This window comes from Phaseolus vulgaris, chromosome 8 (assembly GCF_000499845.2).
Source record: "Phaseolus vulgaris cultivar G19833 chromosome 8, P. vulgaris v2.0, whole genome shotgun sequence".
NCBI classification, from domain to species: domain Eukaryota; kingdom Viridiplantae; phylum Streptophyta; class Magnoliopsida; order Fabales; family Fabaceae; genus Phaseolus; species Phaseolus vulgaris.
Window position 1 is genome coordinate 3,162,068 of NC_023752.2, and position 141,679 is coordinate 3,303,746.

At 30.6% G+C, this 141,679-nt stretch overlaps 17 protein-coding genes, 1 long non-coding RNA gene and 1 pseudogene across 42 annotated transcripts in view; 8 read left to right on the forward strand and 11 right to left on the reverse strand.

Moving 5' to 3' along the window:
• Positions 1-9,021: 9,021 nt before the first annotated feature.
• LOC137826769 (transcription factor MYB1-like) lies at positions 9,022-10,482 on the reverse strand. Its single transcript, XM_068632906.1, has 3 exons — positions 10,172-10,482; positions 9,886-10,015; positions 9,022-9,746 (listed from the first exon to the last, which is right to left on the reverse strand). The coding sequence occupies exons 1-3, from the start codon at positions 10,407-10,409 to the stop codon at positions 9,305-9,307; spliced, it is 810 nt and encodes a 269-aa protein (XP_068489007.1). The 5' UTR covers positions 10,410-10,482; the 3' UTR covers positions 9,022-9,304.
• Positions 10,483-18,742: 8,260 nt separating this feature from the next.
• LOC137826187 (phosphate transporter PHO1 homolog 9-like) lies at positions 18,743-24,053 on the reverse strand. Its single transcript, XM_068632072.1, has 13 exons — positions 23,286-24,053; positions 22,803-23,127; positions 22,653-22,701; positions 22,496-22,567; positions 22,283-22,412; positions 21,893-22,013; positions 21,453-21,711; positions 21,185-21,289; positions 21,056-21,100; positions 20,476-20,625; positions 19,688-19,966; positions 19,452-19,591; positions 18,743-18,946 (listed from the first exon to the last, which is right to left on the reverse strand). The coding sequence occupies exons 1-13, from the start codon at positions 23,836-23,838 to the stop codon at positions 18,850-18,852; spliced, it is 2,325 nt and encodes a 774-aa protein (XP_068488173.1). The 5' UTR covers positions 23,839-24,053; the 3' UTR covers positions 18,743-18,849.
• Positions 24,054-26,617: 2,564 nt separating this feature from the next.
• Positions 26,618-28,887, reverse strand: LOC137827067 (transcription factor MYB114-like). Its single transcript, XM_068633278.1, has 3 exons — positions 28,743-28,887; positions 28,470-28,599; positions 26,618-27,028 (listed from the first exon to the last, which is right to left on the reverse strand). Exons 1-3 carry the CDS (start codon positions 28,873-28,875, stop codon positions 26,650-26,652), a joined length of 642 nt encoding a protein of 213 aa, XP_068489379.1. The 5' UTR covers positions 28,876-28,887; the 3' UTR covers positions 26,618-26,649.
• Positions 28,888-33,190: 4,303 nt separating this feature from the next.
• On the reverse strand, positions 33,191-37,419 carry LOC137827068 (uncharacterized). The gene is made up of 2 exons (XR_011083642.1): positions 34,181-37,419; positions 33,191-34,028 (listed from the first exon to the last, which is right to left on the reverse strand). It is a non-coding gene; the product is annotated as an uncharacterized lncRNA (long non-coding RNA).
• Positions 37,420-38,572: 1,153 nt separating this feature from the next.
• On the reverse strand, positions 38,573-41,019 carry LOC137823538 (transcription factor MYB114-like; annotated as a pseudogene).
• Positions 41,020-58,804: 17,785 nt separating this feature from the next.
• LOC137824502 (transcription factor MYB1-like) lies at positions 58,805-59,880 on the forward strand. Its single transcript, XM_068630170.1, has 3 exons — positions 58,805-58,925; positions 59,078-59,207; positions 59,288-59,880. The coding sequence occupies exons 1-3, from the start codon at positions 58,805-58,807 to the stop codon at positions 59,787-59,789; spliced, it is 753 nt and encodes a 250-aa protein (XP_068486271.1). The 3' UTR covers positions 59,790-59,880.
• Positions 59,881-63,404: 3,524 nt separating this feature from the next.
• LOC137824503 (transmembrane emp24 domain-containing protein p24delta7-like) lies at positions 63,405-66,829 on the forward strand. Its single transcript, XM_068630171.1, has 4 exons — positions 63,405-63,738; positions 63,915-64,121; positions 66,033-66,109; positions 66,573-66,829. The coding sequence occupies exons 1-4, from the start codon at positions 63,517-63,519 to the stop codon at positions 66,715-66,717; spliced, it is 651 nt and encodes a 216-aa protein (XP_068486272.1). The 5' UTR covers positions 63,405-63,516; the 3' UTR covers positions 66,718-66,829.
• An 818-nt stretch (positions 66,830-67,647) lies between these two features.
• On the forward strand, positions 67,648-70,244 carry LOC137826836 (pentatricopeptide repeat-containing protein At5g06540-like). Its single transcript, XM_068632983.1, has one exon. It carries the CDS (start codon positions 67,801-67,803, stop codon positions 69,265-69,267), a length of 1,467 nt encoding a protein of 488 aa, XP_068489084.1. The 5' UTR covers positions 67,648-67,800; the 3' UTR covers positions 69,268-70,244.
• Positions 70,245-73,089: 2,845 nt separating this feature from the next.
• Positions 73,090-77,361, reverse strand: LOC137825754 (pentatricopeptide repeat-containing protein At2g26790, mitochondrial). 3 transcript variants are annotated; one of them, XM_068631517.1, is made up of 4 exons: positions 74,706-77,361; positions 74,546-74,604; positions 74,166-74,319; positions 73,090-73,685 (listed from the first exon to the last, which is right to left on the reverse strand). In XM_068631517.1, exon 1 carries the CDS (start codon positions 77,184-77,186, stop codon positions 74,775-74,777), a length of 2,412 nt encoding a protein of 803 aa, XP_068487618.1. In that variant the 5' UTR covers positions 77,187-77,361; the 3' UTR covers positions 73,090-73,685; positions 74,166-74,319; positions 74,546-74,604; positions 74,706-74,774. The 3 variants fall into 3 exon arrangements, with proteins under 3 accessions (XP_068487618.1, XP_068487616.1, XP_068487615.1); XM_068631515.1 differs by having other exon boundaries at positions 74,550-74,604; positions 74,706-77,320; XM_068631514.1 differs by having other exon boundaries at positions 74,166-74,313; positions 74,706-77,320.
• Positions 77,362-78,271: 910 nt separating this feature from the next.
• Positions 78,272-82,050, forward strand: LOC137824345 (pectinesterase 31). The gene is made up of 6 exons (XM_068629959.1): positions 78,272-78,755; positions 78,998-79,102; positions 79,502-79,579; positions 79,898-80,085; positions 81,117-81,290; positions 81,575-82,050. The coding sequence occupies exons 1-6, from the start codon at positions 78,513-78,515 to the stop codon at positions 81,735-81,737; spliced, it is 951 nt and encodes a 316-aa protein (XP_068486060.1). The 5' UTR covers positions 78,272-78,512; the 3' UTR covers positions 81,738-82,050.
• LOC137824346 (vesicle transport v-SNARE 11-like) lies at positions 81,590-86,011 on the reverse strand. Of its 4 annotated transcripts, none has more exons than XM_068629964.1 (6): positions 85,913-86,011; positions 85,657-85,763; positions 84,200-84,258; positions 83,915-84,103; positions 82,978-83,148; positions 81,590-81,729 (listed from the first exon to the last, which is right to left on the reverse strand). In XM_068629964.1, the coding sequence occupies exons 2-6, from the start codon at positions 85,748-85,750 to the stop codon at positions 81,715-81,717; spliced, it is 528 nt and encodes a 175-aa protein (XP_068486065.1). In that variant the 5' UTR covers positions 85,751-85,763; positions 85,913-86,011; the 3' UTR covers positions 81,590-81,714. The 4 variants fall into 4 exon arrangements, with proteins under 4 accessions (XP_068486065.1, XP_068486062.1, XP_068486063.1 ...); XM_068629961.1 differs by lacking the exon at positions 81,590-81,729 and adding an exon at positions 82,500-82,700; XM_068629962.1 differs by lacking the exon at positions 81,590-81,729 and adding an exon at positions 82,500-82,700 and having other exon boundaries at positions 85,657-85,760; positions 85,913-85,967.
• Positions 86,012-86,903: 892 nt separating this feature from the next.
• LOC137826659 (CSC1-like protein HYP1) lies at positions 86,904-95,110 on the forward strand. The gene is made up of 11 exons (XM_068632727.1): positions 86,904-87,042; positions 88,074-88,423; positions 88,978-89,127; positions 90,323-90,386; positions 90,500-90,709; positions 91,455-91,640; positions 92,563-92,861; positions 93,287-93,563; positions 93,750-94,028; positions 94,335-94,568; positions 94,811-95,110. The coding sequence occupies exons 2-11, from the start codon at positions 88,143-88,145 to the stop codon at positions 94,973-94,975; spliced, it is 2,145 nt and encodes a 714-aa protein (XP_068488828.1). The 5' UTR covers positions 86,904-87,042; positions 88,074-88,142; the 3' UTR covers positions 94,976-95,110.
• A 1,522-nt stretch (positions 95,111-96,632) lies between these two features.
• On the forward strand, positions 96,633-98,008 carry LOC137826662 (ethylene-responsive transcription factor ERN1-like). Its single transcript, XM_068632730.1, has one exon. The coding sequence runs from the start codon at positions 96,714-96,716 to the stop codon at positions 97,917-97,919; it is 1,206 nt and encodes a 401-aa protein (XP_068488831.1). The 5' UTR covers positions 96,633-96,713; the 3' UTR covers positions 97,920-98,008.
• A 1,961-nt stretch (positions 98,009-99,969) lies between these two features.
• LOC137826660 (SNF1-related protein kinase catalytic subunit alpha KIN10-like) lies at positions 99,970-107,166 on the reverse strand. Of its 2 annotated transcripts, none has more exons than XM_068632729.1 (11): positions 106,708-107,166; positions 104,172-104,363; positions 103,688-103,872; positions 103,423-103,605; positions 103,156-103,287; positions 102,663-102,848; positions 102,296-102,385; positions 102,106-102,189; positions 101,301-101,441; positions 100,784-101,026; positions 99,970-100,438 (listed from the first exon to the last, which is right to left on the reverse strand). In XM_068632729.1, exons 2-11 carry the CDS (start codon positions 104,359-104,361, stop codon positions 100,325-100,327), a joined length of 1,548 nt encoding a protein of 515 aa, XP_068488830.1. In that variant the 5' UTR covers positions 104,362-104,363; positions 106,708-107,166; the 3' UTR covers positions 99,970-100,324. The 2 variants fall into 2 exon arrangements, with proteins under 2 accessions (XP_068488830.1, XP_068488829.1); XM_068632728.1 differs by having other exon boundaries at positions 104,172-104,368; positions 106,708-106,939.
• Positions 107,167-107,912: 746 nt separating this feature from the next.
• LOC137826367 (SNF1-related protein kinase catalytic subunit alpha KIN10-like) lies at positions 107,913-112,352 on the reverse strand. 2 transcript variants are annotated; one of them, XM_068632308.1, is made up of 6 exons: positions 112,222-112,352; positions 111,734-111,953; positions 109,307-109,488; positions 108,995-109,177; positions 108,370-108,501; positions 107,913-108,209 (listed from the first exon to the last, which is right to left on the reverse strand). In XM_068632308.1, exons 2-6 carry the CDS (start codon positions 111,942-111,944, stop codon positions 108,072-108,074), a joined length of 846 nt encoding a protein of 281 aa, XP_068488409.1. In that variant the 5' UTR covers positions 111,945-111,953; positions 112,222-112,352; the 3' UTR covers positions 107,913-108,071. The 2 variants fall into 2 exon arrangements, with proteins under 2 accessions (XP_068488409.1, XP_068488410.1); XM_068632309.1 differs by having other exon boundaries at positions 112,133-112,273.
• A 5,317-nt stretch (positions 112,353-117,669) lies between these two features.
• LOC137826691 (protein ENHANCED DISEASE RESISTANCE 2) lies at positions 117,670-123,880 on the forward strand. Of its 15 annotated transcripts, none has more exons than XM_068632779.1 (11): positions 117,881-118,152; positions 119,818-120,029; positions 120,123-120,162; positions 120,241-120,324; positions 120,613-121,044; positions 121,311-121,446; positions 121,646-121,808; positions 121,961-122,089; positions 122,646-122,840; positions 123,094-123,216; positions 123,425-123,880. In XM_068632779.1, exons 2-11 carry the CDS (start codon positions 119,859-119,861, stop codon positions 123,539-123,541), a joined length of 1,590 nt encoding a protein of 529 aa, XP_068488880.1. In that variant the 5' UTR covers positions 117,881-118,152; positions 119,818-119,858; the 3' UTR covers positions 123,542-123,880. The 15 variants fall into 15 exon arrangements, with proteins under 15 accessions (XP_068488872.1, XP_068488873.1, XP_068488877.1 ...); XM_068632778.1 differs by having other exon boundaries at positions 117,887-118,152; positions 119,822-120,029; XM_068632780.1 differs by having other exon boundaries at positions 117,887-118,152; positions 119,822-120,029; positions 120,244-120,324.
• A 3,366-nt stretch (positions 123,881-127,246) lies between these two features.
• Positions 127,247-129,890, forward strand: LOC137826694 (pentatricopeptide repeat-containing protein At3g29230). The gene has a single exon (XM_068632781.1). It carries the CDS (start codon positions 127,374-127,376, stop codon positions 129,186-129,188), a length of 1,815 nt encoding a protein of 604 aa, XP_068488882.1. The 5' UTR covers positions 127,247-127,373; the 3' UTR covers positions 129,189-129,890.
• Positions 129,891-131,695: 1,805 nt separating this feature from the next.
• On the reverse strand, positions 131,696-137,673 carry LOC137826690 (cyclin-dependent kinase C-2 C-like). Of its 4 annotated transcripts, none has more exons than XM_068632762.1 (9): positions 136,749-137,673; positions 135,617-135,901; positions 135,194-135,511; positions 134,660-134,887; positions 134,346-134,443; positions 133,870-133,978; positions 133,284-133,787; positions 132,566-132,698; positions 131,696-132,005 (listed from the first exon to the last, which is right to left on the reverse strand). In XM_068632762.1, the coding sequence occupies exons 1-9, from the start codon at positions 137,076-137,078 to the stop codon at positions 131,998-132,000; spliced, it is 2,013 nt and encodes a 670-aa protein (XP_068488863.1). In that variant the 5' UTR covers positions 137,079-137,673; the 3' UTR covers positions 131,696-131,997. The 4 variants fall into 4 exon arrangements, with proteins under 4 accessions (XP_068488863.1, XP_068488866.1, XP_068488864.1 ...); XM_068632765.1 differs by having other exon boundaries at positions 132,632-132,698; positions 133,284-133,778; positions 136,749-137,418; XM_068632763.1 differs by having other exon boundaries at positions 133,284-133,778; positions 136,749-137,418.
• A 2,376-nt stretch (positions 137,674-140,049) lies between these two features.
• LOC137826695 (probable WRKY transcription factor 4) overlaps positions 140,050-141,679 on the reverse strand; it is a 4,488-nt gene continuing 2,858 nt past the window's right edge. The window contains exon 4 of the mRNA XM_068632782.1: positions 140,050-140,605. Within this exon, the coding sequence (XP_068488883.1) occupies positions 140,323-140,605 (283 nt within the window). The 3' untranslated portion in view covers positions 140,050-140,322. The remainder of the gene's footprint in view (positions 140,606-141,679) is intronic.

Sequence of the window (141,679 nt, forward strand, 5' to 3'; positions counted from 1 at the left end):
ATATCTATTAATTTATTTAATTAAATATTTATAAAAGTGTATGTACATAAATGCACATACTTATCTAGACATATATTTTCTAACCAAAGGTAGATAATTAGTATTGTAAATAATTGGTTAATTAATTTTTAGGTACATAATAATCAATTCTATTGTAATTTTTATTGAAGAAATAATTAACGGAATGTATTCTAAATAGGTGGTTTTGTTAATATGCATATAATGTAATATTTTTGTATTAAACTTAAAATTGTGTATCTCATAATATAATATGTGTTAACTAATGTAATAATCCATGTCTTGCATAGATGTTAGTTTATTATATTCTAAATTTTGTATTGCTAAATGTTGATATGTTTTTAAATTTTATAAAACAATGTTACTAGAGATTGTTACAATTTAAATAACCATATTAGTTTTAGACATGGTTGGAATTGGTGGTTTTGAGAAGCATTAACTATATGATATTTACTTTATTATTAAATTGTTAGATAAATGTGTCTCAATAATATATTAAGGGGATAAAAAATATGTTACTTATCGACATAATTATGTAATATTTAACTTTTTATAATTTTTTGTTTTATAATTTATTTCCAGATTTATAATAATAGATGTCAACAGGTATACAATTTTAAAAGAGAAATATGTAATGGTATGTAAACTGATAGATTGGTGGTTTTGACACTAAACATGACTTAATGTGTTTTTTCATCAACTTGTTATTAGAAGGGGGTATGAACTAATGATTTTGTTAAGAGTTTAGGATTTAGGATTTATATATTTAAATTTTGTTAAAAGTTCTTATCTAATTACTAGTGTTTTAATATATATATATATATATATATTTTTTTTTTTTTGTTACGCATAAATGTTAATATATTGTTATTTTTATATTATTTTATAATATTTTAATTTATAAAAATAATGTTACTATGTACTGTTTGTATTTTATTAGAGAAATTGGAATTCTAAATTGTTGATATTGATAATAAGAAAGACATAAGACATTTTTCTCATTAAAACTTGTATGTTTAGGGTTTAGGGTTTAGAGTTATTAGTTTATGAAAGTCAATTTTTTAAATATATTAATTATTAGTACATGTACATAAATACATACATTCATATATAAATATATACATATATACATGTACATGTGTCTGAATTCATCTACACGTGTTATATATATATATATATATATATATATATATATGTGTGTGTGTGTGCACGTACATGCACATAAATACATACATTCATATATAAATATATACATATATACATGCACATGTGTCTGAGTTCATATACTCAGGTTATATATATTATGATTGAAATTTAAACCATTCCAAACACTTTTGTTTTAAACCTCAAGTTCATGATGTTTATTGTAGTTTTTTGCACAAAATCTATAATCATAATAGTGTAAGAATCTCCATCAACTTCTTACCACTTTAGGCTATCAGTGGATCAATGAAGTCTCTTTTTCTTAATAAATTCTTATACTCATTACTACAACCATTAGATCATGATAGCATCTTAGGTACCCTTCCACTATACACAACCACACTAGGCCACTATATCCTATAAGTGCATGCATCTTATTATTTTAATCAAATCACACAAAAAATCACATTCATCACATCCACGCACACACATACAAAAAACACATGTATGGTAGTATACGAACGCACTTAGCATTAAGTGCATGTCGATTAAGCAAGTTTCAAATTCAAACTGAACAAAGATAAACTCTAGTCTATCTAACAATTTTCTTAGGATCTGTTTTAAGCAATAAAGTGTTTTTCTAGCTTTACAAACAAGAGTTTTGAATTCAACTTCAAATCTTGATGGATTTCTTGATGTGGATTGTTAACTTGAAACACCTATTTACACCCTATTGTTTTTTGTCATAGGTCAAGGATTTGAATCTCATGTATTATGTTATATTAAGGTAGTATGTTCCTATTGCATAATAGAAAGTCAATTTGGATCAACTAGAGCTTGCTTAACACCTTTAAGTTCATTACGAGCCAAGAATAAAGAATGGTGAAGTATGTGATTGTGAAATCGAAGTTCAGACCCATTCGCATGGGACGATTATTAACATTTTGAGAAATAATATTTGTGTGTATAAGAGACTTAGAAATGGATAAAGTGTTAGAGTTAATTTGTAATAGAATATGTGATAGATGGGAATGGATACTCTGAGCACCATGAACATTATTGAAAGAATTGACATTATGCATTATTGACATTATGAGTATTAGTAAAACATATAGAAGAGATTATGAGTTATTAATAAATATTTTAATCTTATATTAATTAATTAATTAATTAGGTGTTTGATTTATTGTTACAGTGAAAATAATTTACATAATTGAGTCTTTTAACATTAGAATTTGTGAACTATTGAAATGTGGAAAATTTTATATTCAAATTTATCATGCAAGTAAACAAAAAAGTACCAACAAAAATAAGAGTTTATCCAGTGAGGGTAATTTACTCTAAGTATCATCTTAATAAAATTAAAGAAAATAAATTAAATTAGGAATAAAATATAGCTTCTTATTTTAAAAATTTTATAAAAAGAGTATTTACAGGAAAGTTGCGTAAGAAACTATTGAAGTGAAAAAAAAACCCTAAAAAATAATCTATTTTATAGCTAAGTGAATTATAATGGAATAAAAAATGTAATATATAGAACAGGCCATGTGCTATGCAAAAAATGAAAATGAAAGTACGGAAGAAAATACTGATAAAACAGTGACAGTTGTCACTATGGGAGGTATGGAAATGAAACATCAAAGTTTTTACAATAAAAGTGAAGTTGAAGTCTGAAGAAAAGGCCAAAATCAGATTTAGTTGTATTTTGCGGTCTCATTTCATCCACGTAGCATCATGAATCCTACAACGTGGATCGCGCGCGGTCGCAAACTTCATTTTCTGGAACTTTTCTTATCAGATTACGTGGACATGCAATTCCACACACACTGATTCTATGCTTCTTTTATTTTTAATAAAGAAAATAAATAAAAATAAAGTGTTTTGGAATATACTCATATTGATCATATGTATATACTGATTTGACCCTTCCTTTTAATTATATTTTTTTGTTTATTTCTCATAATTGTTAGTGCCGATCCCAATACAATTTTCCTTATTTTCATATTTTATGTTATAATATTTAAAATTTAAAATTTTAAATTAGTGTCTGTTTGGAATTAATTGAAATTATTTGAAGTGGATATTCAAAATGTAGAAATTGATTAACCTTTTTGTAAAAGTATTACTAAATTTTAATGATGAAATCGAATACTGATTTAATTGTAGAAGATTTTTTTTATTTATGTTCAAAGTCATTAAAAACTTAAAATATTATCAGAGGTTTTAGAGATAAAAAAAAATAATAATTAGTGAATATAGTTACTAAATTATAAATTAGATATTATTTTATTTTAGAGAAAAAAAAATATTAAAACAAATTTAGAAACTATTTAACAATAATAAAAATTAATTTAAAAAATAAATATTTTAATCTCTAAAATATCACTATAATCACTAATTATTTTTTATTTTTAAAATTAGTTTTTATTCAATGATTTTTTTAAGTGATAATCATTAATAAAATGAATAATAAAGATTAAGTTGACATGAATATCTAATTAAATAATATTTATTATTAGATATCAAATCGATTTATACGTATATCAATTTAAAAAATATATTTAAGTTATGTTATATGTAATTATTGTAAAAAAGTATTTTTCAATTCAATAATAATATACAATTCATTATTTATTTTGTTGGAAGAGAGTACTTAACTTTTAGTAAAAGAGAATTTATAATAATTTAGACATATATAATTATTAATTATTATTTGAGTTAGACTCTCTTGATATTGAAATGACATTACATACCATAATTAATTTAGCTACATAAATATAGTTTTAGGTCTTTCTCATATAACTTGGAAATTGTTTTACTCGTGATTTATATTTTATCCATTATCCATCTTGTATAAAATCAAAAATATAAATTTATAAAATCAAATTATAAACAATTATTTATTTTATTTTTTAATGTAAAAATAATATTCAAATAAGAACTAATCATTGTGTAATTAAAATATTAGCATATATTAAAAATATTAGTCGGAGATTTTATATGTAAAAAAAAATATTATCGTTTATACCTATTGATATCTATTAAAAGTATGTAGGAGATTTTATGTATAAATATATATATATAAATAGGAATTTCTTTTTCAATCCTTAATGAGTAGTACTGTACAGAAACTGTACATTGACTTTTGAAGACAGCCAACTTTTTGTTAGAATAATTACGAATCAAAGTCTTTTTTATATAACAATTATTGAAGGACCCCACAAATTTGTCTTACAATTCTTTTTAGCTTTAATACTTTTTATCATTTTTTTAACGCTTTAGATTGTTATTTTTGTTGAAATATTTGATAAGTAAAAGAAAGAGTTTAGGTGTGTGAGATGAAAACCTAAAAAAGAAAAATAATATAAGGAATATAATTTGATATGTCATACATAATCCTTTTTTAAGGAATATATATATATAAATATTTAATTTATCCAAAATAAAAGTTATTAAAAAGAGTAAGCGTGAAAGATTCAGTCCAATTAATATTTTTTTCAGGGATTAAATTTCATTAATGAACCGATTTTTAATTTCCATTATATAAATTAAATAAACAAATTTCATATAAATTAAAATTTATTTGATATTTCATCCAGAATTTTAGTCCCGACATTGTGAAAAAAAGTTCATAATTTTAGTTAAATTTCAACTTCTATATTTTTAACTTTTTGTATTTTAATCAATTAAATTATTTCTTAATGTATTTTAAATGAATATGTAAAGTGTAAGTTCAATTAAAATAAAATAAAATAAGATAGGTAAACATAATTAATACTCAACTCAACGTGAATTTCACTTTGGCCAATCCTATTTTAGCTTGAATTAATTAGTATGTTCTTATTTGAATTTTGTTGGAGATGGGTTTGACACAACTCGGTCTACAGTGGATCTGATTAGATTAGGGTTGATATTGTTTGATTTAACCTAACTTGATGTTGTTTCCCTCAACTTATTAGAAGTGAGATCGACTCGACTCGACTTAATGTGGAACTGACACGACTTGGCACACAATGAGTATTACTCGATTCAACCTGACGTGGGTTTGACTTGACTCATCTTGACTCGGCTCGATGTGGGCCTAACATGACTCAACCTAGTGTGGGTCTGACTCAAACTCAACTTAAGATGGGCTTGATCGACTCAGACCGGGGTGAGTACAACCAGACTCGACTCGAGGTTGACCCGACTCTAGTCGATCCGAGGTTGATCCAACTTCATTTGACCTCAGGTGGGCCTAACCCAACTCGACCCGAGGTTGACTCGACTTCACTCAGTTCAAGGTTGACCCAACTTGACATGACTCGACTTGATCCAACGTGGACTCAACTATACTCGGCCTAACATGGACATAAATCTATTCAGTTATCAATATGATTCCCACTCCACTAGATGTGAAACTCACATGACTTAGTCTAACGTTGGTTTGACTTGGTAAGGCTCGAGTCGACCTAACGTGGACCTTACTTAACTCAACCAAAGGTAGGTCTGACTCAACTCAGTTTGAGGTGGACTCAACTTGATTGAATTCGAGGTAGGCTTTACTTGATTGAGTTGGAGGTAGGCATGACTCGATTGAGCTTGAGGTGTGCCTAAAATAACTCAGGCTGAGGTGGGCTTAAAATGACTCAATCCAAGGTGGACCCAACTTGACTCGACCTGATGTGGGTCCAAATTGACTTGCCTTAATTTGGACTCGAATTAACTTGGCCTAATATGATCCTAAATTGATTCAACCTGACTTTGACTCAAATTGACTCTGATCAGGGTAAGACCTGACCTAAACTTGATTTGTCTTAATTTAACCTAGATTTGACTTGAATTGGACTTGACGACCTGATCTCATGTCGACCAACTTAAGATGATGTTAGCCTAACCTAACGTGACTTAAATCCAATTGTCTTTACTTATATTAAGTTTGAATTTTGTTTGATATTTTCATGTGTATAAAGCTTTTTTATTTTATTTTTAAATAACTTTTTTTTTTTACTTTAAAAAATGACCCTCCTATTATAATATTTTTGGTATTTTGATCTTATGAGTTTTTTTTATGTGAGTTTTTTTGTTCCTGTATACTTTTTTTGTTCCTTAAACTTCCTAATCCAAATAGACCAAAACTCACTAATCCAAATAGATTCTAAGTGCTATGACTTGAGCCGAATTGACAATGACAAGTCTACGTGGCTGGAACAAATTAAATATTCTATTTAAAGGCTGTTTTGATTGCTTAGCTTAACTTTTGTTTAAAATCTGTATTAACTTATAACTAGAAAATGATTAAGTGGCATTTATTACAACGAATATCAATAAGCTATTTAGTACATTCACAAAAACAAAAACAATGATACAAAATAATAATTTGTTGACACATATATGTTTTATATAAGTGTATGTTTGATACATCCGAATGTCATTTAATATGATTATTCAAATATCATAATCAGTAAGTTTATTTTTAAAATATATTTTATATATTATTTTTAGAGGAAGTAATTATGCATTCAAACTTCTATCTAAAAATATTGAAAAATTTATTCATTATTTTGTCAAATATAAAATTGTTTTGAAAACCAAAATTATATATGTTTTGAAAATTCGCACGATTTTTTATAGATGTTTTTCATAAATTAAATCAGCATGAAGCAAAATGCGAAATAAACTTCGGGATTTGATTAAAAATTCGAAAAAAAAAAACTTGCTTGCGAATTTATATTTCTCATGAAACTATACAAGAGTTACCAATATCATGCATTCCGTATTCTATGATATTTTGCATTCTATGAGATAAGCAATAAACCGGAACCTTCTTCTCTTTGAAGACGAATTTAAATTTCTTTTCTTATTAAAATAAAAAAATTAAAGTGATATTATTTAAATTTTGAAAAAAAACTGAGAAGTAAATTTTTTATTTTATTTTTAAAGATGGTGAATGATTTAATTTATATAATAATTTTTTTATAAATAGTATATTTATAAAATGACCAAATTATCTTATTTTTATAAAATAAATTTAATTAAATATAATTTAATTTTTTAATAATAATAATAATATTTATTATTTAATAATATTATAAAATAATATTAAATAAAAATCAATTTTAAAAATAAAAAATAATTAATGAGTGATTATTTAGATTTTGAAGTTGGTAATTAAAATTTTGATAATAAATTAAATATCAATTTAAAAATTATCTATTAATAATAGAAACTACTTTAAATATCGATAAATTTTTGTAATCTTTAAAATTATATATAATTTAGTTAATATAATGACTAAATATTTTTATCTTCAAAATTGATTTATATTTAATGATTTTTTTATAATATAATTTTATTATTATTATTATTTATATTATATTTTATTCATAATTAAATGTATCTAACATAATCCATTATTACGTTATAGCGTAATATATAATCTGTTATAGACATAATATATAATTAATTATACTATGTAATATATTAAGAATTTAAATTTAATATTAATATAGAAATAAAATAAAAATAAGAGTAAAAGATGTAAATGATTTCTCAACTAGTTTTCATCTTGGTTTTTCATATAATTGAGTTTGCGTAAATAAATTTATTCTAACAAATTTGTTTTTTTTATTAATCATCAAATACAAACATATATAGTTCCTTTCTATCAGCTGAGACAGTACAATCTCGAAAGGCAAAAAAACAATAGAGATAATTTTATCAGTGCATTTTTGTGCCTGAGAATAAACTTCTTGGTGGGTCTCTAAGATATATTTCTTATTTTTCTCATGGAAATTAGCCACATATTTCTGTCGGTTATTTCCATGAGATAACTGACTTTTTCCATAGAAATTGAGAACTTGCCTTTTCTGTATCTTGGGACCTCAAAGGTCAGAAATAAACAATGTACGAAAAAAGAGAGGAAAAGTTATAGTAACCTTATCTATTTTGAGTATTGTGTGATATTTTAAAAAATGAAATATTTAATTAGTTATTAAAAATAGTTTTTATTTGGTTACTGTAAAATGTTTTTTATTGAAGATGATTATTTTTATTCTTAATCTTATGTAATATTAATAAATTACTTATATTGTGAACAAAATGCTAAATAAGTATGTGTCACTTAAGAACTGTAAATATCTATAAAATAAATCTTGTTTATTTATCTTAAAATAAATATAAAAAACTAAAAATAACTATTTAATTTTTTTCAGAAATGAAAGTAATAGAATTTTTTTTCTCTAAGAACTAAAGCTAAAATTTGCACATTTTTTTACACATGTAAATAATTATAAAAATTAATATAAATACACATGCAATATCTAAAAATAGATTTTGTCCTATATGTTATCGAGACACTCTCGATCCAAATGATTGACTACTCGACATCCTGGATCGAGTTAAGATTAATCGAGAGATTATACTTAATGAAAAACTAATATAAAAATTAATCACGGTAATTAAAAATATACACTTCTTCTCATTAATTTGAATTGTAACACATAGTTAATTGTGTCATCAATTAAATTGTTCAAATCATGTTTGGTGGTTTCATAAAAAATATACTTAAATAATTTAACTAAATAATCATTTTAACTATTGTAAATATGCGTTATTATAATAAAAAATAATTCAGAAGCATTTTGACTTGAAAATAGTATATAAGATGTTTTTATGTTACATCGATGTTTGTGATAAAACTTTATTTTATAATATATAATAGATAGTATATATTATAAACCTAATTTACCATTTTAATTTAATAATCATGTGCTCATAAAATAAAGCATGTATTCTTAAACATTAAAATAATCCTGAATAAAGTATCATTACATTTAGTATTATATTGTTAAATATCAATAGAATTATAAACCATATATATGTCATCAAATATCAATAAAATGTGAATAGATTATGTTTTTGGGAGACCAACTGCTGGTACGAAAATTCAAAATAAATAAAGATTCCCTCTACAGAGAATATCCACAACAAATAGGCACTGGTTAAAGAATTAAAAGTGAAATTCTGGTTGGATGCATAAAAATGCATCGTTTTTCAAGAAGTTCTTTTTTAATTTCTTAACCAGTGCGTTTAGCAAGAACTTATTTTCTAAAGTAAATAAAATCTTCAGTTTGAACTTATTATAAGTTGAAACTGTGGAAGGTTAATTAAGAAGAAAATCACTCCATGTTTGAGTTTCTTCAAGAAAGTCAGAAGCAATAGAACCAAGTTCTTCATCCCAAAGCTCAAACTCTCCATCTTTGGCACCAGGGAACCACATCATGTCGTCAACTGCAATGTTCTCTTCCTTCTCATCTAACAGAGTTTCCCACCAATTCTCACACCCTAATGAAACTCCTTCACTAACACCAACTTTCGAACTACTCATCACTTTCCCCTGCACCAAGGACGATGCTTTTGGCAAAGCTCGAGGCACAGGTTTTATCACTTGGTGGGGTTTCCAACCTGTTTCGGATTCTTTTACGTTGTTGTTGTTTTCGTCATCTTTGTTGTGAGAGTGTACTTTGCGGCGCATGTTGGTGTTCCAGTAATTCTTCACATCGTTTGAAGTTCTCCCCGGAAGTCTTCCAGCAATGAGAGACCATCTGCATCCACAAAGTTTTTCTTTCATCATTGCTATTATTTTGTAATGATTAATCGTCATGCATGGCATAATTCAGTTGACTGATATATAATATAAAACTATTTTCTTATTTTGGTGTCTCTAAATAAATCTTACAGAACCTGTTCCCCAAAAGCTTATGCAATCTGATCATCAAATCAATTTCATCTTCACTAAAATCTCCTCGCTTGATATTTGGTTTCAAATAGTTCAACCATCTCAATCTGCAACTCTTCCGGCATCTGTTCAACCCTACGTGTACAAAACACAACATGTGACTCATAAATATGTTTATTATTTATTATATTATACATCACAACACAACACAACCTTTGAGGATGTCTAAGTTATTATATAAAGAAATGAAGAAAAGGAAAAGGATAATATAAAGAAAGAGGTGAATGAAACCTGCTCTTCCAGGAACAAGGTGCCATTTTCCTTCCCCGTAGAGTTGGACGCATTCTCTCAGAAGGTCATCTTCACTTTGACTCCATGCTCCTTTCCTCACACCTGATAATGCTCCTTCCATGGTGAGGCAAGGTGCTTGCACACCAGTGATACCTTGAGAACGTAATATAGGTGGAGAGAAGAAGTTTTTCTCAAAAAGTAGATGAATCTTAAATATAAAGTTATTCTCAGAATACATAACCCTGTAAAATATATACAGAGAGAGAGGTAGGTGGTGTATACACACGTATCTAATAATTTGTGGTGAGAATGGATACAGGCTTGTTATCAAAACCACCGATTCCAATTTCTCTATCATAACGCTACATTACATCTAATGGTACAGTAAATTTATTTTGCAAATTATAAAGTTACATCTAATGATCATTTTGATGCCAATTAACCAATCTTCAATTTTTTGAGTAACTTTCATGGGATATTGGATGTAGTGGAATATGGGATAAAAATAAACAAGATGGAAAAAATATAAGTAAAAATCTCGTAACCTTATTATTTTAAGGTTGGTTAAAAAATAATATTTTGATATTTTAGAGAATTTTTTTTTATTGACATTGGTATCTCTGTTGGATATCTTTAAAAAACATGCAAGTAGTATTAAAATTGATGATACTCAATTTTCTACTATTCATATCTTTTGTGGAAATAGAAGAGAGTTTGGTTGGATAAACACTTAACATTTTTGAAATTTTCGCTGTGACTAATTATGCATTTTCACTTTAACAAATCTTTAAATAAAAACTATTTTTAAATATTAAAATAATTATTTATTATTTGACTAAATTAAAAATTATTTTATAAACTAAAAAAAATTAGATCTAAAATAGTTTCTATTATTAATAAAAATTTATAAAATAGTTTCTAACTTGATATTTAATAAATCAATAAAAGTGGCCCACTGAAAATCTAAAATATTATATGAGATCATATTTATCATTTAATAGCACCCCCACAAGCTGAAACATGTATATCTTTCATGTTCAACTTAGATAAATTGTCATGAAATAGTCGAGGATGCAAATGTTTGGTCAACATATCAACCACTTGATTAGAGGAAGAAACTGAGATTAAATGAATGAGACCTTCTTGAAATTTAGTATGAACAAAATGACAATTAATTTAATTGAGTTTCGTCCTCTCATGAAACCTGTGATTCTTTGCTATGCATATAGCAGGTTTATTGTCATAATAGACAACAAAATATTCAGAAATATTAGTATGTAAATCCTGACATGAATATTATAACCATTGATGTTCATAAACAAGTCGAGTTAGTGCTCTATATTCTGCCTCTGAAAAAGATTTGGACAATGTAGAAGATCTGGACACTGTAGACTGCTTTTTAGACTTCCATAAAATTAAAGAGTTTCCCATAAGCACATAATAACTAGTGATAAACCTTCTAGAATCAATGCAAGTTCCCCAATCTGAATCAGAAAAAACTTTGATAATAATTTGATTATTACTGAAAAAGAATAGACCAAGACCAGGACATCCTTTCAAATATCGTAATACACAAAGAACTATTATCATATGAGGTTCTCGTGGATTTGAAATAAAGTGATTGAGTTTATGAACTGCAAAACTGATATCGGGCCTAGTGTGAGTAAGGTATAACAAACACCCAATCAATCTTCTATATTCATCTGGATTCAAAAGTAATGAACCTTCACTTTCAAAGAGAGGATAAGATGGTTCCATGAGAGAAGAGGCGAATTTGCAAGCCAATAAACCACTATGAGAAAGAAGATCTAATAAACAATATTTTTGTTGATTAAGAACAATACCAAAAGGTGAACGATTTATCTCAAATCCCAAGAAATAGCGAAGAGTACTAAGGTCTTTTATACTAAATGAGTTGTGAAGATGGGTTTTAACATGCTGGATTTCCTGAAGATTATTGTCAACAACAGAGCAGTGAAAGAATGATTGTCGACTCACCTACTTTAGTCCATATAAAGATTTTCTAAGTTTACAAACTTGTGTGGGATGAGAAAGAGTATGACCTGCGGGAGGAGTCATGTAAATTTCTTCATTAAGATAACCATGAAGAAAAACATTATTCACATCTAGTTGATAAAGAATCCATCTCTTAGCACTGGCTAAAGAAAAAATAAATTGAACAATAGTAATTTTAACTACAAGAGATAAAGTCTCAAAATACTCAATACCTTTGGTTTGAGTATATCCTTTGGCAACCAAACGAGTCTTGTAGCTATCAATGGTGTCGTCTGGTTTATGCTTGGCTTTGAAAATCCATTTACACCCAATAAGACGCTTTCCAGGAGGCAAATCCATAAAAGACCATGTTTCATTAGACTCAAGAGCATCAAGTTCATGTTGCATAGCTTCTTTCCAAAAATCATGTTGTGTCGCCTCTTTAAATGATTTATGTTCTTGGATAGAAGAAATATTATGACAAAAGAAGAATATGTAGGAGAACAATTATGATAAGAGAGATACTTTTGTATAGGATATTTAATACCTGAAGAATGATTAGTAACATCTTTTGAAGAGAAGAAAGTAGTGTGATAGTCCTTCAAGTATCCATGTGGTTGTTTGAGACGAGTAGAAACTCGAACAGATGAAGGTTGTGGATCAAAATGTTGGTGTTGCAAGACATCAATATCAATTAAATGTAATGGTGTAGAAGAATCAGAAGCAGGAAGACTGGATGGTAATACAGTTTCAGAAATTAAAGGAACAATATCACTAACAGATGTAGGCACAACAATATCATTACAAAAAATAGAAGGAACAATATCACTAACAGATGTAGTCACAACAATATCATTATCAGAAATAGAAGGAAGTAAATGCTTAAACATATCATGTGTATTCAAATTGGTATATGTTGTCCTTATAAAAAGGAAAATGATTTTCATAAAAATAACATCACGTGTCACAAAAATTTATAATTTCTATTGAATTATTGTGTAATAGACAACCGAGAGGCTGAGTGTGGTTCTTACGCTATGCGATGAATGGTTACCATTGTAATACTAGACATTAAAAGTGATTGGGAGCAGGTAATAATATTAAATTATTCTTTGTAATTCTTTAAAGTATATGTATCTTAGCACTAATGTAAACCTTATTTTGTAATGCAGTTCTTTATAGATGAGCAATTAGTCGACATAGATTATGTGAGACATGTTTGAGCTACATATTTCCTTAATTTCTATAACTCTAGGATAGATAATAATTAGTATAGGAATTAGATAGATAGATAAGAATATGAATTAGTGTTTGTAATACATTTTTATCAATATATATAATTTGATTATCTGAATTTGTGTATTTGACTGGCTGGATTTTCTTATTAAGTTAATTTAGATGGGAAAATGTTTAAAACATAATGAACTAAACAAAATTCCCATAATACCTCTCGGAGAAGGGTATAAATGACAATTATGGTGATAATCACCGTTTATACCTCCATCTGTGTTGAGCCTTGGAAAGTGTATAAAATGACGGTTATGGTAATAACTGTCGTTTTATATATACCTCTTTCATGTATTGTATTTTTGCAGTGTAGGGGAGGGTCTAAAACCATAACCGCCGTTTATGTATGTCATTAACATGGCAGTCAAATAGCCATCGTCTATGCATCAAGAGAGTAAACTATGTGTTTAAACACATCGATTTAAGATTCATCATTTTATTAGTAATATAACCGTCGTTTTTCACCTTTTCTGCACTTGTGGTTGTTCCCTTTTTTATAGGGTTTTATAAAAAGTTAAAACTAAAATAACAAATTGTGTATATAATTGTATATGTGCAGATATGTGATTTACTCAGTCAATAGTTAATGAAATAAGACAAATGTCATGTTCTTTTGTGTTTATTAAAAGTTTTTTTTAATTTATGATATGAGTGACATTGATTTAGAAATCTACTGTACCAAAAAGAGGAATCTTTCTTTCATGTTTCAACTACTCATACGGATATTCTTTATTACTCTTTACACTATAATCTAACAAGTTTCCATATACATGAAACTCATTAATAATATAAATAACATTGCATGCCTATATATGGAAAGATTCATTATGTTAACTCATTGTTTTCAACACGATTATGCATAAATTCAATGATTAATATAATGATTCAACTACTTATACCGATATCCTTTATTACTCTTTACACTATAGTCAAACAAGTTTCCATATAGATGAAACTGATTGATAATACAAATTAACATTGCATGCATATACATGGAAAGATCCATTATGTTAACTCATTATTTTCAATATACTTATGTATAAATTAAATGATTAAGATAATAATTTAACATATTCTTTATTACTCTTTACACTATAATCTAACAAGTTTTCATATGCACAAAACTCATTCATAATGCCATATAACATTGCATGAATATATACATAAAGATCTATTATGTTAAAAATAATGATATATTATCACCCACTAAATAAAAAACATACACATGAAATTTCTAAATAATAATATTTTAATAATATTTGTTTTATTTCTTAATTTTAAATTCTAATATGTACTATTATATTATTAAAATGGTTTGTAAAGTTAATGTTATTTTTTGGAAGAATGTGATCAAGAGAACTTTTTCCATATGTTAACTCATTGTTTTCAGTGTATAAATTAAATTATTAATATAATGGTATTGAAGTTGTACCACCATGAGTCTCAGTAGGTTATTATCTTTTGGGTTCCTTTTCTATCAACATTGCTTATTTTTCTCACATTTATTGATTCAATCCATAGATAACAAGGAAATCCGAAATGCAAACATTAACCTCAAAGTTGGGAAGACGTGCCGTTTAGAATGATTTAGGCGACCTTTACTACACCATTTGTTTTGATTTTATAAAGCTCAATTAATCAAGTAGGGTCATAACTTACTAGGTCAAACGACAAAAATTAAATCACATGCTTGAGTTACATTGATGGCAGTTTTCACCCCTCATCTACATCAGAACCAAAATCTGAAGATGCATTGAAAGGACCTGCAGAATTCCAGAAAATGAACTGCAGAAGATGCATTGAAAATGACACTTCAGGATGATGAATGAGCGCAAAATCTAATTTGAAGATGAAACTAACATTGTAAACATTATCATCACAGATGTTCCATTTTTCGTTTGGTTTTTTTATTTTTCTCTGGTTTCGGAGCTTGGGCTTCTTAAAGGACACATGGCTCAGCCATGCAATGCATGCAACTTATGCATAACACGAACGACAATGACGTTATATTTTAATGTGCAAATTACTAATTAAAGTTTTGTTTCAAATGATAGGTTTATTAACTCTAATTATTATTGATAGGTTTCAACAACCAATGATAAGTATAATTCAATAATTGTACTCTCACTATTAGTTATTTGTTACTGATATAGCGTTATATCAATCACTATTTCCTTTTCATTTGATTAAATGTTTATGACGATTTTATTGAATAGAATAATGTGGAGTTTATAAATAAGGTGAAAATCAGTTAAAACTCAGTTTAAAATGGGAAATAGGAAAATGAAGAAAAAATAATAATTTTAGGAACATTATTTCTACTTGAGACTCGATTTTATTATTGGAAAGCATATAATTTTTTTTTATTACATTCATGTTTTTTTTTTACTTATTAAGTTCATATAATTAAGGAGGATTGTTTCATATCAAGTTTAAGTCTTTGTTTGTTTTTATGGTAGATAAATAATTAAAAATATATGCCTATATATAATTGTAAAATATTCAAATAGATGACTTTACAAAATCATTATATATATATATATATATATTTTAAAAATTAAAACTACAACTTCCATTATATAAATATAAGTTGGTTCATGCGACTGTTAAGAACCTGCACGATTTCTTACTCATAGTGTTTTATAAATTCATGGAATTGAAGGTAGAAGGATTGGAGTAATTGGTGAGTGAATCCTTGGGAGTAAGTCCTCGCTATCCAATTTCTGGGAACGAAGCAGTATTTAGCTTCACCTCAGATTTTGATGCAGCAACAATTCTGCGTAAACTCATGCACATGTGTGGTATAAATGATGCAGATCAGCTTCTCAATTCGGTACAACGGAGAAGCATAGACTTTGATATTTAATGTTAGAGCAGTTGCTGATATGTGAAACAGAACCGGGTTGTAGTGTCTATGTGTGCCTTATTTATGAATGCTGGAAACTGCAATTTATATTCACCTAATAGGCTATTTTTTAGATTCAAGCAGAACTGTTCTGCAGTGATATGTGTGCCTATATGTGAGTTATGGCCAATTGTGTTGTCTTTTATATGTTGGTGAAAGGGTTCTCAACGTAAGAATGAATTTTATCTTATATGTTCACCCTGTCCATATATTTATCTAACACATGCAGTCATTTAAATAACAAAATTCAGTCCCAAAACATCCAAAAAAACATATAAAACATTACAAAATTAGTATTGTAAAAAAGTAGAATATTGACAATAATTAATCACAAAAATTAATAAAATTTGGGAAGTATAAATAAGAACTGGAGATGAGATGAAATAGAATCCATCATAATAGGTCATATATTCTCTTTCTTTCATTCTAAAGTTAAATATATATATATATATATATATATATATATATATATATATATATAAGAAATCAATATTTTATAAATATTCTTTTTTTTTATTAATTAAAATTTCTTATTAAAAAATATTTCTTAGAAGATATTTTAAAATAATTTATAAATAATTAAAAATGAGTGATTTTCAATCTCATGCATCTATATTTATAGTTCTAATATATTTTCTTTTTCTTCGAAACATTGTTTGTAATTAATCACGGAAAAAATACATTATTAATTAAAAAATTACAATTAATAAAAAGTAATTAATAATTTTATAATTTTTTTTTAGATACCATAGTCTCTCACTTATCCTTTATGAAAATTATAGTAAAACCTTGGTATAAAAATTATTATACGAGAGTCTTATCAAATAGTATTGATATTCATTTGAGATTAACACCAAACCTATAGTGAAGATATGTATGTGTATGAAAATTACAAAGAAAAATAAAAAAAAATATTAATTGACGGTCGAAATATTTTCTTACTTGATTAGCTATGATTGTAACTTGTGAAACGTAAGTCAAAAAGAAGACTAGCAATTGAAGTTTATAATAAATAATAATAATAATAATAATAATAATAATAATAATAAAGCTTTAATATAATTTAGATTCATAATATAAATTTACTTTTCTCTATTAATTTTTTCTTAAAATTAAAATTTAATTAAAGATAGAGACAAAAGAGATTGAATTGAAAGAGATAAGTTATTAAGAAGATTCTCTTATACAAATAATGGTAGAAATATATATATATATATATATATATATATATATATATATATATATATATATATATATATATATATATATATATATATATATATATATATAGGTTGACATGTTTGAAAGAATTTTTTTTTGGCTACAGTTATATTTAAAATTTATTAAACATAACTTCAAATAAGAGAAAAAAATATTGAAAGTGTCTAATTATGAGAGGGGAATTTTTTATTTTATTTCTAATCATGCATATTTTAATACATATATTATAAAAAAATGTTTTTGTCTGCGTGTACAATTTAGAGAGGGGTTTGTAACGTGTGACATTAGTTGTGAACACGTTAACACATGTGATCCTTGAAACATATGCATCTAATCCTTTTAAGAACAGAACGAATAATCTTATTTATATATAATTGCAGAAACCATGAATCTAAATAAATATATTTTATCTAACCTAATATCGTATACCTTAAATTAAGGAATCAAAATTAAAATCAGAATTCAAAATTACACATAATTAAAAAATTAAAATTACAGAAACAAAATTTAAAAATCAAAACTATAAATTTTATAAAATATAACATCAAAGTTACAACTAAATGTAATAATTTGATCCATATCTTAGTTGGAGAAAGTTTGGGCATAATATAATCTTTGAATGTTTGTTGATGACTTCTTTCTCCATGATTAGATGTTATAGACATAATTCTATTGGCTGGAAATAATGTTATGTTGATTGTGTAAAAATAGTCAAAGATTCATAAAATGACTAATAATAGAGCAAGATGTAAGATGTTATCGAAATTATTTAAAATTTATCAGTATTGAGATAGGAGCATGAATTGTGATTGAGATATGCACTTATTTGATGTGTTTTTATTTAGAGGGAACTTGAATCTATCTCCTTGATTTCAATTTTTTTTGATATAATATTGTAGAGAGATAATAAAAGGGAATAAAAAATGCTCTTGACAATTATGATAGAAATGATAAATGAATAAATTGAAGGAAAACTGTGATGTTTTTTTGTTGTTGTAAGATTTGTTAAAATTGTTTTATTCATTTAATATAATAGGACACATCTCTGTTAATAAAATTACATGAATATTTTATATAATATATGTTTATATTTTGTCTACTATTATGTTTATACATGAATATTTTATAACTTCCTCTGCAGAAAATGTGCACACTGGTCAAAATTGATAATGTATTAACCCAACATTCGTATTTTGAATGGACCAAGCCAAAATTGGGAGTTATAAAAGTGATTTGTGTTTTACAAAGGTGAAACCAAATCTTGACACTGTCATGATTCGCTCTCTTCATCTTCATAATTAAAAGGCAGAGGTACTGATTTGAATGCTCGGTAGTTCCCAACATTGTTCAAGTGTTCATTCTCCAACCTGTTCAGTGTTCACATTAAAACAATCATCTTATTAGCTAAGTAACAATAACTACATGATTAATGAGTTTATAGTACAATGGATTGTAAAACATATTCATAATTTCACAATAAGCTGCCAAATTAAAAGGTGCCAATTCTCTGCTAACAAGAGAAATTGTTTCCTTTGCTAACAAATTCCATATGCTAATGCATGAATTTCAGCTATTGAGCATTATGAAGTTCTGCTTTTTGCAGATACTATATTGGAAATTTCAGGTCACCAAGAAATCAAAGCAACAATTTATAATTTACCTAGTGAGGGTAAATTTCACTTTATAATTTATAAGTCGATTTTATAAGTCAGTTTGAATCTCTTCTTCTTAGATATATCAGGTTTCATGCATAAATCCCATGTTTTGTTAGTGAAAATGCAATCATGACCAATACCAGCATGCACTTCCATACAAATTCACATTCTGCTACATTGCTAGTAATGCTTTTGAATTGAACACAACAGAGTATACCTGAAAAAATTCCAAATACCACGGCGAAGGATCTCCAAGCATGCTACAAGAGCAGTCAAAGCTGTTTTATGCAGAAAAGGAGCTTCCGTAATGCCTAAAACAGATTGCATCCATACAAGTCGCAATACAACATTCAACACCTGAAAAGTTATTCATATTTGCAAAAGTCAACAATAACCAACACAACAGAGAAGAGTATATGATGTATACATAGTTGAAACTTAATAATAACTTACCATAGCAGCAAAATATACACTTTTGTTTGGTACAGAGAGTTTTTCTCTCAACCATGGATTTTTTGAATTTCTTCTAAGCAAACCCCAGTCTATGACAACATCCCAATATGTATTAAAAATCGTTGCAATGCTTGAAGAAATTGCAGCCAGAATTTTCCAAACGATTCCTTTATGGAACTCATTAGTAGTCCTCATCACAAGTGCTACTATTGTTGAGATGTACTTTAGCCCATTCAGACCGTGCATCGTATTTCTTTCTTCAAGTAAGCGTCGAAAGCACTTCAAATAATAACTATAATATTAGATTCAATACAATTACAATACAACCCAATGATTCAAAATGGAAACTTTCTAACACATATTTCACACACCCCTCAATGTGATATGAGATCTAAAACAAACTTAAAAACATGGTAGAAGAGTTTAGCAGAAAAGAAACTCCTGGTAAAAATATCCTTCATGAGGGGAAACTTTTGTATCACATTTTTTTGTAGAGGATAATCAAATTACATATTTTATAATCCATATTTTCATCACAGTTAACATTTTTTAACTTTCTCAAAATGAAAATAAAGTGTATATAATTTGGTCCCTGTTTTTATCTGTGCAAATTAGTCTTTCCAAGGATGAAATTGTTTGAGTCGACAAACTTGGTAGGGTACATTTGTTAGCAAGTTGACACTTCTAGGTACTAATTTGTATAAGCAACATAACTTGCCACTTTAGGGATCAAATTGTATGTAAACTAAAACATGAAAGATGCTTTTTTAAGTCTATCAAGTTCATACCTGGAGACAGCGGATCCAGAACGGAATAATAGCTACAATTAAATAAAATGCCCTGTAGACATCACTTTTAAGGCACTTGTTTGACCTGGTCTTGATGTTTCCCCAGAAATAGTAGCAGACATAGAATTCCAAACTTCTAAAGGCTTGCACCTGAGACCAAAAAGAAGAGAAGCATTATTTTAATAGAAAATCTATAACAAATTAACCACTTGATATCTATTAGTGGAGGATCAAAATATGATGAAGCACAACAAAAAGATCTTGTGGTTATTCCACCTCAAACAAAAGAGATTATACATAAGAGTAAAAGTAGTGTATTAAGAAGTAAGTTGATGTGAAATTTCCAACACCCCTTGTTTCAAGGCATATACATATTGAACATGAGATTGGATATTTATGGATGGTCCGATAGCGGGTAACTTTGATTCCATAATAAGAAGTGAATTTAAGTCTAATTCAACCTCACAAAACCATGTTGTAAAGAGAGCTTTGTACGGACTTATATACTATAAATTGACCTTATCTTTCATATCCAACAAGTGATCAATGTTAAGCTTTAGTATGAGATATATTTATAGACCTGACTGGTAAGCTGGTCTGCCAAGAAATTTTCTGGGAGATTGACCTGAAAGCATAGATAAAATCAATATTACTCAGTAAGATTTTGACCAACAAGAAAAAGTGCTTTCTTGAAATTCTCTTTCTTTACCTTGTAAAGAGGAGCACAAACGCAATGAAATGCACATCGAATAAGGAAGAAGCGACTGGATTTATATATAAGGTTGAAGGGACAAAATGTGATGAGAAGCAGAACCTGTAATACAAATTCACTAGCTTATAGTCATATGCGTCCATGATCCAACAAAAAAAGACCATGAAATACAAACATGAATATCATCTGTTTAGGGAGAGTATTGTGTTTCAAATCACATAGACAATAAGATAATTAAGTTCACAAATGCTTTTCTTTAACTTACAATGACAAGGCCTAAAGGGACTAATTCTGTAAATGCTGAGAAACTTTTTGTTCTCTGTTCTATCTCCATGTCCAAGTTTGAGAGGACTGCAGCCAATGAGAGTACTGCAAGGCCAGAGCTAAGAAGAAAGACTTCTCTATATCCCAATTCTGTTCCTTCCTTGAAGCCAAATATAAAGGGGTAGTTGATTGTATAACGCCTCCAGAAGTATACATTTGCAGAGTACATGATCATATGCAAGACTAGGTATCCAAAGAGGCTGCAAAAGAACTGATGTTCATTAATCATGTTTCTTGACATCATTCTGCCAAAAGGGGCATACAACAAAGTAGTGGAACACCATCTAAGAACTTGAAATCATTAGTGGAATACCAGACGCTCACAGAAATATACATACACAGAACGATGCAACTGCATAATTCAAATTCAAATGAACTTACCTATAAAGAGGAAATATGTTGTCCATATATTTAGTACGTCCCGCGCTGTATAGAATATTTCTTACATGTATGAGTATAACAAGAGCCACAATGAGGGCAATTGAGCAGCCAGTAAATAACCCTGACATGTGATAAAGTAAGTGTCAGTGTGAAGTTAAACTGAAAAACGGTTTATTATCTCTAAACATAGTAACGAGGCATATTGCACGAATAGAAATTCTGTTGAGCATAATTAAATCAAGGGTTGTGTACATGAGAATCTCTGCGTTTAAACTTGTTACATGAACAAAACTAATAAATATCACCTTGATTATTTTTCAATGTTAACCATAACACAAATGCACCTCAAGATTTGCAACAATAATTTAAAATTCAACCACTTGCCCTTACCCAGTAAGAATGTGATTCTATGGCGCTCCTTCTTAGCAGTTGGTCTCAATGTGTTCATTCCTTTCCTGTGATTCCCATTTGCGAAGTGCTTAATGAAGGCGTGTTCAACCTTTACCATGAGCCTATTAACCTGTACAAAGCAGGATTTTGGGTTTAAAAGACAACTTTTGATTAATGGAAAGAATACAAAAGAATATGATTTTAGGATAGAACCTCATCTGAGCTTCCAACATATGAACTGTCCACCATCTTTAAGTAATCCTTTGATACATTCCTTGAACTGACCTGCAATGGTTTTAATTGGTAGTCAGATAAATGGCAAATATAAAACAATACAACCAATGATCCTCACTCAAATAATATAGCAGACCTTGTCATATTTCTTCATGATTTTTGAGAATGCCAACAAGTTTAAGAAACTGCATACCAATCAAGCATAAAGTTTAGCATTGTAAAACATGATCAAGCTCTCTTCAGTGTTCACTACTAAGTTAACAAAGGAAGGGGAAAACTATGTCACCTATAGCTTTTTAGAAGTCGAAGCCTACGATAGAATTCCTTTAAGGCTGTGCTCATTTGTTCCTCCGCTTTCGTGAGCTCTTTCCTGCTAAATGTTTGGTCAGGTTTTGAACTCGAAAGAAGCCCTTTTATGGTTGATATATGAGACTCTAGTGTGGTCATGGTCATCTTAACATGATCAAGGATCTCCACTGAAGCTGGTCTAAAGCCTTCCTCAGAAGTCTTAGAAGTGGTTTGTTTGTCGTAGTTTCCAGTTTCATTTTCCAAATGACTTTCATTGCTCAACTCAATTTCATGAATCACATCCATGTGCGCACGTGAGTGACCTTCAAAATGATTTTAAATCCGTTAGAATGTGACTCCTCAACATAAAAATTGTATGTTCATTGTATAAATCAGAAGAACATTTTAATCATTATCTTATTTCTTCATCTAGTGTTGTGGAGAAACGAAAATACAAAACAAAGAACATGTTCTGATTTACCAGGCCTGGCATCATTTATATGATCATTCATGGAAATTGAAATTGATCTGTCATTGCTAGCAACATTTCTGAACCCCACCTTATCCACCTTTATTCTTAAAGCAATCAAAGCATTCATTTGCTTAGTTAACTCCTCTGCCTCCTCAACCATTTCCTTCACCATTTTCTTGTAGAAATTATTGACCTTGTTAAACTCGCGATCAAGATTCTTGAAAAACACAAGATCTTGCTCTGCCCCTTCTTCAGAAGGCTTGAGGAACATGGTCTGGTACAAACCTTCTGAACCTTCACCCTCCTCAGCACGAACAAGTATAACTTCATCCTCACTCTTCTTTGGAGACCCTCTTTGTCTACCTGTAAGACCACTAAAGGCTCTATAGAGGGTTAACCTTCTCTTCAGTGATCCTTTTGGAGTGGATGCCATTGCTACCGACTCGTTCAACTCCATAAACCTTGATTTGTGTTTCAGAATGGTTTTGAGAGAGTTGTAATCCATGTATGCTTCTTCCCATTCTGCCACCATCTGTGAGAGAAATTCTTTCCCAAACTTCATCCTTTTTCCTGAGAAACTTCTCGTTCTTCCAAATCAACAAAAAGTAAAGAAGCTCAGAGAAACATCAATTCAGAGCTGCAATGAAGATAAGGTAGGATAAAAATTCAACTTGTATTGTTTCCATGTAATGGGTCATACTCATACAGCTTCAGAAATGAAACAAAAACCAAAGTTGGAAAGAAATGTGATAGAGAGATACCCACTAGTAACGCTTAAATTAATTAGTGTATTCAAATCTTAAATATATAGTTATTTGGAAGTAGAATTTCATCATCTCTAATAATTTTATTTGTTTCAAAAATAATTATGTCCCATAAAAAGTATTTATGTTCTTGTACATAAATAAATAAATAAATTAGATATTGAATTTTTTGTGTGCCTTGTTATATCACTTACCTACTTAAATCTTTTTGTCAATATCGTGATTACCATATACTTCCAACCTTCCTAACTAATTCATCATTCCATTTCAAATCTTGAACAAAAATTTGGTTTGTCGGTGTGAATATATAGGTTACTGTGAACAAAAAGAATCTGCATGTCCTACAATCACGGCGTGTACTGGTTTAACGTATATACCTCATGAAAATACGTCAAAGTGAAAATCTAATTATACTCTTCCTATGATGTTGGATTCATCTTTAAATTTACTACGTGACCATAATTGTTTTACACAACACTATATAAAATATAAGTTGTTTATGTGAGTTATGAGAAAAGCATGTTGTGATTGTTCACTAAGAAACAAAGTTTTGGCTGTTGACAACCTAAAGAGGAAATGGCTGTGGTTGTTTCAGTACTGGCACAAGCATAAAATGTTTCTGAAAGTGTGTTGTGGACCAACAACACCATCAACATCATCTTCCGCGTTTACTTTTCAGAAGGGTTTGATAAAGACATGTACACTAGTTGTGAAAACGTGTTTACTATTCAAACATGCTTCGGAAACTTTAATATTAAAATAATCATTGTAATGTTCACACTGCTGTTGATTTATATATAGAAGATATGAATCAGATGTAGTTTCTCCAATTTAAAGGATCTTGGAAGTCTGCGTCCATTACAAAATATTCCAAATTTACATCATGCTCATTATACAGCTGTATAATTTATTTGTTTGTTTTTTATCAGCATACAGCTACATAAATAAATAAAACTATATGTAATAGGACACAATTTATTGCTTAATTAATATTTTATAAAAAATAGGTTATAAAGTATGTTTTGAAAATGAAATACATAATATATAATATGAATAAAATTGATAAATATGTAAAAAAACAAGACAAAAGATACTAATGTAGCCTTTCAGGCTATTAATTTAATATTTCTATAAATAAAATAATTATATTTCTTTTCCCATTAGTATATGAAACGATTATGTTAGTTAATTAAGGTTTTAAATTTTTATATCTATATTTGTACGAAATATACGTGTGTGTATGTATAATGAAATTAAAAAGTATTAATGTCTTATTTGTTGTTATTAATAAATATTTAATCAAATAAATTTTTTCTTTCTTATATAATATTCTATTTTTTATTTAATTAATTTTTAAAATTTTTATAAAACATAATTTTAAAAGTAAATAAGAAAATACACATTAATTTAATATACAAAAGTGATATCTTGTATAGTGGTATTTAATGTCATCACTCTAATATTTATGCAAATGTAATATTTTTTATACAGTGTATAATTAATGAAAAGAAATACTATTTGTTTCATATAAAATGTGGGGAGATATTAATGTGAGTGGACCCTTTCCCCATCGAGAATAATTGTCCAATTAGAAAACTTTCATTAAATGTATGACAATATATACAACTAACGTATTTATATAGAATTAAATTCCAACTGTTCTAATGAATTTCAATATTAAAACAATTCAAAGTTTATGCATTTTTTTTCTATTAAATAAAATAAAGTATTCAAGTATTATTAATTGGTGGGTTGTTTTTTACTTACCGCCTAGCCTATAAAACTTCTTCATCTGTATTTTTCTATTTAAACGTACAAGGAACCATAAATTTATTAATTAGATGAATGGAATTCTTTCAATTTATTTTGTTCTAAGAATAAAAAATAAATTTTATTTTATAATTTTTATCTTTCAATAGAAAACTCAAATAAAATAAACAAAAAGTAAGAAAAAAATCTCAATCATAAATTATAACAAATTAAAATCATTTTTTTTGTAAATATTACATTTATTTAACTATTTTTAAAAAATTATTTTAATTTTGCCATGGTTTTTATCTTATGGAAGAAGTTTATTTTAGACTTTGGATTTTAATCAATTAATTGTAGTAATTGTTTCTTCTAAAGGGTAAAGTAATCCGGAGGAGGCAAATATTGTTTGATTGTCCTATTAAATATAATTAAAGCAAGATTATTTTTATTTTTTTTTATCGATAATATTAAATTAATAAATGCGAGTCACTTCAGGGTGGTTCAATCCTTATGCAAAAGAAATAAGAGATACCAAACCAACTACTAGTTAAAATCTCTAAATTAACAAACACAAGCACTAACTGGGCATATACTTAAACTAAATCAAACAACCATTCTCATACATTCCAAAGGTACCATACACCAACTAGAAAAGAAAAACGAAACAGGATCGAAATCTAACATTAATCCAAGACCAAACTTTTAATTGAACTCGTAAACAACAAAGATAATTTTCTTAGATTTTATAAACAGGTTTGTATACATTCACAAACAAAAGAATGAGTATCAGAAGAAAAAGTAAGAGTTTTCCTTCTTGTGCCAGCACCACACACATACATAAATATACAATATATATACTAATTAATTTCTAGGTCAAGAAAGATTTGGCTCCAAGTTTCAGCTTCTGTAAGAAAGTGAGAATCAATTGAAGTAAGTTGTTGATTCCATAGTTCATCAAACACCGCATCTTCCTCTCCAAAGAAGCATGTATTGTTCACTGTAATATTCTCATCACACAGAGTTTCCCACCAATTTGACGAAGCAGCTGCACCTTCTTTACTAACACCAACTTTGGAAGTGTTTATAAATTCGCCTTGCAGTAAGTTGGGACAAGTTTTTGATGTTGATTGCTTTACTCTGTTCTGAGAGTGTAATTTACGTCGTGTGTAGGTGTTCCAGTAATTTTTCACATCATTTGAAGTTCTTCCCGGAAGTCTTCCTGCAATCAGGGACCACCTGCGTTCACAATTATGTAAAGGTGTTGTTATTTTGATATTTTTATCCCGAAGGTTTTAATAAATAATAAATAATATGAAATAATAAATACGTGGCAAAAGCAGTTATTACTTAACATTGAATAGGTCAAAGACAAGCAAATTATGTATCAACGTGGATCAACACTACTCACGCAGGCACAATATTCATAAATGAAAAAAATTATTTAACAATATAAAATAAAAATATTTTACTTATATTTATTTTATTTTTTAATTCAAAATTTTAATATATAATATATTAGAAAGTGAACTTTAAGCCTAACTCAATCCCATAAAACCGGATCATGGGGGTGAGGTTTGCACCCACTTATATACAATGAAATGTCTTAATCTTTAGTCGATATGGGATCTTCAACACACCCCTCACGCCGAGAGTGACAGCTCGTGCGTGAGACTATATATCATGGGTGGTCCGTTAGCGGCCGATAGCAGGTGACACGATAGGTCTAACACAAACACTCGCTAGCATATACTCGAAATGACTCTGATACCATATTACAAAATAGAACAAAGATGAATAAAAGAGAACAAAGATGAACAAAAGAGTAAAAAGAAGGTAAAAGATATGAGAATGAATATCTCAGTTTTCTTGTTATTGAAATCAAAACAAATGGTCTGAATATATACAAGTAGTACACTCATTCTAGGTTTAACTAAAGAGGAAAAGAAACAACTGATAATTAAAGGTTATTCACCACTATAAAAAGGTTATTCACCACTATAAAAAGAAACAACTGATAATTAAAAAAGACTTAATATTAGGATCCTTCTATATCTCTGGTATCCGTATCTTTTAATATAATATATTATTAAAGTGAATTATGGAGTGGATGATAAAGAATGAATTAAATAAATAAAAAAACATTTAAAAACACTCAATTAAACGTAGAAAAGGTGTGTATATGTAAAATCATACACAGTTGTCAGGCCTGCAAGTTCCTAAGAGCTCCCAAAATTCAGAGTGCTATTCGTACTCTATCATTCAAAATGCATATTTTAAAGTAGTTCCTACGTAACTTATATTGATGTCAAAAATAGCAATCTAATTAAATAACATGGACACAACATTTATACTGTCATTGTCAGCCACCAACATAACATTTAATAGATTCTCTCTTTTTTAACATACACTTCATAGTTCGATTCAAATTTCTTAAAATCTCAAAAATGATAAGAGATGGTTATAAAACAAGTGTGTTTAGAAAGATGTGTTTGAGAATATCTCGAAAAAATTATTCGTTTATTTGGTCGTCTCTGAATATCTGAATAACTCCTTTACAGCAAAAGAAACTTCCTTTTGGAATAAACAGTTATGCATATTTCAAATATCAATTATACGTCATATTTCTCATGAGGTATCACTACATACTACAATGAGTGTGAATATAACACATACAAACCTGTTTCCCAAAAGTTTATGCAATCTGATCATCAAATCAATTTCATCTTCACTAAAATCTCCTCGCTTTATATTTGGTTTCAAATAGTTCAACCATCTCAATCTACAACTCTTCTGGCATCTGTTCAACCCTACTTGTACAAAACACAGCAACATTGGACTCATGTTTATTAACTTTTACGAGGATGTCTCAGTTATATATAATTGGATCATTGTGCACCACAGGTAATTAATGAACGCAAAATGGAAAAATAATAAATGCATAGAAGTAGACCTGCTCTTTGAGGAACGAGGTACCATTTTCCTTCTCCGTGAAGATGAACGCATGCTTTGAGAAGTTCATCTTCAAATTTACTCCATGCTCCTTTTCTCACACCTGATGATGATCCTTCCATGGCTCGCACCATTACTCACCTTACTTTCGCTGTATAATTTCTTCACTTCTACATTCTCAATTCCTTCTTCTCTTTATAGTCTTAAGTACCATTAACCACCGTACTTACTGATTAACACGTATCTAACAATGTACTTACTCAACATACTTATTGAGACACACGTATCTAACAATTTCTGGAAAAAACGTACTCCATCTTTATCTTCTTTCTCATTTTTATACTTTTTAATTAAATCGAGTAATGATAGATTGACACTCTAAACACAAATAATAAATGTGATTACTTAATAACTCAATAAATTAATATTTTAATTATATAAATTATATTTGTTTTATAAATAAATATATTTACTTAATTATTTAAAAAAATAATATTTTAATTTTAAAAAATATATTTACTTTACAATTTTATATTTTAATTATATATTTTTTAAATTTAATATACTAATATATTATTATATCATTACAGTGGTGCTTGTGAAAGTGATGTTTTTACTTTATCGGGTGTTAAGTAATTTTTTAATATCTTTAACATCACTTCAAATCATATCAATTCTGAAAAACAAATAAATAAAGACAACTAATATTAAATTAAAGTTAACTTTTTAAAACTGTGTTTTTATACAACTTTTTAATTTCTTTTATAACATTATCTAAATTATTTGAAGGACTATGAATATTCATTTCAAAATTAGAAGAATGAAAAGTAAAGTCGAACTTAAAAACAATATATTGGGTCCTATAATAAAATGCATTATTTAATAATTTTTTAATATATAACAGGAACTAAGTCGAAGGCTTTTAATTATCTTGCCTGAGACATGTTCTTGTTTTGCTGTCAAAGCCTCCAATCCAGAACTTATCATCCACACACTTCTTTCTCTAATAAAATGGCAATTAACATTTAATAATTAGCATTTGTAAGTTATCTTAAGATATTGGTAGATTATGTTTATAAGAAAAAAAGTTATCAATGTAACTTTTGTAAGTCAAAACATGAATAAACGTAAATTTAACACATACAATTTATGTTCACAAATAAATTTTATCATATCATGATTCTCACACAATCATATAATCAAGAAGGAATAGGCACTTACCTTGATCCATGAGTGATCCTAATTGAACAGTTACTTTATCTCCTTTATCCCAATCTATCTCTTGCAATTTTGTTCTTGTCACACACTTTCGTGATGGTTAACAGTAAGACAACTATTATTTGCAGAGACAGAACCTTATAGTTTTAGTACCCAATCTCCATCAGATGTAGGTTTTCATTAGGTATATCATCATATATATATTTTTCTCACATTAACCAATGGGCCTTTATTCTATTATTATTATTAAATCATATTTGGGCCCAAAATCCAAACTCTAAGTCATGTGAGTCACTTTATAGAAATTAATTTACATAATTTCTTACCATTTCCTCTTCCTCGTAAAAAGATGGTGTTACTGAAGACTAAGATTTTGGAATTGACCAATGTCCGTGACTATCGATCAGTTTTTAAGGCCAACGTTCAAAAATATTAATTAATCATGATTAATTAATTGATTAGTTGTCGTGGACCATTAACTAGGATTTGGATAAAAGGAGGCGTAAAAGAAAATTCAGATTGAAAAAACTATATTTATACATGCAAGTTATCTTGTTAGTTACTAACTCTTCTTTTTGTAGCTTTTTATTATCTATTTGTTGATTTTGACAATATGTTATAGTTGTAGTGAAAAAGTGGATATCTAAGTTTATTATTTACAGAGAATGCAAGTAAAAAAGTGGGGATTTTATGTAATCGAGACACTTATGTTATCTGTCACTCTATCGAACAAAAAATGTTTATTTATGTTAGATCTTTCTCTACGACAAAACTCACTTTCTCCTTCATTTCACAAAGTTTAAAGAAATTTATAGAAATTTAATTTTCTGTTTTATTATTGAAATTTATACAAATTTAACTTTCGTTATTTTATATATACAAATTAACTTTTACAAATTAATTTTCTGTATTATTAGTGAAATTGTATAATTCTTAAATATATGAATTGAGTTTAGATTTTCCAATTCTTTCTGTTTTCCAATCTATTTGTGTTATCTAGTTCTGTTTCATTATAAAAATCCTCAAATTAATTTGTAAAAAGAAAATATTAAATATTATATACAATAATAAATATGTATCCTTTTTATACTTTAATTTCAAAAACATTGAAAACTACAATAATAAATATGTATATCCTTTTGATACTTTGATTTCAAAAACATTGAAAACCCCTTGTCTCTTAGTCATTGTTGCTCTTTCTTCTCTATTTGTGTCAACACTTAATTTCGTTCAATAAAAAAAATACAAATTAAAATTAAAAAACAATACAGTTTTAAAATACAATATTAAAAAATAAAATAAAATAAAATATTATTATTTTTAGAATATTACAAAAATTAAAAAACCATCTTCCGCGTTTACTTGTTTTATGATATGGAAAACCGCTTTTCTCGGTGATTTTGGTGGATCTATAATTCTGATAGCTTTTTCTTAGTTTTTGGATAGTTTGATAGTTTTGTTTAGGGACTAATTGAATTATAGAATTGGTACACAATAAGTTTTTTCAAAGAAGAGGTAAATTTACGATGAAATTAGTAGAAAAAAATGAGTGGTTTTTGTAAGGGCGTCACTTCGTCTTCAGTTTTATTTAATTTTTTCAAAGAAAATTTGTTTATTTTTTAAAAATTTGTAATAATTAATTAAATTATTAATTTATTAAATGTATATAATTGAGAAAATTTATTATTTAATTGAAAATTTAAATAAAATATGGTGTTAAAACACTAAACTTAAAATGTAAACTAAAAGTTTAAAATATAAAAAAAAAATCTCAAGAATACTATAAAATAAAAAATTATTAATAAATGGTTGATTTTTGAAAAAATTGATATCCTTATCCCTTTTAAGAACATATTTTACTTCAATTAGTGCAATTTCATTTTTAATCTATTTTAATTCGAGTTATCTATCAAAAGTCAACATTTTTATTTACAGTTTAAAACTTTATAAAATTTGTCAAAAGAAATTTCTGTTTTTTTTTCATAAATTTATTAACTTTTTAAAATTTTCCATTTAACAAACAAATAATTTTTATATATACTAGCGGGACATGTGTATCCGCATTTTTTATTTTTGTTTCTTTAGTATTTTTTTTTATTTTTCAAAAATAATTTCTCTTAATAAAATTAAAATGAGAAGTTAAAGAGTATACAATTAAATAGTAGTGTGTATCCGCATTTTTTATTTCTCTTTCTTTAGTATTTTTTTATTCTTCAAAAACAATTTCTCTTAATAACATTAAAATGAGAAGTTAAAGAGTATACTATTAAAGAGTAGGTTAATAAAATAGTAAAGAGCGGTAATTAAAAGTTGCATATGGCAAAGAGAATGAATGAATTTATTTATTTACATGAAAGTGAAAAGGAAAGAGAAAAGAAAGTGAGAAGTATGGTAAAAAAAGAATGTGTTATGTGTAGTGGAGAGAGAAAGTGGGGAGTAGGTACTTATATATGATAGAGGAAGTGGGGAGTATGATACGTGGGTTATGTGCAGTGGAGAATCATAAAATCCGTTTCTTAAATCAATTTTAAAATTCTACAATTTTAATAAAAGAGAATATCAGTTTAAATAAAAAAAGTAACGTAACAAATCTTCACCCTCCCACTAAAGTGGTCTACAAAATATTACAAATATCTTTAATTTTTTATTTAATAAAGAAGATCTTTAAAACACAAAAGTAACTAATCAATCTCTCCACTCTCCAGTTAAATAATAACAAATAAAATAAATTTCAAAATTATTTTATTAATTTTTGAAATTATAAAATGTCCAACTAACCAAAATAAATTAATACAATAAATTATTAAGTAAGGATAAAATGGAAAAACAAATTAAGAGCAGTTAAGAGGGGAATAAGAAATGACACAATGACCATAATATAATAATAAAATTAAATATTAATATAAGGATAAAATAGGAAAAAAAATTAAGAGCAGTTAAGAGGGGAATCCCTTTATATATAGGTATAGATTACTAACACTTTTAATTTTATAAACGTATGAAGTTTAAAAAAAGTCATGTCTAAGTAACAAAATATTAGTTCAAAACTGATGAGACAAACGTGGTGTAAAATTGACATGACTTTATTTAATTAATAAAAGAAATTTAATTAAATTCGTATTAGGTTGAACATGATTTCATCTTTAAAAGTAAAGTCGTTTTACTTATGGTCGTCAATATCCTCTCCTTAAACTTATGGTTTCTCAACAACCATAAGTTTATTACGAAAGCTAGAAAAAAGAGGGTCTAGATATAGGTTTTGTGAAAGATCCGTGGCTTGAAACTTAGTTGGAAGGTGGATTATCTTGACAAACTGCTTTTGAACATAGTCCCTAACAAAATGAAGGTCAAGTTCAAAGTGTTTTGTGCGAGAGTGCATGACTGGATTTACACTGAGTAAGACAACACTCATGGAGAAGATAATGAAGCCAAATAACTTCAGTGAGGACAACAACTATGATCCGATACTCTGCTTCAGTACTACTTCTTGAAACAACCTTTTGCTTATGAGAAGACCAAGTGATGATGTTGAATCCAAGATAAACACAGTAACCAGTTGTGAATTTGCGATTGTCTACATCACTGCCCCAGTCTACATCACTGAAAGCAAGGATGTTTGTGGATGAGATGCATCTAATAAGCAAACCGTGCGTAGTAGTTCTGGCAAGGTATCGTAGGATAAGTTTGACTGCTTTCTAGTGGTGTTCCTAAGGATCTTGCATGAACTGGCATACCTTATTAACAACATAAGAAAGCTTAGGGCGGGTGACAAGAATATACTGTAGAGAACCAACTATAGAGCGATATAAGGTGGGATCTTTGACAGCTGGAGAAGCATCCTGTGACAGACGAAGAGCAGTCTGCATGGGAGCGGGAAGCGAATGAGCTTGGTGCATGTGGGTTCGTTGAAGAAGATCAATGATGTATTTGGTCCGAGAGAGAAGAATGCTTCCATCTTTGAGATGCTGAACTTCGATGCCAAGAAATTAATGGAGACGTCCTAAATCTTTTACAACAAAGAAGGAGCCAAGGGTGCGTATCAGATCTTGAATGTGAGAAGCTGGGGATCCTGTAATTATAATGTCATCAACACAGATTAAAATGAAAACGGTATAAGATGAATGGAACTTAATAAATAAAGAGGTATCACTAGTAGTATAATGAAAAATAATGGATTCCAAGGTAGAACGTAGCTTTTCAAACCAGGAGCGTGGCGCTTACTTGAGGCCATATATGGCTTTCTGAAGCTTGCATACAAGATGAGGAGAGGATGATTGAAAACCAGGAGGTTGCTGCATGTAAACATCTTCTTGAAGATCACCATTCAGAAAAGCATTGTTAACATCAACTTGGTGTATGGGTCATGCAACAGAAACAACATGGGAAAGAACAACATGAATGGTTGCTAGCTTGACAACAAGACTATAGGTTTCATTGTAATCAGTGCCCGCAGTTTAACTGAAGCCTTTGGCTAAGAGATGTGCCTTGTTCCTTTGAAACGAGTCATCATCATTGTACTTGTTTTTGAAAACCCACCTGCAACCAACAACTTTGCAACCGCTGGGAAGAGAGATGAGAAACTAGGTATTGTTGTTTATAAGAGCATCATATTCATCTGTCATAGCTTGAAACCCCTATGGAGAGTGAAGAGCTTCAGTAACAGTAGCAAGTATAAAGACTGCAAATTAGTGTTAGAAAGAAATGTTTTAGGTTTGAAGATACCTGCTTTTGATTGTATTATCATGGAGTGATTATTGAGATTTATAGTAGTACGAGAATGGGGAAGAGAGAGATCAGAAGAAGAGAGTTGGATGGTGTCAGAGGAGGGAAGATCAGAAGAATGAGAGGAAACATGGGAAATAGGGAAAGTAGTAGAAGGAGGAGAAGATGTGGGTTGCGAGATTATTAAGGGAATGGGAGCAGGGTTAGGAGAAAGGATTTCTGGAGAAGAATGTGGAATAAAATTGTATTGTGGTATATTATATGGAAAAGATCTTCTTGAAAAAGAACATGGCAAGATATGTAAACCTTACCAGATGAAGAAAGGCAGATGTAACCATGATTGTGAATGTTATAGCCAAGAAAGATGCAACAAGACGAGCAAAAATCAAGCTTGTGTTTGTTGATGGTCGAAGAAGAGGATAACAAGCACAACCAAAAGTTCTTAAGGTTGTGTAATCAGGTGCATGGGGGAAAAGAAAAGCATGAGGAGATTGGTTACCAATAACAGGAGAGGGTAAGAGGTTTATGATGTGAACAACAGTCATGAATGCCTCAGCCCAGAACTTGAGAGGTAGAGAGGCAACAGAAAGAAGAGTGAGCCCCATGTCGGTGATATGTTTATGCTTTCTTTTGATGGATCCATTATACTCATGAGTGTGTGGACATATAAGACGATGATGAATGCCAAAAGTTGTAGTAAATTGCTTGAAGCATAGAAACTCTTTGGCGTTATCAGTTTGAATAGCTTTTAGTTTATATCCAGTTTGATTTTCAGCAAATATCTTAAAATGAGTAAAAGCAAGGGAAGCTTGAGATTTATGAGAAATAACAAACATCCATGTATAACGACTATAAGCATCAAAGAAAGAAATATAATAGCGTGAACCATTGGATGCACATACTGGTGAAGGTCCCCAAATGTCAATGAAAACCAATTGTAAAGGTGCAGTGTAATTGTTAACAAAAGCATGAAGAAGAAGTTGGTGTGCCTTACCGAACACACATGCATTACAAAATTGTGTCTGAAAGTTATATTGTATATTACAAGATTTTAAAACACGTTGAACAATAGGAAAATTGTTGTGCCCAAGCATGTTATGCCAGAGCTGTAAGGGAGGAACATTCAGTTTGTATGAAGCATGATTAGCAGTGTAAGAGAGTGAAGCAGGGGAAGAAGGAAAAACATATAGACCATCTCTAACTATTTCTTGAATGAGAATCTCGTGAGTGTCCTGATGTTTAACAAAACAAGAGTGAGGATATAATTCAAAATAGACATTATTGTCTTTAGTAAATTGAGCAACACTAATCAAATTTTTGGTGATAAAAGGTACATGCAGCTGATGATGTAGAAGAAACTTTGTGTGTGTGTGGTGCAATATAGAAAGCAGATCCAGTATGTATAATATTCATACCTTGACCATTGCCAACCTTTAAAGATTCGGAACCATGATAGATGGATTTGTTGTGAAAAACAGAAGGATCATTAGTGACATGATTGGTAGCGCCACTATCGGGGTACCAAAGAGGATCTTCTATAGTTGACAGAGTACCCAGAATAGATGAAGCAGAATCATCACCGGTTGAGATGGAAGATTGAGAGATGTTAGCTGTAAAAGAAGAAGCAGTAGGAGGATCATACATATGCCAACAAGTATCAGCATTATGCCCTTGTTTGTGGCAAATCTGACAGTGAGGTTTACTAGAGTTCCAAGGTGTAGGATGGCGAAAAGTAGAACGAGTGATAGGTCGCGGTCCAGAAAAGACAGGCACAGAGGTTGGATACCACGGGCGACTCTAGTTGTGACCATCACGGTAGGGTTTGGTGTGAAAATTGGGTTTCTTGGTGGGATGAGATGAAAACCATTGCGTGGAAACTTGATTGGCTTGAATGATGGAATTTTGAATGAGTTTATGTTTCTCAAACCTTTCTTCTTGAGCCAGAAGTAAAGATTTCAGTTCGTCAGCAGTGTAGGGATCAATACGTGAGAGATCAGCAGTGATGAAACCATCATATTCCTTCGATAGACCATCAAGAATGGCATCTATGTGTTCGACATTTGAAATGGAAGCACCAATGGCAGATAGAGAGTCAACAATCTTTTTGATATCAAGAAGGTAGTTTGCAACTGTGCGGTCATTCTTGGGTGTGTGAGGAAGAAGACAAAGTTTCTTGATGGTGGCCCTTGTATGGAAGGCGTAATATGTGGATAAGCGTGTCTAGATAGCAATGGAAGAGTCCAGACCAACCATTTTGGTTAAGATGGAGAAGGACATGGAAGCCAGCAACCATGCGACGAGAAGTTGGTCTTGCTTATGATAGTAGAGAAAGAGGGGATTGACGGTGGGTTCTTGATCTTGTTCTTGCAAAGGGAGAAACTGAGATGGAACATGAGTACCATCAAAAAGATGAAGAAGATCTTGTTGTTTTCAGTTCAGAAATTTTTTATTTGTAAGTTTAAGGGTAATAGGAGTAGAAAAATGGTGTAAAGAAGGTGACCCCATTGGCGACAAGGAGGAGAAAAAAACAGAGGAAGAAGGTGATGAAGGAGAGGTAGCGGAAGAGATCATGAAAAAGAGATAGCTCTAGATAACATGTTAAGAGAAAAGAAAAGGATAACAAAATATGTGTAATTGTATATTAGAATGCTTGGAATACAGAGAAATATATAGCAGTTACAGTGCAATAACAAAAAGGAAACTAAGTGGCTAATATTCACTCCGAAACAAAGTTTTGGCTGTTGACAACCTAAAGAGGAAATGGCTGTGGTTGTTTCAGTACTGGCACAAGCATAAAATGTTTCTGAAAGTGTGTTGTGGACCAACAACACCATCAACATCATCTTCCGCGTTTACTTTTCAGAAGGGTTTGATAAAGACATGTACACTAGTTGTGAAAACGTGTTTACTATTCAAACATGCTTCGGAAACTTTAATATTAAAATAATCATTGTAATGTTCACACTGCTGTTGATTTATATATAGAAGATATGAATCAGATGTAGTTTCTCCAATTTAAAGGATATTGGAAGATTGCATCCATTACAAAATATTCCAAATTTACACCAAATAATTACAGAAGGTGAAGAATTAATAGATCCAAGACCCTACCTCACCACACTAACGTATTTATATAGAATTAAATTCCAACTGTTATTATAAATTTCAATATTAAAAAAATTCAAAGTTTATGCAATTTTTATTTTCTATTAAATAAATAAAGTATTCAGGTATTATTGATTGATGGGTTCTTTTTTATTTACCGCCTAGCCTATCAAACTTCTTCATTTGTATTTTTCTATTTAAACGTACAAGGAACTATAAATTTATTAATTAGATGAATGGAATTTTTTCAATTTATTTTGTTCTAAGAATAAAAAATAAATATATTTTATAAGTTTTATCTTTCAATAAAAAATCGAATAAAATAAACAAAAATAAGAAAAAAAAATCTCACTCATAAATTATAACAAATTAAAATCACTCTTCTAGAAATATTAAATTTTTAATATTTTAAAGGAGAAAGTAATCCGAAGGGGACAAATATTGTTTGATTGACCTAATAAAGTTTCATTAGTTTTTTTTTTTGCATTTGCACGTGTTTGACATAGATGTTGATAGGAGGTTAATGCGTAGTTAGAGAAGAGTTTAAGTGATTTTTTATTTATTTTGTATAAGGATAGCATTACGATAAAAATCATATTTATTTATTCTTTCTTATCGATAATTTTTTTTATAAAATATAATTAAAATAAGATATTTTTTTTACATTTTATAAACTGATTTGTATACATTAACAAACAAAAGAATGAGTATGAGAAGAAGAATCCAAGGTTTCCTTCTTGTGCCAACACCACACACGTACATAAATATACAATATCTACATTTATACTAATTAACTCCTAGGTCAAGAAACATATCGCTCCAAGTTTCTGCTTCTGTAAGAAAGTGAGAATCAATTGAAGTAAGTTCTTGATTCCATAGTTCAAACACTCCATCTTTCTCTCCAGAGAAGCATGTATTGTTCACTGTAATATTATTCTCTCCCTTTTCATCTAAAAGAGTTTCCCACCAATTTGACGAAGAAGTTACACCTTGTTCACTAACACCAACTTTCGAACTATTTATAACGTTGCCTTGCAGTAACTTGGGGCAAGTTTTTGACAAAGCTTTTGGTACAGGCTTTATAACTTCATGGGGTTTCAATGTTGATTGCTTTACTTTGTTGTGAGTGTGTAATTTGCGTCGTGTGTAGGTGTTCCAGTAATTCTTCACATCATTTGAAGTTCTTCCTGGAAGTCTTCCTGCAATCAGAGACCACCTGCGCTCACCAATTATGTAAGCCTCCTCATATTCATAAATAAAATAACTTAGTCTTTTTCACGAAACAAAATAATTATATTTCTTTTACTTTTTAATTTGAAACTTGTTGGAGACACCGACTAGATATAATAACATTTAAGAGTATATAACTGAGTGTAAACCTCACTTTATAATCTGGTTTTTAAAGTTAAGTTAGACTTAAAATTTACTTTTTAATATGATATCAAAAGTATGTTTATTATGGATAAAGTTGTTGATCCTTCACAACATCTTTATTAGAGTTTATCCTAGAATTTATTGGACTTATCGTGTCACCCAATATTGAATCACTGTCGAATTATAAATATGTAGTTTCACGCAAGAGTTGAGGTCTCAACGTGAAAGGAGTGGGTTAGAATTTTATATCAACTCACTACAAGAAAATCATTAAATAGAAATCAATCTTAAAGACAAAAAAATAATTAGTTGTTATATTTACTAAATTAGATATCATATATCATTTTAAAAACTAAAAAAATTATTAATTTTTCAATTAATTTCTATTATTGATAAATAGTTTCTAAATTAGTATCTAATTAGCTACTAAGGTTTTTGCTACCAAATATATAATCTAAATAATTGGTAGTAAACCCTTGTTAGCTAATTAGATATCAATTTAAAAACTATTTATCAATAATATAAATCAATTTAAAAATCAATCATTTTTTTAGTCTCTAAAATAATATCTAATTTAGTTACTATAACAACTAATTATTTTTTAACTCTAAAATTAGTTTTTATCTATTAATTTTCTTGTAATGACTAAAAATAAAAATATTTAATAATATATAAGTGAGTACAAATCTCATTCTTTTATAAGATTTAGTTAGATTTAAAGTTATCTTTTTAATAAAATTAAAATAATGAGTAATTTTTTTACTTCACATTATATTTCGGTTAAATAATGTTGTGATTTTAATTTTTTAATTTTTATTTATCAATAAATAATAAAGTAAATAAAAAAAACATTTAAAAGATGAGTAATAATACACTGTTCTGTCAGGCATTACACCTTTCCCCAAAAATTGCCTACCACTAACATGATAGCAGTAGGCCTGAAAGTTCCTAACCATTCCCAAAATTCAGAATGCTATTCGTACTCTATCGTTTAAAATACATATTTTAAAGTAATTCCTACGTACCTCTAAATTTATTAAAATCTCAAAAAATTATAAGAGATATTTATAAAATAAGTGTGTTTAGAAAGAAAGAAAAAAAGTGTTTGAGAATGAATATCTGGAAAAAAGTATTCGTTTATTTGGTGGTCTCTGAATATCTGAATAACTCCTTTACAACATCGTCTGCAAATCAACTCACTTTTCTAATACACTTGAAATAGAAACTTGCTTTTCGAATAAACAGTTTAGTGAGTAGAATATAATCAAATCTAATACACTTCATAGTTCGATTCAAATTTCTTAAAATCTCAAAAATGATAAGAGATGGTTATAAAACAAGTGTGTTTAGAAAGATGTGTTTGAGAATATCTCGAAAAAATTATTCGTTTATTTGGTCGTCTCTGAATATCTGAATAACTCCTTTACAGCAAAAGAAACTTCCTTTTGGAATAAACAGTTATGCATATTTCAAATATCAATTATACGTCATATTTCTCATGAGGTATCACTACATACTACAATGAGTGTGAATATAACACATACAAACCTGTTTCCCAAAAGTTTATGCAATCTGATCATCAAATCAATTTCATCTTCACTAAAATCTCCTCGCTTTATATTTGGTTTTAAATAGTTCAACCATCTCAATCTACAACTCTTCCTGCATCTGTTCAACCCTACATACCAAACACAGCAACATTGGACTCATGTTTATTAACTTTTACGAGGATGTCTCAGTTATGTAATTGGATCATTGTGCAATGAACGAGAAATAATAAAACATTGGACTCATGTTTTGAAAAGCTCATCTTCAAATTTACTCCATGCCTCTTTTCTCATACCAGAGGATCCTTCCATGAGATCAGGTGCTTAGTTTTGCTAGATTTTTCAGTTGTATATATCTCCATTTCTTCATCCCTTTGAAGAAAGTATGATTAGATTACTTATAAACTGAGACACACGTATCTAACAATTTAAGGACAAAACGTATATCAGTTTATTGTCAAAACCACCAATTCAGACCCTGTCCAAACTCTGTTTAGAGAGTTCTTTGTCTAATAGAATGGTAATTAATGGTACATTACATTTAATGCTCCACGGCTATGGTAAATCTACTTAGCTAATTAATGATCGAGATGTTACTACAGATTAATTAAGGTTTTGGGACCAATATCTGTTCATTTTGACCAATTTTTATCCAATTAACCAGTCTTCAAAAAATGTTAGATTACTGATTAATGGACCAATCGTCATGGACCATTAGATGTAGTATATATATATATATATATATATATAGCTGCAAAGAGACGTAGCTGAAGCATCCATATTACAATTATATAAGATGTTATACTGTCTTGTCGGGAACTAACTCTTCTTTTTTAGAGAGTGTTTTCTTTTGTCTGTATTATGTTGTAGGTGTAAAACTTTGTTTCAATATGTATATTGTACTTAATATAAACTGATGTATGAAGAGGAAAATGAATATTTGGCACTACTTAACATCATCACAATGTGCTTCAGTTTGCTTTTCTTTTCATTTTTTGATAAAGTTAACTGTGATACTTTTTTATGATCAGCAAACTGTAGTGGCGTAGATCACAAGAAGTGTGAAATGCCAATGCCAATAGCTAACTGTGCTATGATACCTATAGTCTTGCATAGCATATGGTTGTCTCACTTTTTCATACACATGTCCTAGCAAATTTCCTGGCTGAGTCTTTGCATCAGTTTTTGTGCCCTTCAATTGAAAGCTCTTTGTTTCTGTTTTTATGTTAGAGAAAATAAATATATAAAAAATAGTAATTCTATTTTTCCCTTTAGATAGAGAGAAAGGGGAAAATAATAATATGTATATATTAAAATTATCAAAAAGTAACATTTTTCAAAGAAATACTTTTAAAACTAAAGTTTCAAAATTTTATATTTTGCATATTCTCTTTACCTTGATTTTCTTTTCTTTTACAGTAACATATTCATGTTGGCGTTTTTAAAAGTTCATTTCCAAGAATAACTTTTGTTAGCAAGTAATAGTGAGTACATGTTTGAATTGAAAAAAAATCATTCTTTTATAGCTCTTGCATCATGTTGCAAAACACATACTAAAATTAAGTATGCTAATCGAATACGCAAATATTGATTGATCAGTAAATGTGCAATAAAATATAATTAAAGATATTGTTTAACAATCTATATAAGTGAAGAGATTAGTATACATTCAGAATTAATAGAAAGTAAAGAAATGGCTATCATCTGCAGGTAGGTTAATTAAGAAGAAAATCGCTCCTAGCATCACCTTCTGCAAGAAAGTCTCACAAGCAATTGAACCAAACTCTGCAAAATTGTCTTCCTTCTCGTCTAAAAGAGTTTCACGCCAATTCCAGACATTGATGAAGAAGTTGCACCTTGTTCACTAACACCAACTTTGGAACTATTTATAAATTTCCCTTGTAACTTGGGACATGTTTTTGGTAAAGCTAGAGGTACAGGCTTTATAACTTGGTGGGGTTTCAGTGTTGATTCGGTCTCTTCATGCTGTTTTACGTTGTTATATGTGTTATCAGAGTATAATTTAAGATTTTTTTTGTAAGAAAATAAATAAATTTTAGAGATTGCAACCCATTAGCCTTAATCAAGGAATTAGCAGTGTTGCTGACATTAAAGCAGAACATATGGTGGCAGAGGAAAGCAAGTGGCAAGTGTAACTAACAGCAGGATTATACATAATATCGTGAAACAGCTTAACCACACATCTTTTAGTTTTAGTATTTGATTGTTTTAAGACTTTAAGACATTTACGTCTGTGTATAAGTGTTCCAGTAATTCTTCCTGGGAAGTCTTCTGGAAATCAGGGACCACTTAAATTTTTTTTTATCAATAATAAATAAAATAAATAAAGTGAGATATTTACAGGTATTCCAATCCTTGTAAAAAATTCAAAAGTTACAAAACCTTTTAGACTTAGAAGAGAGGCAAACATTCTAAGACTTCTAACACAATATCTGCACCTTATCAGACCCAAAACTGTAGCAGAAAAAGCCTAAACCAAACTGCCCCGTAACCACATAAACCTACATCCATCCCTGTGCTTGAAACAGCTAAAGAGTTCAATTCCAACAGAACAAAAACGCACCAGAGCTGATCATTACTGCCAATACCATTGGACAAAATATCTATTTCATACAAGTATAAACCCCGCTTACAAAAGCATACATCAAAGCAGAATTTCCCTGCATCCAGACAAAACACATCACAACACAAGACAAATCACATCACAACACAAGACAAATCACAGCATTGGTCCTCCCCTGCATCAGCACCAGTAAACAGATATTTTTGCTCCCTCGCCTATTCCACAAGTTAAGTTTCATAGTTCCGAGAGGGCTAAACTTCCCAGCAGAATACACCATTTTGTGGTATGGAAGTTGGTGACCCAAGCACTCACAGACACCTGCATAAAACCAAGGTTATACTGTTCCCTACTATTTTAACATAGCTAATCCTTGCATAAAACACATTTCCTCTTATACTATCTGTAGACTACCACCTATTTCATCCCTCATTCTTCCAATAAATCAAAACTTGCACTAGTCCGTAGCCATACCACGTAATCCAGTAGAAAACAGTTCACACCCAGCAAAGAATCCCCCTCAAATCAGGCTAGCCAATATAGCTGATATTGGAAGAAAACCCAATAACTGATTACCAGTACCTACTGGGCCTAAAACTTCTCCCCCTTCACCCAAACAGTCTTACTCAGCGAATACAGACAAGGCACTGATTAGGATTCAAGTGCCAATCCGAGTAAGAATAAAAAAAAAAACTCTCTCTATGTTTCAACCATAACCAAGAGAGATGTTGAGTTTATTGGAAAATATCTTCACAGTACCCCTTGTTTAAAGACCAAATTATTCCTGTCCTCCCAAATACAAGTATTTTCGCCGTCCACACACATCTTTCCACACTTAATTCTACTTTTCAGAGATGTAAACTAAATGAAAGTTCTCAAAGTGAACTCAAATCCTTGTTTTGGACTCTCAATGCCTATCCAAAGCAGAGAGACCAAACACTTTATGCATATACACAATTAAGAAAAGAGTGTTGAGTGGATTCTTCTGACTTATTAGAGAATATACTTAAAGAGGAGTTCACTACCACTCCTCCCTTGATATGGTTATAACTAGTTGGTATTCTGTCTATCTAGAAAAATTCAGTGATTAAAACTTTAGGTAAAACTTTTGCCTTAGAAGACTAAAAACTCCATTCTTTGAGCCATTGACTCAACTAGCCAGTAGAGCAGAAGCTGATTTCACATAAAATATCTCTTTAGAATCCCCTCCCCATACAATATGATCCTTGAATTCCTTGTAAAAAACACCTACTAGCGAAGAAGTTTTGCTATTTGCTACTCACAGTTGGCTGCTTCTTCCTGCACCTCCATACCTTTTTGTGCCCACTCCATAAATTTTTCATATTCCAAAAATACCCTTCTTAATATTTCAGATTACATAATTCGAAAGTCTTTTTCTAGATCCAGAATTAGTTTCCGGATTATGTAATCCGGAAGTCTTTTTGTGATTAGCTTCCGATTTTCTATACATAAGATTAGCTTCTGGATTATGTAATCCGAAAGCTTTTTTTTCATATGTGTTATTAGCTTCCGGATTACATAATCCAGAAGTCTTTTCTAAATATGAAATTGACTTCCAGATTATGTAATCCGGAATATATCTAGATTACATAATCCATAGGCTTATTATTTCAAATTCAAGGAGTGAAAAAAAAGGATAAAATGGTATTTTCACATTTAGTATGGGGTGGCACAAGAAGGTATGGAGGTGTAGGAAGAAAGAGTCCTCACAGTTTCTATACCACACCGGATTCTCACAAAAGCCTGAACCCATTTTGTTAGTCCAGTAGTTTTGCTATCTGCCACTTGCCTTTTTGTATTCACACTATCCAGTTTACAAAACCCTAGCCATTCAGCTGGCCTATTATTTTTATTATTTACCATGTCTCCTTTTATTTATACACCCACCAGTATTTATTTTAATTAAACAGGTTTGGGCTGGTTTGTTCAACCCATCCCTTACGCTATTTGCACGGTTTTTTCACATGTACACTCACTAACAGTATTTTTATAAAAGGTAAAAATATAATATTTTTGGCACAACGTTTATACACTTAAATAAAATTTAGATATCTTTATGACCACACACGTCATTTGATATCTAATAAATATAACCACATCCGAGTATTAATATAATCGTTCACATTATTTTATACTTAATATTTCTTTTTTATAATAAAGTTTACATAAATAGTCAACAATAATCTATACTCCATTCGTAAGAATGATAAAAGATATAAAATTCTAAAAAGTATTAAAATTTCAAAAGTTAAATATATTAGCACAGATCAATCTTATTGACATTTATAACTATTTAGATCCTAATTTTTCATTTTGAATAGAAAATTCCAAAAATATTTTTCTTATTTTCACATGCATCTGTGTTTTTTTTTTTGGAAAATAAACATTATAAAAATCTCATTTGACATATTTAATTAAAGGTGTTCTCTTAGGATGAACGTAGGTGTTTGCATGTCTTTCTTTTCAATAATTTTTTATAATAAACTATGGTGACGACTTTTCTATTATTGATAATGGAATTTGTAATATACATAGTTATGGATTAAAGTTGGATGAATGTATGTCGTGTTAATAATGAGTATAAAAAAGGAGATGATAAGTTCTTGCAATTTGCTTGATAAAATAGAAAACCTATCATGAGAATATATTAAATGAATTAGATGTGCCAGGAGCTTGACGATATATTCAATCACATGTTTATCATTGGTATTGTCAAGATCTATACAATATGGATATGATACAGAGAAATATTAAACATTCGAACTATTAAACATTCGAACTATGTCAAAAATAGAAAATTTTGAATATGAGATGAATGGTCATCTAGAGGAGATGATACTTGATGTTGAATTTTTATTTTTTTTTTGGAAAAGCACATGTGTACAAGTTCTATGAAATCTTATTTGGAGCAAGAATTGTATCTAGAACACAATAGTTTTACAAGATTGTTAGCTACTTTAAAGTTACTTAGATTAAAAGCACGAAATTAATGGACAAACAAAAGTTTTACAAATATATTGGAGTTGTTGAAGGAGATGGTCCCAAAAAGTAACACATTACATAATTATAACTTTAAGGTGAAAAAGACGTAGTGGCTGATGGATATAAAGTATAAAAAGATACATATATACCATAATGATGATGTATTATATAGAAATGAGTTTACTACATTGAAGATGTGTCTAAAATTTGGGTTGTCACGGTTCAAAAAGAACCTAATGTAAGTAGTGATGAAAAAGAAACAAAAGATCCTCATACTAACGTGTTATGGTACTTGTCAATAAGACCTAATTTTTAAAAGATTGTTTGCCATTAAAGAGGATACAAAAAACTACACATGACATGCAAATGGTAGAAAATGTGACTAACTTCTTCGACTTCTAGTTGATTCTCCACAATGGAAGATGATTGATGAAACATTTGTAGAATTTGGCACCGAGTCAAGAAACTCAAAAATTAACTATGGATGGAAGGAATCTTTATGGAAAATTAAGTACTAGATACAATTTGTGTCCAATTTTGTTGGTCATTCATAATATGAATCCTTGCTTATGCATGGAGAGAAAGTATATTATGTTATCTATGATGATTTTAGAACCTTGATAACCAGGAAATGACATAAATGCGTATCTCAATCTCTTGATTGATGATGTGAAGATGTTGAGGGATTTGGGAATGAATGTCTTTGATGCATACTGTGAAAATAACTTTAGGTTGCATGCAATGTTATTTTGCACAATAAATTATCTTCCACTATATGGTAACTTGAACAATTATTGTGTGAAGGGTTATTATTCGTGTCCTATATGTGAAAAAAAAAACACTAGTTATACCAGTTGAAACATAGACAAAATACCATGTTTACTAGGAATCAAAAGTTCTTTGTCCACAATTGTCCATCCTGTAGATTGAAAGAAAACATTTAATGGATGTCAAGAGGATGAAATTACATAAACACCTCAATGTTGACCAAGTATATGAGCAGATGAAGAACATTTGGAAGAAATGATGTGGTGCAAACTAGAAATTTGACATTGTAGGTCTGATACATGGAAGAATTTTTTTTTGTAATGGTGTAATTGAGACACTACTCAACATAAAAGAAAAAACAATATATGAAATGAATACACGTCAAGATTTTGTTGAAATAAATGTACGTCTTCAGTTACATCCACATTTTGTTGGAAAACACACTTACTTGCCCATAATTTGTCATACTTTATATAAAAAAAATATGAATGAAAAGCTTTTGTTAGTTTTTACATGGTGTGAATGCCACAAGAATACTCTTCAAATGTAATTTGAAGTTAGTTAACTAAAAGTGTAAGATCATCCCTTGTTGATACCACGCACAAAATCTTAAAAGGATTGCATGCATTTATAGAAAATTACTACTTATAATTATAAAAATCTTGTTAATTGAATTTTTAGCATATTTTAAGAATATTATTATACACAATTGAAGTGAACAAATTAATCTTTTAGAAACTAATTAAGAATAAAAAATATTAGTAGTGAAAACCATTTTATAAATTTGTATTAATAATAGAAATCACTATAACTAATTTTTTAATCTCTAAAATAGTATCTAATTTAATTAATATATTGATTAATTATATTTTGTCTCTAATTTTATTATTATTTAATAATTTTTTTGAAATGATATTATTTTATTACATACATCTAACCAATATATTGTTTTATTAAATAAATATTATAATTAACTTCTCTTACTCGTAATAAATATCTTATCAAATCTTACACCAACAATATTTTTTTCTTAAACAATAACTCAAAGTAAATAAAAAAAGAATTGAATCTGAAATATGAAATAAACTATTTATTTAGATCAAGTTTAGTTTAACTAAATCTTCATTATGAATATTTTATTATCTCGGTCTACCAATGTCATAATTATACTTTACTCTTTAAGAAAATTTACAGAAAATAAAATTTTTAACAAATAAAATAAAATAATATATATATAAATAAATTATTTAATAAATTTATACCATTTATCTAAAATTTTAGTTATTATACTTATTATTAAAAATATCCATCTACACCCACTGGAATATTTCTCTCTAATAAAGATATCATTATTAAGTTAAACAAATTATACAATACATTAACTAATATCAATAAAAGACCTCCACATTATATATATTACACATTTATCTAATAATTATAGTGTGTCTTTTCTAATAAATCATTACTGTAATAATTAATACGTTTAAAAAATTGACTTTCATAAACTAATATCCATGTAAAGAATATTACACTATTTAACACACCATTTTAATTGAAAAAAAAGTCATTTCTTGTCTTTCTTATTATCAAAATCAACAATTTAGAACTCAAATTTCTCTAATAAAATATAAACGTATATACAACATATATTTTTAAATTAAAATAATTATATTAACAATATAATAGTAAAAAAAACAATATATTAACATTTTGTGTATGATAGATTTTCATTGGTTAGCATATATACAATAAATTAGAAGTGATAAAGCGGAATGAGTGATATTCGTGGGATGAGTGATATTCGTGGCTCGTGCGGGCCACAGTGGGGCGGCTAGTAATTACTATGGTTATACATAAATTAATATCATATAATATTTAGCATATATAGGAAGACACTAGTATTTACCAATTTGAAAAAAAAAAACTCATAATAGGTCATGTTTAGTGCGAAAACAACATCTAAATTCCATTAAATATTTCTCTATTAAAATCGTATATCTGTTTACAACTATTTTGTATAGAAGTAAAAATAAATTAAAAAACAAAAAGTTATAAAAATTGTATATTATATAGTCATGTTATAAGTCACAGATTTTTCATCCTTAACCTATTATTGAGACACATCTATCTAACAATTTAATAATAAAACAAACATCACACATTTAATACTTCTTCTTAAAACCACTAACCATGTATAACAATAGTAATTATGTACCTTTGGAAATATGTAGAGAAATATGTGCATTTATGTACTTTGGTATATATATATATATATATATATATATATATATATATATATATATATATATATATATATTTTGTAAGTATTAATGCATGTGTGTAAGTATTACAAATGTGTTAAATATATATATATATATATATATATATATATATATAATTATATGTGTGCATGTTGGTGCGTGTATATATTTAATGATATTTGCGTGTGTATATATAAATATATAATTTGATAACTATTTATTTTTATAATTCATTTAATTAGTACATATGCATTATGTGCATTATGTATATTAATGTGTATGCATACACCCATAACACAAGAATGTAGAGATGTACATATATACATCCAATAAACTTAAACTATTTTTATCCTATATAACAAGAATCTTAACGATGCAGAGTAATTTATCACATTAGACATCATCCGAAAGACTCGAAGATGTTCCAAAAAAAAACTAACAACTAACTTATTTCAAACATTTTTAGTTTATAAACCTCAACTTCATGACGACATTATAGTTTTTTGCACAAACTTTATCATTAAAATAAGAATCTCCACCAACTTCTTACCACTTTAGGCTACCAGCGAAACAATAATATCTTATTTTCTTAATAAATTTTTATACTTATTATTACAACTAATAGGATCACGATAGCATCTTAAATACCCCTTACTACACACTTATAAAAGGGTTACATCATAAACAAAATGAATGATGTTCATATGATATTTAACATATATATTAAGACACTAATATCTAAATATTTAACAAAAAAAAAATAATAGATCGTTTGGTATCACAACAATCTAGATCCTATTATATATTTTTATATTAAAATTAGATATCTATTGGTATATATTTTTAAAACTAAAAATAAATTACAAAATAATCTTATATTATATAGTCATGTTGATAAGTGGTATCTTGCCCATAATTTTGTTTATAAGTGATATATTACTGAGACACATCTATCTAACAATTTAAATAAATAACACACATTTAATATTTAATATATTTTAGAAAAGTATACATTTATGTATTGTTTTTTTAATTAATAAATAATAAATATAATATAATATAATATGTGAAAATATCTCAACTCTTATAAAAAAAAACCATTTTACACTAATATTTTCTTTACATATTTTACAATAAACCCATACCCTTTTATTATATGCATTCAAGGCTTACAGGTTTGGCATCATAATAAATTTGTTTCTTATTATATATATATATATATTAATTATTTATGTATGGTAAGTATTACAAATGTGTTTAGATACATGTATATATTTATATATAATTATATATTTAGTGATATTCGTGCGTGTATACATAGACATATAATATAATATGATAACTATTTATTTTTATAATTCATTTAATTAGTACATATGCATTAATGTATATGCATCATGTACATTAATGTGTATGCATACATCCATAACACAATAAATATATATATATATATATATATCCAATTCACTTAAACTATTTTTATCCAACATTACAAGAATCTTAATGATGTAGAGAAATTTGTCACATTAGACATCATCCGAACATGACTCGTATCGAAGATGTTCCAAAAAAAACTAACAACTAACCCATATCAAACATTTTTATTTTATAAACCTCAACTTCATGACGACATTATAGGTTTTTTGCACAAACTCTATCATTATAATAAGAAATCTCCACCAACTTCTCACCAGTTTAGGCTACCAGCGAAGCAATGATATCTCATTTCCTTAATGAATTATCATACTTATTATTACAATTAATAGGATCACGATGCAGGTTTTAGTTGCAGGAAGGTACAAATCTTCCAGTCTGTTATGATTCACTACTTGAACTTTTTTCTGTATATTCTAGATTTTTAGTGCATGTAACATTCTTTGGTTTATAACCTTCCTTCAAAACAATGCTTAGCAATGGAGATTTGTCTCCATCAAACAGGAAGAGATTGTTAAAGATGGATGAAGCTTCTTCTCAACAAGTCTTAGCGTGTGTGTTTGATGTAGAAAATTGTATTTTTTTGCTTTGAAGTGCTTAGTGATGATGTTATTAGTGGTCATAGTAGGTTAGAGTGAGTTTAAGGTGGCCTTTTGCTTCGTGACCTACTTCATATCCTTAACCAAGGTGGTAAGATCAAGCACAAAAAGTTTTTCAAAACTCTTCTATCAACTACCTTAAGTTTTCTCAAAATCAGGTTACTGCACAAAAATAAATTTGTTGATTTGTAAAACAATAGATTTATTTCTGAACTGGTTAATGTTTTCCAAAATTCTGTTAGGGCACAAAACAGTTTGTTGCAACCTTTATTTCTGTTAAGATTAGCTAAAAGTGGTTTTAAAATCATCTTGTGCATTTCAGAAAAACAATCCATTTATTTTAACTTCAATATGTTCTTTTTATAACAACTTTCAACGGTTTTTTGCAAAATTGTTATAAACTATTTTCTATATAAGAGAGACACATCTCATATGAAGAAGACTGAGTGATCACATTTTTTAAGACAGATGTAAGAGTTTTCTTTGAGAGATAAAAACTTTGAATGTTTTCTTAAAAGGTTCTCTTAAAGGAATTTAAGTGTGCTTGTTCATCGTGTGCATTGGTCAAGGTTGAGGTGTTATCACTGTTGTGCTGCAAAGAGTGGTTGTTGTTTTTCAGTTTCTTGTACAGTCTTTTCAGGTGTTTTCTTTTCTCATTAATTCTTGTGTAAAGGTGGTTGTATAGACACTTCTTGATATGGTTTCTTGGAGTGTTCTTGCTACTGAAATAGAGTTTTTTAGCATTATGTGTGTCTTGTTCTTAAAGGGTTCAAGAACCACAAGGTTTTGTAATTTGGTTTGAATTGTTTAGTGGATTTCACCTTGGTGTAAGGTGAGACGGGATTGGATGTAGCTCTTGATGAGTGAACCAGTATAAATTGTGTGTTCATCTTTCTTCTCTATCCCTTCACTTATTTTTGCAAAGTTTGTTAATCTGCCAGAAAATAAATCTGCTGAATCAAAATTGAATCTGTTTTTTCTGAGCTTGTTCATAATGTTCTTCAAAATTTCTGAATAAGTTCTTTGGTGTTTGTGTATATATGAATTTGTGTGTTGGCTGTTTAAAAAGAGTAATAAAACTTTAAACCAACTCAATTCAAGATTCATATTCTCTTCAAGATTGATTGTTAAAGATTCAAAGTTTATTTTCTGGGTGTAAATCTTGTTGCAGTAAAAGAGCCTACACTGTTATGTAAAAACTATCTTTTAATCTCAAGCTAATCTGATTAAGGTTTTGTTATTTTTTTCTCATGATTACTGAAAACCGTTCTATTTGAGAAAATTTTTTATAAGCTCAACTCACTCCCCCTCTTTAACTTAGACACTAATAGACCCAATACTTTTCAAATAAGAATAAAATCTCTCTAAATAGTCTCAAAATATACTTCTCAATCTACATTCTTTTTTCATAAAAACTATACTATAAATTACATTTAAAATCATAGTATAAATGACATTCAAAACTATAATTAAAGCTAATAATTATTGACCATTCAAATTTTCAAGTAAAATTGATGACAACTTTGAGTTTAATGCTAAGAGTGTCACTTACTTTAACCTCAAACTGTTTACACTCTATTGTTTTTTTTTGTAGGGAAAGAAATTGAATATGTGTATTATGTTATATTAAGGAAGTATATTCTTATTAAATAATAGAAATCCAATCTAGATGAACTAGCATATTTATAACACCTTTAGGTTCATTACAAGTCTAAGAATAGAGAAGAGAGAATGGTGAAGTATAAGATTGTTAAATCAAAATTTTGACCCAATTTACCAATTTGCATGCGATGATTATAAAACATTTTTGAGGAATAATATTTCAACTTACATAAAATTCTGAAGTGGATAAAGTGCTAGAGTTAGTTTGTAAAAGAGTAGATGACCATAAAAATGAATATTCTAAACACCATAAACATTAAACATTATTGGAGGAATAAATATTATGTAGGATTTGTAAGACATTGTTAACATTTGATCATGAATTTCTCACATTATTAGTCTTAGTAAGACTCAAAGGATAGATCCATAAATTAATAATGAACCTCTTAATCTTATGCAATTTCATTAAGTATTTGATTTATTATTTTATAATCAAGCTAATTTAAATAATTAAGTCTTTCACTATTAAAATGTAAAAAGATTTGATATTCAAATTTATCATGAAAGAAGGAAAAAAAAAATATATATATATAAAAAGAGTTTAATGTGAGAATAATTTACTCTAAATATCATCTTAAGAAAATTTATAAAAGACAAATTAATTTAGAAATAAAATATATAGAGAGAGAGCATTTACAGTAGTTTCATAGTTGATACAGCTGCAGAAACTATTGAAGTGGAAAAAAAAAACTAAAGAATAATATATTTTATAACTGAAAGGGAATAAAAAATGTAATGTATTTCTTATTATAGTAATCAACTTCACACATATGAAACTAGAACATGCCATGTGCTATGCAGGTGGATAACTTAGTTTTAACAAAAATGAAAATGAAAGTACAGAAGAAAACCTTTTCCTGTCAGATTACGTCACACACTAATTTTATGTCTTCTCTTCTTTTCTATAAAGAAAATAAATAAAAATAAAGTTCTTTCGAATATACTCCTCATTGGCCATGTATATACTGATTTGACCCTTCCTTTTTATTATATTTTGGATTCAATTATACTATATATACCTCTATCAATCAATTCATTATACTTTTTTTTGTTTATTTCTCATAATTGTTACTTCCCTTCCCAATATAATTTTCCTTATTTTTATATTCTATGTCATAATATATAAGATTTTAAAAATTAAATTATTGCCTATTTAGAATTGTCGAAACTTCTACTCATTAGACATGAATTGGAATTATTAAAAAAATGTTCCAGATGTACTAAGTGATTAATTTTTTTTAAAGGATTACTAAACTTTGATGATGATATCGATTAGTAATTTAACTGTAAAAGAATTCTTTTATGTTAAAGTCAGTAAAAACTTAAAGATAAGTGAATCAATTTTTTTATTAATTAATATTTATTATTAGATATCAAGTCAATATATATTTATAATTAATCGAAGTCAGTTGTTAAGATATTTTCAAGTTGTGTGATTTGTAACTGATTAATGTGTACTATTGTAAATGCTTATTATTTATTTAATATCTTTTAGTACAAAGTAGTAAAAAATCCATTATTTATTTTATTGGAAAAGAGAACTTTAATTCTTAATAAAAAAATAATTTAGACATATATAATTATTAATTAGTATTTGAGTTAGACTATCTTGATATTGAAATGACATTACATACCATAACTAATTTAGCTACATAAATATAGTTTTAGGCCTTTCTCATATAACATGAAAATTGTTTTACTCGTGATTTATATTTTATCAATCTTGTTTTTCTCATTCTTCGCCATCAATTTGTTTTGTTTTTTTTTTTCATTGTCATAGCCTCATCGGTCATCCACATAGCATTTAATTCTTAGAAAGAACATAGCATTTGTTTCGGTATCTAGAGTGGTCATTGCATTTAATTCTTATAAATTCAAATATGAATTTGAGTTTTACACGTAACAAATAACTCAACTTTTAAATGAAAATAATAAAAAAGAAATATCCATACATTTTGAATTTAAATGGTGCGATAATAAACTTTTATACGAATTTATTCATAACTCGTATCATTTATTGGGTAACTGCATAAAACTATTTATTTGCATTTATGGATACCATATATTTTTAACAAAAAATTAAAAAAACTTCTTAAAATCTAAATTCAAACAAAAATGTGATTTTAAAATATAATATAAAAAAGTTGTATAATAACATACTATAGTACTCCTAAATTTATTTTTTAAAAAGATAAATTTAAATAGATTATTAAATGTCTCCCAATTCATTTATAAGTTCGGAAACTCCTCTTAAATGGTATGTTCGTGTCAAATACAAGTATCAGATATGACACTTGTACGACACTCGTAGACCACTTATCAGTTAAGTGTCAAATTCAAAAAATATTTGTTGGATTTCTAACAATTCTAACACAATTTTAAAAAGAAAAAATACATTAGTTTTCTAAAAACTAAAACTTATTGTATAAACTTTTATTATGATTATAAAAATAAAGAACAAATTCTTTCAAATCATCTATACAAAACATCTTTCTGCTAAAAATATGAAACATACTTAATGCACATAAATCTTTATTGTCAATTTATATAATTCATAATTATATAATATATAGATTCGTGTTCCTGTATCCTACCTTTTATAGATTATACATATCTTCGTGTTTGCTAGTGTTAGTGCTACATAGCTTATAACGATAACGATGATTTTCAGCAACCCTCTCGTTTTTATAACTTATAGCTCTAATATAAAATGGTAATTATCTTTTTCTTTCATCTAACGTATAATGATGACTATTTAAAGAATTATGGTTAAAAAAATTACAAAATTTTTATTGTATTATTTATTTTATGATTCTTTCTTAACGTGGGTATTTGTTGTTTTTGGTTTCTTATTTTGTATACCTATAAAGTATAATTTTTTTTATATAAAAAGTTTTTATGTTATGCATCACTGTACTACTTGACATCTCAGCTAGACTAACACTTCAAGTAACAACAATCATTTGTCATCACATGAAAAATTACTATTAAAAAAAGAAAAAAAAAGAAAAAACAAAAATATGGAGAACTAGACCAAAACCATATGTTAACAAAAACGATACATAGGTAGACTATACCTATTAATAAAGAAGTCTAAGAACAGACTAGATGGAAGTTTATTATACCAAGGAAAGGATTCTCTATGAATAAATCATAAATTAGCCAACTTATCAGCACACGTATTCCCTTCACGAAAAATATGAGTAACCCTAAACCTGATTTTTCTAAGTAATTAAGACAAGTATTTCATCGATTACGAAACATCCAAGGAACATTTGTCATAATGCAGCACAAACCAAGGCTCAGATATTAGTAAAACCCAACTTTTGAGTTTTCTCCATAATAAACTTAAAAAATAATCTCTTTAAAACACTTTAAAATTTTAAATAAAAAATAGAAAATTATAAAATCAAACTATAAAAAATTATTTATTTACTAATAATTTAATCACTAATTATTTTATTTTACTTTTTAATATAAAAAATAAAAGCTTTTCCTTGTGTAATTAAAATATTAGCATATGTTATCTATTAAAAGTACGTATCTAATATTAGTCGGTGATTTTATATGTAAATGAAATATTATCATTTATACCTATTGATATCTACTAAAAGTATGTATTTAATATTCGTCGGAGATTTTATGTATACATATATACATAAATACGAATTTCTTTTTCAATTTTTAATTAGTAGTGCTGTACAGAGACTGTACATTCACTCTTGAAGGGAGCCAACATTTGTTAGAATCAATACCTACCAAGTCTTTTTTATAACAACAATTATTGAAGGACCCCCACAAATTTTGTCTTCCAATTCTTTTTAGCTTACTACTTTTTTTCATTCTGTTTAACACATTGTTATTTTTGTTGAAAATATTTGAGGTTTGTCATATATTCTTAGAATATGAAAGAATTTAAAATTATATATATATATATATATATATATATGAAAGTTAGTGAAATTTTGATAAGTAAAAAAAGAGTTTATTGTGTGTGAGGTGAAATTATTAATATTTTAATTATATACCAATTTAAAAATTTATTTATAAAAATTTATTATTAATAGAAAAACTAATTTAAATATTAATAATTTTTTAATCTATAAAATAATATATAATTTAATCAATAATTAATTATTTTTTATTTTTAAAATTAATTTTTATATGTAATTAATTAACTTATAATATCCAAAATAACGTGTAAAAAGATTATATTGCAGTCATGAACATATATTAGAATACTATGGTAGAGTTACACACTCACAATATCACACGTTCCAACACATTGGTACTAACAAAGTCACTCAACTGACTTGACTTAAATATATTAATAGTTTTGTCTCTAAATATATATGGTAATATAACATAAAGTTTCGTTTATGTGAAATACTGGGAGAGTACAACGACCAAATCATTTAAAAAAATCATTGACTCTCCACATCTAATTTAATGTCGGTGGAATACCATAATTAGTCATGATTTCGGTTTTTTTCGTTTTTTTTCTAAAAATGGTATAATTTTTTTTTGAATTTTCTAAAATAAGAAATTTTTTTCTTTTTTTTCAGAAATAGATAGATCGCCAACGGATAATACGATTTTACCATTTTCATGTTGGAGATTTAAAAAAAAAATTGCATGTGATATACGATTTCTAACTAGTATTATACTATTTTTATGCGTTTATAATATTTTAATATACGTTTTTCTAATATTTAAATTTAAAAAAAAAATAAAAAAATTAGATAAATTTAATTTATTATTTATAATTTTTTTTATATATAATTAAAGAAATTTAGTTTTTTATAACATATTTTTTAACTAAATAAGTTTTTATAAAATCTTTTTTATTATATATAAGTAAAAAATTAAATACATTAAACTTTTTTTAAATTCTTAATAAAATTAATGATGTAATACTTTAATAATCTAAAATAATATAAGTTAATTATTTTTATAAAATGATTAAAGTAAATTTAATTCATGATAAAAATTAAGTTGGTAAAATTCTAAATTTGAAAAGCTAAAAATAAATTAAAAATTTTAACCAGAAACTAAATTTCAAGGTTTTTGTTACCGAATTTAGAATCTAAATAATTGGTAGTTAAAATTTTGATAGCTAATTAGATACCAATTTATAAACTATCTCTAGAAAAAATAACCCATAATTTTACTTCATCTTACTCATTTCCTATTGTAAAAACCTATCACTATAATAAAATTATTAAATAGAAATTAATTTTAAAAATAAAAATAATTTATTGTTATATAAACCAAATTAAATAAAATTATAGAGATTAGAAAAAATTTTGGTATCTAAATTAATTTTTATTATTAATAAACAATTTTTAAATTAATATCTAATTAGTTACCATATATTTATATATCAATTAGAATTTAAATAATTGATAGCTAAAACCTCTGTAACTAATTAAATATAAATGTAAAAACTATTTATTAATAATAAAAATTAATTTAGATACCAATAATTTTTTAATTTTTATAATAATAATATCAAATTTAAGAAATATAACCATCAACTACTTTTTATCTATCAACTACTTTTTTTTATCCCTAAAATTGATTTTTATTTAACCGTGCATAAAGATATGTTTTATATAGAAAAAGTCTTCTTTGACATTGCAAACAGTAACACACTTTCATTTTGACAACTATTTATAATAATATTTTTAATTAAAAAAATAAAATATATATTATTAAAATATTAATTTATTAGTTGTTCTTTTTGTATAAATTTGCATCTACAAATGAATAAGGAAAGGAACATTATCATGGAAGGAACATTATCAGGTGTGAGGAAAGGAGCATGGAGTCAAACTGAAGATGACCTTCTGAGAGAGTGCGTTCAACTCTACGGGGAAGGAAAATGGCACCTTGTTCCTGGAAGAGCAGGTTTCATTCACCTCTTTCTTTATATTATCCTTTTCCTTTTCTTCATTTCTCTATATAATAACTTAGACATCCTCAAAAGTTGTGTTGTGATGTATAATATGATAAATAGTAAACATAATTTATGAGTCATGTGTTGTGTTTTGTACACGTAGGGTTGAACAGATGCCGGAAGAGTTGCAGATTGAGATGGTTGAACTATTTGAAACCAAATATCAAGCGAGGAGATTTTGGTGAAGATGAAATTGATTTGATGATCAGATTGCATAAGCTTTTGGGAAACAGGTTTTGTAAGATTTATTTAGAGACACCAAAATAAGAAAATAGTTTTATATTATATATCAGTCAAAACTTTGTGGATGCAGATGGTCTCTCATTGCTGGAAGACTTCCGGGGAGAACTTCAAACGATGTGAAGAATTACTGGAACACCAACATGCGCCGCAAGGTACACTCTCACAACAAAGATGACAAGAACAAGAACAACGTAAAAGAATCCGAAACATGTTGGAAACCCCACCAAGTGATAAAGCCTGTGCCTCGAGCTTTGCGAAAAGCATCGCCCGTGCAGGGAAAAGTGATGAGTAGTTCGAAAGTTGGTGTTAGTGAAGGAGTTTCATTAGGGTGTGAGAATTGGTGGGAAACTCTGTTAGATGAGAAGGAAGAGAACACTGCAGTTGACAACATGATCTGGTTCCCTGGTGCCAAAGATGGAGCCTTTGAAGTTTGGGATGAAGAACTTGGTTCTATTGCTTCTGACTTTCTTGCAGAAGCTCAAACATTGACCGATTTTCTTCTTAGTCAACCTTCTACATTTGTCATCTCTGTTGCCTTTGATTCCATGGGAAGGGACTTCAACTTATCATAAGTTCAAACTTAAGATTTTATTTACTTTAGAAAATAAGTTCCTGCTAAAGGCACTGGTTAAGAAATTAAAAAAGAACTTCTTCAAAAATGATGCATAAATGCATTTTTATGCATACATACAGAATTTTAATTTTATTTCTTTAACCAGTGCCCATTTGCAGTGGATATTGAATGTAGATGGAATGTTTATTTATTTTAAGGATGATATGTTAACACCGTAAACAAACAGTAAAAAACATACCTTTTATAAACTATTAAAATAATATTTTTATTATATTTAATTTATTTTTTATTTTTAAATATTATAATATGATGTTAATTGTATATTTTACTTATATGATGATGTCAAAAGAAATCTTTTCTTTATTTTAAATTTGAGTCCTCTTAAGTTGATAACCAAGAGTAAATTATTTCAAATTATAAGTTAAAAGTAAAATAAAAAATAATTTTTTATTAAAAATAATATGTGAATATAGATAGATAAATTGATGTCTTTTTCTATATATATATATATATCTTTAAATATTTCTGTCACTTTTGGTAGCTCTAAAACTTTTATTAAGGGGTTTTTTTTCTCTGTATTTTCCACTTTTACTTAATTTTTATGATGATAGAAATTTAATATACATACACAAATAATTTTGGATAGATCGAAAAAGAAAAATGATGAATTGATTAAATAATATTTTTTCTTCTCCGGTTTGAGTCTCTCTTCTTCTTTACTTCTTTTTTTCTTCTTCCATTTGTAATTTTGAGATAGGAGAGTGTGATGATGAGAGTAGTTATAAAAATAATACACTAATATTAAATTAAAAATAATTTATTTTTTAAATAATTTATATGAAATAACAAAATATTTCATTGTACTAACAAAATGAGATATATTAAATAAGGGTAAAATAAAAAAATTTATATACTAAACGATTAAAATGAAGAATCTCGTTTATATATAGAATTATATATCGATATAAATACATTTTTCTTTTACAAAACTTAACTATTTTTCAGTTGTTTCTTGTGTTTTTAAATACTTACGTAGGAAATACAAGAATTAATGTTTTCTATACTTTCTGCACAAATATTTAATAATTAAAAAGATAACATTTAATAACTTTTTATAAAATGTGAAAATTACAAATCCAATATTGAACAATTTTTTTATTCAATGAAAAAAAAAAACCTTTAGTGAAGACTACCTTTTTAAAGAAACAATAAAGGTGTGGAGTTGGAGGACGATGACGTTATATGTGAACCTGATATTTTACATAAATTGAACATCCATAAGTATGTCATCTTTATTGAACATTTATTTATATTTAAAGAAAATATATAATAGCCTAAATTGTAACTTTATTATCCCATTGATTTCTTTTATGTGATTTTAGTTTAAGATTTTACTCCATGGTGTTAGTCTTTAGATTTTAGAAAATTTACAATTTTGATTAAATACTTATGTTTACCTATCTTAATTTTGTTTTATTTTGTTTCAATTGAACTTACAATTAACATATAAATTTAAAATACTATTAAGAAATAGTTTAATTGATTAAAATACAAATATATATATATATATATATATATAAATTGAAATTTAACTAAAATTATGAACTTTTTTTCAAAATGTTTGGATTACAATGTGGAAGAAATATTAAACTAAGGAGACCATATATTAAAATAAAAGTTGTGGATGAAATATCAAATAAATTTTAGTTTATATGAAACTTTTTTATTTAAGTTATGTAATGGAAATTCTAAAATCGGTTCATTAATGAAATTTAATCACTGAAAAAATATTAATTGGACTGAGTCTTTCACGCTCTACTCTTTTTAGTAACTTTTATTTTGGATAAATTAAATATTTATTTGTAGTGAATGAATCATTGTATTTGTTACGAATGTCGAAAATGAGAGAATGTTTCCATATCAATTAATTGTTAATATAAAGTGAGTTTCTGCATGACTTATATAATGTAATCAAATGCAAGTTGGCACGATAGTTCATCTCACAATATAACATCATAGAATCAAGATGAGTGGAAAATATACTTCCCTAGGATCATTAATCCTTATAAAAATAAGACATTTTTAATATATCTCTTATGTAAATATATATTAGAACTTTTATGGCTGGTGTGTGATAATTACAAACAAAACCTTGATCAAGCTGACAACATACAAGAGGAATTGTCATATTGTTTAATGTCTTACTAGTTACAATAATTAAATAAGCAAAAAAACTTAGTTGACATAATAGATCTTGAATTACTTAGTAATGATGTTATTGAACCAGTACTTGATTATAGTGGTGGATATCTGCATTGAACCAGTTTTGAATTAAAATAAAAGATATTGTTATTTTTTCACATTTTATTTTACGGAAAAGTTACTTATAATTTGTTATATCAGAAGAAGAAATAATAATAATAATAATATTTAATAATCAATAAGATAGGATGTAAATAGATTAATGAAGTTAAATGTTTCGTTGTTCACTTGTTCAACTATGTAAATTAAAATTAACGGTACAAAATAAGATATCATCCTATTCTCCCAATATGAGGAAAGAAATTATGAAAAATATTATTGGTATGTTTCTCCACAATTAATTTATTCCATATGTACCATAAAATAAATAGTTATCTAACCAAATAAGTGGTAGGTACAAAATAAAATATAATCTTATTATCAACCATTTAATATGTACTACAACAAATCTTATGATTTCAATCAGTTTCTATTTTAATTGGTTGTGAGCCGCACACAACTTTGCCTTTTTCTCTTGTGTGAGTTAGTGGGTCAGCCTACCCGGTTGTTGGCCCGCGCGGACTGCGAGTTATGGATTATGTTAGATGGACTTAAACGAAACGGGTTGAATTACTGAGTCCGTCCCGCATTTTTTACTAGCGGGCTTCAGGTCGGCCTGCATGGCTCACCTTGTATTACCATCCTTAAGTGTCTTAGAATTTATTACGCAAAACTATGACATTGTAAATTAAATTAGTGCTTTCTTCTTTAGAAAATATATATATATATATATATATATATATATTAAGTTTATATTTTATTACTAAATTTTTTAAAACACCAAATTCATGGTAAGTATTGTTGGCTAGGTAAATTGCATGATATTTTGTAAATTTACCTTTATAATTATTATGTTGACTATATTTTTCATAATATATTAGTAGATGCACCTAGATAATTTATGTACTTTCTCATTCCTGTATTCATAATTATTTAATTAAATTTTTCAATATTAAATATAAATATATAAATGATAAAAGAATAAAATAAAAAATATAGAGATTTAAAAAATGTAAATACAGCTATGCGAGACTAGTTGTTATAAATGTAATTTTAACACAAAAAAAGTTAGGGGCACTGTCATATATTTAAAATTGAAACTAAAAAATATGGAATGATATTTTGAATTTTTCCATTGCTTTATTTAAATTATTAAATTTATTCTTATTTTAATCTGTAAACACATTAATATTATTACATAATCGGACATTGTATGTAATAATTGAATTAATTTGAGGACCAAAATGTTCTTTTACAAAAAAAAAAAAAGGAGAATTCTGATATTGGTGGTAGTTAAGTTAGTTGTGCATTTCCCAGTTTTGAGTTGGGCGCTCTCGTGGATTATCTCTTTGATTGCTTCTTCATTCCCATAGAAAAACAAATCGTATTTTCATTATCCTCAAATCTGAAATTGAGAAGATTCGATGGCCATAATGTCCAATCTTCATCATGTTCTTATTGTTTTTCTTCTGGCCCCTGCATTGATGTGTAGCATTGTGGATTCAATGCTGTTCGAGGTGAGATCCTCTCATCCCAAGTGCATTTCCGAGGATATGAAGGCCAACGTCATCTCCGCCGGCAATTACCACGTCGTTAATCACAACAATGTCGGCACCGTTCCTGATGATCACAAGATCTCTGTTAGGGTACGCCCCTCATCGCGATTCAATCTACTCTTTCGGTTTTATTATAATTCATGAATTTTGATTTTAGTCATAAAGAAAACGTTTGAGAAAAATGACTCGCATTGAGTTTTTTGAATTTAAAATATCTTGCATTTTTTGGGCACATATTGGTTTTGCATAACGTGGTTTGTTGCCAGGTGCGTTCGCCTCATGGACACGGTTATCACTATGGGGATAATGTGCTTTTTGGTGATTTTGCATTTACTGCAGCTGAGTCTGGTGATTACACCGCTTGTTTTTCGGTGCAAGCGCAGACCATGGATCCTGTTACCATTGATTTTGTTTGGAAAACTGGGGTTGCTGCCAAGGACTGGAACAATGTTGCCAAGAAAGGCCAGATTGATGTAAGTCTTACCATCTTCCTTCTCATAGAATTCGTGGGTATGATTGGTACTGTTGGAAGACTAGTTTGGAGTCTTATCAATTCGTCATGCCTTGTTGTCTGTCATATTTATGATTCATTATGCTAAACACATTTTATACTGAACTTTTCTATCTATTAGATTCTTCTATCAGAAATGCATATACAAATAATTGCTTCATCTTAGTTTGAAGATGTGGAGAGACTTATTATGAACTATTAATAAACTAATATTTCCTAAGCATGGAGTTGGCAAGAATTTTGAATTAACATTTTGCATTGTAAGTGTGAAGGGATATATATAATATCTTACTAGCGTTAATTTGGATAAACTTATTCACGAACACTTACAGAAGAAATAAACTCATAATCAATGAGCTAAAATTGCACTTTATAGCTTTTTTTGAGACAAAAGTTGATAAAAGCTATGGGAGAACCACACCAATAAACTAGCTATTATAGATGGAGAGGCAAGGCTTTATGAATCTCTCGCAACTTGCAATTGTGTCAGAAATTCCATCATACTTTGTAACCTAGTTGCTCAAGTGGATTGGTTATAAGGATGACAATATGGATTAATTCATAAGCTCGTTCCCACATTGAACATGGACTAATTTCTCTTTTTGGTTAGTCCATGGGTATCTGAGTTAGCCCGTGTATAATTTTTTTTTTAAGAAATTTAATAAAAATATTTATTTATAAAAAATTAAAATTAAAGAAATTCAATCAAAATATTTACTATTTTTTATTACTACTTAAAAATTGAATAATTATAAAAAAAATAATATAAATTGATTATAATTAAATAAAAAATTAAATATAGATTTACAAATTAAGATATGTCAAAACAATATAAAATAAATATATAATTAAACTCATGGTTCAATTAATATCAATTGATAATAATATTGAGAGAATCACATCACATAAATTAGTTATTGTAGTAGGGGAATTCAAGACCATATAAGTCTCACACTTGAACCCCATACTTCAACATAGGACTCACAAGTCCTTGAATCTCACACCTTCCAATTGGAGCCTTATAGAAGTTTGATTTTGTTTCACCTTTTTGAAGTGATTGTTGAGAAGTTTATTTAAATTGGCTTTAGGTAGCTTTTGAATTTTTATTTCTTGTTTCAATAGAGCACCTTTTATTTGTTTATTTTTCAAATAGCTTTCCGTTTTTTTTAGTGTTAGCTTTACTTTATATTTGTGTATTGAATGTTTGTGCATCTCAATATTAAATAATCAAATGTTTACTTCTCAGATACATGTCATGTATTTCTGTTCATTTAATTAAGCCAAAGTCAAAGCATATTATGCATTGTTTGAGCTTGAACATAGGTAGATTCTATTGAGCCACCACCTGCACTATAATTATCAGCTCTAATTTCTTTTAGAACCCGTCAGCTATATTTTGCAGTGCTCATTAATCTGCTACTAAATTTTTCTCTACCAAATGGGATTGGCAACTTGTAAGTGTAGATTGTGTTCAATCAATCAGTAGCAGATAGGCTAATATCAGTGTTCTTCATTTAACTTGTTCTTCTTTGAAATTTAATGTTGTTTACTTTTTCTATGATAAAATTGCATATTTATATTTGTGTAAAGGGCCAAGTCCATGGAAATTCTGAAATAAGTTAGGTTGAACGAATAACGGAAACATACAGCAAGCAGAACCTGTAAGAGTATAGGGATTTACGAACAGTTAACATGTATTTTAGTGTGATTATTCATTTCAGTCTATCATTGTTATATTTCCTGTCTAACACCTGAAGGGTTTTTCATGAATGAAGTTAATAAACATGAATAAGCTAATTCTAAACCTCAACCTATCTTTGTCGGGTAAAGGGATGTGGGATTTATGATCTTGTGTGTTTTCTTGACATCTTAGGAAATGGAATTGGAGTTAAGGAAGTTGAATGAGGCCGTCACATCTATCCACGACGAGATGTTTTATCTTCGTGAAAGGTACAAATTCATAGTTTCTGCCATCAAGTTTCAGAGATGGATCTCTCTCTGTATGTATGCCTTGTATTAACTATATATTACCAAGTGTTTATACTATTCAAGAGTATAAATGTGACAACAAACCAAGGAAGGAAGGGTGTGATGAAACTGATAAATGATATCCAATCTGGTGTTTCAATATGATCACAATCACACACTCTAAATTTAAAATTCTAAGTATTACGTAATTATTGTATGCAATATTGTACCAATTATATATAATTAATTTAATAATAATAAAATCTTATGATTAGTAGATCCTTACATTGTAATTTGGAGAAAGAAAATCTCTATACACTAATATATATATCTCTTATAAGTGATGTAAATACACACATAAGAGAATAAAAACATCTTCTTACTTCTTACCTACCATTTTCTTATAGAGTTTTTGGTGAATTTTGATGGCATTTATTTGATACAGGGAGATAGAGATGCAAGAGCTTACCGACGAGACTAACACCAAGATGTTCAACTACAGTTTCATTTCAATTTTAGTTTGCTTGTCTGTGGCTGGTTTGCAACTGTGGCATTTGAAGACATTCTTTGAGAGGAAGAAGCTCCTCTAGGATGGCTTTTATTGAAAAACTTAGCTTGGTTCTTTTTGGCACTTGACAGTCTTGACTGATTGTTTGATATATACAGTATTTAGATTGCGTTTTTCCTTTTAATAATTTTATCTACCTGCGATCATGTTAATAACACTTCATGTGATAATTAAATCATATAAATAGAATTTTTATACTAGCTTATGTTATATTTTCGTAATCTCTATTTCTAATCTTTCGGTTTGAATAAGAAAAATCGAAAAAATAATAAAAAACTGAAAATAATGGTAAAAAACTACTATATATATGTGTGAATGAAAAATATTCAATCGATGTTATTTTGATAGTTTTATTTAATAAATAGAATTTTTTTTTTAATTTTAGATAAAATCTTGTGATTGTTAATATAAATTATTATTTTGAAATTGAGACGTAATATTGCAATATATTTAATTTAGATTTTTATGTGTATCTTAAATTTTGAGAATACATAAATTTTTTAGTGTTAAATAACCATTATATCATGTTTTTAATATTATTTAATTATTTTACCAACACAGATTTAACCATAGTTTAATCACATTAAACCTTAAAACAATGATGTTATATATTGTTTTATCTGTTGTAATTTAAAAAAATGTGCGAAATCTTTCTTACTCCTGATTTTTGCCACTATCCTGTTAATACAAGGTAAGGTAATTAACACCTATCTATAAACAAGTAACTATTTGATAATTATATAAATACTCATTTTTATTTAATTTGTAATATATCTTTTTCATAAAAGATATGACAGTTAATCTCGTGTTGATGTATAAAAAAACACAAGTATATGGTTGCATATATATAATTTCAGATTGCTTTATCTCTCGTTATAATTGAAAAAAAAAATGGTCCAAAATATTGAACAGAAAGTTTTTAATTTTATTTTTAAATTACATAATTATCACATCACATACATGCATGTTCGTTTAAGCGTTGTGCTGCTACCATGAGACTCTCTTCCTTCTAAGGGAACAGAAAACAAAGGTAACTGTAATATCCTCGTTTCGTTCCCAACGTTTGGTATCTGCGGAACAGTGTGCGTTTTGCATTGCAGCAACAATGGGAAGCGCCACTGTTGCTACAACCCTTGCCCACATGGCCCAGAGGTGCACGTGCATGCCCGACCTCAAGATCCTCCACGCGCACGCGTTCCGCATGCACCTCCATGACCACGTGGTGGTCCTCGGCAAGCTCTTTCGCTTCGCTGCGGTGTCTCCGATGGGCGACTTGCGCTACGCTCACCACATGTTCGACATAATGCCCCACCGAACCACCTTCTTCTACAACACCCTCATACGCGCCCACTCCCATTCCGCCTCCCCTTCTGTCTCTTCCCTCTTCTTCAACGTCATGAGGCAAAACGACATCGCCCCGGATCAGTTCTCCTTCACCTTCTTGCTCAAGTCCCGCTCAAGAACCACCCCTTTGACCCACCACAACGACATACATGGCGCCGTTTTGAAGTTCGGGTTTTGCTGCCACTTGCACGTCCAGAACGGGCTGATACACTTGTATGCCCATAGGGGGATGACCCTTTTGGCAAGAAGGGTATTTGAGGATGTTTTGCACCTGGGTTTGGAGGTTGATGTTGTGTCCTGGTCAGGGTTGCTTGTGGCGCACGTAAAGGCTGGTGAGTTGGACGTTGCGAGGAGGGTGTTTGATGAAATGCCCCACAGGGATGTGGTCACGTGGACTGCCATGTTGTCGGGGTATTCTCGGGCGAGTCGACCCAGGGATGCTCTGGAGTTGTTCAGGGAGATGAGGCATGCCGGGGTGTGGCCAGACGAGGTAACCATGGTGAGCGTGATCTCAGCTTGTGCTACTTTGGGAGATGTAGAGACAGGGAGAATGGTTCACCATTTCGTGAACGAGAATGGGTTTGGGTGGATGGTTGCGCTTTGCAATGCGCTCATTGATATGTATGGGAAGTGTGGATGCTTGGATGAGGCGTGGTACGTGTTTCATGGGATGACGAGAAGGAGCTTGATCACATGGAACTCGATGATCACCGTATGTGCGAACCATGGGAATGCTGATGATGCTTTCAGGTTGTTTGAATGGATGGTTTGTTCCGGGGTTGTCCCTGATTCAGTGACACTTCTGGCGCTTCTGGTTGCCTTTGCTCATAAGGGGTTGGTGGATGATGGAATTAGATTGTTTGAGAGAATGGAAAGGGACTATGGAATTGAACCTAGGATCGAGCATTATGGAGCCGTGGTAGATATGTTGGGGCGTGCAGGGCGATTACAGGAGGCTTATGATCTACTTACAAATATTTCGATTCCATGCAATGACGTTGTTTGGGGAGCTCTGCTTGGAGCTTGCAGGATTCATGGTGATGTTGACATGGGGGAAAAGATTATAAAGAAGTTGTTGGAGTTGAAACCAGATGAAGGAGGATACTATATTCTCCTGCGTGATATCTATGTTGCAGCAGGCCGGCCTGTTGAAGCCAATGAGATGAGACAAGCCTTGTTATCTAGTGGAGCAAGGAAAAACCCTGGTTGTAGTTGGGTGGAAGGATGAAGGTTAGGTGTGCATGCAAAGCAATCATCATGCAAGGCAATGGTGATACCCTCTGTGCAGCGCAGGCGTAGAGCTGTTTGCACGGAATCTCCATAAGCCAGTACGCTGTTGATACAAGACAGCAAATCGGCAAGTAGAATGGTTGAAAGTATTGTTAGATGACCTAATAACGGTTTCCCTGCACTGTTCTACTTCAAATTTGGATCACCCGATGATTTCTTGAAGTCTCGCTTCAATTTTCAGTTGAGGCATTGGTACTGATGAAGATTTTCAGGAACCTACTGTTTCTGTATATATCTCATGAAGCAGCAAGTTTGGTGTTATTCTTGCAAATAAAAGTTGATGATTTTGTTCTATGATGGATTAAACAAGCAGAAGCTGGATCTGACTCTAAAATAATGCTCATCTACAATCACTCGATGTTTGCTTGAAAGTTTGGGTCATTACAGTGTGGATGTATTTTCTTTCGTGGAACAGGGCTAACCATACTATAACTAGTTGAAATAATGATCAAATGACAGTATCGTGCGGCTGATTGTTGAAGGATTGTCAACCCTAGTGCAGAAGAGCTATCAATAAAAGGTTCTAATCTTATAGCATACAGGCATGTATATGATTGATCAGATTTGTTATTTAACTTGAAGATTTTCTACTGAGGGAATTATGATCTAAGGCTCACCAGATGATACACTATAGTAACACTTCTTTAATCTATTACTTTGTAAACTACCTTTACTACAACCTATATGATCTGGCAGAGAAGTTGAGGCCCAAGGCTCCGTAATTCCAAGAACATTGAAACCGCCGGGAGTGGCCGGGAGTGGTAGTTCTGTTGTCCCGTTTGATTCCGGTAAATATTAAATAATTTTTTACCTTGTATTCCAGCAATCACAACTTTTTTTGGGGAAACCCTTTTATGGACCTCCTTAATGGTTCTGTATTATAGATTTTGTCTAGTTTTGTTTATGGTTTTTAAATTTCTGTTGTATAATTATTGTTTTTTATATCTGATTGTACACTTCGACGTACAAGAGATCTTTTAAAATATTTAGAGGCATGGATGAGCCGTTCCTAAGTAATTTTAACTATAGCTGTTATAAAGTGACTAACAAAAGGAGATTACTCGAATCTTAATAAAACTAGAGAACGACAGGTATCATACTTGTTTTTTTTTTTTTTAATTCAATCTTATAAAACTAATTTATAAATAAATTTTAAATCTAACTCAATCCTATAAAATCGATTTAAAATTTATTTCTTAATAATATATACTCGCATCCAAACACACCGATCAACATTAATATTGCAAGTCAACAAATATTATTTTTATTCAATCTTGAAATCATACAATGTTGTAGAAATGAGGCTTCGTCAGGCCAATGGAAACAATGATTTAGTAAACCGTAATCTAACCGAGTAATTGGCAAGCAATTATTATAACATCATTAATTCCCACTTTCATGTGACAGCAAAAGCTAGGCACACAGGATAGGTTTATAGTGGATCAATATTTGAGTGTGTTGTTTCTTTTCATCTCCACTTCCCTCTTTCATCACATCCAAAATTGTACTCACGGGATTTAGCTAGACATGGAACACGAAAAAGTCCATATAAACCTGCACGTATATATTTATCATTTTGTAAGAAAAATCAATCACGGGACACAAGATCATATTCATGCGGTTAGTTAGATGTCACAAGAGGACTAATTTCATCAAAATTAATGAACTAAATACTTACAACACCACAGATGAGGTAGCTAAATTGCTAGACCTACACCAGTACCTTGTTTTCATGTGCTTAAAAGAGACATAAGGAAAACTATAATTGAAATAAAAGTTGGCTTACCAAAGAATTGTATTCGGATAGCAGTATAATATCATGGTTGTGTTCTTCCACCAACGGATACTTTACAGAGTTAGTCTTTATCTGATTTCACTGTTAACAGCAGATCTTCTAGTATATTCGTTGAGGGAAAATACATGGATAGAGGCATCGCAAAAATAATAATGCCCAAAAGAAGCTGCAAAGAGGTGGAAACTGGAGATCAATATTGAATCTCAACTAAACAAAAAGACGAGAAGGATTATATGTTTTCATATCAGTACCGAACTTGAACATGAGTCTGGTAAAGAGGTATATAACGAGGCCAACAGTGTTTTAGAAAGAAATGCCACATACCATATATAAAGTTAAAAGGCATTTGAAAATCACATGAAATCAGAATAACTTCTCATGAGAATAATTAAACTAAGCATTCCCCAACTATTAAGGTCAATAAACTTAACTAGCAAAAATAGCAAAACATCTTTCTATATTCTATAAAACATGACATGACGATGCAATGTGAGTGTCCAAAATTACACAACAGATTGATTACTCTTAAAAGCTTGCTATGAGGGACCAAGGAACGTTAGGGTACAAGAGAGGAAATGCAAGGGGAAATTTGCCAGAAATGTAAGCTTAAAGTTTAACATAAATTTGGATAATATGTCAGCAGCTTCTATAATCAATATAGAATAAACCTAAAGAAAGCAGACACTGCTAACAATTAGGGGAACATGAAAGGCATCATAAAGGATCTGATAGTTCCATCCAGATTTCAGTGTCACATTACAATTATTTCCCTCCTTAATAAATCCGAGTATTCCTAAAAAACCTGTTAGGACTATCTCCAAACAAAAATCTATAGTTGGAAAGGGTCAAAGCATGATAGTAAGTATAGTGAGACAGGATATAAACCGTACAATACGAATTCTCTCTGGAAATACTCTTGTATTGTTTTCATGAGGATTAATTGATTGCATATTGTTTTAGATAACTAAAGTAATAGACCATTGCAATTAATAAATGGAAGTGTGAATATCATAGATGGGAAAACAAACATTTTATGTTTAGCTGTCCACTTGCTAGAACTGTCACATGGTTGAGTCTGCAGGACTGTGCTCCTAAAGGTCAGAGGTTCTTCAGGACCCTAACAGGTTCATGAAAAGATGATCTTCTATTCAGCTTATTTACTAGGCATTTTGACAATTTTATAAAAAAAATAGTCCTCATTGTAGATTTATAATTAAATTTCGTCAGTGGTTAGCTTCTGTTTCTTTTTGGCGGAAGGCTTATTTATTCAATTTTGTAGGAGAAGGGCTTCCTCCCTCTTTTTTTATCTTCCAATTTTCTTTAACTCTCCTCTTTCAGTTACAAAATAACAAAAGCATCCAAAGGCAAATCATCTCATTTTATTGGAAATCACCAAATAATTGTGTCTATTGACTGCAACCAACCAAGTATGTAGATACAATGCAGAGAATACTACAAGGATATCGAACCTACAATAAAAAAAAATTATCAAAATTTTAATGTGTAACATTCACTAAATATTGAAATATTTACAATAGTTTAATTCAAAATATATTGTTATTGTTTGAATAAAGTTTATATGTAAATTAAATAAAAATAGAGTAGAATATATTATAAAAATTTAATTAATAAAATTGAGATTAAAGTTAATCTTTCTTACTCACATGTATTTTAAATAAATAAAAACATACAATATTTTAACATAATTGATATTAATGCAACAAAAAGAGTTATTCACATTGATTCCTCAAACATCTCCTAATCATTGATTCATCAGCTATTAAACAAATTTATTATCATTAAGAAAAGATAAAGCATTTGATATATTAAAATTTATTCCTAGCATAAAAAATATAAAGTATCTTCATTTAGGTCAGATCATCAAAAATACTTCCCAATCAAATCCAAGGATTTAATTCAATAATAAAAAATCAAGCTTTTATGCATTAAATGAAAATAACAATATCCAATAAGAACAAAATATCATATATAAATATTATCATAATTTTACATTCAATCTCAAAAGAAAAGAAGATTAGCTACTCATAGTAGCCATTATATGCACCAAAAGATGATGGAAAACAAGAGATGAAGATCGAGGGTTTTTCTCCTTAATGGTTGTCTTCTAGGGTTTCTTCCAATCCCCCCATCTCTGCCCTACATTCATATTTAAACAATTTGGGCTTGGATTTGTGATATCTTGTTCAAACGGACCATATTTCGCTTGAGCGAAATCTTTTATCAAAAACCCCCATTCTCTAGAACACTCTCGCTCAAGTGAGCCCCGGGCAAGACTTAGGCGAGACCATAGCGATCCCGAGTGAGCTTGGCACTTGGTCTCTGGAGCATTCTTGCTTGGGCGAGCCTTGAGCGAGTTATGGGTGATTTCTTAGCGCTTGGGCGAGCATTAGTACTGGAACTAGGTTTGCCTTTGGACCATTCTCGCCTAAGCGAGACATGTTCGCCTGAGCAAGAATCCTGGGTGTCCAACTCCTTGTTTTCTATCTTCTAATACCTTTCTATTCGTCCTTTAGCCCTCTGCTCCATCTTTCCTTAATTTCCTGAGATTACTACAAATTTGGGATCAAATGGCTTCATTAATCTTATGATTCAAAAATATATAATTCAAGTCTAAACTTCTCAAATTAGGATTGAGTCATAGATTAATCAACAATTAAGATTCATAAGTGCCTAACTTTTTTTACATGATATTTCACTGAATTGTGACACTTGTCACTTTATTAAACTCAATGTTAATGGCAATGCTTTAATTAATGCAAGAGATGTAGTGGGAGGTTTAAGATGTGTGGACCATCATTGGATTGTCGGTTTGTCAAGGTTTATTTTCATCACCGTAGAGTAATATTAATCACATTCACTAAACTACAATTTGTTACTTTTACTGGAAAACAAACTGTGATCAAGGGCAATATAAATCAGATTCAACAAATCTTTATTTCATTCAGTGTAGGGAGGGTTATCATAATAGAGCACAGTTACTTGATATTCACAGGATAGTTGATATGGGTTGGGTTACAAACCTTTGGCATACTCTGAAAGAAGGGAAATCGATGTTTAGATCACATGGTAAAGACTGGGTCACTCCAGGACAAAAAAGCCAATTCAGGAAGATGCCATCGGTACAGTAAGGAATGTCGAGCCTCACTACTGTGTGTAGAATATACTTTTCTGTTTCTTTACAATGCAGAAGAAATTCCTCATTAGATATAGAAGAAAGACCTCAATCCAAATTTAAATTGCAACAAACTCAAATTACTCCATTTCAAACACAATATGCACGTTATATTAAGCTAAATAAGTAGAAACAAGAAAAACTTTCTTAAACTCTACTTAACTACACTCCTTATAGTGTCATAATTAAGTATCATTTTAATTTTGTATAAATTACAGCCATACGTACCTACATGCAATGACATGGTAACCAATATGCAATTTCAGCATAGTTCTTCTCTTTTCAACCTGTAGAAAGAAACACAATCCTTCAGCTCAGTAATTAAAGAACTATGTTTCAGTCATAAGTCTTAGCAAACAAGCCAATAGCATATGTCAGTTTGCTCTACCTTTAGGTTTTGACTGGATAAACTTTAGAAATCAGAATAAATCCAACTGCAAACCGTATAACTGACTGACTAATTATGAAATTTCACCCTTCTAGCTTTTATAATACCACGTTTTAAAGCTGAGATGATATGAACATCTGGTGTCATTCCCTTGGAAGACATTTCATTAAGCAATATAACGGCTTTTTCCACGTGCCCTTTATTGCATAAGCCAGAGACCAGAGCAGTGTATGTTACAGTATTTGGTTCTAGTCCACTGTCAATCATTTTATCAAATAGGCTTATTGCTTCTTGAAAGTCATTTGTCTTCATGTGTCCATCAATCAACACAGTGTAACAAACAACATCCGGATTTATTTCCATTTGCTCCATATCTCTCAAGGTGGAGGAAACACTCGATGTTCTCTTTCCTTTCCCACGAGGAGAGACACACCTTCTTAAATTTGCTTTCAAGTTCCCATCAAGTAAAACTGTGTAGGTAATGACATCAGGTTTGATCCCTCTTCTTTTCATATCCTGCAAGAGGTCATAAGCCACTTGCAAGCAATTCATCCTACAATAACCATTTATCATAATTGTGTACATTATAACATCAGGAGTGAATCCTCTAAGTACAAAACTATTAAACAAAGAGAGAGCACTCTCCATATCCCCAGCCTGGCACAGTGCAGACAAAACTTTTGAAAACATTTTTATGCTAGGTTTGACATTTGACAACAACATTCTCTCCAGCAACATAACAGCTTTCTCAGTGTCACCTGTCAAACAGAGTTTAGTAAGTAGCTTAAAACAGGAAGCATCGTTAGCCAAATTTCCTTGGTTCGACAGCTTAAGGAAAATTTCGTAGGATTTTTTTACAAGGTTCGCTTCACAATAGCCATTAACCATGGCAGAATAGATTTCAACACTCTTATCTTCCAGACTGTTAAAATGCGCCCGGGCTTCCAAAACCTTTCCCGCTGAACACAAACCTTCAATGATTAACTTATGTGTAGTAGTGTTTGGCTTCACACCTTGACTCTCCATATAATCCAAAAGCTTTAATGCCTCACAAGCATGACCATTTCTAGACAACCCAGTCGCCAGTACATTATATGTTACAATATCAGGTTTGAAACCCTTATCACTCATTTCCTTAAACACCCTAAACCCATTAACGAGATCACCCTGAAGGCAGTATCCATTGATAAGCGTTGTATAGTGCTTAACATCTAAAGCCACACCCTTGCTCTTCATGTCTTCCGACATCACTATCGCATCCTCCACCTTCCCCAACTTACACAAAGCATCAAAAACAATGTTGTAAACAACCCCATCAAGAAACATCCCGGACTCCTTTAGTTCCTTAAACTGATCCACCACTTCCAAAGGCATGCCTATCTTCCCCAAACAACGCAGAATGTAGCTAACAATAACACAATTCGACTTCAAACCCCTCGAAATCATCTCATCGTGCAAATCCAATGCCTTGAGAAGATTATGACCCTTACAATACCCATGAATCAACGCAGAATAAACAAACACATCAGGAACCACCCCCTGCCTCTCCATGTCATCAAAAACACCCCGAGCCTCATCCAACTTCATCTCATTACAAAATCCGCGAACAACCGCAACGTATGCATAAACCTCCAAAGGGGCATTCCCCTTTCTAAATGCCTGCAGCACCTCATACCCCAAATCAGACCTATGGTTATTACAAAGCCCTTCAATGTAAGCAGCATAGCAATACGAATTAGGGGTAATCCCAACTCTCTCCATTTCCTCAAACACACAAACAGGTTGCATCAAGTCACCCTTTTTACACAACGCCTTGATGACAATTGTATAAGTATAACAATTGGGTCTGAAACCAAACCTCTTGAGTTGCTCATAAATAGCCAGTGCTTTATCCACCTCGCCATGTTCCACCAACCTGTTGAAGAGGAAGTTGCAAGTGAGAACATCCGGGACAATTCCGCGGCGCCGAGTTTGGAACAGGAAATCAATGGCCTCATCAAACATGTTGAGGCCGACACAGGTTTTGACAAAGCCATCAAAAGCTCTGAGCAAGTAAAGGTTGTGGTGGTCCATGTCCTGGAAGAGTGTTTCGAAGAGTTGAAGGGGGTGAAAGGGAAGACGGTGGTGTTTTGAGAGCGTAATGAGGTCGTGGAAGAGGGAGTCTAGTTTTCTGGGGAGGTTCCAGAAAGCGAGTATTTTGGTGATGGCGGCATAGGTTGAGAGAGTGTGCGGGAAGCCGGTGCGGTGGAGGTGGTTGAGAAAGGAGAGGGCGAGCACGGGGAGGTGGTGGAGACGGTGGAGGGTTTGGAGAACGTGGAGGGTGGACGGGTGTGAAAGGGGCGTGGAAGGGGTGGCGTCGGAGAAAGAGGGCGGGGTGGAGTGGGCGAGTGCAGTGGATGCAAATGGGTGTGAAAAGGGTGTTAGGTTGGGTTTGTGAATGGTCTTGAAAAAAAGGTTGAAAGCACGAAGCCGCATGGACATGGAAAGGAGAACACATGCGGCGGCGGTGGTGGTGGTGATGATGGTGGTGGCGGCGACTTCACCCTACCAACAACCTTTGATTTTGCTTTCAACCAGGTTATTTTATATTTGCAGTTTGAAAACATTAAAACTTCAGTTTCATCCCACTCAACCCAAACACTCTGTTCGCCGCCGCATTTTTCTTTTTCTTTTCAAAATGTTTTACCTATTTTCAAATCAAAACCAATTTTTTTTTGTCTAAAAAATACATCAATATTTTCCATCTATTTAACTTGTACGCATTAATCTAAAATAATATAATTTGATTAATAGATTAAATGATAATTCAATAATATTATTCGAGTTGGGTAAGAGTAAAATCAATGTAGAAGTAAACTTTTCTTTTTCATATTTAATGGAAATATATATATACCTATACACAAAGAAGAGTTTATCATTATAACTATTTTTTTGACAAATTTATTTATATATATATTTTTTTTTAATATTTTATGTTATTATTTTATTTTGGATATTTCAGTAATTTTTTTATCTTTATTAATATTTTATTTTAGATATTTCAGTATTTTTTATTCTTTAAATATGTATTAAATAATTCATTATTCTTATCATTAATTGAAAATTTTATTTTATTTTATTTTTAATGTTAATATATTATCATTCCGTAAAAAGTAGATTTTAAATTTTAAATATGAAATATGAAATAGTTTGTTAAATATGTGAATCAGTTGAAACAAATTTTTTTTTTTTCATATCTTCGTTTCTTTTAAAAATTATGGTTTTTTATCTCTTATTATCATCTATACTTATATAAAAGTGATTTTTCATTATAACTATTTTTTTATATACAAATTTGTTTCTATTTTATTCTTAATAATATTTTATTTTTTTATTTTGGATATTTTAATCATTTTCTATTTTTTAAGTATTTACTAAATAACTAATTATTTTTATAATTAATTGAAATCTTTTTATTTTATTTTATTTTTAATACTAAATATTTTAAATTTTAAATATGAAATAGTTTGTCAAATGTAGAATTAGAACCATTCTCTTTATGAAGTGTACTAAAATAATTCCATCAGAAAAACATTTTTGTCATTTCATCAGAAAAAAAAACTGAAATTTTAGAGTGAAAAATGAGGTGATAGGTTGATGCAAGTTGTGAATATATTAGTCATCTTGAATTAGCCGCCAGATGAAATAGATTACTTCATGCAGTGGTTTCTCATTATGGTTTGACATAATACAAAGAGATGTTGTGACGATACCTTCCGTGCGTTTTCTTTGTCACCAAAATCTCTCTTCTCTCTCTCGCTTTACAGAATGGCAGCGTTCGTAATCAGGGTTTCACTGGACGGAACCGCTGATTTCCTAACGGTGCAGGAGGCGATCGACGCCGTGCCACTTGGCAACATTCGCCGGACGGTGATTCGGGTCTCGCCGGGAATCTACCCACAGCCGGTGTACATCCCCAAAACCAAGAATTTCATCACTCTCGCTGCTCTGTCCCCTGAGGAAACTGTGCTTACCTGGAACAACACTGCCGCCGGAATCAATCACCATCAAGTACGCACCAGTTCTTCTCTTCGACTTTTTCCTCAGATGGGTCTGTGGGCATGTGTCAAAACTGTTCATTTTTTTTATGCTATCGTCGTTTGGGTTACTGGTTGTTTGTCAAAATTGTTAATTTGTTTTGATCATTTCTTCATTTGAATAGAGGGTTAATGGGTGTGTGTCGAAATTGTTCATTTGAATTAGTGGGTATGTGTGAAAAAACAAACATTTTTGTTTGTTGGCTTTTTTTTCAGCCTGCGAGGATGATAGGGACTGGGACCTTCGGTTGTGGAAGTACCATTGTGGAAGGGGAGGACTTTATTGCTGAGAATATTACTTTTGAGAATTCTGCCCCTCAGGTAATGCATTGCTTGTGTTGTAAAATTTCACTGTTTTCAAGGTTTTTCTTTGTACTACCCTCCCCTTTGTCAGTGGTTGACATGTTGATACATGTAAATGGCCTGTCATTGTCTTACTTACAATTAGTTTATTTAATAGAAAGAATACCGGTAATTAGACGCTTTTCATTTTTGGATCTACTTATTGTTGTAGATAGAGCATTCAGATCCTTTGGCATTTATTCTTTTGATTGGCAATTATCCGGTTGTAAATTCTTTAGATGATTTGGTATTGCTGCTTTAAACCAATAACCCAATTTGTTTCTGCATTAAGTTTAATGGAGACAAAACATATTTTTACAGGTAGGAACTATGTTAGACCTTATATAGTGATCCTTCCTTTTCCTTCTCTTTTGACAGGGTTCGGGGCAAGCAGTTGCAATTAGAGTAACAGCAGATCGATGTGCCTTCTACAATTGTAGGTTCCTTGGATGGCAGGTAGCTCCAATGTCTCGATGTCATTTTATATAGCTTTGGGTCTTCATGGCATGATTGTGTGTCGGTGATATACGTATGTTGAATTGCTGAAAATAATTTGAAGTGCGTTAGTGATGATTTGTTTGATGGATGTGTTCCTGTGCAAGTTATGATTGTTACTTTTCTGGCTCATTCTCTTGAAAAGAGTGGTATATTAAATTAACTTGGGACCATGATCAGTAGACTATCTGGTTTTACGTTCAATCCCCCTATTCTGTTTCATTAAGGATATTTTATCAAAGCTACAATGGATAAATTTCTTCAATGACTGCGGTGCAGGACACATTGTACTTGCATTACGGTAAACAATATTTGAAAGATTGTTACATTGAAGGAAGTGTGGACTTCATCTTTGGTAATAGCACTGCACTTTTGGAGAATTGTCATATCCATTGCAAGTCTGAGGGCTTCATAACTGCACAGAGCAGAAAATCATCACAGGAAACAACTGGTTATGTATTCTTAAGGTGTGTAACTGATCACTTTCCAGTGTTAAGGCTTTTAGGAGTTAGAGCCTTTTGTAAATTTAATTTAAATTATTTCTTCGTGATTTGTTTTTCGACTATAAAGTCAGTGAAAGAGTACAAAATATCAGTGTAGTATCTATCACATAAAATAATACTTACATTTGTTCGGAGTCTCATGGCTCCTTTTATGGCACTCGCCGTAGATCCTTCTGCATGAAATTGTAAGAACATTTTAAACTGTCGGTATATCCCCAATATTCAGGAGTGATGATGTACCTCTGGTTATGTTTTTGCTAATTTTGTGCTGAAAAAAAACCATAATTAACTGATATAGACGTATCAAATATTAAGACTTCCTTTGGACTTTTGGGAACTCGACCCGACTTACCATACCCAATCCAACTGGTCCAAAAGCCTGTTTAAACCGAACAGTGCAGTTATATTCGTAGTTTATGTTTTTTCGTTATTAAATCCGCGTAACATTCAAAGTACCCATTATCTGCCAAACCCAACCTTATTGTGTCTATTGGTCCCGACTCATTGGACCGAAAAGACCCGATCCACACGATCGGTTTCGACCCGATCGTGACCGAAAGGCACAGGTGATTAACAAGATACCCTGTCTTTCACAAGGGTCTATCTCCCTAGGCTTATGATTGATTAATAGGAATGGTTTAACTCATAAGGGTGAAGTTGTCTTTTTAAGCAATTTAATTCATGAATCAGTATCATTTCTGCCTTGTTGTTTCTATAAATCTACATAACTGCATTTTACTGTTCCAGGCTTGGAAGTCCTTTGAGACTTGGAACTTACTCTATGAATACTTGTTATGAACTATGATATTAATATATTTTATGTTCCCATATTTCTTTTTCAATTGGTTTACAAGTAAAATCATGTATGGCCAGTACTTTCTGTAATTCATTGGCTGCAGATCTCCCTATTCAAGAAATCTTTAAATATATAAATATTCTGGACCATTTGGTTCCTCATAAGTATTTTACCCGAGTGGTCTTTGGTGCCATTGCAGATGCGTTATCACAGGTAATGGAGGAAATTCTTATGCATATCTTGGGCGACCGTGGGGCCCTTTCGGAAGGGTGGTCTTTGCATACACTTACATGGATCAGTGTATAAAACATGTTGGCTGGGATAACTGGGGGAAAATGGAGAATGAGAGAAGTGCTTGCTTTTATGAATACAGGTAGTTCATGTCACATTCCGTTTTACATTGTTTATGCTTTGCAGGGTATCAAACAGTTGTAGAATACTGCAACAATTATAATGTATAAATGTAGATCATATTGAGATAGTGAACTGCTTCATGTTGGCCGAAGATTCAAAATTAAGGAGTTTGATTTGAATAAAGAATGTAATGTGTTGTGCTGACACCATGAATATGCTGATGGAAACACTTTTTACTTGCCTTAAATGCAAAATTTGTTTGCTGAGTTAAATAAGTTTGAAGTAATTTTATCATAACTATAGGTGTTTTGGACCTGGTTGCTCTCCACCGAAGCGAGTAACATGGTGTAGAGAATTGTTGGATGAAGAAGCTTTGCAGTTCCTCACACATCCTTTCATCGATCCAGAACCAGAGAAACCTTGGCTTGCTCAAAAGATGGCCCTCAGAATTCCATACTCTGCATGAAAATTAGTAAGGACCCTTGATGAGAATGTTCCAAACAGCCATACACAGTTTGCACGCATAAAATATTTTGTTTGTTTGCTTAAGAAAATATGCCTTGTTTGCATCCGTCTGACGTGATGCGTTTCTCCCAAGAGGTTATATTTCCTTCATTAAAAAGTTGTGTGAATGTGTAATAAATAGAAAAGTCTTTCACATGCAAAATATAGATGTGCTTTAGTGGTTGCCATTGTAGGAATTCGTTCTTGAGACTCTAGTTTCAGACTCAGATTGAGTTGTTTTAAAATATTTTCCAAAATCGATTCAGGCCAGAAAATGGGCATCAGATCAGAACCAATTCAACATAAGCACACATCGGTTATTTGAGTTCGGATGATTATCTGGTCAGTACTTTGGGTGAACCAAGTACTATTTGAGTTAGCATGGTTTAACTTGGTTTGCAGTTAGTTTTAATCAGTTCATACATGATAGTTTTTTTAATTTATTCGATCTTATTTTACTTATTCGGCTCAAATTAAACAGCACAAAGTATTAATATCTAGGTGTATTATTAAGCTGTAAAATAGGACAATTGGTGGAAATAACTTCATAATTTTTCACAATTCTGTTGGTAACAAACAAATAGCTAGAGTAGAACAGATTTATTAATTTAGGAAACAAAGGGAAACACCTTTCTTGGAGTTTCTCATTTCCTAAATGTGTCATTCTACCACTAATGTTAGGTTGATTATGTTACCGCTGTCAATAAACTTGTAATAGTAGAAATTTGAGAATGGACTGTCTATGATTAAAAGAGTAATGGTCTGGTATTGGCTATTAAGAAAGCTTGAAGTACAGAATCAAGGTGATAACAACTATCAGGACCACAACAACGGTGCTGATAATACACTTGTTCTTGTTCATCCTTGTTGATATGTTAGACAAAATTTTCTTGCTCTTGCCTATGTTATCATCCACTCCATGAAGCTGCATGAGGGTATACAGCCATCAGTGGTTGAAGTGCGAATATAAAACCTATGTGCAGAAAGTTAATAAAAGACAAACACAATCTACATATTAGAGTTGGCAAGAACATAAATTCTGACAAGCGATTTCTCGCAATACTAAAAAGTCTAAAGGGTACAATCCAGATAAATGCTGCATATCAAAGTTTGTAATTTACCACTATATGAAAGTAAATTTTGAAAAGCATCTTGTTGCTAAAAGAAAACACAAAAAGGGTTAAAGCAAGAGGGAGAGTTACCGTGTGATGTGCATGCAGCAGAGATTGTCTCTGGGAATGCAGATCTTGAAGAATCATGACGCCCACATCTTCTGTTTCCAACATTGTTCTTCTACTGTCCTTAATTCCGTCACTAGACCTGTTCAACCTTTCTGTTGATGTCATTAATCTTTCTCTGTGATCAGTTGATGCCTATTGCATTCATAGTAGCAATAAGTATCAGATTGGTGGTGTCGTTCCAAGAAACATGAGTGTTCAGATTGAATCCCCCTAATCAATCTCAAAATCTACTATCACTTATCAACCAGTTAAAATGTTATTTTCCACTCTAGGACTGAAATTATCACCATTTTTTTGTAAAGATGACAATTTTAATTTAACCTAAATCTCCCTTTCCATCCATAACTACCATAGTGGATGAAGTTATCTCTGTGATTTAATTATGCTTGGTAGCAAAATGGTATATTTACCATCAGTCATCATATGATAACTTCATAATCCTTAATGTTTTCTAATTAAGTTTTACCAATCATAATAGAATATCTGATACATCTCTGTGCTAATCTAATTTAATTTAACATACATCAATATGCATCCAAAGTTTTATTCTTTACTTAAAATTTTCAATACAATCCACAAAATTAGCAAAATCAATCCGTGACAACTGTTCTTAAATGTTTAATAATCTTTCCGGACAGTAAATTTTATACTTGCCCTTAAAATAAGTTTGTATTTTTTTGTTGTTGTTTTACTTGAATATGCTTCACTAGAAGATGGGGAAAACACAACTTGTTCTTTTCACAGGAAACACATTAGCAACAGTAGCCACTACTTAACCAATTAGTGCATAAACATAACCATTAAGGAAAAGGAGGACCAAATTGTTGCCTCATTGTGGTTAAACAAGACAGTGGATTAACCTTTAACATCTGTAACAGATGTTAACTCAAAAATATACCTGCATAACATTTGTCATGTTCGATTCTAACAACTCATCCCGTGCAGAAGGGTTTAACACACCAGATACAATTTTCTTCACTTCTCCTTTAATGTGGTTCAGATCTGCTTTGTACTCCCTCACCTTAGCAAGAAGCACAGCCTTAAAATCTGACTGGAAACTTCTTGCCACAAGGTCCATTTTTCGAATCTACAAATTCACAAGCACCAACATATCAGAAAGCCAGAATAGAGAGGAAATAAAGGAAGCTTTTCTAACCAAAATAATACAAAGTGATGAGGATACCAAAGCTTCTGCCTCCTCAATTCCCTCCTTTATTTCTGAAACTTTTTGTTTCTTTAGCTCTGCAGATTGAACAGGAATATACAAATTTAAAAAATATATATGCATATATAGTGCATATACACATATATAAAAAGGTATATGTGTGTGCATATATATATATATATATATATATATATGTATGTATGTATATATGTATGTGTATATATATGTGTGTATATATATGTGTGTGTATATATATGTGTGTGTGTATATATATATATGTGTGTGTGTATATATGTATATAACACGCACACATTGCTATACAATGAAATCATAAGTTTCAATTATTTGTTTCTTCTTGATAAATTTTGTTGTCATTTTGAAGTTAAGAGAGCAGTAAGATAAATCAAGGATAAAGAAAGATTAGTTTGAAAGAACTATAATACTTATTAGCAAGAAGAAGATTAATTAGCTGTTTAGATTGGGTCATTTAAACTTAATTTTAAAGTATGTAACATTAATATTAAAATTGTATTACCCGTTAGAATTTAAACAAAAACAGTATTTTAATTAAATAGAAGCTAAATTGAAGTTAAAAGTGGTAATTATCTTATTTCAAGTATAACTTAAGTCGAAAAAAATGGTTATTTAAGTAAGACAAATTAAAACTTTGTTGAATTAGTGGCTTTCAAACTTTTAAAAGCTCATGTTGCCATTTTTCTAGGAATAAAGATCCTTACTATTTTATTTTTTTTACAAAATATCTTAGTAAGGACATGTTTATTTATTTATTTTTATTCAAAGAGACACCAAACCTTGTTCATTATTTAACACATTGATTTAGCCAAATAAATATCTAATTCATTTGTAAGTCGCACGAAACTATAATTCCATGACATAATCTATGTTATTTCCTTATCTAAAACAAAAGATATGAATTGATATCCTTCTGAACAAAAAGTGTTTTTTTCTTTAAAATATGTTAATTATTTGTAAATTCACCCTTCCACAATGTCATAATTGTTTTTATAAAAAATAAACTTTGATATTATGAGAACACAATCCTCTTCATTATACTTAGATTAAGCAAATTAGAAAATCGTGAGTTCATCCAATTATGATAATTGAAAAAGACCAGGTCAAACTTCTCCGAAAAAAATATCTAAAAAAACACTCCTAAATTTCATAATAGTTAAACATAAACTAATAGAAATCTTTACCAAAATAAGATCCATAAAGTAAATATATTTTCTCTAAATTCAATTACTTAAATTTGAGTTGAATTTGAAAACACCATGCCTATAGACACAAAGATTGTGCTTTGATTTAATTCAATTATCTCTATGAACTATTTAATTAAAACATTGCAATACTTACTAATTATAACTATAAATATTTTCACACAAAAAAAACAAAAACCAATGTATATAACAATATATGTAATCAAAATAGCAAAGATGAAAATGAATCTTAAGTACCTCCATGAGTAGCAGCAGCTTCAATGCATGCTTTTGATAGTTTTGCTGAAAGCTGACAGTATTTACGCTCATACCCCTCCAACTCGTTACTCATTCTCTTCAACCTCCTTTGAACAATAAAATTTCAATGTCATTAAAAAATTACCCAATTTAGAAAACAAGAAGAGAATCCAGAACCTTCTGATAGGAACAAGAAGATTTACTTAACTAGACTGAAAGACAGATTGATGAAATTAAGGATTGATGCAGAGGTTACCTGAAATTTGAGTGGAAAACGTGAGAAAGTTAGGAGCAGAGTGTGTTGGTTTATTGGTTTCTGAGGAAAGGAGAAGGATATGAAGAGAAGGAGAACGATGATGATGTGGCAGCTTTGCATGTTTTTTTTATGGGACTGACGTGGATTGTGTACGTGGACACTTGCGTAGATAACACCTGTTATGGAATAATATTTGTGGCTCCACTATATTTTTTAGTATTATTATTATTATTATTATTATATTGTTTAATTTTTAAGTACTATTAAAGGAATATTGGAACCATTGTCTATTTTTTACATTTTTTTAGTATTTAATATTATGTATGGTTAATTTAAAATGAACATTATTAAATAACATATTTCAGAAAAAAATTCAAAATTAAAATGATTAATTCTTTATATTTAATTAATTAAGTATTATATTGACTATTTAATATAAATAAGATAATTTTAAATATTATTTTTAACATTTTAATAAAAAAAATTTAAGATTTTATTTATATTTAATATGATTCTATTTTACTTGGACATCATAATTTGTTTTGTGTATTAATTTTGATATATAAATCCCTCACATTATAGAATAAATAATTTCGAACAAGTTAAATTCAAATAGTGTTTTAGAGTTGAAATTAATTACTATTTTATAATAATCATTGACCTGAATTCAAAAGATAAATAATCAAAGTAAGTTATTTTTTAAGATACAAAATCAAAATAAATCTTAAAATAAAATAAATATAATTTAACCATCTTTAGACTCCCACTGTTGCATGAATATTAAACTTATCCCAAAAACACTATTGTCCACGAACGAATATGGCTTTAAGGAACTTTCGCATGTCCTCTGGAACACGTAGTCTCAAAAGCCTTGAAGCAATGTTCATTTGGGTTCAAGAAAAATATAAGATTCCAACGCAAAACAAACCAGGCATTGACAAGTGGATGTTTCTGTGGGGTTTCATCATCGCCACCAAAAAAGGCGGGAGAGCAAACTTGATCGGTAGTTTATTTTGTTTTTTTTTTGTCGGGTACCATGTTGTTCATATTCACATATACACAAATTCCTTCCTTGCATTTGTATCATGAATCTTTCCCGCAACTGTACTCAGTGATGCTTTCATAGCCAGGTTTCTCTCTTTCCACAAACTCTTCAATTTCTATCATTTGGTCCATACTTCATACATATATCATTTTGTTTTAATATGAAATCTACCCAATTGGTTGTTATCATAACATAACTAACAAAAGTTTGCAAAGCAACATATCCTTGCATGATGTATGGTTACAGGAAGTTTTGTTAGAAATTGTATAAAGAAATCTTTTGATGTAGATCTGTTTTGTGATATGTGAATATATCTGGCAGACCTTTTGAAATCTGGAGCCGCTATCTTGTATCGACCTTGTACAGTTCTATCTTCATGTTGAATTAATGGATGTAAATTAATGGAAAGTTTTTAAGATTGCTTTTGACGAAGATTTGTACCCTTAATGGAGTTCTTGGGGTTTGTGAAATGATAAACTTTCTTCTGGGTGTAAGGTAACCTGTAATGCTCACTGAGTCACAATTATATAGTGTTTTCCTATAGACTTAGAATGTCTCAAAGTTTTTGTTTCTAGATTTTCAATTTAATAATTGAACGATTGTTTGCAAGATACCAGTAAAGTTTAATAATTAATCAGTCCATTGCATTGGCTGTATACATGTGTATAGACTCAAAAATGTTGGTGATGGCTGATGCAATATAAGAACATTATTGGAATTTGAATTTGACTATAGGTGGAGGCTACCCTCCACTTATAAACTCGATTTTGAACTTGTATAATTAGCATCAGACATTAGTATAAACGTTAAGGCTATATAATACTTATAACTTTTGAAAGTCCAAAACTTCATCTATACCATCATAATGTTCTCTACTATCTAAGTTTTAACAGCAGAAGGACAATGGGGTTTGTAGTCCTCGTATGCATGTTATGCACTTCGTTTATTGTGTGGAAAGCTCAATATCCTTTAGCTCATAGTGCATTTCAATGGCCAATTTTCTTAAATTTTTTCTAAGTCACAGTTTTTTTCGTCCTTATTTTTTGAGGTGATTTTGTTCAAAGAGACAATCTTGTTACGATTCAACTATTGACAGTTCCATTTATTTGATTTCAGGAGTCACGACTGCTGTTGTGTTGTGAGTTACACAGAGTTGATCTGCTGGTTTTGAAGCAGATTTCAATAATGATTCTTGCTGCTCTTCTAACTTCAGTTGGAATTAACCTTGGGCTATGTTTTATATTTTTCACCCTCTACTCTATATTGAGGAAACAACCTTGTAATCTTAGTGTCTATGCTCCACGCTTAGTTTTTGAAAGAAAACGTCAAGAGGGTGGTCAATCTAACTTGGAACGTTTATTAGCTACTACTGATTGGGCCAGAGAAGCATGGGAGACCACTGAAGAAGAATTTTTATCAACTGCTGGCTTAGACGCTTTTGTCTTTATGCGCATATTTGTCTTCAGGTGTTTTAAATTATTCAAATGGCTAGATTTAAAGAACTTTCATGTCATTTTTTTAAAACTCATTGCATTGGCTAACCAAGCCTCTTTTACTAATTTTGATGGACATTCCAACATCATGAGTGGAACTTATCTATGTTTATGCAAGTTCATACATAAAGGTAAACATGTATATGTGGTTTCTGCATCAGAACTGGATTCCCTTTGTTGTAGTAAATTTAATTCAAATGTGTATTCATTAGTTAACTCAGACTAAATTTTATCAGTGATCACTGTCTCTCTGACTACTTTTATATCAACATTTCTTCAAAATATATACTGGTCTTTCAATTTTCTGTCACCATGTTGTATGTTTTTGAAGGGATACTTCTTTCGTTTTTTTATTGGTAAGAAATGAAAGAATTAATTGAAACATTTAAAGATGTTCCAACCCTGTTAAAAAAAATAATTGTGCTAAGAAACATGAACACAGTCCAAAAGAGTATAAAACGTCCTGCTGTCAAAACATGATCACTTCTTTTGCTTACTAATGTTTTTCCTCTTTGTACATTGTGCAGTTTAAAAATATTTACTTTTGGTGGAATTGTGGGGCTACTCATTCTTCTTCCAATTAATTGTATGGGGAGTCAGCTTCGTGATGAATCTGATTTTCAAAACAAATCTTTGGATTCCTTCAGTATTTCAAATGTCAACAATGGTTCAAACAGGTGAATATTATTGATCAAGATGGTCTTAACTCTTTAGGTATTATTATTTCTTATAAATATCAGCCCTATATGAATTATTAACTTAATATTTTTGTTTCAACATCAAATTTAAGAAGTCTCGTTTCTTTGATTGATGAATCTCATATATGTAAAGTTTATTCTACGTTTATATGAAATATTGGGATGTGTTTTGTGATGAGTAGAATTGAAGCAACAACATATGCTATTTTTTTCATCGTGCTTACGTGAATTAGACCAAAGTATACTCTTCTTTTACTTTTTCACTTGCATGGTGGGATTGAAGTGCTTAAAAGGTATAAAACCAGCTATGGATGTGTTATGAAGACAATCTTATGGATTATGTTCTTTTAACTTGCTGCTGGTTGTATACAATGCTTCGATCTATGTTTGAGACTTAGAAAAATCCTTCTCACTCGGCATAAATAGATAATCTTGCTTTTAGTTACCTAGTTATGAATTGAAGGATATCAACATTTTAACTATTTCAAAGACTCGTCACATCTATTGTGTACAGTCTGCTAACTTTATGGAAGACTGTCCAATAGGGTGAAGACTGGTCCAGAAAGAAACCTACTTGATGTTTTAGAGTTCCAGCACCATGAAAGTCCACTACAAAATATTTTAAAAATTTGTTTTAGCTAAAGTGTTAGAAAGAAATCTTTATGAGAAAATAGGATTGATCCATTCATCTTATCACTAAACGCTGGAAGGGGAAAACTTCTAGGTATGTCAAGAGAATTCGGTTTATGTAATCTCATACCATTATGTGTTGATTTTATCATGTAGTATTATAACATATTACTAGATGGTTCACCTCTCCATCAGGTTGCTGGCTGCATTCAATAGTTAGCCTCTCATTCCCTTTTTCATTTCTCCATTAAAGGTATACCATTGTGGTTTCAACTCTTCATCTGATCACTCTGTTCCCTGTATGAATGGAAGAGGAAGTTCTGATTTACCACTGTCATGCATTTATATTGGGTAGTCCTTGTTTTTAGTTACTATTTTTCTTCCCCAAAATATGCAAGTTCATCCCAGCACTTGTGACAAAAATATATTTGTTTGTTGTAATTACACCATTTGTGAGAATGAAAAGATTTCCTCATGAGTGCTAATGATTTTTATCTATATCATAACATGGTAACTCTGATCGCTAGATTTGGCCTTTCGCAAGGTTATGGATTCACTTTTGTGCCGCATATGTCTTCACTGGAGTTGTCTGCATTCTTCTTTATTATGTAAGTAGTTTTTGTTCAAATTGCTTTCTACATGCACATGATTTTTCCAGCTTTGCTAAATGACAAAAATACAGTGATTGAATTTCATGCTTGATGTTTATTGCCATATGCAGGAGTATGAGTATATTTCATCAAAAAGAATTGCTTGTTTCTATTCATCCAAGCCTGAGCCTCATCACTTTAGTATATTAGTAAGAGGTATTCCTGTTCCAGTTGGAAGCAATTGTAGCGATATTGTTGAGCACTTCTTCCAGGAGTATCACCCTTCTACTTATCATTCACATGCGGTTGTTCGTCGAAGCAGTAAACTTCAAATTCTAGTTGTAAGCAGTTTCATGGAGCTTTAATTGGTTTAAATAGTTTCTCTTGACATTTGCTTAATTTTGTTTTTTAAGTTGTCTATTGTTAACTCAAATTCTTGATCTGGAAATCTTATATGGACTAGAAATTAGAATATTTCATAGTATATAAGTAGGTGCAAACCTCACCTTATAAGCTGGTTTTATGAGGTCGAGTTAGGTTTAAAGTTCACTTCTTAATATAGTATCAGAGCCATTTCGATTTGATCCTATGAATTGTTTGTTGGACTTATCATGCCACCGATTTTATGAGTTTCAATTAGACTTAAAGTCCACTTCTTAATACTTAAATACTTAAAGTATATATGTCTTCTCAATATCTACAATCCATTAAGAGAAAAAGAAATATGGTCGGAAATCAGGAACATTCCTAAAATTAAAAGCAAACACGAGAACAGAAAAACCGAATAAAATAACAGCTAGTGAGTTCATACCATTCTAAACTTCCTGTGAACACCAATGAGCTGAAAGCCAGAGAGGCCAAGAATTCTCTCTTTTTGGAGGCAGAGGGATGATGGTGGGTCTGGATTTAAATATTTTTTACTGTAAAGTTTTGAACTTCTTAGAGATCTCCAATGGGAATAAGAAACCAAAGTGTGGATGCTCTTAGAAATGTATAGTTGTATTGTATCTAACTTCAGTTATTTTTTTCAATATTGCCTGTAGGTCTATATTATACTCGTTTCTTATTAAACTATATTCCTCACAGACAGATGCAGAGAGACTGTACAAAAGGCTTACCCAACTGAATAAAGACAATACTCCTCAACGGCAAAGGCGTGATGGATGTTTGGGACTTTTTGGGCATAAAGTTGATATGTTAGATCATTATGAAAAGACATTGGGAGACATTGCAGACAATGTGAGAATAGAACAGTGTTCAGTGGCAGGAAAGGTAATTTATCTATCATATCTATTAATTTTTTAGGGTTGTTTAATATGTAGTGTGGTTTACACCCTATATGAGAATAAAGCAAATAATTGGTGATAATTTTCATTAAATAATCAATTTACATAAAATCATCAGTAAGTGAAAATATTACCCAAATTGTGTTGTTCATAATTGATTCTGTTCATTCTTACATATCTTTTTAACACCAACACAACATCTGTACAACTCCAATTGAAGATCTATATTAAATTAGATTGGAGAAATAAAATATGAATAAGGAAAAAAGGAAATACAAGAATGAAGGTGTCTAAACCGACTTTTCTATGGATTGATGTTACACATTTTGCTTGGTCTTGTTGACCAATAAATAGACACTTGATTTATTGTATGCTTACACCACAGGAATTATGATTCTACCTTAAGATTTAGTCTCTCTTAAATAGTAAAACCTCAATGTGGACAGAAAGAAAATCAAAGGAGTGGAAAAAACTTGCATCATATAGGGAGAAGTAGAGTCAACTGTATAAATAAATCATTTGGCACAAATTTGTCTAGAAGAAAATAAAAACAAAAAGAAGCATTAAAGATGCATTTGGTTTGAGCGTGGAACAATGAATTCCAATACTGTCAACCACATGCCAAACTGAAATTTTCTTTGTTTTATTGGAAATAAGACTTGATGTACCCATTTATTACTCAATGTCAAACTCAGACCAATAAAAATAAATCAGTCTTGTGACTCATGTAATCAGGCTTGGTTTTGATCAACCTTTGTTTTCTCCTTAACCTATCGGTTGAATAGTAGATATCCGTTATAAAAAGCTTTTGTATCTAAATATTCTATCCTGCAGTAGATATAAATTTTCATGGTTAAATTGAATATCTAATATATATGCACTTTTTAACAACTCTTTCAATTTAAAAGGAAGTTCCTGCTGCCTTTGTCTCATTTAAGTCACGATTTGGTGCTGCAATAGCTCTAAACATTCAAGGAAGTGTCAACCCTACACACTGGATTACTGAGCAAGCTCCAGAGCCTCAAGATGTTTATTGGCCTTTCTTTTCTGTCACATTCATTAGAAGATGGATCAGCAAGCTGGTGGCTTATGTTGCCTGCAATGTTCTTACAATTCTATTTTTAATCCCAGTTGCTCTAGTACAAGGTCTTAGCCATCTTGAGCAGTTGGAAACCATGTTCCCTGCTCTGAAATGCATATTGAGAACGTAAGTAGGAAATGTAATCTTACAATTTAGAATTATACAATCTAATCTTGTTTTAGACTATGTAATCTATAAAGGACCATGTAATCTGAATATTCTAAATTATATAATCGAAAATATATTCTAAATATATTATGATGATATTTTTTACATTATAAGAGTAGTAAAAGAAAGTATAAAGGTGAGGAAGAAATAAACTTATCTGAGAGGACGGTGTAAAAGGTTTATTGGATTAGATAGGTGGATTTTGTGAACTAGTATCAGTGCGCGTACCTAGTTGCACAATTGGATGTATAATGAAATTTTAAGGATTTTGATTCCACTTTGACGGCTTGTAAGTTGCAAGAATGGTTTGTCTTTTTTTATGAGAAACAGTAACTGTTTGGAATGGCAACTAAAGTAGAGCTTCCTCTGTCTGCTTGTTGCAGGGCAATTGTCACCCAAGTTATAACAGGATACCTTCCTATTCTGATTCTTCAGATGTTTCTGTCCTTTGTGCCACCTATTATGATTATGCTTTCATCCTTGCAAGGATGCATATCATGGAGTCAGATACAAAAAAGTGCATGCACTAAAGTATTATGGTTCACTATATGGAACATTTTCTTTACAAATGTATTATCAGGGTCAGTTTTCTATCGATTGACTGTCTTTCTCGAGCCCAAAGAGTTTCCCAGAGTACTAGCTGAAGCTGTACCAGCACAGGTGAGAACAATTACTTGTTTCACAAACTAAACAAACTTCTGCAATATTTTCTATAGATCTCACCATATTGAGGGAATACTTTTCCTTGAAATGAAAATTTAGGCTTATTTGTTGATGCTGTGAGGAAAATGCTTCATATGTTGTGCTTTAAGATGTTCATAATTTTGTACTACATATCTGGTGCAGGCATCATTCTTCATAGCATATGTTGTGACATTCGGATGGACTAACATAGCATCAGAACTCTTTCAATTGATTCCCCTTCTTTACAACTATATTAATATAATTTTTGTTGGAGATAGTGACACTGATGATTTTGAGGCACCATCAATTCCTTACCACAGGGAAATTCCCAGGATTCTTTTCTTTGATCTTCTTGGTGTTACATACTTCGTCCTTGCTCCTCTAATACTTCCATTTCTCTTGGTCTACTTTTGCTTGGGATACATCATTTATCGAAACCAGGTTTGCAAATTGTTTTTTGTTTTCCTCTTTCCATATACACTTTTATCTTCCTGATTTCTCGTATAATATATATTTAAAAGTGAGCACTTTGCAAACTTAAGACGATTTGAGATGCAAATATAAGTGTTATCAAATTATCACAATTTTTTTGTCACATATGGTCTAACTCTATGGCAACTCTGAACACCATTTTTTGAACTTGTAATTGTTAGAGGGTTTCTGTGACTTTGAAAAAATGTCAATCATTTGTTTCCCATGTGATTACTAAAGCTCTTATAATATCTTAAATTTTTGTTTCTGTGACAGCTCTTAAATGTTTATGTGGCAAAGTACCACACTGGAGGAGAGTTTTGGCCTACAGTGCACAACTGCACAATTTTTTCATTGATACTGATGCACATTATAGTAATTGGGATATTCGGGCAGAAGAAGCTTCCACTGGCATCTGCCTTGATTCTGCCTCTTCCTATTCTCACACTTCTATTCAATGAGTATTGCAGGAAACGGTTCTTTCCTATTTTCAAGGCTTTTCCTACCGAAGTATGGTGGTTGTTGACAACTCATTCTATTTCATTTTACTTTTTCTTTTGTTGATTACTATCTCTGTATGTTGTTCATTTCCTTTAGTTGTGAAGTTATGATTATTACTAATGCATTTTTTGCATGCCCTGCTAAGGATTTAATTTTCCATTCTTAACATTGTTACAGATGATTATTCTTTTTTAATTGTGAGTTGTGTTCCCTTTTTTACAATCTGATGAAGCTAAGTCTCCTGCATGCAGTGTTTGATCAAGAAGGACAGAGAAGACCAAAATGAGCCTAACATGTCTGAATTTTATGATAAGTTAGCCATTGCATATAATGATCCAGCTTTGATGCCAATCAAATATTCAGGAAGGGGTGGTAATAGCCACAGGCTTCCTCTACTTAATAACTCAGAAGTTTAAGTTCATAATTAGCTTCCTATGGCTTCACTTTAAGTAACAATGTAGAGTTTAACAGATGGTTTGTGATGCTGGTATAAGACAATGTACCTTCAACTTCTGACTTTCTTTCAGTTTATATTTCATTATCCTGTGTAAGTAATTGCATGTCCTCTTCATATTTGCATGAAATATTGTTGCCACTCATTTGGGAAAAACTTGTCTATACACAATACTAATGAAACAAAAAAGTTGTTCATTAACTAAAATTAATTTTTTGCATAATTTTTTTCATACCTTTTTTATTGTATAGTTAAATATTAACTTTTGTAAAAACTAAGAGTTTTTTGAAAATTAATTTATGCATAAAATAAATATAGATCCAATATTTGACAAAAAATGCTAAAACGATACTATTATACATTCACATTGATTCTCAAATGTCACATCAACATTTAAAAAAACTATTAGATGTCAAATTAATAGATTAATTAAAGTTACACGCCACAGACCAAATCGCAAGCAAATAATTAAATAGATTGAATTCGAAAAACAATGGATAATAGAAATATCAAAGGTGTAATCTCTGAAAAAAATTTAGAAAAAAAAATTGAAAAGATACTCCTAACAAGTTAAATTTGTTTATTCAAAAATTAAAATTTGAATAATATAAGAGAGTTTTTTTTTAATTTTTTTTTTCTATTTGAAAAGCGTTTATGAAATATTTTTTCAATCTATTATAACTTATGCATCATAGGAAGATGAAATAAAATTCGTTTCTTTATTTGCTAAAATTAGACTTTTTACGTTAATTATTAGATACTATTTTAGTGTTATTGACACCATCTCATATCTTATTGTGAAAAGTTCGCTTTAAAACATGAGAAGAATGATATAAATATATCAGCACAAATATCGTGATTTTTTATTTTTATAAAAATATGACAATGACAACTTTCTTTGTTATGTGGGTAGAACAATACCCTCCAAATGTGCTTCAAACTTTATCATTTGCATTCATTTTGTGTGTTTGTTTTATTGTCAACTTTCATATTTGTTTCAGTTTATATTAAGTTAAGACCATTTTTATTTTTGCTGAGTCAAGACAAATAAAATAAGTCCAAATGGACCAAAATTTATCCTGAAAAAGTTTTACTCTGTTCCTTACAAGTGTTTAAGGTAAACAAACCATGAATACTTTCTATTGATCAATCAAAGTTTGATGACACAACATTGTAAAATCATTTGAATAGACTTACTTACTATTAGTTTATATAGTTGTGTCTCAAATCTCCTTGATCCCTAGAAAAATTTGCAAGAAAGAGCAAATCATGGACAGAGTGAAAATCATAATCTTAAAACAAATACTAAATCAAGTATTGTTTTAATATGTAGCACTGACCAATTCAAGCTAGCACTGTAGCACAAAACATATTTAAATTCTTAGATATGTTCACAGAAAGTGAAATCCAAATACCCTTTATCCAGATCCAACCAGCTTGCACCAATTACAAAGTCTGAGCACCTGCCAAATGTTCAGTATAATGCCTAAATTTTACAGAAACAAACAAATGGAGCCAATATCAGTGTGACCTGTTCCCCTCTAGAAACTGAACTATTCCAAGGTTTCACTCACTACACTTCCCCTCCTTATAAAAGCCTAAACAAGCACTAAAAAATCACAGCAAAACCAAGCTCGTTTACCTTGAAAGAACAACTTAGAACCGTAAGAAAACCAAGGAGTGTAACTTGTGAGAGGAAAATGGCAAGGAAGAGAAAGGTTTCTGAAGAAGTTGAAGAGAGAAATCCATCAGAGGAAACCATGGCCTGGGATGAGGTGATGAAGGAAGCTGCTGCACTAGGAAGTGGCAGGAGATTGAGGAAGAGATTTGTTGGGGTGAGACAAAGGCCTTCAGGAAGATGGGTAGCTGAGATAAAGGATACGATTCAGAAGATAAGAGTGTGGTTAGGCACCTTTGATACAGCTGAGGAAGCTGCAAGAGCCTATGATGAGGCTGCTTGCCTTCTTCGAGGTGCCAACACTAGAACAAACTTCTGGCCTACTTCTCAATCTTCCTCAACTCCTGCTCTTCCCTCAAAGATTACCAATCTCCTCCTTCAAAGGCTCAAAGCAAGGAATAATAACACTAGAACAAACCCTTGCACTCTTTCTTCATCTTCCTCCTCCACATCTCTTTCAATCAACCAGCAACAAAGCCAACAAGAAGATGTACGTGGAGCTGAGTCAACATATTTCACATTGGATCAATTCTCAGATTTCCTTAATGACTCTGAAGATTACAGCACAAACAACAATGAGTTTAGTAATGATAGTGCACAGATTGATTGCATCACAAGTAGTCTTGAATCATGTTTGAATGAAAATGATGATTGCAGGGAAAAAGAAAAAGAAATGGAAATGGAATTTGACTTCAACAGTGTGACACAAACATCAAGTGCTGATATAAAGGAAGACAATGAAGAAGGAACTGATTTGAGTACTCAGGATTTTCAGTTCCTGGACAATGTTGTTCCATCCAGTTACCATTATTCACTTTTTGAGATTACTGAAGAGATTGAGGAGCAGTTGGAGCCTGAGAACTATGGTGATGAGCCTTCAATCCTTAGAGAAGTCATGAAGAGAATGAAATATGAGAGGAAGTCTTCAGCTTCCCTCTATACCTTCAATGGAATACCTGAATGTTTGAAGTTGAAACTTGAATCAGGAAACAAAAATAGAGGTGGAGTTTGTATTTCTAATCAACTAACCAACCTCAAGATGGCTTGTAGCAAGAACAAAATTGAGGGTATTGAGAAGAATGAAGAATACATAGAAGCAATGGATATGAAAGAGCCACAAACATCAGTTGGCATGGATTGCTCTTTCCCCTCTTTTTCATCCAGTATTGATGATGAACTGTTACTATGGAATTCACTTGATCTTCCTACTATTTTTTGTGTTAACTAGCTACCATTCAATTGCTTTCATTCATATATGTAACTTTGATGTATGTTATGTACATCAGATTTATGAAATCAAAAATATTTTATAGTAAATACTGTGTAGTTATTTCCTAAGTTCATATGTTATTTATTTCATTAGCCATTCACTATGTATAAAAAAATGTCCTGCTAATGAAGCTGCATCTTTAATTTTTTTAATTTTTAATATAATCATCATCACTTATCATCTTTTCTTCCTTGTTTGTTCAGTTTATATAAGCTCCAAAACTATATTTCAAGAAAATTCTTAGACGATTGAAAGAGTAATTAGTAATTGTTTCATTGTCTACGATTAAAAGAGTAATTACTAATTACTACTAATTGAATAATTGATTCATTGTCTTCGTACTTTTTTTTTAAACTAACTGTAAGTATTTGTTATTTGAATATACATCTTAATTAATAGGTTTAAAACTATGTTGTTCGATCAATATCATAGACCTGTTGCATATTGGGTTTGAATCCACTTCATGTCCATGATTGTTCTATTCTTTCTCTCAGCAACTCCGTTGTGTTGAGGTGTGTAGGGGCAAGTTATGTTATGTTGCAACCCAAGTAATTCATCCTCCTTTTCAAAACCTGACTTCTGTAGTGACAACGATGACATTGAGAAGCTAGATTTTGAAAAGGAGGATGAATTACTTGGGTTTAGGGTTTAGCAACAAGACCGACATGTTCAGGATGTTCTGATATTGTTTATCATATTTTAAAATTGTTCTCGCTCTTGGTGATACAAAGATCATTTATTAAAAAAAAAACTTAATAGTATAAAAATCATTTATTAACAAAAAAAACATTTTGTGCAGTTGATTCATAAACATAGTCATTCTCTAATTAAGGTTAAGCGTAGATTATGATTTATGACTTTTACATTAATCACTTTAAAAATCATATATAGGATAATCAAATTAAACTATTTATTGAAAATAAAAAGAAGAAAAAGGTATACATGGTAATCACAAAATCATTGCCACAAAAGAGGAGAGTAGTATACTATTTTAAATATATGTCTAAAAAGAAATATTACTTACACTTTCTTTATAAAAGTTAAATATAGTTTTTCTAAATGATTGTTAATTTTTCTCAAAGATTATTAATTTTTTTTTCAAGATTTATTGTTGTTTTTATTGTGAAATATTTTCAAATTGAATCAATTTCACATATAAAAGAATGATATATTCTAATAATTTTCATATTACATATATTTGAATGATTTAAAGTTTAAAATAAAATAAAAATTAATTAAAGTTTAAAATAAAATAAAAATTAATTAAGTAAGGACTAAAAACATATTTAACTTTCCTAACATATAAACCATAAAATCTGAATGATAAGAATTAAAAAATAATTATTTTGTCTAAAACATTATTTTTGTCATAAAAGCGTTTAGCCTCCTCACAATAGTACTTTTTTCGTTGCTTTTTATATCTTTAATTTAACCTTATTTTATAATATCCTTTCACTTTTTTTTATTTGTTGGTTAATTATAACGATATGGGAAGATATTTTATGTGTCCTAATGAAGATAAATTAGAGTTTGATTTGATATTTGGATGGATATATTCATCTTACCAGGCAAGTTTATGAAATTAAATATAGCTAAAGTTCCAAGATCCAGAATCCATTTTTGAATTATTAACAAATCTAAATTGCTTAACTTTAATGAAAATAAATAATTATGAATTACATAACTAAGAAGTCTTTGCTTAGTTACCTGGTTAAAAAATATTCTGAATTAAATTATTTCACTCTCAGATCTAATGATCTACAATATTATTCTAAATTATAAAATCTAAATATTATGAATCAGTAAATCCATAATATCTCGGACCCCATAGACAATGTAAAGCTTTCCGCATGGGTGCAAGTACTAAAGTCCTTCAAAATGCTAGCGTGCAAGTAGTAAAGTCCTTTAAAATGCTAGCGCAAAGTGATCCTGGAAAATTGAAATTCTTAGTATGCAGTCTGCAATGGCGCGACAGATGAACACAATCGTCACAGTATTCATACATGAGTTATGTGAAATTAGATTTATAGGATAACAAGAGATAATCTGCAAAAGTTAGAGGCAGCCTAGGCATCCTTCCAAATAGGAACAGTCATTTACAGCACTTGGTTGAAAATCATACATATCACTGTCAGTTGGGACTAATTTTTTTAAATGACCAAGAGATAGGAACAACTAGTTGAACACCATTGTTAATGAAGCAAATCCCATATTTAGGATTGGCTCATTATAATGTTTACCCAAAGAAAAACGGGTACCGGAGGATTCGCTCGGACAGAAAATATACTTGTATGTACAATGAAAGCTTATTCACATAAAACACAAGGCATATTCAAGTCTCTTGTGATCCTAAGCTCTTTGCTCTAGAGGACACGAAGCTGTGCAAGGAAAGCAGCACACAGATCCAAGAAAAGAAACTGTGGGCCCTGCACCCTTTGAAGATCAAGCAGATACTTTTCTTCCCGAGTTTTGTAAAGCTGAGAAAGTGAATGTGAGAATTAGAGAATATTCTGAAAAATAAATACAGAAACCCAATAACAACAGAAGAATTAGTTTATTAAGAAGACAATCTCCGTCCCCCAATGGATGGATATAACACTGCCAAAAAACAGCAATGATTTAAACATAGCGTGAGGAAAGGAAAATAGTAAGACTCTTTAGCTACAGTTTTTCTATTTTTGCGATTCAGCTGTGGCTTTAATTTAGCAAGTGAGACTAATCCGACCATCAGAGCAAAACCGTTACTATTAATGCCATAATAGAAATTTTCTTTTTTTTTATATCACATGATGTAAAACATTATGGTTCTAAAGGTAAATTACCTGCACTTCAAATTTGACCACGTTTGAAGTAGTAGAAACAGCTTCGTTCTCAATAATGTTGGAATCATCTGCAAAGTAATGGTTACTATGCACATTATTGTTAACCATTCCTTCGTGATGACCGGGAATGGCAGCAACCCACCTGCACTTCATGTTGTAGTGTCCTATTTTCTTCCAACAAACATTTAACTCTTGCAAAGCTTTAAGGACCTCTGTCATTATTTCTCTAGGATGGGCTCGAGACTGTCACAAGATAATGAACAAAAGTAACTACCAACACGACATCAAACGACACTTTTTAAGATGATAACTACTACAAAAAATCAGACAGCCGTTAGATATAAATTATAAACACTTGTTAGTTATTCACAACTTCAATATCTTGCGTACACATATCCAGAGAGGAAATAAATTGTATAAAATTCAATAGCCCGGATACAACACATAACAAATTAAACAGTGACATCCAACAAATTCCTCTCAAACAGCAACATCAGCATGAGTGATACTGTCGTACCTGAAGACCAAGGGCCCATTTCCTTTCAACAGGGAACTGTGGCCTCGATCCTACTCCTGGATAATCCATATAGCCTGGAAAGCGTTGTCCAACAACTGAAGAAGCAACTTCACTGGAGTGCATTTGGTTAAAACTGGAATCCTAGCAATCACAATATAAACCAAAAATTAATGAGTTTTGCATAGGATTCAGTTTTAAAAGAAAACAACTGAAGAAATATAATATCAAGTAACCTACGGTTCCATTGTTATAAATCCACAAATAACCAAATTCAGGCTAGAAAGGCGTATTTAATGTCATGGTTAAATGATAGAAACCTCACTTAAATTACAGAAAATACTGAGATTAGTGTGATGAAACTCATATTACAGGAACCAAACCCAGGACCCCAGTAGCTCATTGAGGAGCTAGTTTCCCACCCCAAGTTGACCCTGCCCCTCCCCTTCCCCTACTCTTCCCTCCCCCTTTCCCACTTTGTTAAAAAGTTCTTACAAAGCTCTATCCCTCCACCCCTTTTCTCACATTTCAGCGACCTTCAGTTGGAGTATCCATTACCCAAATTTCCGCTGTCCCTTCCCATAATCCTCGCTTGCACCAACATAACACAGAGGTGCCAAACATATACTCATTCATATCACAAGCATTTATACAGCCCAGTTTGCATAGGCATACAATATACACAAATATCAGAAAAATGTCTTATTTCTGAATCATTAGCGGAGCTAAATGACTTAATTAGAAAATAGAGACAGACTACTAAGGAAATATTAAAATAGAAGGAGGTGGAGCGCTTAAAGAAACCCACCATGGACTCCTGAAACTCAGCCCCAAGATAACCACTGGAAACACGGAATCGATTGTCCAATAACAAATAGTATGCTACAGTACCCTGAAATATATGAATGGTAGTAAGAGATAATCCGGCAGATGTAGAAGGAGAAAGCATGGAAGAGATAATCTGGCAGATGTAGAAGGAGAAAGCCATTGGCACAAACCTCATTTTGTATCCTGTTCCGAAGAGATTCAACCAATTGATTCCTGTCAAATCCCATCTTCACCACTTCCTGAAGGATCTCCTCATCAATCTACCAAATCATGATATCATTTGAACTGATTATAATATATCAAGTAATATATACATAAGAATTTCCAATGTGTATGAATGTGAAGTGCAAAAGTTTGAAAACAGAAAGTAGCTGAAAAGATACCAGAACCCTTAAGACTTGTGAAGTCAATCAAGGTTTGCAACCAGGCTTTTCAAAATAGTGTTTTCAACTATATTTCTCTTGAACCATTGATAATATACAGAAGAGGGAAAATGGAGGGGAAAAGAGAATGAAAAATAAAGATATAAAAATAAACCTTTTTGGCCTGTTGCAATGTATCTGGTGGGGGCACAGCTAAATAACGTGGAAGACGAGCTTGGAACCATGGGTGTTGACGGATCTCAGGTATGGTCATTCTCCTCATAGGATCAACCACAAGCATCCCTGGTATCAAATCCCTAGCACCAGGTGATAGATGACTGGGAAGGGTGTATATCCCACCCTACATGAATTATATTAATATGAATCAACCGATGTTTAATTTAAACAATCCTATGGCATTAATATAAAGAACTCAAAACTGCAACCTGTGCATTTGCAAAGTTTCAGAAGATTAAAATGATTAAAAAATGGGCAAAGGAAAAAGAAAATGCACAAAGCAGAAATAAACATAAAAAGCAGGAACTGAACGCGTGGAAAATTAGCCACATATCCAAGGCCTGAGCAGTTTTGACACTCAAAATATAAAGAAGCAGGAAACACCTATTTATGTAATATTAATTAAATAATAAAATTAACATCAATAATACCTTTATCTTCTTGAAGAGATTGGGAATGTTTTCATCATCAAAGGGAAGAGTACCACAAAGAAGAGCATATAAAATTACACCACAGCTCCAGACATCCACTTCAGGTCCAGCATACAATTTCCCGGAGATAACCTGTGAAAAATCACAAAGTATAGCCAAGAAATACAAATCACAAGAGACAATATAAACACACAGACACATGTCCTCGACAATAATAAAACAATAGTCACCATTGTGTATTTCATTACAAACCAAAGAATTTCAAACCTCGGGAGCTGCATAATTAGGGCTTCCACAACTGGTTTTGAGAAAGTGACCATCACGCATGATGTTGCTCAAGCCAAAATCAGCAATCTTGACATTACATTTGGAGTCCAAAAGTAAATTCTCAGGCTTCAAATCTCTATGAACCACCATATTTCTGTGACAGTACTCCACACCAGAGATTATCTGCTTCCAAAATCAGAAATTAGCTTGAATAATGCGTGACAAAGTTTTCTTCTCAGCTAAACAAAATAGTAAACAATCCTACCTGTTGAAAAAAATTACGGGCTTCATCTTCCTGCAACCTACCCTTCTCTACTATGTAATCAAAGAGCTCTCCAGATTTCACATACTCCATAACAACATATATGTCAGATGGAGTTTCTATGACTTCATAAAGTCGTATAATGTGAGGATGCATGAATAATCTTAAGATTTTGATTTCTCTTCTCACTGCAACAGTTTTTGAAAAATAAAGGGGGAAAAGAAATGATAAGTATATTTAATTAATAATTGATTGAGAAGGAGAAAACATAAATTTCGTATACTCTATATCAGGAAAACAGTAATATTTGTCCTCAAACTCCACACCACTAGAATATAAGGATAACAGGGTTAGAAAATACAAAAGTTCTTGAACCTTACAGATCAATATTCACAAAACAAAGCAAAATGCTGCAAATATTGGAAATCTAATACCAAAACCACAATTAGATGATTATTGAAATTTATTGATAAGAAATAACACAAACCTTTTTCTTCCATTTCCATGCTCTTTATCTTGCGCCGATTAAGGATCTTGATTGCAACCTTATGACCAGTCAATACATGTTCTGCAATTTTCACCTTGCCAAAAGATCCAATCCCAAGAGTTTTTCCCAATTTATAATTTGGTAGAAACATGTCCAGGCCAGCACCACCTCGGCCAGCTGGTCCGTCCATTTCTAATCTAGAGGTAAATTTGAAAACAACACAAAAATCAGGCCTGTAAAAGTATATCCAAGCATAAAATGCAAAGTATATTGAAATCTACTTCAGATGAAAGACATCAAAAGAAGAATACTAGAATGAATGGAGGAATAAGAAAAATCATCCATGAGCAATCACAAGGGTTTACAGCACCAGTACAAATCCAATTGTCACCCCAACTGCACTTTTCTTTGAGGACAAGGATTGATAATCCAATCCAAACCAAACTTTAAAATGAAGGAAGGATTCAGAGAATAAACAGGGATAACTCCCATTGTGCAAGCTACACTAGGAGACTGAATAAAATCAACTAGGAGACTGAAGAAAAATCAACAACTCCGCAATATAAAGTCTCAGCAATTAAAACTTTTAAGTACTATTAACTAAAATACCAGCAATTGGGTACACCAAGACTGATATACTTCACATGAAAGCAACATGGCTTGGCAAAAAAGGATCCGGATCATAGTAATTGAGAACAACTTCAATAATTGTTGCAATCAGAATATAAGATCCTGATTAATCTTATTATTATATGAAAAGATTTGACAGCTTTCTTTTATAACATAGTTACTGATCCCATATAGCAGCATGGAGCAACTATCCCCAAAACTGCTGTGGCAGGATAGCAGAAAGCAGGATGACTGATATTTTGAAGATTATAAATACAATGTTAAAAAATTTATCTTTCATGTATATATAAACAAAAAAACAACAACAAAAGCCTCATCCACGAGGAGAGGTGAATCCCTTATATCCACACATAAATGCCCAAAAAAGTATCAGAACTTGAGGACATACTAATAACCAATAGTCAAAACACAAGCCCTCACAATCCACACTGTTTCTGCCACAAAAGCAGCACAATAGCTGCAATATTTAAGAAGGCAACGAAAGCACTGTTGTGCAGTATTAATAACCATTAATTATAAAATCAATTTTATTCTTATATAGGAAAAGAATGAGCTGCCCAATAATTTCTAAAACCTGTCAAATACTTTCATTGGTAGTCCAAAGATGGACAACTAGTCACTCCACCATTTCAAATAATTGGCATCAAAGGTTTTACACAATAGGGACATGTGTGAAATGTGATTCATGTAGGATTCGTATGATTCATCAACATTTCAAGAACAAAAAATCAACACAATTAATATAGCCAAGGTGTTGAATCATATCGTATCATTATTGTATTGTAGATCGTACTATGAAGCACAAACATAGACATGGAAACTGCGACACTTAAAATCTCGAAAAATGTAAGACACGACAACACGGAATATATATATATATATATATTGAACATCATTATGAATGATTTAAATAGGCAATCAAGATAGTACTTCATGGGGATCGTACTACACAAGTAATAGCGTCACTAAATATCCTTAATTTAGGGAATATACCTAAATTTCTCTAAACTAACATTTGCTTTAATAAAACTCTCGTTCCACTTATTGGAGATACAAAGAGATAGTAATAAAATCCAGAGTAACAAAAAATAACGCTAAACAATTTGAGACAAACTAAACTTCTGAACTGACAATTATTTTGAAACTGAGGAATTATTTTATACATTCATACTATTTTATCCTGCTTAAGTATTTCTTTAAGTTAGCAACTTGTATCAGCGGCCTCCTACGGTATTCTACAATTACCCAAACTAGCATCAGAGACACAGCATAAAAGGCACCCTTTGTGCCTCATTGATCCATTCTGCTGCCTTATCTTAGGTGAACCTTTGACTAGACTGTTTTTCAATCTTTGCAACCATGAATAAGCTACTACAAGCTTAAGAACAAAAGATTTTTTTCAAAACATTGACATCTACCATTACCAGCTAATGTTCCACTTTATTGGAAGTATACAAGGCATCTACTGCACCAAAAGTAATGGATGTACATATCATAATAGTAATAGTAATCACAGAAAATAGAAGGTAAAAATTGATAGACGTACAACAATAATAATAATACAACATAAAGAAAACAATAATATACAAATCCATGCAAATATAAAAAAAAATAAGGCAAGCAACATAAAATTAAAACCAAAATTTAAATAAAAATAATAATAATAATAATCCTAGAACAATTCAACAGGAAGAAAAATCTAAGCAATGGTAGCCATTTGTTATCCACACGCAACGCAATCCAGAATCTCAAATCTGGAAATTGACAAACTTCCGATCGAAAGCGCTTGCTTATGTTCCCAAAAGTAAAGAGAAGAATAATCTTAGCACAAAAAGAGAAGCGAAATTAACGGATAGAGCAAGAGAGAGAGAGAATTGTTTGAGGATTGAGAAGGGAGAAGGCTCACCGGAGTGTTGTTGGAGTGAACGGAGCTTGAGATTGAGGAGGAACGTTGAGATTAAAAGAACCCTAAAGTTGAAATTTAGAAAGAGGAAGAACAAAAGAGGAACAAAGCATCGCGTTCTCCTTCGATGTTTGCTTCTGCGTCAGCGATGCTATTACGCGACAAAAGACGGTGCGTTTCAATCTCAGATGCTTTGGCTAATCGTTGGATTCTAATTCTAAACCATCTATTTTTAATGCGTTATTACCATATTACCCATGCTAACTAAGAAATAAGTGAGCATCATAATTACAATATTACCTCTTCCTTGATTTTTTTTCCTACAAGAGAATCTTTCCCAATTAAAGTTACATCTTATCAAAGTGTTGCTATAAATTGATTCAAGATATAAGTACTTGGACATATATAAACATGAAAAGTTTTAGTGATTAAAATTGTATTTTTGTATTAGTGTTTTGTGATACACTACAAAAGTATTTGGAAGCTCCAAAAATAGGCACTTACACAAGATTGTTCCTATTCAAATAATGATGTTATAGCAAGTTCTTTATGTTTTGGATAATGATACATTGATAATCCATGTTTTTTATACAACTACATTACAATTTCTAATACTATTATTTTAATATTTTTTTGTATTATTTAATTTCAAACTTAAGTTTTATTATTTCTAAACGCATCACATCACATCAAGAGTTGTATACAACTCTAAAGTTGTCAAACTATTGTTGTGAAACTATTGTTTTCCTTATGTTTTATTGTTTTTCTTTGAGTATTGAAAAACCATAAATACTCAATTTTTTTAGGATAAGGTCGGTAGGAACTATTTATTGTGGAATAAGAAAATAAAAGAAAATGTAGTCAATAAATTGTTGTGAAACTATTGTTGTGAAATCGTTGTTGTTAAACTATTGTTTTCCTTATGTTTTATTGTTTTTCTTTGAGTATTGGAAAACCATAAATACTCAAATTTTTTAGGATAAGGTCGGTAGGAACTATTTATTGAAATAAAAAAATAAAAAAAAATGTAGTCAATAAAAATAATAACATATAGTATTTTATATGAAATCTAGAATATTATAATTACATTTTTTAATTCGTCTAAAAACTTTAAACATAGGACAAAGAGGGTATGTACAGTTGTAATTAATAATGGTGTATAACTTTTTGTTCTTTAATGTTAATAATAACAATAAATAAATGCATGATTTTTGTCCACATCCAATTCAAATATGGTATTATGATTTATTTGTATAAAAGATCTTACTTTAAGTTAAGACTATTTACTATAACATAATCTACCATTTGTAGAGAAGGGCTACAATTTGGCTTGGCTCATTATTACATTGTATCTTGTGTTAATTAGGTTAAAGATGAACTTGCAACCATGGGTGTTCTTGGATCTCAGATATTGTCATCCTTTTCATAGGTTCCACATTAAGCATCTTTGCTATCAAATCTCTAGCTTCAGCAGATAGGTAACATGGAAGACTGAAAACCCCTCCCTGTAGAAAAAAAAAGGCAATTAAATCTTCTTTAATCTATAATCATTCAAAGAATAATGTTTTTTTTCATAAAATATTAACTCAGCAAATAAGTTTTTTTTTCATATTTGAAAGGTTATATCAATCAATAACTCATGCCATAAAATTAGAATAAAAATACCTTTATTTTGTCGAAGAGATTTGGAATGGTTTCATCGTCAAAAGGTAGAGCTCCACAAAGAATAAAATATAGAACTACACCACAACTCCATACATCAACTTCAGGTCCAGAATCTAATTTTCCACATATAACCTTTAAAAAAGCAACAAAAAGTAACCAATAAATAACGTATATATGTTACCAGCATCCCATTTTTAAACTACACATTTTCTATTATTTACTAAATTTATCTTACTTCTTACTTTTTTTTTTTTTTTAATCAACAAACAATAAATAAATATAAATATAAAAATGGATGTTTCAACCCTTATGCGTAAAGGAATTTAAACTATATTTCTAAGTATCATTTGGTAAAAGCAAATCTGTTAAAGCAAAACACAAAAATCTTTTACATCACAAAATAGCGTCATGCAAAACAAAAAGGTTAAACAACTACACATCAAAGAAGAATTGTGCCTCTCAAACAAGAAAGGCTAAAGCAAAAGCAAAAAACAGGACACTCACACACCTATCTGGCCGAGCAAAAGGAATAGAAGACCAACCTCTTAATCCACACGACTATCTTACTTCTTACTTAATTTACAAGTCTTATTAACAATATGATTTAGATCACAAGATTTCAAACCTCAGGAGCTACATAGTTAGGGCTTCCACAACTTGTCTTAAGAAAGTGACCACCATTCATGATGTTGCTCCAGCCAAATCCAGTTATCTTGACATCACCATTGAAGTCCAAATGTATGTTTTCAGGTCTCAAATCTCTATGAACCACCATATTATTGTGACAATACTCCACTCCAGAGATTATCTACTTACAAAACATGTATATAGTGAATAATAAATAATTTTAAGGACAAATTTCTCAAGTTCAAAGAATAAAGAAGACTTAAAATTAGTTTAACATAGAAGTTTGACATAAAGATTCAGAATCTCTTACCTGTTGAAAAATATTACGAGCTTCATCTTCTTCTAACCTACCCTTTTCTATTACGTAATCAAAAAGCTCTTTAGAAGTATACTCCATAACAACACATATGTGACTTGGAGTTTCTATGACCTCATAAAGTTCTATAATGCGAGGATGCTTGAGCAATCTTAAAATTTCAAGTTCTAATTTCACTGCAACACAATTTGAAGAAAGGAAAGGAAGGGAAAAATATGGTAAGTGTACTTAATAAGAAGCTAAACCATATCAAACATGCAGGTTTTATAAACAAAATCATAAGAAAATCAGTAATATTCTCCCCCAAGTACATTTAAATTAGTTCATGCTATGCTTAAACTTGTTAAGAGAAGAAAGGTTTGATCAACATATTAGATAGGTTTATTCTGTAACATCTCACAAGAAATTCATCTTAACTGTCGCAAAATTAAATCAAGCCTGGTTAAAAATTGCTTATGATAATTAAGTTTTAGTTATTAAGTAAATAGGTGCAACAAAAAAGATTGAAATTTACTAAACATGAGTTAGAAGCATCCAGAGAATTTTCATTTTGTTTTTAAAAGAAATATAGAGAGTTGATATATTTTTAAAAGAACATTATATGGTTTGATCTCAAAGTAGATATAGCAAATTAGATTTTAATTATTGGAAGACTTTGATATATAGCTATGTGAGTACTCGCAATATTTGAAGCTTTGTTAGATATTGGTTCACAGTGAGAAATCAATCAGTATTATTGAAAATTTACTAGTGGGTAGTTACTCAATAATTTTAATTGCAAATGTTAAACCAAAAGAATCATGTGACGTACCATCTTATAAGGGAGTAGAAAATGTCCAACAAATCAAAGTTGTTATCTATGAAAAAAAGAATATAAAAGGTACAAAATTTCTAGTTGTAGTGGAACAATATTTTTCAAGTATTACAAATTTAGTAAATAAAATAGAGTTGTATAAGAATGACATTGAAGTCCTCGAGAAAATGATTTGGGCAATGCTTATGAAATTTAATCATGTGCGGTCAGTACAATAATTGAGTCTCATAACATAAACATCATAACCATAGTAAAGTTGCAAAGAAACATGGAATGTCATGTTAGTAGAATTTTTTAAAAGATGGAAAAAAAATGAAAAACCTTGATAAGTCATGTGAATCTCAACATTGTAGCAAAAACTACTCAAATTCATAAGGAAGCCTAAAGAATCATTTCCAACTAATGTATTGGAGAATGAAAATTTTGTTAGAAATAATTCATTCAAAGAGTATAGTTAAACATTTTAGCTTTCAAAATTTACACATTAATTCAATTCTATTATCTATAAACGAGCTTTCACTTCAAAATTTACATATTCAATTCTACTATCTCCCTTTCACAATATTATTCATTATGTTTGTCATACCATTTAGCAAAATTTTGAGCTACAAACACTAATAAGTCCTATCTCCTTAGCTTATAATCAATACCAATATTATCAAATATAAAGTGGAATGCTTATCTTATAATCAATACCATTATTATCAAATATAAGCTAAAATGTTAAAGTAGCACCACATAATCAACTTAGACTTTTTTTCATATATAAAAACTACAACTTTTAATATATTTAGATATATAAAGTAAGTATGCACTTTTTTTCTTCCAAATTTTTACTACAAGAAAATCATTAAATAAATTTTTTTATAAAAAAAAATAATAATTAGTTACTATATTAACTAAATTATATTATATTTTATAAACTACATAATTATCACTATCTAAAACCGTTTATATTATTAATAAAAAATTATAAACTAATTTTTAATTTGATATCTAATTAATTACCAATTATTTTATATTCTAAAGTGTGTTATATTGTACATATAGTTATTCACCAATATACACTATACTATGAGAAAATCATTTAACAATAACTAATGTAGAGACAAAAATAATTAGTCATTGTAATGACTAAGTTGAATACCATTTTACAAACTAGTGTCATTATAGTCTTTGTAACCGTTATTAATGAGCTGATTAGTACCAGTGATTGTTGTTACTTAAGGTGTCAAGCTAACTGATATGTCAAAATAATAAGTATCAATGTTTTAGCTGCTAATTACTTTACTTTATAAATTAATTTTTAATTTTAAATTAAAGACTAATTTAAAATATAAAATAGTTAATAACTAAAATTTTGATAACCAATGTTAGTTACTGAAATAAAAACTATTTATAAATTTGTAATAAGATACAAACTAGTATAAATACCAATAAATTTTGAGTTTATAAAATAATATCTAATTTATTCACTATACTTATTTTTTATCTCTAAAATTAGTTGTTATTAAATAATTTTTTTATAAAAATATTTATAAAACAAAATTGCAAGAAAAAAAAGAAAAGTAAAAAAAAAAAAAACTAAGACGAAAAACAGTATAAACCTTGTTCTTCCATTTCCATGCTCTTTATCTTGCGACGATTAAAGATCTCGATGATAACCTTCTGCCCAGTCAATACATGTTTTGCAACTTTCTTCTTGCCCAACATGGATATGCTAACTGTTTTCCCCAATTTATAATTTGTTAAAAACAAGAACATGCCTGCACCACTACCTTCTCCTGCACCACTACCTTCTCCTGCTCCACCATCCATTTTTTAAATCTAGAAGCACAAATATTGATGAAACAAAGCAAAAATTAGGTACCTAGACATAATATATTTTCACATGCATAAATTAGAAAGTCTTTAAACATCCCCTGAAAAAAAAAAAAAAAATTTGAAAAAAAATGCTTTATTTGTAATCTATACTGAAAAAAATAAAAAAAGATGGCTTAAAGTACCTAGTTTGGTGGTTACTAATAACAATCATAAAAAGAGAAAGGTGAAAGAGAATTGTGTTTGGAATTGAAAATGGAAAAGAAACTCTCACCAGTTATGGGGGTGTTGGTAGAGTCAATGGAGTTTGGAACTTCGGAAGTGACGAAGATAAGATTAAGGTCTATCGTTATAGTTATACGGATTAGGACTGAAAATAATTATTGAAAAATAACGTGTTCAAACAAATCTTCGTTTGAAAGTTACGTATTTTTTTTATCAACTATTTAATAATTTATTTTTGGTTTTGAATTAATGTGTAAACGATTGTTTAAACCAATCCAAACACATCATGACACTTTCCTACAATGTTTATCTAACATTACAATATACTAACAACAGTTCCAACGGTGTAATTAAGGTGAAATTGTTTACTTAATTGTTTGACTTAATTTTAATTAGCATAAGATTTAAGAATTTAAGTATTGTTTGGGTTATATAATGATTTAAAAGTTTAAAACAAGTTTCACGTATCTCGCTTCGCATTTCTTATATTTATTTATTTTTCAACTTAAAATAATAACTCATATTTTTTTCTGATTAATAATTAAGTAAATAAAATAAAATATAGAAAAATACAGGAAAATGATTTTAAATTTCTTATAAAAAAATTAAAATTATAAGTAACATGTAACATTATATAATTAAGACAAAATTTAGCTTCCGTTATATTTATGCTTAAAAACATGTTTTACTAGGTCTAATTGAAAACTAGGAGAAGAACGAAGTGATGTTCAGGAGATCAAATTCCACTCTTGCTGATCTTAAACCCTATAAAACAATGGAAATGTAGGGTGGTGATGGAACCATGAAAGCAAGGGATTTGCAATTTTTACTAGTAACAAGGTAGCCAACTCTGAGAAAAAAATTAGAATGTGGTGAGAAATAAAATTTGGATCAATATATATGTATGTATATATGTGAAGTATTGATTTATGAGTTTTTTTAGCTGTCTAAAATTTTATAATTGACAATACACTAAAAAATTATTACACAAAAATCAATTTTAAAGATAATAAATAAATAAATGATATATTAATTAAATTATATATTATTTTAAAAATTACAAAATATTAATGTATAAAATATTTTTTATTATTAATAAAATTTATAAATTAGTATCTAATTAACTATGGAGATTTTAATTATCAATAACATTATACTAAAGTTACATACAAACTTTTAATAAGTTACCTATAATGCATATTATGTATGATGTTGCAAGCTAAAATATTATTGAATTATTGTTTGTCGGTAATTTTTTTACGGACAAATAACAATTATGCAAAAATTTGCAAAATAAAAATAAAAATTAAATATAAATCAATATCAGTTGATAATAACTTGATAATAAAAAATTACTAAAAAACATAAACTCGTCCGTAAATTTTTGTTAGTAATATAATATTTTTTTTAGTGTTAAGTTTGATAAAAACATAATTATCAAAAGGTTGAGATAAATATGGCAAGGCTGATTTGTAATCTAGAAACATATTAAAAAAAAAAATATTCAAAAAGAGGTGAAGGGTTATAAATAATGAACCCTATAAAAATCTCATTTCCATTTATAATAATTTTAGTATTTATTCTAAAATTAAATCAATAAGGCTATCATTTTCTTTAACACAATACAATCTTATTATCTATTTAATTTATTGCAGTATGATATTTACACTACACAAATAAAGACTAATATTTATACTACACAAATGTATAAATGAAGAGTTATTAAAGGTCACATTGCGAGAAAATTGATATATCTCACGCTTCCCAAAGTCAATATATAACGGCTGCACGGAAACTAGATGTTACACTTAGAGTCCTAAAGTACATCAAAGATCATCAGGACAAGATTATTATTGTCATCCGAAAACATTGACGACTTATTGCGACTGAGGAGGTTGCCAGTAGGGGTGGCAAAGCGGGCTAGCCTGCCCCGCCCTTTGCCCGCAAAGTTATTGCGGGCTAGAATTCCCAACCTGTCTCGCATAAGAGTTAGCCCGCGAGTTTGCGAGCCAACTCGTGTTCTTTTTTTAAAAAAATTAAATATATATTTTTTACATTTTGTTCTTAAAAAATTGTCAAATTAAACATATATATTTGTTACTATCAAACCTAAATATTTTTTTTCTTTCCTTTCAAACATAGTCAAACATCAAAACATTAAGATAAATATCAAATATCATTATTCTTCCACTTCTAAAACATTAAAAATACCTAATTTCAAAAACATTATTTAAACATTATTGACATTCTTTCATTTCAATAACATTGGATGTCGCCTTAGAAGAACTTTCATACATTTTTTCAAACATAAACCTAATTAAGTTGCCCTGTTGCTACTAAGTGCCAATTTTTTTCTCTTGCGGGTTAGCGGGTCAGCCCTCCTCGCCCCGCTGCTAGCCCGCGCGGGCTAATGCGGTTGAAAAGGTCGTCCGCCCCACGTTTTTTACCAACAGGCCGCGGGTCGGCCCGCACGACCCGCCCCACTTTGTCATCCCTAGTTGCCAGACAACTCAAAGATCAGTATCTGGCTATTGCATTTTTCTTAGTTCTTTTATTATCTCATGAAAGTCAAAAAAACATCAAGATCATTTGCGGAAGCAGAATACTGCACTATGGTCAATACTTGTTTGGAGATAGTTTGGTTACGATATGGTGTCATGTAACTTGTCAGCTCGACTTTTCTGTGACAATCAAGAGGCCTTGCATATAGTAGCAAACCAAAATTTCATGAACACGCTGAGATAGACTGTCACATTGTGCGAGAAAATTACAAACCGGGATAATCAGTCATTCGTATGTATCACACATTACAACTCACAGATATTCTTACTAATGCACTGGTAAGGAAGATTTTTTGACGTTGCCGACGCAAGTTAGGGTTCATGATCTTCAAATTATATGCAAATTTAATTTGATAATGATAAAATTTCATGATTAGTGGATGCAGAGAAAGTCTTCATACACATGTATATATCTCCTATACATGAAGTAATTACCATTTTTCTTACCATCTTCTTATATATCATTTTCTTAGTTGACTCACTCTTGTATAAACCAGTATATATCATTTTCTTAGTTGAGTCACTTTTGTATAAACTAGTAAATGTGACTAGATTTACTTAATCTAAGGGTTTACAGTGGATTATCAACCTTTTTTAATTTTTAATTTGTAAATTTACTTTTTCTCCTTTTTTAATTTGCTAATTAGATATACATTTTCTTTATATTTTAATTAAATTTAATATTCTTATTCTTTGATTTCGTTATTAGGAATTACTATGTTTTAAAAATTAAATGAACAAGGATGATTAGAGTGACTTGCACCAAAAATGGAAATTACTTATCTTACCAAAATGATGAAAAAGACGAAGAATCTCCTTCACCACGAGGTCCTTATTCATTTTCTTTAAAATAGTTTATAGTAATTAATGCTGATAAAATGTAAGAGACTGTGATTATTATATTTTGATAATGGATTGCATGTTTAAAAAGTATAAATGACGGGAAATGATGATAGCCACTTAATATATGTAAAAAATGAAGAGATATTGGAATAGGAAAACTTATGAAAAAGGATAACAATAAATATAAAACATACTTGTAATCTTTCATTTCTTTCTTCTTTTTCATCTTTTCTTTTACCATTTTTCTTTTTCCCCTCGTTATATAACCTCTCCATATTTTACCATTTTATTATCTTTCATTATTGTCATCTAATTTTTTTCCTTTCTGTTTATGTCTTTCACTTAATTTAGAACTTATACCGTTCGACCCGATCGTGTGATCAGATTTTATGGCTGAATAGATCGGATCCAATAGTTATAAGTTGGTCGGATTTGATCGCTAATGAGATTAAATTATTTTATTTTTTCTGTTTATTACACGGTAAAAGGAGCACATGTTTAGTAAAAAAAAACATCATATAAAAAGTATATTTTTTTATAGCAATTGATTACAATTAATAAAGTTAATTGATTACAATTAATAAAGTTGTTATGATTTTCTAAAAAAATCTAAGAATGTTATATGAGAATCACGAGTCTTATACAAATATAAATATTATTTTATTTAATACATATTATACTTCATCATTAACTTGATCATCGATAAAAATTCCCTTACAACTCATAACTACAATGACAAAGAATCACCTCAAAAATCATCTCCAAGCATCTAACCCAAGTTTTTGGTGAGAACAGAACTAATACCATATTCTTATAACTGATACCATATTCTTATAATACTATCCTATTTTCTTACAACTAAAAGCAAAATTACTTAATTAAAAGTGTGTATGTGGATGACGTGATCTATATTATTCAATGATATAAACTGGAATACAACGTTAACTAACTAGAAATTTTCCCTTCATTTTTTACAATAATCGTACAAGAATTATTATAATCTATATGCTACTCAAATCTTCAGCCAAGCCTTATTCCCATAGTTTTGTCTATTATGAAACCTCTGAGAGCATCTTCTTCTTTTATTTATAATAAAATAAGAATAAGGAGAATAATAGAATATGATGATATTATTGGAAGAAACATCATTGATGGATCTTAAATAATAAATAAATGCATCCAAAAGATTGGTATCGGAGCACTGATTGAAAAGTCCACACAGAAGTTATTACCTGTAGTCAAAAGATACAGAGAATCTCTGAATAGAAATAAGACGACAAGTACAATAATTGAGGGTGTTCAAGGTGAATTGTTACCTGAGAATTTTCTACTTTTCTCTCTATTAATTGTTGACATGTGCAGTGGTGATGTGATGCAGAGAGCGTGTGCACGGTGGCTAGGGCTGTTGCATTGATCCAAATAAATTCTCTTTCATGTACGTACGTGGTGGTGCACGTGCATAACTGCACTTGCATGTGAAGACAGATCCTTCTTCCATCACATATTTATGATGCCCTTGAAAGTATAACAAAGCTACCCTATTCTATGCACTAATTTATTATCTCCTGTGCCTTTGCCTCGTTCTTTGCTTTCATCTTCAACGGGTATATGCATTCTTTTCGGTATAGCTGCCATTGGTAATGCAGAACCATAAAATAATGCAACACACAAGTTTTCAGAAAGCTTCAAATTAAACAAGTAGTGTTACCTGATTCAATATGCAAAATGATGACAGTTTCTAATTAATGTCTTTGTTTCATCTCTAAAAGCTTAACTGTGAAATCTCATCCAATCAATGAACTAGGAGAACATATATATAACAGGAAAAAGAATAATATACATTAATTTCTGAGATTATCAAATTTATGGTGAATTAAAATAGTTTTCACTTAACTTAGTGTCAATTTTGTCCACATTATGCATGTTAATTTAGTTTGTCTCAGTTTCTAAATTTGGTCAACTTCATCTTAAAAGGAAAAAGTGGTCACCTGAAATAAAACATCGAAGTTTTACTTAATAAGTAAAAGGATAATATCCAAATTTGAGAGAGGGAAAATAGAATAATTAAGATGAGAAGAGATCGTGCGTAGTACAACATGGCTGCTAACATAGGAACTTTTGTTGTTGTTTATGTTTCATTGGATAAATATCCAGCTAAATCTCGTGCATGAAGAGCTAAACTCAAGGGGAATACCACGACCGAACAAACATCAACACCATTCCCACTTCTCATTATTATTATCATCTCACGGAACCTTCCACTTTTGTGAATATATATATATATAGCTATTATCATCCGCACTAAAGTTTGTTCAAACCCCTTCATCTGTGCTTTTAATTCTTTCTTCAACATTATCAATGATTGATAATTAGGTGGTTTGTAACACAGCAATTATTGCACAGGAAGACACATAGAAGGTGTTGTCTTTTTGCAACGTTCTGGATCCGACATAGCCTTTGTCGGACCCACCTCCACATGTTCTTCCCTCTCCCTCTCTTTTGAGTTCTTCATATTTTTTTCCTTGTTGCATGGAGAGGAAGATCATATCCCACCCAACATATCTCTCATAGAACAGGTAATTCTTTGTTGTTATTATCGAACTATGAATATTCAACATCAACTTTTAGGTTGGTCTGAATAAAATTAGGTATAGATCTGTTAATCAAAGTTTTAAGTTCAAGCCTGATGGAAAACATAATGGAGAAAGGAAATACGTCACTAAAAATTATTAACCAGATTTTTTGACATAGAGTAGTTATAAGCAAAGATGAATACTTTATTCATATAACACGAAGCAAAAGAACATCAACGACTCACCCCAATTCTTACATAGGCCGGTGTCAGTCGACTTACAAGTTTGTTGGCACCATTCATGTTGTTTTTTTTAAATTTTTCGTTTCTTATGTTGAATTGGCCGGTCACTTATCTTGTCTGCTACAGTTTATATAACTTTTCTGCTATGAGCGTCAGCCATGATGACATTTCTTTTGGCTTTATAGACTCTCTTTTTTTTATATTTCTTCCTTCACAAGTGATTAAAAAAGGAATTCCAGAAATCTTTTGGTGTGTGTATTTTTTAATCAGATAACATTTGAAGGAAGGAATTTCAGTATGCTTTAGATTTCCATGCGTTGTTGTCTTCTTCTTTGTTGTTTGTGAAATCTGCGTGTTCTTTTGCCTGAGCCATTATCTTGTGTTCCACTTTTTTATCATACCTTTTTTCTTTTCACATAATATTTCACGTTATACGAACAACCTTTTATGTGTACAACAATAAACGTTTATTTTTTAAATCTATACCATATCATATTATTATTTTTTTCTGTATAGATGCATTGTACACAAAAATAATTATAACTCTTTTGAAGGTTGTTATTATGTCATTTCTCTTTACCATTCTTTGCATGCTTTTTGTTTGTCTGAGGTCTCACATGAAGATCTTTTTGCTTTTCTTCAGCCTTTTCCATATATCTATGTATGTGTATTTTGCTCTCCCTTTAAGGAGACAGTAGCTTCCTTGAAACATCCTCAAAAGGAAAACCTCTCTGCATCCATGACTGTATATGTACTATAAGTTTGTTTTGGTTGTGGCTATCTTCATTTATCAACCTTCCTTTTTCAAAGTGTTGAATTCCATCTTTTCCTTCATTTCCTCCACACCTAGCCCAAGGTAAAAAAGCAACCTTCATTTCTTTCCTTGTGATGAAAGCTTGTAATGTATTGTGTGATATTACCGTATATACTATCTCATGAAAATTCTTACTTAAAATGTTTTCAGGGGAAAATTAGTTTTAGAATATCACTACATTTCAAAATGTTATGTACCTTTTTTAATGGTTCCCTTGTTCAATACTGTTTTCGTGAAAGCTGTAATTTTAGTTGATCTTCATTCGTTCATTGTTGGTATTAATTATATGGTACTAGTGAAAGATAGAGGGTAGTATCTGTTTGTCTGCATTTCTTGGGGTGTGACACAAAAGAAGAAGTCATTGAGGCAGCCATGAGTGGGGAAATTAAAAGAAGAGGAAGAGAGAGGAGGCTGAATAGAAAATGGGAAAAAAAGGATGAGTTATTTTGTGCAGTTTAAGGGTAAAATGTATACACCAAATTGCCTTCATATACGTGAAAGATTATAGATATAGATGATCTTATTTGTCCACATGTTGTTTTCCAACATTGCTTTCTATAGAATTTCCTTTCATATATTCGGCAGCTTTTGAGGTTTGTCATTCTTTGAAAGACAGTGCTGAGGCTTTGAAACTGGTATTCCTAACAAATACAATGGGGGGTTGCGTGTCAGTACCTTCTAATGCAATAAAAGCACCAAGGAATCTCCGTAGACGGATAACAAGACGGCGTCAAAAGATCTCAAGTTCTATTCCTATTCCTATTCCAGATGATATCATCCTGAATAGGAGTAGCAGCGCAGGGGGGCGTGTGACAGATTATTCTGTAAGTGAATTTGTTCATATGGACTTTGAAAATGGTGCAACTACTACTTGCAGGCGCTCAGAAGTTTCTAATTCAGTATTCCATCTTACTCAGCTTCAATGGCAACTCAGTCAATATGACAATGATGCAAACTGTATATTCTTTTGACTTTACTATTTTCAATTTTTATCTTTTTGGAATTGTAATGAATTTGTTATGTCACTGCTTGCAGTAGTGAGTCAAGAAGAAACATATTTTGATTCCCTCAGCATTCTGGAATCTGATTCAGATGAAGACTTCAATAGTGTTCATGGAGGTAATGTGTTACCTGTTAACATATATAAACAATTATTGAACCATGTGCACACAAATTCTAGCCTCTAAGAATGGCTATTATGTTGGGGCACTAGGCCACTGATGATTTTTACACTTTATATCATTGTATATTCACTGAGACTAGAGTGTGTAGTTATGCCAATGACCTACCAGTGTTGTGATAAAGATTAGCCTTAGTGTGTGGATTATAGATTAATTTGTCTTTGTATTCATTATTATTGTTGTTGTTCTGCACCATATAGATTGTTGTTTCTTTCTTGGGTTGCAGATTTATATGCAGATGGTTTTCCACTTGGAAACATCCCATGTGGTCAAGTGCTCCAGTATGGAAGATCATCATGTTTTTCAGAAAGCAAATGTCAGTATGAAGAATATCATAAAAGCTATCTTAAAGTTGATGGAGGAAATCAAGACAACTTAAAGGGAAGAGATGAAAGTAGTTTTGGCCTTGTCAGTACACCAGGTTGTGGAGTGTCTCGCTTAAGCAAGACTCAGGGAAGCTTCAAAGGTATAAAGGAATATAAACATGGTCTGGAAGAGAAAACTCCAGAGAGTGCACGGAAATCAGGCCTTCATCGGTTGGCACCCTCTGTTAGTTTCAATGACAAAACATTGAATCGGCAAAGCAAACGGCTGTCACAGATCTTCAAGCTTTCTTTCAAACGAAGGTCCAGTGATGTAGAGGATGCAAATGAACTTAGTAAGTGATGAAATACTCAAATTTTCATTGCATGAAAATAATTTTAACAGAATAATGGTCATTTTCTAACACTGCATTGGTTCCTTTGGGGCTGCACTTTAAACTTCCAACTATAAAGTTGAATACTGGTAAGTGTTTAACTCGAGTACTTTTTCAAATATTCTAAGTAATGCCTCGTGTTGCTTGAATCTGTTGCATGTAAGTATGCTACATTAATATATACTATTATGCTAATTAAGCTCCTTAATATTGTATTCGTATGTAAGGTCGTTCAAAAAGATATTTGTTGCGACCCAGAGCAGGGTATACAATTCCATGCCAGAATGGAGAAAAGCCATTTCGTGGATGTTGGTCTGAAATTCCACCCTCAACATTTCAACTTCGAAGTGAACACTATTTCAAGTATGCTGTTGACCTTCCTTGCTTGATGTTTTCATTATATAAGATCTCATCGACAAGAGATAAAAACGTTTAATAATATATAATTAATGCAACTCTCATCTTATAAACTGTTATAAACTTTTTAAAGGTTGAGTTACCTTGAAATAGATTTCTTAATAAGTTATATGAAAATATAATTGTCTAACCATTCTCTTTGTAGGGATAAGCGCAAGTGCCCTGCACCGAATCACAGTCCTTACACTCCCATTGGTGTTGATCTATTTTTCTGTCGAAGAAAAATACATCATATTGCTAGACATCTAGAGCTTCCCAATGTGAAGACCGATGGAAAAATTCCCCAACTTCTTATTGTGAATATCCAGGTATAGCTTTTTGGTATTTAATTCAACAACATTCATTAAAAAAATTCAGTACTAGTGTTGGCATATGTATCATTAATTCATTGTCAAATTATTAGACTGTGTACTGTTGATTGGTTTCACATACATCATATTATTTATGTGCTTTGTGGCAGCTGCCCATATATCCAGCTGCAATGTTCCTTGGTGATAGTGATGGAGAAGGGATGAGTCTTGTACTGTATTTCAAAGTTTCTGAGACTCTTGATGAACAAATTTCTTCCCAGTTTCAGGAAAGCATTATGGTAAATATATTGTCCATTGCTATTATCCCATTGTAAACTATTTTCATTTTAGTCAACTTATGTCACCAAGTTACCTTAGTCTATATTAAGTAAATAGTTTAGTGTTCTCCATTTCACGTCTTTAGTCGCAGTTGGATTTACAATATTGTGTTCACATTGTAGGTTATTGTTCTAAGATCTCTATATTTAAGTCATTTAATTGATCAAATAAGAAAGTCTTGGAGAATGTAGATTCTAGAATTTGAGTGTTTATTTTAACTCCTATAGGTCAACATTGAACTGCTTGAGTCATTGTGATGCGATTACACCAGTTTTTTTAAGGCTTCTCTGCAGTTGTTCCATTTTTAACCCAGTTTGAAGCATTCATGCTAATTGCTGCACATACTTTGTGCCAGCAGTTCTTCATGGCTCTGTTAGGAAGTGCTGTTAGAATATTTTTTCTCTCTCTGTTCATTTAGGGTAACATATTTAAACTGAGTCAGACACAACATATTATATTTTAATACGTAACAATCAATATTATTAACATGGTTCATGTTTCTTGTTTATGCTACAGAAATTAGTTGAGGATGAAACAGAAAAGGTCAAAGGATTTGCAAAAGAATCTACTGTTGCTTTTAGAGAAAGGCTAAAGATCATGGTAGGACTCGTCAATCCAGAGGATATGAACGTGAGTGCTGCTGAAATGAAACTAGTAAATGCTTATAATGGAAAACCTGTACTCTCACGCCCACAGCACAACTTTTACAAGGTACATAGAAGTTTAAAAATAATCATATTTCTACCATATTATACAAAACAATATATCAAAACATATAACTTTAACTAATGTGATTCCTTTTTCCAAAGTTTTTGTTCTTTTTTTGTCATGACTTAGGCTGTTTGAGTACCCTTTACTCAATTTTTTTCTCTTTGTATTGCAACATTTATCCTCTATAGGTTATCCAAACATTTGTTGTTGCACCTTACATGGAATTGAATTATGTTTATTCCACTCCTAACAGGGTTCTAATTACTTTGAGATTGATCTGGACATTCATCGATTTAGCTACATATCAAGGAAAGGACTCGATGCATTTCGGGATCGTTTGAAAGAGGGCATTCTTGATTTAGGCTTAACCATTCAGGTATTGTATCATGTTTTCCTATGCTTACCATATATGTTGTTTCTCATCCATTCTCAGCAGAATAATTTCAATAACCAAATCAGGCATTTAATAACACAAAATGCATGAAGATCAAGTCTTAAATGAATTTGAATATGACTCTTGCAACCCTTTTTCCAGTATTGTTAGCTTTCTACTAAGATTGACAATCTATAAATTTGTAATACAGGCACAGAAACAAGAAGAACTTCCAGAGAAAGTATTGTGCTGCCTGAGATTGAACAAGATTGATCTTAATGACAATGGTCAAATACCCATGCTAATGACTCTTGATGGTGAATGCTAAGGGTTTTCAGTTGATTGGAGGGAATAGCATTCAACAGTATAAATAAACATATGTATGTATTAGTTACTTTGTATAATTCCTCGGTCTAGGAAAAGTGGGAGTGTTTAAGTTGGATATGCAACTCCTGCAGTTATGTTTTCTGTTCATATGTACATTCAAGGAAAAGAAATTTAGAGCATGATTAACATGTTTTGCCAAATGAGTTAAAGGTAGAAGTGTTTCTTCATTAACCATTGTAATGTAACCCTGTAAACAAGTGAAACACATTTTGCATTATTGAAACAACAAATGTTGTCAATAGATGTTTCTCCCATGTGGGTGCATGAGTTAGTTCAGCAATATTCTCCTCCTATATTCTACAATATCTATAGTACGAGGATGGTGAACAGAGCTCTACCATTGGTTTTTGTGTTGACATAGATTTAAAATAAAATGTATACGGAAATAAATATAACAGTGATTTGACAAAAAGAAATTGAAAATGTTAGATACATGCAGTCTAACAATAGGTGTGAACAGAATATTAGTAATAGTTTAATCTCTTTTCTCAAACACTGTTCTTCTTTCAGTTTCACTGAGTTGACAGCAATGCACATAATAAGGTACATTTGGATACTCTTATAACATCAAATTATATAGTGTTTACACCTAGTAAAATAGAATCGTTTTTGCATAGTATTATAAAGCAATCACGCAACGTGTCAGTTCTAATAGCCTTGCCATTCTAAAGTGAAAACTTGTATTTTAGGATCAAAACTTTTTAGCAGAATTCCTCCAAATTTAGACACTAAGAACAATTGTAAGCCATCAACTAGGATTTTGGATAGCACAACCAAATTCTGACAGCACACAGATTAAAATTATTTATTTTATTAATTAAATTATTTTGAGTGATCACTAAAAACAAATATTTTATTTTAACGGTTATTAATAAATATGTAGTTTGACTTTATGTCACTTGATTCTTCCCACTGTGACGTCCCAATGAAGATTTGTATTTCAGATTATTCCGGTCTTAAATCCACTCTGATAACAGAATACTGATAAGATTCTGTTATGTTATTCGTAACTCCATCACAATTTTTTTTTTAAAGTTATTTATTTGGGACCATAAATTTATTATTAAGAAATAATATTTTGAGAGGTTTAAAGCTGTTTTGAAATGTTAAGAAATATAAGCTCACGAATCCTGTGAAGGGCACTTGAACAGTGTGAATATGATCTATGAGATGACTGTTTCTTTTTGCACCTCCATACGTTGTTCTTCTGACACTCCATAGAAAACATACAAATATTTTTTATCCTTGTGCCACCTCCATATTTTAGATTACATAATTTAAAATGGTATTCCGAATATAATCTGGATTTGATAGTAGCTTCCGGATTATATAATTCGGACACACATTTGAAAAAAAGGCTTCCAGATTACATAATTAGAAAGTTAAAAATGACTTTCAGATTATGTAATATGAAAACTAATCATGCATCTGAAAAAAAAAGACTTCTGAATATGTAATCTCAAAGCTAATTACGAATTTGAAAAATGAATTTTAGATTATGTAATTCGAAATATTACATAAAAACATTTTTGAAAATATAAAAATTTATAGAGATAGAAGAAAAACATATGAGGGGTGTAGGAAGAAACAGTCTTATGAGATTAAGAAATATGAGGCCATTAAGTTTGACCCATTTGAAACTGTACAGTCAGAATGCAGTTTTTTAGACAAATTCCTCCTAGCTCAATCTTTTTCAACCTGCACCCTACGTAGATTCAAATTTCAAAAAATGTATTTCATTCTGCAAATAAAAATCTAAAAATAAAAATAATACATTCTAGAAAAGTAGAATGGAAAAGATTATTGTCTTTCGGAAATAAAAGTCTGAAAACAAAAATAAAAATCTCATTCTGAATAAAAAAATTCGTTTTTGAAAAAAATATCCAGAAACATATTTAAAAAAAAAATCTGAAATGCATTCTTTTATATACCTTCATTTTATTTAAGAATATTTTCCTGCATCTCCATTTTTAAACCTACACCCCTAATCTAATTGTATTATGCATAGTGATAAGTTATGGCACATGCATGGGTTATAAGAAACGTTATTTTATTGTGTTTTAATTAAGTTTCAGTTTTCTTCTAAATTAAATTTAGATATTTTTAATTGAATCTTTATTATTTACTAAAAAAATATGTTTTTACCATTAATTTTTAATTAATTAAGTGATATGAATGTTATTTTATTAATTATATTACATTATATCATCACGTCTTTAGAAACAATTTGTATTTAATATAATATAATATACCATAATTAACACATAACAATAAATTATTTTTATTATTTTTATTGAAAATTTGTTAGATAATAAAGAAGTATCATTATTTCTTCTTACATGAATGATGGTGACAACGACCATCTTTTAGCTTTTGTGAGTAATAACATGAAACTAATAAAAAATCATTACAACCTAATTATACAACACACTTTATAAAAGCAATAAAATTAGTGTATAAATAAAAATATATATCATTTATATTAATCTCAATACTTTATATTTCTGACAAATAAATAAACAAAAATAAATAATTAAAAAATATTAAAATTTGATTACTCAATCGATATTTTTTAAAGATACCCAAATTATAAATGACTTAAAAACTTCATTAATTATTTTCTTATGGTAAATTATTGTAAGTAGTATGAGGGAAAGGTTTTCTCCACCAAGCTTTTATCCTACAATTTATTTTTGAAAATTTTGGGGTGAGTGTCATTTTAAAAATCTTTGTTAATTCTATTGGATGATGAAGAATGGGGAGAAGGTGTAATATTATGAGGTATTTGCTAAGTAGAAAGAGAAAGGTATTTGAGCTTTGTTTATAGGAATAAAAAAACTACACAAAGTTTTGGCTTTGAAGCTGATGTTCATTCCATCTTTGATTTTTCGGTCTCTCAAAACCCAATGCCTTCAATCCACAATGCCTCACTATACCATTTACCACTTTTTTAAATCTCACAATATATAAATTTCAACTATTATAATACCATTTTCTTATATAAATATTACTATAAATTATACTAAACTGATATATAATATATATTTTTAAATATAACTATTATTTTAAGTAAATAAATAAAATAAAAGAAATAAACAATTTATTTTGCATTTTCAAAATTATTATTCTACTAAAAAAACGATTAAATATAGATTAATTGAATTTTAATGAATCGAAATAAATTGATAATTTTCATTTTATTTGTTTAATTTAAAATAAAATTTATTTAATTAATCTAATTTATATATATAAATTTGGCATAAAAGATATGTAATTGGTGTTTTATTGAAATATAAAGCACATTTCTAAAAAAATTATTTTATCTTAACAAATATTCAATTACATGTAAATACTAACTCATATTCTAATATATTAATTATTTTTCTAAAAAAGTTTATCTATATTTCTTATTATCAGATTAGTATTAAAATAACTTTCAGACGTAGTATTCATAAAATAAAATAGAAATGGAATTTTTCATAAAATAAATTAACTAAGTTATAAATTATTTTAATTTTTTTAAGACTTTAATTTCAAACATTATTTTTTTATGAGTGAAGTTTAAGAATTGAAGTCTTAAGTCTTCATTTCTACTCAATTTCTTTACTTTCAAAACTTTCGTTCTCCTTCTCACTTTCCTTAAGAACCGGAACTGGACTTCACTACATGCACAGTAAAAAGGTTTAATTTTGTAAATAAAGTTCCAACATGTCTATTTGAGTATTTTAATTCAGTTTCCGGTTCATTTTTGAAAAAAATCCGTGTGAGTGGCAATGCAAATGCAAGTTCCGGTGGGAGGAAGAGTGCCCACATGGTTCTCTCGTCGGAGACTCTTGGAAGAGAAGCTCTCCCAACTCCACAAGTGCACCAACCTCAACCATGTCAACCAAATCCACGCTCAAATTCTCAAAGCCAATCTCCACCACGACCTCTTCGTCGCTCCAAAACTCATCGCCGCTTTCTCCCTCTGCCGCCACCTCGCCTCCGCCGTCAACGTTTTCAACCAGCTCCCCCACCCCAACGTCCACCTCTACAACTCCATCATCAGAGCCCACGCCCACAACCACTCACACCCCTCTCTCCCCTTCAACACTTTCCTCCAAATGCTGAAAAGCGGTCTCTTTCCTGATAACTTCACCTACCCTTCTCTCCTTAAGGCTTGTACCGACTCTTCATCGCTTCCCTTGGTCCGAATGATTCATGCCCATGTTGAAAAATTCGGTCTTTACGCGGATATCTTCGTGCCCAATTCGCTCATTGATTCATACTCCAGGTGCGGGAGTTCCGGGCTTGATGGGGCCATGAGCTTGTTTTTGGCCATGGAGGAAAGGGATGTGGTCACTTGGAACTCCATGATTGGTGGGTTGGTCCGATGTGGTGAATTGGAGCGTGCGCGCAAGCTGTTTGATGAAATGCCCGAAAGGGATATGGTTAGTTGGAACACAATGTTGGATGGGTACACCAAGGCGGGGGAGATGGACAAGGCATTTGATCTGTTTGAGAAAATCCCTGAGAGGAATATTGTTTCATGGTCGACTATGGTTTGTGGGTATAGTAAGGCTGGTGACATAGATATGGCGAGGATGCTGTTTGATAAGTGTCCGGGGAAGAATGTGGTGCTTTGGACGACAATAATAGCGGGGTATGCAGAGAAGGGGAATGCGAGGGAGGCGACAGAGTTATATGGGAAAATGGAGGAGGCTGGGTTGAGGCCTGATGATGGGTTTTTGTTTAGTATTTTGGCGGCCTGTGCTAAGTCTGGAATGCTTGAGTTGGGGAGGAGAGTTCACGCGTCTGTGAAGAAGTTGAGGTTTAGATGTGGCACTAAGGTGTTGAATGCGTTTATTGATATGTATGCGAAGTGTGGTTGTTTGGATGCTGCGTCTGATGTCTTTAGTGGAATGATGGCGAAGAAAGATGTGGTGTCTTGGAATTCCATGATCCAGGCTTTCGCCATGCATGGACATGGCAAGAAAGCGCTTGAGCTTTTCTCTAGGATGGTAGACGAAGGTTTTGAGCCAGATAGATGTACATTCGTTGGCCTCTTGTGTGCTTGCACCCACGCAGGACTTGTTAATGAAGGGCGCAAATGCTTTTATTCAATGGAGAAAGTGTTTGGGATCGTTCCTGAAATTGATCATTACGGTTGCATGGTGGACCTTCTTGGACGTGGGGGACACCTAGAAGAAGCTTTCATGCTTCTGCGCAGGATGCCTATGGAACCAAATGCCATTATATTGGGTACTCTTTTGAATGCTTGTCGGATGCATAATGATGTAGATCTTGGAAGAGCCGTGTGTGAACAACTGTTTAAGTTGGAGCCATCAGATGCTGGGAATTACTCACTTCTGTCAAATATTTATGCTCAAGCAGGAGATTGGATGAATGTGGCCAATATAAGGTTACAGATGAAGAATACAGTACGCCAAAAGCCTTCTGGAGCTAGTTCCATAGAGGTAGAAGAAGAAGTGCATGAATTTACTGTATTTGATCAATCACACCCTAAATCAGATGATATATATCGGATGATTGACAGATTGGTACAGGACCTCCAGGAGGTTGAATTTGTTCCAATGATACCCCAATAGAGGCGAATGAAATCATTTGGTTGCATTAGCATACATAACAGCTGAAATGGATTTGTTGCGTTCTAATGCAATAAAAGCACCAAGGAATCTCCTCTGAACGGATAACAAGACGGTGTCAAAAGATCTCAAGTTCCATTCCTATACCAGATGATATCATCCTGAAAAGGAATAGCAGCGCAGGGGGGCGTGTGACAGATTATTCTGTAAGTGAAGTTGTTCATATGGACTTTGGAAATGGTGCAACTACTACTTGCAGGCGCTCAGAAGTTTCTAATTCAATATTCCATCTTACTCAGCTTCAATAGCAACTCAGTCAATATGACAATGATGCAAACTGTATATTCTTTTGACCATTTTTTTATTTTTTTATAAAAGTCATGTTAGGAATTACTGGTTGACACCTCAGACTTCAACGATGACTAGAGTATATTCTTTTGACTTTACTATTTTCAATTTCTATCTTTTCGGAGTTGTAATGAATTTGTTGTGCCACTGCTTGCAGTAGTGAGTCAAGAAGAAACATATTTTGATTCAGTCATCCTTCTGGAATCTGATTCAGATGAAGACTTCAATAGTGTTCATGGAGGTAATATGGGTGTTCTTGAAGCAAGTTGAGAATTAGCATGACCTTCCTGTTTGAATGCTTGCACTGGTTTAACTAGAAAAGTGAGGGTGATTATTATTATTATTTTCTTTCCAATACTTGATTGTGAATATCTCACTGTTGCAAGCAACCTCAAGAACTTGACTTGGAACCTAGTTGATGCTATTTATTTGTTTTTACAAAATAAGCTACTTAATTCTTCTACAGCTTCTTCCTTTTAAAGGAGAAGAAAAAGCTAGAAAAAAGTTCGCCCAAACATACCTAATAATACACCATCAAGTGTATGAAGTTAAGTGAAATATTCTTCTCTCTATCTTGTCTTACATGTAAAACATAAAACTACATAGACAAATATTTTAGTATGATAACTGAAAAATCTGAAAGGCTAACAAATTTTTCATTTACTACTACACACGACGTTTCATAGTTTTGATTGGCTTTCTAAAATAAAAAGAAAAATGTTGATATACATAACATAACTCGTCAAGTAGAGTGTTTATCAAATATCATAACTTACTGTTATCAGTATTAAAATTTCGACCAATTTTTTAAGGTAAATATTAATCCTTTAAGTAATGTTCTTTGAACTATCTTAGACTAACACATTATCCCTTTTTCCTTTTTTTTTGGTCAACAAATTTAATCAAACATATTGTTGATAAATGAGTCAGTTTAAAAAAATAACACCTAGTGGATAAGAACAGTTTGCCTTCTAAAATTTGACACATTTTTTTCCCATCAATTGTGATTATATAAGAATAAGTGATTTTCTTATTATTATGGTACAGTATTATTATTATTTAAGGAATTCATAATTTTTTTAAAGACTGTAATCATAAACGTAGGGTGCACGCAGTAAATGTATACCATCAAATGTTTTAAATTACTAAAAATAAATTAACATTCAATAACTTCTATGCCTTTTATATGATAAATGTTTTCTTTTGCAATAAAAATACTTTATCTTTTAACCACATGTTCGTAGACCCATTTCCAAGCTTATTTAGATTACCATAAACCGATAACATTACAATTTAGGCTTGCAATTTCATAGCATTTTCATGCACCTCTCATTATAATAATAACCTTGTAAAATTCTTACATGTTCTAGATATAAATCTAGAATATTTCAAACAAGTATATGGATTACACGTTCTGCAAAAGATATTTCGGATGACGGATGTCAAAAACATTCAATTTTAGTTTCCTGAATGAGTTTTTTTGGCATTGCAATTGAGAGAACATGATCTAGTGATATTTTGAGTGGTTAAGTTACATCAAAACTACAATGGTGGCCAAAGCAATTTCCTACGTAACCTTGGTACCTACGCCGACTCCAACGTGCTTCATGCAAACAATGATGTCGTCAGTGAGGGCCAAATTCAGACAAGCATGGCCACACCAATGTGTTTGTTGTAGCCCAGAGGGGCAACATGGTGAATGAAATTGTTATAGAATGAATAATCCTGAATAGTTAAAATGTTTTCTTTTAGAATATTTCTGAAAAGTGTAATCCATAAATCTTTTAATACATTTTTTATTTTATAAACATGCACGAAGTAATTTCCTACAATCTATGTAAGTGTTAGAATCACAAAGACCACAAAAAAATGTATAAATAAAAAAGGAAATTGTTGTTTATCTTATCCTTAAGTACGTTTAAAACAACAAAGCAGAAATATAGAATATAGTTAGCTTCCTTGGTCTAACTTCATTGTAGTACTTTGGATTGCCTAAATAGCCTTTTGAGGTTTAGCAAGAGTACTTTTTTTTTGCCAGAACAAGAGAATTTTTAGAACAATACTTTTATCTTTGTCTCTCTTTCTCAAGTTTTTAATATCTGCAATGCAGCATATACAAGGGTTGAGGGAACATGATGAAATAAATAAATGAACACATGTAGTAGTAGGCTACCAAGGTAAAAGAATTTTCTATGAGAAAAGTTAACTTTTCTTTAAGCATATCACCTAACACTTGGGGGTTGCCATTTGTTACTGTAATCCTACATATAATTCAGTGTTAGTCCTTTATGTACACTTAACTCTGTAGTAAACAAAAGGAAGGGTACTGTTGCCAAATCAAGAGAGCTGAAGTACAAGTTAGAATGGTTCAGATATCCATAAGGATTCCATCAATGCCCACTATGTTTTCTTAGTCCTGCAGCCCTTGAAGATGTGGGATTAATCCTGTCCCTCGATCCCTGTGTCATTGGTCTGTAACACACAAATTGATATGCTAGTATTCATAACCAGTTATATTGTAATTTTGTTTAAACTACTTCTGATTTACCCTTAAAACTGAAGTTAGAGATCAAAGAAAAATGTATGCTGCAACATTAGGTTGAGTTTCTCATTCAACTATTCAATGAATGCAATTAAGCAATTAAGGAAAATGATAGACTGAGAACAATAGGCAAAAAAAAGTCCATACTATGTGAGATGTGCATATGTTTCGACCAAATATCATATTCATGCAACTTATTTTAATAGTTCATTTTCTCTCTCTCACATCATCTTATTTCACTCTTTCTTGCTTGTCTTCTTATTTCTCTTCAATGTACAAATTGTATGAAGAGAATTTCTCTCAAAAAAAATTGCATCTTTTTCTCTCATCTTTTTATGTATTTGGTGATAGGGCCTTTTTCAAGAGTGGAAGTATGTAAACAAAAGTGATGAGAACAATATTTTTTTCCAGTGGATCTAATAGCATGCATGGAGGTGTAATATGTTTGTTTCTTGTGTAACATCACCCTAGATAAAAGTAGTCTTTTTACCTCTTCCTAAGGTTGATATACGAAGAGATTGCCGCATATTATTTTCATTCCGCTGCAACAACTCACCATTTTTATTTGATGAAATCATTTTTGGCGCTGATTGCTTCACAGGCTCACCATGTTTTCTGTGGCCCTGTAAAAGTTTTGGTACATAAAGTAAGAAGCATTCTGACTAAAATAGAGTAGTACATAGGTATTTTGATGCATATCAAGATTTCATATATAATCCACACTCTGAAAACAACACTACTAAATAAGAATTTCCATCAATAGTAAATAAAAAACCTTAATTTCGTCATCGGAAGACTCTAAGAAGAATAATTTAGTTTACTAAAGAGTATTACACCAGATTGGTTCTCTGGTGTTAATTTGTAGACATCAAAATAGTCCAAGGCTGCTACACACTAGGACCAAATTAGTCATTGAGGACTAAAATTGTCATTCGGAAATCATTGTGATGTAACTGATATTTGGAGGATTAAGTTATACTATAGCAAGGGAAGTTTTACAACCACTAATGAGTAAGAAAATTAAATCCATTAGAAATAACTATGTTCAGCTATTAATAAAAAACACATATGAAGTGTTAGTTGCCAAATCTGACAGATCAGTTTATGTTATCAAATGTGGCATATATAGTCCATGGTCAATAATGACAACCCATGGTTTTGTTTGATCAAAAAACGTGTTCAAATTAGCCTGAGGATTTCAAACTTACCTGATCTAACTGAGCATCCGATTTATCTGTGAAATCGAATTCCATGTAATAATTTGAGTTGTATGTATCAGCTGCATCGAATGATTTTTGTTGAATCCGAGGAGGATGGTATATTGGCAATACGTAGGTGGAAGTCTTGTCCTTATGCCTTGTGTTGAAACTATGTTTCCTTTCTGAAACTTCTATCCTATGTTTTGTTAAATCATATGCGCCTTTTTCAAAGGTTGGATCCAAAGCACTGATTTTGCTTCTTGAACAATCAGACAATATGGATGAAGCTTCTGGTTTTCTCCTTTTAGCCCATGTAAAGCCACTGGATGCTGAGACTGGTGCTGGTCCAGAGTATACACTGTTTTCATTGCAACCATCCCCCACTTGGGCAGCCTCAGACTTTCCATCACATGAAGGCTTTGGTTGCTCTATATGCAAAGCTCCTATATTAACTTTTGCAACATGTGCCCCACCATCATCTGTACCAGCATTTTGAGAATTATTCTGCATTTCCTTCACAAACAAGAAAGAGAAGTGAATAAAAAATAGTTATTTTCTTCAAGCAGTGTTGCATTGTTACTGAAAGCAAGAGCACCTCTTTCAAAGCTGGCATGTTGAAATTTATATGGTCATGGGAAACTTTGTGGACTCGTCTGTGCCTTTTTGATGTTACAGCCTCTCTCACTTTACCTGCAGCCTTTTTCCTGTGCACAAGACAGAAAATAAATTAAGCAAGTAGTTTCAATAGAAACCATGATGATTAAGTAGACTATCCATTTTAAATAATTCGGTGCTTAAGATACTCAAGTTTGGACCTGGTGAATGATTTAAATGAATATTAAATACTAACTTTTTTCACCTGAGGTCTAATTCTCCAGCATAAGGTTTTGATATAACATACGCGAATATTAGGCCTTGGCCTTTTCGAATATGATGCAACCTTTAATTTTCATTCCCTATAGTAGTACTAATAATTACTAAATTCATAAATAAGATTCAAAGCAGGAGAAAAATTCAAGTGTAATATAGCTTTGGCATAAGTATAGAAGAAAAAACTGAAATGATATATACCTGCTCGCATCTTCCCGATCTCTGGCATCCATTTCTTTGCTTGGTGGATACTTTGGCAGGAGTAATGGATCACAGGCATATGGCTTGGTTCTGAAATACTGCAAAATGTCCAACATGAAACATAGAATCAGACACATAATTATGTGCAATAGCCAAAACCGAGCATAGATCTTAGTAAAACAGCAGTTTCAGAATAACAACTATGAAAAATACACATGGAACACCATCCTCATGGTTAACTCGTGAAGAATCATTCTTTATCATAAAGATAAAGCTTATTGAAAAAGGAAGATCAAAATGCATAAAGAATTCACCTCTGACGTGAGTGCAGAGGAGGCAGTCCCACGCTTGGAGGGATCAATGGAAAGTAAAGTCTCGAGTAGTTTTACAGCAGGTGCAGGAAAACCTTTACACCTCTCTTGAAGAGAGGTTTCGTAATTAGTCTGAGGCTTAAACATTGTGGCCAGAGGAAGCTTATTCTTTTTCCAGTACTCCTGTGGTGGAGATCCACAAAGCTTGAAAATTTTGTGTAATTGTTCAACCTGTAGATTAAATAAGAACATACAATAAATTAAGCCACCAAAGATTTAGTGTTAGCCTCACAAATGAAATGATGCATTGATAGCCTTGTTCTCATGCCTTGTTTCGTAAATTCCTTTGTCCTTATTTTCTCTTTAATTTTATTTTGTTTGATTATCCTTAGAAGGATGAATAAAGTCTTGAATTTTATCTCCATGAAGTCAAAACCACATGGCAATTTCAATATCCTATTCATTAACTTGACGTGGTGATAAGGTAAATTCTCGTTGGAACAGTGTTATAGTGTGTTGTTTGATAATGAGAATTACCTCAGTTCTCCCCTTAAGGATGGGCCTCCCCAGAAAAAGTTCAGCAAATACACAACCCACACTCCATAGATCCACCGAAACTCCATAAGTTGTTGATCCCATCAAGAGTTCAGGAGGACGATACCATAGAGTCACCACTCGACTTGTTAAGGGTCGCTTGTTATTTGGACTAAGGGTATTTGCTAATCCAAAATCTGCTATCTTGAGAACACCTTCATTGCTTACTAGTATATTAGATACTTTAATGTCTCGATGCATAATACCTCGAAGATGACAATGCTCAATTCCACTTAATAACTGTCTCATGTAACACTTAATCTGTTGAGTAAAATATGAAACAACAATTAAGGTAACATCTAATGCACTAAGCTAAAGTAACCATCCTAATGAGTCATAAAATTATGTGATAAAATGCAGACAAACCTGTGCGTCAGTGAACTTTATATCTGGAGAAGCTACTAGGCCAGCAAGGTCATGCTCCATGTATTCAAATACAAGGTATATGCTGTTTGAATGTTGTGAAGTAATTATACCATCCAATTTCATGATGTTTGGGTGGTCAAGTGTGCGAAGAATTATTATTTCTCTCGCCATGAACCTAATGCTATCCGCTTGATATTTGTCAAAACGAACCTTCTTCAGGGCAACCATCCTCCCAGTTTCAACTTCACGTGCTTGGAATACACTGCTATATGTACCTTGTCCAATCTACACAAAAGAAAATGTCCTAAATAGATAAATGTTGACCTCATAGATTGTCTTGTCTCTGTTCTTTACAAGCCAGTTGCTAGTTCATGAGAATCTAAGATCAAATATTTTCATAAGTACTAGTCAAAATTTTATGCAGATGCTACGGTTTTACCAAGTCTGGATTAAAAAAAACTGTTGTGTTGAGTCGTCACTGGTGAAATTTTCATGGAATCTTTATGACAGAGATTAGCTACATGATTTAATTTTTTTTCTAATAGTTAAATGCAAAAAATTCAACATTTAATATTATTATGTTTGGTTAGAAGAATGGTTAGTTAGCCTTGTTCTACATAGGAGGACTCTTGAACACAACTGAAGTTACCATCTTTAAACAAAATCATCATTGCAAAAGTTAAAGCCTACATGAACTTGCCCCAACCATCATTTAGACGTGATTCCAACAAAGCATTCATTTTTCAAGAACAAAACTTCTGTAAGATTGTTCTCATCCAAATTGGAGTTTCACCCCAATAATATTGGTTAACTTTCAACACATTACTCCATTAATTATGCAAACTACCAAGTTAAAACTCAAATTCTAATTGAAAAACATAGATTTAATTCCTCGCATACTTCTGATATTATTTCTAATAGATTCATCTCAGCAATATGTTTGTTAAATGTTTATTAAATATTATCATTTCTTTCTATTTTTTCTTCCTATCACATCATATTGTATGATACATGTATTTTTTTTTCTCCGACAAGGTGTATAATTTGGTATTTGAGATGTCATCAATCACTTATCAACATGAATATCAATGCATTGATTACTAATATAAGATGGGAATGGGGTGTTGAGTACCTTATCCAATCTCTCAAAAGAATCGGCTTTGAGAGGGACCCACCCTTGAATGGCTTCCCCAGCAACAGAGGTAAGCCAAGGTGGCCACCCAGCAGCATTCTGTTCAGCCTCCACAAACCTACACGACAACCTCAACGACACTGGACCTCTCAAGCTCCCCTTCTTCCACTCCTTTGTCTCCTCTAATCTGTCGTCCCCCTCACGCGCCTCCACGACGCCGTTTCGCCTCTTCCCATTGCACCGTTTCCGTGAGCTCGAAGCCAACACGGGCAGCCCCGGGGACGTGGAATCGCCTCCGGCAAGAACATTCTTCGAACTCGCACAGCCCATTTTCCGGAGGGTCCGACCCGGCTAGGAAACGGGTCGAGAAAACGCCTCCGAAGAAAAATGAAACACTCAGAGAGAAAACGGAGAGAAACCCATAAAGAGAAGCATTGGGAGAGGAGGGAAAACGGTGGCTTTGTTGCTCCCCCCCTCGCTCCTTCGATTCGGTTTTTTCTCTCTTCCAAAAATAACACAATCCAGTAACCAATATCCAACCCTCTTCTCTCTCTCTGTCTCTCTCTCTGTATGTCGCGAGATCTGCGGAGGATTTTCGAGGATGTCGCGAACGGTCGTGAGACATTCGCGGGTCCCAATGGGTGCATATCTCTTTTTGGTGTTCTAATGTAAGAGAAAGAAAGAAAAGAGGGAGAGAGAAAGGTGTAATGTAACGGTTCGAATGATGTGTTGTTTGTTTTCTGTTTGTTTGTCGCTTTGGTTGGATACACAGAGAAGTACGAAATAGAAAGATAAAGAGAGTGTGTGTTGTAATGGCATGGTGCGCAATGGCTACATGCCAACTCCTAACAGCACCATTCAAACGCATGATGGAGTTAGTTCATTTGGGTTGGAATAATAATTTCATCACCAATCATGCATCCACACTCATTCTTCTTCTTTCATCATGTCTTTGTAATCTGACAGTTCTTTTAGTTTTGAGTTGCTGTCCAATTCTGACCCGACACCTCTCTTGGACTTTATTGGATAATTTACATGTTCAGTCAGTGATTGTGGTTATCATCTTCTTTCCTTTCAATCTATCCATCACTACGTGGGTCATGATTGCTTCTGGTTTTCATTGTATTTTGATTATGTGACTCAAGTGATATAGTGCATGTTTTTGGAGCTTTTGGTGCATCACTCCCTTGTATATTTTTTTCTCGGTTAAAAGAAAGCAATGATACATGTTTAATTATCAAAGCTAATGCAAAAAGTTTCACATAGTTGTGCATGTATCAGTTATACAGTATTAATAATAATAATAATAATAAATTCTATTAGAGGTTGAGTTTTTTAAAAGAAGATTCTCTTTCAAAGGAAATACTATCTGAAATTTGTTTTGAGAGAAACTTTGCTGACTTAAGCATCACTGAATAATTGTTGTGTAATGCTCACATCTTGTACTCGGAAAATGATCTAATGCCATGCTCAAATCAATTAAACTCTCCCACTTTTTGTAAAAAAAATTTGTATGATGTTGACACATAATGATTTTTGTATGATGCTGCCAGATTGAAAAACTACTAAGTTACTCTGGTTAAAATAGTTTCAACAGGGTTTATTCAGAAAATGAAGATAATGTGCAGAACTATGTTGTGAGCCAAAATCCTGCTGCTAAGATTCCTTGACACGGGTAAAGTGAACAGAAAAACAGGAAAAGAAAATAAAAGATGAGTTAAATTAAATAAGTCTAAACTTTAATGTGTTGACCATCTTTAGAAAATAATAAAGGCAGTAGCAGATGGGTGCTTCCTTTCTATACTTTCTTGTCAGATTATCAAGAACATGTAGAGGCCATATCAATAGTACATATAATTAAACAAATAACTAAAGAAATTGTTTCTTTTTCATGTTTTAAATTATATTTTGCATTCCTTTATTACGATTAACATATAATTTTAATCTTTTAAACTTTTTTTTCCAATTTAGTGTTTTTTAATTCTTTAATCATTATAGTCTATATACCATTTTTCTTCTTTATGTATAACTTTTAAAATAATTAGATATTTAAAATGGATTTTTAAGGATTTTTTTAAAATGTTCGAAAGTAAAAAAAAAAAGTTTTTAAAAAATTATGAAGTGTGACCTTAAGGTTTTAAAGAAAGTGGAATTTGGATTTTCCTTTTCTAAAATGTTGGATGAAAGGTGGTGTTTTAGTTGAGGGGTGGTTTCTTAAGTTGAAGAAAGATTGAAATGGTTTAATGAATTCAATTAATGAATGTTTTTGAAAGTAAATGAGAATTTTTTGGATAAGAATGAATGAATTGAAAGATTGAATAGCTTATTGTAACAAAAAAGAGAAAGACTGAATTTGGGTAAAAGATTATTGAAATATCAAAATTACATATTATTTGTAAATAAAACATAACTAAAACTTTTTCAACTAGAATTTATTTTCTTTTAATTCTTAAAAAGAAAAAAAAATATTATTTTAATAATTATATATTGAAATACATCAATTCACAATTATGATAAACCAGCACAATTTTAATATTGTTTCATAATTTTTTTTTTCAATAATAAAGTGGAGAGTTGTCAACCACTTTAAGATTTTGTTATATTATCATAACATTTGTATCTCGTGTTAGTTGACAGTGGTCTTCAAACCATATTCACCTACTCTATAATGAATTTGAGAAAGTTAGCTCTGAAATGAAAATTGAGAGACACTTGCCACACATTTTTAAATCAAACAATTTTTCATTCTAATATTTAGAAAAATAAAAGTTAAAAAAAAGAGAATAAAATAAAATAAAAGTTAAAAATGTTTGATGGAAGGAAAAGGGAAAAGTTTTGATGAAAGAGAAATTTAATACAAGTATATACACAAGAAGAAAGAAATATGTTCATGGAAAATAATACAACATACTCCATTATTTTAAAAGTTATTTCCATATTATTTCTTTTCTTACAAGCACACAAACTTCTTTTCATCTATCTCTATTTCTTCCCTACCAAATATGCATTAATTTCTACTTTAAGTCTGAAAGAGTGACAAAATTTTGGTTAAATTTAACTTCACCTATCTCATGTGAACAATAATGAGGTAAACCTCATTCAACAACTCCACCTTACTACAATCTAAACAATACAAGTTTACAAGGTTATAATAAACAAACCTAAGCACTGTTCCACTTACATAAGATAAATCCATTGAAGATGATTGAAGTTAGCAAAGTCATTCTTTAAACTTCCATTCCATATCATACAAAAGGAATTCAATACAAGCTTTTCAATTATTTGTACTCTAGAACTGCACTTACAGCTTACAAGGAGTATTTATAAATTATATAATAATGTTCGTACATTAGTTTAAATGATCTTCATACCTGTAAACGATATCTTATACAACCAATTCCATAATTTAGATGTACAAAAGAAGGTGTTACATACAGTGAAACTAGAAAACAATAAACATGCACTAACCATTGCCAACTCTGAGTAGTGACTGCACCTTCATATTATCCATTTCATCTTCTAGACAACTTCATTCTGTACTTTAGGTGGAATCAGTAATCATGAAACCACACTTTTATACTATGATTTGCTCTTCTTTTAAGCGCAAATGTACAGGTCTTCGGTCATTATTTCCAAAGTCCATATCTTTAAGCAAAGGGTGCTTCTCTGGTGGTACGACACTCGGTTTTAATGGCACTGAATTGGTATTAGCTGTGTTGTGGCTGCTATTTCTAGCAGCAGGCACATCATGATTATGCTTACCCTCATACGTGGTTATGACAGCTTTGGGGTCGGTTGAAGCTCTCTCAACATGCTTACGCACGTTGCATCCTGCGCTTGTGCATTTGTAATAACTCCTGTCCATAGAAATTCAATAGCAGACAATTTAAAAGAATTCCAGAACAAAATACTTTCAACCTATAAACAACACAGGTTACCGAATTGTTGATAGATTGAAAGAATGAGTGGCTGTGTCCTCATACACATTGACTAAAGTGTATATATCTAAGGGAAACAATTATGCTTCAAAAGATGAGAATACACTAGCTTCAAGGGAACAAAAGAAAGAAACATTTACAATCGAACATCACCATTTCAGTGAGCATATTGGATTCCAAATTTCCAACTACCTAGATTTATTTAAAGAAAGACTTGAAAATTATATAAAAAGTGACAAACATCACATCCTTATTCCTGGTGGTTATTAGTGGCCTCTGTCGAGATGAAATGTCAAGTTTCTCCCAATTTTCCAGTAAAATTTGTCAAGCGTAACATTTGGGGTTATAGTCCCCAATCCCATTGCTTATAGCAACAAAAATTCTATAATAGAGTCTGGGAGCAGAAGCAGACACAGACAATCATTTGTACAGAGAAATCAAAAGCCAGAAATCAGGGATGGGTGAAAGCAAATTTCTAAGCCAATACTTTTAGTGCACAATACGAAGAAAACTTAAAGCACGTGAGGTTAATTTAGCAGTAGTCTTAAAGAAGAAATTTTTGTTTCATTTTATCTGTTACTTTAAGAAACTTTAAAGATGTCTATTAATTTCTCTAACTTTATCCTCGTCTCTTGATATCTCCCACTGAATGAAATGATAGCAAAGCATCAAGAAGTACAAGGGAAATATTGCCAAATACACTTTTTTAAGATATTCATAATCCAAAACAAAATGATATTTTTGGAAGAGGCAGTATCAATCGACACAGATTTGAATGTGAGTATATTACATTGACCTCCTTGAGGTTTAAGAAACACGTGCAAACTCCCTTTTTAGCTTCAGAAATTACACTGACAATAAAATTGTTATATTAGACAAATAGCCCTAGCACAAAATTTAGAAGTTTTTCAAAGACATACCTACTGTGTACATTTGTTCAGGAACATAGTACCCATTTAAAATCAACTAACGTGAAAGCACAATATACAAATA

What these genes read in the sequence shown, in the direction of transcription:
- LOC137826769 (XM_068632906.1), bottom strand. Translation starts at nt 10,409, where the DNA reads ATGTATTCTGAGAATAACTTTATATTTAAGATTCATCTACTTTTTGAG. An exon ending in CCTTGTTCCTGGAAGAGCAG is followed by an intron (nt 10,016 to 10,171) that starts GTTTCATTCACC and finishes TTGTACACGTAG; the next exon opens with GGTTGAACAGATGCCGGAAG. An exon ending in CATAAGCTTTTGGGGAACAG is followed by an intron (nt 9,747 to 9,885) that starts GTTCTGTAAGAT and finishes TTGTGGATGCAG; the next exon opens with ATGGTCTCTCATTGCTGGAA.
- LOC137826187 (XM_068632072.1), bottom strand. Translation starts at nt 23,838, where the DNA reads ATGAAGTTTGGGAAAGAATTTCTCTCACAGATGGTGGCAGAATGGGAA. An exon ending in TCATGAAGAAATATGACAAG is followed by an intron (nt 22,568 to 22,652) that starts GTCTGCTATATT and finishes AAACCATTGCAG; the next exon opens with GTCAGTTCAAGGAATGTATC. An exon ending in TTTGTGCTCCTCTTTACAAG is followed by an intron (nt 21,101 to 21,184) that starts GTAAAGAAAGAG and finishes CTATGCTTTCAG; the next exon opens with GTCAATCTCCCAGAAAATTT.
- LOC137827067 (XM_068633278.1), bottom strand. Translation starts at nt 28,875, where the DNA reads ATGGTGCGAGCCATGGAAGGATCATCATCAGGTGTGAGAAAAGGAGCA. An exon ending in CCTCGTTCCTCAAAGAGCAG is followed by an intron (nt 28,600 to 28,742) that starts GTCTACTTCTAT and finishes TTGTACAAGTAG; the next exon opens with GGTTGAACAGATGCCAGAAG. An exon ending in CATAAACTTTTGGGAAACAG is followed by an intron (nt 27,029 to 28,469) that starts GTTTGTATGTGT and finishes TTGTGAACGCAG; the next exon opens with GTGGTCCCTGATTGCAGGAA.
- LOC137824502 (XM_068630170.1), top strand. Translation starts at nt 58,805, where the DNA reads ATGGAAGGAACATTATCAGGTGTGAGGAAAGGAGCATGGAGTCAAACT. An exon ending in CCTTGTTCCTGGAAGAGCAG is followed by an intron (nt 58,926 to 59,077) that starts GTTTCATTCACC and finishes TTGTACACGTAG; the next exon opens with GGTTGAACAGATGCCGGAAG. An exon ending in CATAAGCTTTTGGGAAACAG is followed by an intron (nt 59,208 to 59,287) that starts GTTTTGTAAGAT and finishes TTGTGGATGCAG; the next exon opens with ATGGTCTCTCATTGCTGGAA.
- LOC137824503 (XM_068630171.1), top strand. Translation starts at nt 63,517, where the DNA reads ATGGCCATAATGTCCAATCTTCATCATGTTCTTATTGTTTTTCTTCTG. An exon ending in CCAAGAAAGGCCAGATTGAT is followed by an intron (nt 64,122 to 66,032) that starts GTAAGTCTTACC and finishes TTGACATCTTAG; the next exon opens with GAAATGGAATTGGAGTTAAG. An exon ending in ATGTTTTATCTTCGTGAAAG is followed by an intron (nt 66,110 to 66,572) that starts GTACAAATTCAT and finishes TATTTGATACAG; the next exon opens with GGAGATAGAGATGCAAGAGC.
- LOC137826836 (XM_068632983.1), top strand. Translation starts at nt 67,801, where the DNA reads ATGGGAAGCGCCACTGTTGCTACAACCCTTGCCCACATGGCCCAGAGG.
- LOC137825754 (XM_068631517.1), bottom strand. Translation starts at nt 77,186, where the DNA reads ATGTCCATGCGGCTTCGTGCTTTCAACCTTTTTTTCAAGACCATTCAC.
- LOC137824345 (XM_068629959.1), top strand. Translation starts at nt 78,513, where the DNA reads ATGGCAGCGTTCGTAATCAGGGTTTCACTGGACGGAACCGCTGATTTC. An exon ending in CCGGAATCAATCACCATCAA is followed by an intron (nt 78,756 to 78,997) that starts GTACGCACCAGT and finishes CTTTTTTTTCAG; the next exon opens with CCTGCGAGGATGATAGGGAC. An exon ending in ACTGGTTATGTATTCTTAAG is followed by an intron (nt 80,086 to 81,116) that starts GTGTGTAACTGA and finishes GTGCCATTGCAG; the next exon opens with ATGCGTTATCACAGGTAATG.
- LOC137824346 (XM_068629961.1), bottom strand. Translation starts at nt 85,750, where the DNA reads ATGAGTAACGAGTTGGAGGGGTATGAGCGTAAATACTGTCAGCTTTCA. An exon ending in AGCTGCTGCTACTCATGGAG is followed by an intron (nt 84,259 to 85,656) that starts GTACTTAAGATT and finishes TTCAATCTGCAG; the next exon opens with AGCTAAAGAAACAAAAAGTT. An exon ending in TGCTGCATGCACATCACACG is followed by an intron (nt 82,701 to 82,977) that starts GTAACTCTCCCT and finishes ACCCTCATGCAG; the next exon opens with CTTCATGGAGTGGATGATAA.
- LOC137826659 (XM_068632727.1), top strand. Translation starts at nt 88,143, where the DNA reads ATGATTCTTGCTGCTCTTCTAACTTCAGTTGGAATTAACCTTGGGCTA. An exon ending in AGTGTTCAGTGGCAGGAAAG is followed by an intron (nt 91,641 to 92,562) that starts GTAATTTATCTA and finishes TCAATTTAAAAG; the next exon opens with GAAGTTCCTGCTGCCTTTGT. An exon ending in ACATCATTTATCGAAACCAG is followed by an intron (nt 94,029 to 94,334) that starts GTTTGCAAATTG and finishes TTTCTGTGACAG; the next exon opens with CTCTTAAATGTTTATGTGGC.
- LOC137826662 (XM_068632730.1), top strand. Translation starts at nt 96,714, where the DNA reads ATGGCAAGGAAGAGAAAGGTTTCTGAAGAAGTTGAAGAGAGAAATCCA.
- LOC137826660 (XM_068632729.1), bottom strand. Translation starts at nt 104,361, where the DNA reads ATGGACGGACCAGCTGGCCGAGGTGGTGCTGGCCTGGACATGTTTCTA. An exon ending in CTGAGTTTCAGGAGTCCATG is followed by an intron (nt 101,442 to 102,105) that starts GTGGGTTTCTTT and finishes TGTGATTGCTAG; the next exon opens with GATTCCAGTTTTAACCAAAT. An exon ending in AATGGGCCCTTGGTCTTCAG is followed by an intron (nt 101,027 to 101,300) that starts GTACGACAGTAT and finishes ATCTTGTGACAG; the next exon opens with TCTCGAGCCCATCCTAGAGA.
- LOC137826367 (XM_068632308.1), bottom strand. Translation starts at nt 111,944, where the DNA reads ATGGATGGTGGAGCAGGAGAAGGTAGTGGTGCAGGAGAAGGTAGTGGT. An exon ending in CATGGAAATGGAAGAACAAG is followed by an intron (nt 109,489 to 111,733) that starts GTTTATACTGTT and finishes ATTGTGTTGCAG; the next exon opens with TGAAATTAGAACTTGAAATT. An exon ending in CTCGTAATATTTTTCAACAG is followed by an intron (nt 109,178 to 109,306) that starts GTAAGAGATTCT and finishes TTTTGTAAGTAG; the next exon opens with ATAATCTCTGGAGTGGAGTA.
- LOC137826691 (XM_068632766.1), top strand. Translation starts at nt 119,141, where the DNA reads ATGTACTATAAGTTTGTTTTGGTTGTGGCTATCTTCATTTATCAACCT. An exon ending in TCCTCCACACCTAGCCCAAG is followed by an intron (nt 119,248 to 119,821) that starts GTAAAAAAGCAA and finishes TTTGAAAGACAG; the next exon opens with TGCTGAGGCTTTGAAACTGG. An exon ending in CGAAGTGAACACTATTTCAA is followed by an intron (nt 121,447 to 121,645) that starts GTATGCTGTTGA and finishes TTCTCTTTGTAG; the next exon opens with GGATAAGCGCAAGTGCCCTG.
- LOC137826694 (XM_068632781.1), top strand. Translation starts at nt 127,374, where the DNA reads ATGCAAATGCAAGTTCCGGTGGGAGGAAGAGTGCCCACATGGTTCTCT.
- LOC137826690 (XM_068632762.1), bottom strand. Translation starts at nt 137,078, where the DNA reads ATGGGCTGTGCGAGTTCGAAGAATGTTCTTGCCGGAGGCGATTCCACG. An exon ending in TAAAGTTCACTGACGCACAG is followed by an intron (nt 135,512 to 135,616) that starts GTTTGTCTGCAT and finishes TTTACTCAACAG; the next exon opens with ATTAAGTGTTACATGAGACA. An exon ending in ACATGCCAGCTTTGAAAGAG is followed by an intron (nt 133,788 to 133,869) that starts GTGCTCTTGCTT and finishes TTGTTTGTGAAG; the next exon opens with GAAATGCAGAATAATTCTCA.